At 43.9% G+C, this 144,179-nt stretch overlaps 1 protein-coding gene across 1 annotated transcript; it reads right to left on the reverse strand.

The window, feature by feature from the left end:
- Positions 1-37,980: 37,980 nt before the first annotated feature.
- POU1F1 (POU class 1 homeobox 1) lies at positions 37,981-108,184 on the reverse strand (the record flags this gene model as incomplete). Its single annotated transcript, XM_086949080.1, has 6 exons — positions 37,981-38,194; positions 54,465-54,525; positions 58,415-58,579; positions 79,371-79,595; positions 107,231-107,344; positions 108,018-108,184. Coding segments are annotated over 6 exons (946 nt in total), but the record flags the coding sequence as incomplete, so codon positions are not given.
- Between the last annotated feature and the right edge of the window lie 35,995 nt (positions 108,185-144,179).

The following is a 144,179-nucleotide window of genomic DNA, read 5'->3' on the forward strand; positions in this document are numbered from 1 at the left end:
CATGGACAACCAGTCTGTCCATTGCTCGGGAGGCAGATACCTCCACTGCGGTCTCTATATTTGAAAATACCATTGCTGAGGCCTTGGAGGAGCTTGCTCCTGCAAGGTCTTGCTATTCTGCTAGGAAAAGACCCTTAGCTCCCTGGTTCTCCGAACAGCTTCGGCTTCGGAGACAGGAAGTAAGAAGGCAGGAGCGCTTATGGCACTCTAGTTGGGCCTCTAAGGACAGAGAAGCCCATAGGGTCCTGCTTAAAAACTACAAACTAGAAGTTATTAAGACCAAGCAGGAATACTTCACGGCACTAACCTCCTCATTGTCATCTCCTAGAGAACTCTTTAGGATTGTCGATTCCCTTACGACCCTTCAGACACCGGATCCTGTGGTTGCCTCTCAGGACCTGTGTAACAAGATAGCTGCCTTTTTTCAGTCAAAAATCGCCGACATCTATGCTGCTTTGGAGGTCCAAAAATCCCTGACCGCCGTTCCTTTGCTGCCTGCTCTCCCTGAGCCCAGTGTTGCGGAATCCTCTCAACATCAGGAATTGATTTCCTTTCCTCCCCTTTCCTGTCAGGATCTTGAAATCCTGCTTGATAAAACCAAATCTGGCTCTCCGCTGGATGTCTGCCCGCTAAAGATCCTCAAGCAGTGCAGAGAATCTCTCCTTCCTCCTCTGGTTGACATCATGAACAGAGCGATGAAGGAAGGCATTTTTCCCCAACAGTGGAAGAATGCTGTAGTAAAACCTTTGCTTAAAAAGCCTTCTCTGGATCCCGGGGTGTTAAAGAACTTTCGCCCCATTTCACTGCTCCCGGCTCCCGCAAAGATGCTCGAAGCCCATCTAAATAAACATCTGGCTGCATTTGTGGAGAGCTCGGGCTGTTTGGATCTCTCCCAGCATGGTTTCAGGAGGGAACATAGCACCGAGTCTGCCCTCACCATAGTGCTGGATACCATCCGCACCAGAGTTGATGAGGGTCAGACCTCCCTCCTGATCCTTTTAGACCTCACAGCGGCCTTCGATACCCTGTCTCCTGTGGTGTTAACATCTCGCCTGAGGGAAATTGGGGTCCGCGGGTCTGCTCTGGGACTTCTTTCCTCTTTTCTCGACCAGAGAGAACAAAGGATAATGCTGGGATCGTTTCTATCTCCATCCCTGTCTGTGCAATGTGGGGTCCCTCAAGGGTCAGCGCTCAGTCCTACCCTTTTTAATATCTATGTGACCCCCCTTGCCAGACTTATTAGATCTTTTGGGATGGAGGTAGTTTCCTACGCGGACGACACTCAGATCTTAGTCTCTCTCTCCCAGCCAGCTACGTCAACTGCCGCCAATTTTAGATCTTGCATGGAGGCAGTTGGCCAGTGGATGATCCACAATTCACTTAAGCTGAATGGGGAGAAGACGGAGGTGATGGTTTTTGGAGGAAAGGAACCGATCTGGTCGGTGGAGTGGTGGCCGAACTCGCTGGGCGTATGTCCCGAGCCCACCTTGTCAGCAAAAAACCTGGGAGTTATGATCGACCCCAACCTTAGTATGTGCCAACAGGTCAACAGGACTGTTTCGACCTGCTGGGGGATTATCCACATTCTGAGGAAAATCAGGCACTTCTTGTCACCCCAGGCAAGAAAGCAACTTGCTGTCGCTCTTTTGGGCTCGCGACTGGACTACTGCAATGCGCTGTATGCAGGGCTGAACAAGAGTCACCTACAGCGCTTGCAGGTGGTCCAGAACGCGGCAGCGAGATTTGCTCTTGACCTACCAAAACGTGCCTCTGCCACTGAAGCCCGAAAACAACTGCACTGGCTCCCCGTTGAATACCGGATCCTTTTCAAATCCATGTGCCTGGTGTATAAAGCCCTTGCTAAACCCAGCCCTACAAGCATGGGATCCATTCTTTCTCGGCATAACCCTAGTAGGAATCTTCGCTCCAGTCACAAACTTCTCCTCTCTGTACCCCGTGTCAGAAAAGCAAGATGGGGAGGTAAGGCCTTTTCCTTTCTGGCACCCAAGTGGTGGAATGCCCTCCCCTTGGAAGTAAGATCCAGTCCCTCTCTGCAAATTTTTAGATCCGCGCTTAAAACTCACCTTTTTACACGTGCATACTCGTAGTGGTGCTTTGTATATTCTGTTTATTGATTTTGATAGGCGCCTTGATACCTTCGGGTTTAGTCTGCGCGTTATAAGTTGCATAATAAACCTCTGCAGACAGTCTCGTGCGGTGGTGTCCTTCCTTGAGACCAACCATAGCTTGTGCGATAGAGCGGGAAAAGGGGCGGGCCATTGGTATCACTCTTAGGGCAAAGTTAAGCTGACCTACTGCTTGTTGTAACTGATGGAGTGTAACTTTCACCTTGCTAAGGCACAGTTCCAGGGAAGCCCTGAATTTCGCTACTTTCCCTACTGGCAAACGGAAACATCCCTCCACAGAATCGAGCTCAATTCCCAGAAACTCAAGTGAAGTAGATGGTCCAACCGTCTTACCTGGTGCCAATGGCACTCCGAATCCCTTCATGAGGGAGCAAAATTCCTGCAGCGCCTGCGCACATTTTGTGTCGCCGGCTGCCCCCAAGAACAAAAAATCATCCAAGTAATGCATAACATGGCTATGGCCAGTGGCTCTGATAAATGCCCATTCCAAAAAACAGCTGAATTTCTCAAAATAAGCACAAGAGATGGAGCAACCCATTGACATACATCTATCCATGTAGTAACGTCCCTGGAACACAAAGCCTAACAGACGCTGATCCTGTGGGTGTACCGGGAGCAACCGGAACGCCGACTCGATATCCGACTTCGCCATCAGCGCTCCGGGCCCCAGGCGATTCAACATGGTGACGGCATCATCGAAAGATGCGTACCGCACCGAACAAACTCCCGGGTCAATCGCATCGTTCACCGAGAAACCCCTTGGACCGGACAAGTTATGGATCAACCTAAATTCCCCCGGGTCCTTCTTGGGAACCACTCCTAACGTGGAACAGATGAAATCAGTTACTGGTGGGTGCCTATATGGGCCAGCAACCCGGCCAAGGGCAACCTCTTTTGCAATCTTTCTCTCCACGACCGCTGGATTATGCTGAGCCGACAGTTGGTTTCTACAAAGTGGCTCCCCACGAAAATCCCCCGCCGGGATGCGGAAACCATATAGGAAGCCATTCCTCAGCACCCCAGCGGAGACATGATCAGGGTATTCGTTTAGCCAGGGGATCATCGCCATGATATCAACGGGGGTAGGTAGCGGTACACAATGGCCCCCCTCAATCTTGTTTGGACCCTCCCCTACCCGCCGTCCCACTAGTCCTGGATCTGCACGAACTCTCGGGGTGTGATGAATTCCCGCACCCTGCACATGCATGTCTGAACCTACATGTCCCTTGTGGCCTGGTGCAATTGCCCCTGTTAAAATTCCAACAGACCCCTCTCTTACCCCCCTTCCCACCAGTCCTTGCTTGGTGGTCGCCACTGGGGCCCGCTCGAAAGGGCACCGAGGGCTGGTGGCGGGGAGGCTCCGACCCATTACCGCCTAGCGAAGACGACTTTGTCGCGCCCGGCAGTAGCTGCTTCTGCCAAGAAATTGAGTCGAGACAATCCCACGTCAGAGATGAATCGTACTCCTTGGCCTTACGGAACTTCATATCGTACCCCATCCACTCATTGCCCTCATACGTTTCATACAAATCCAGTATTCGTGTTTGATAGCAAGACAATTCGGACAAAACCTCGGGTCTACGTTCCCCCATGATCACAGTAAACATCGCAAAGGCCTTGGCCCAATTTGTGATTGTCTCGTCCACCCTGAATCCCGCCATTTTTGCTCGCCATAGACTCGGGTGCCACAAATCTTTCTGTGTCTTAATATACTCCATTTCGTGATGGTCAGTCAGCAGAGAAAACATATTTACATACTTATCAGCCCATATCAATTATTTCGTGGCCAATGGTATATGTTGGACCACCTTCTCCCGTCTTGAGGGCAACGACCCCTCCCCCGCTATTGGCAATGCCTGCTTACCCGGCTTGATCGTCGTTCCCGCTGTCTTCTCGACGCCTGCTGCCTGTCCTTCCGAGGTCACCTGTGGGGGGACAAAAGGAAGATTCGCCTTTGCGGCAGCTCTAGACTGCCGTAACTGCTGCATTAGTAACTTGGCCTCTTCGGCCGTGTCATCCGGCGCCGTAGCACCCCCTGACTTCTTGCCGAGCCATGCGGCCAGCTGGGCGGCTAATTCCGGAGGCATATCCTCATCGTTGGCGGGCGTAACAACAATCGGAATCGGTTGACCCGCGTCCGGGATTGGTACCGGAGCCTCAACTGGACTGGCCGGGCTCGCCGGGGGAACCTCGGGAACCGGGACCTCCCCCCCTGCTGCCCTATTCCTGACCCGCTTCCCCCTACCCTCGGGGGCAACTTTCGGCAATGCCGGGCCTATTACCTTCTTCGGTCTACCCGGATTGTTCATCGCAGCCATCTGCTTCTTCATGTTCGCCATATCTCTTACCAGCATGCGAAGCATCTGGTCAGTCCCGGACTTCTTTCCTGCCTTCTTGCCAGGCATTATTATCGAGTGTCCGATCTAAGTTGATCAACACGGTCCTGGATCCTTAGCCCCGAAGTCGCTGAAAGAGAAACACAAGAATTACAAGTTCTCAAAAATTGCTCCTTGTTCCGTCGAGGGCTCACGTGCAACGAGTGGGTGCAGCTTCCAAGCACAGGAACAAGAGGATGCTTCTTCGGATTCCCGCTCTCTTTATCCATCTTCGGGAGGGCGTGAACCCTCTGCTGGTACGCCTACTGGGCGTGGCCATCGGTGTAGGTGTCTAGGACAACCCCTCTTGGGTGGGAAGAAGGCGCGCCCCGGCTACGCCGCTTCGGGCATACCAGCCGTGACACGCCCCCCCGCCCAAAATGGTTTCCCGGGGGGATCCGGGCCCCCAACCATACGTTCGGGGGGACCGAGTGGTCGCCCCTTTCCAAATTACCAGCTATTCCAATCAGGTGGTAACCAGGTGCAAACTATTTAAAAAGGCCCAGAGGGCCTTGGAATGTTTCAAAATGGCAGCGCTGTCCGTCATAGTGAAGAGGATGAGGATTCAAGCAGCAGCACAGAGAAAGAGGAGACAAGAACACATTTTCAGAGTGCGCCTAACCCTGTTTCAGCAGACAGAGGAATAAATCCATGACAAATATAGATTAGACTCCACTACAATCCTAGGCCTGATAGCTGACCTTCATCCATTACTGCAGCAACAGACTCGCCGGACTAATGCCATTCTCACACATGTGCAGGTCCTATGTTCACTGCACATACTAGCTTCAGGGTGCTATCAGGAGGGTGGTAGCAGCAGCAGCAGGAGGGGTCTGTGAAGGTGTGCTTTCACGCTTTTTCAATGCCTTCTTGGATGCAATAGTCCAGAGGATTCACTATTACATTAGATTCTCCACTACACCACATGAATTGCAGAAGACCAAATTAGATTTCTACCAGATAGCCCAATTCCCCCATGTAATTGGGTGCATTGATGGTACACATGTAGCCATTTACCCCTCCTCAGGTAATTAGTATGTGTTCAGGCACAGGAAATCCTTTCATTCAATGAACATCCAGGTCATATGTAATGGCTCAGACATAATAACTGACATAGTGGCAAAATTCCCTGGAAGTACGCATTATTCATTCATATTCCGATACAGTGGTATATAGACTCCTCCTTGGGGGGGAATTTAGCGAAGGATACCTGCTGGTAAAACAGTACAGTGACTAATATATTACCCTGTAAGTGACAGCGCACATATTGTGCGCTCCTTCATACTCACCCCATACCTGAATCCTGTAACTCAAAGTGAAAGGAAATACAATGCTGTGCATCAATCAACTCGTAATGTGAAAGAGCGGACCTTCACCCTACTAAAGACTAGGTTCCACTGCCTACACAAAAGTGGAGGGTCACTGCAGCCTGTGCCAGAGATTTGTTGCAAAACTGCAGCCACTTGTGCCATGTTGTAAAACCGTGCGACAACCAATGGCATTCCATTGGACCTGACAGATTCTGATGAAGAGGATGAACCATGTCAACCTTGCAGAGCAGTAGATGGTGCAAGGACAGCAGATGGCAGACATAGATGTGATGAAATAACCCAGCACTTTTTTAAAGTGAGTAATGATGAGACAATACACGTCATGACTTATTTGATAATGTGTTTTATTCACCTTAATCTCTGGTAAACTGTATGCATCCAGCTGTCATCATCTTACATGTGTGTAAATTTGTAGGACAACATAGGATGTAAAATAAACATGACAACGTCATGCACTGAGCATCACATGCAACAGGTTACTACACCCATTGGCATGCCTTGGCCACAACACTATTTACATTTTACGGGCACACACAGCACTGGAAGAGTCATTTTGAACACTGGCCTCCCTTGATGAGGCCTCCATCACGGTCACAGGGGCAGTGATATTGCTGAGACTGGAGGCCTCCTCACTGTCCCTTGCACCCAGTATACTTGTCCCAGCTATAGTAGCTGTCTGTAACTGTTCTACAGCAGTAGTGACCTGCGCAAATCCCCTGGCTACATCAAAACTGCAGTGGGCCATTTCCACCTGCATGGCCACAGTGCGCCTGGACAGGACAGCTGTAACATTGCTCAGATGGATTATTGCCTTGGTGTAACCATCCAAACAGCCTAATAGGTGGTAACTTTGTCTGCATTTGGAGGTGTGCCCCCTGTGCATGGTGTTACAGAAGTCTCGAATGGCTTCTGTCATGTCCCTGAGGCTTTTAGCATTTGCCCTATGACCCTCCACCACTGTGTTGGTCAACTTCCTGATGCTGTCCTTAATGTCCACAATGTTGTTTTTCAGACACACCACCTGGGTTTGCATTGACTGCATGTGTTTTTTAATTGCAGGCACTGCACCTTCACCATGGTGCCATCCAGCATAGCAAAGACAGAGAATCCCTCTCCTTCCTCAGCAGTACCGTGTGCTCTTGCTCTGTGTCTCCTGCGATTGGTGTTGTGACACAGTAAGTGGGACTGGCCACTTTGGGTCTGTGCCTGCTCATCTGGCTTCAACTGCAGCCTGGGTGCATTTGACTTCTACCTCAAACTCTTGTAGTGGAGCCACAGTGTACCTGTGTGTTCTTGGTGCTGATGTTGTTGGCAATGTGGTGACAGTCTCTTCTTCCATTCCTGTTCCTGGGTCTCTTCTGGCTCATCTGTTGCTGTGTCGTCACGCTGTGGCGCAAAGGTATCTGTGAATGTAACAGAACTACTTCAGTATTATGTGCGTACAGCTTTGTGACATTTGTAACTTAAATTAAAAATTGATTTGATCTACCAAAATATGGTGTGTTCATTGGTCACATGTTTCTGAACTGTGCCTATGTTGCTAATACATTATTTTTTTCTATTTTGTGTACCTGACTATATCTCCTCTGATGCATTGCTGGGAGGTAGCCAAGAGGTGCACTGGAGTGGGATTTTACAAAAATGTTTCTCAACTTGCTAAGAGGGCATTTTTATGAGTTATGGGGCAAGTGTATTTTAGCATGCATCCTACCTTGCCTGGTAGCGGGGGAAGCTGAGCTGTCGATGTCTGTAACACCACTGATTAGACTCAGGCTGTAAGGTCGACTCCACCAAGTCCTCAAGGGGGATAGAGGCTGGCTGGGTAGATGGTCCTCCGCCAGTCTTCTTGGCCTCTGCAAGCCTGCTTGCCACCTTCTCCTTGCCCTTGACCGCAAGTCGTACCAGCACTTGCGTGAATCTTCAATGGAGTGCTATATGACACCTACAGTGTTGATTTTTGCTTGGATGTCCAGCTCCAATTTTCTTTTCTCTGACTCTGGGACATGTTGGGATTTTTTGCTAAATAATTACTCATGGATCTTGACCATTACCTCAATTAGGACCTCCAATTCTTTTCCACTAAATTACATTTTTCTCTTGCGTCCTACAGCCTCCTTTGCCTTCTTTTGTGATGCCATGCCGGTTATTTGAGCCTACATCTGCACTCTGGATGTTCTCCTAAGCAGTTTTCTCCGTCACTCAGCCTCCTACACAGCCTCTGGCATCCAGGAACAGTATGGGAAACCTCACTTCCTGGTTGTTAGGTCATGTTGTAGGTCATCATGGGGCATCGGAACAGTAGATTTGCAATTTTACGATTCTTTAAATTGCAAATTTGCTATTTGAGAATTTCAAATTGGGAATCTGAAGTTGTGAATGTGAATTTGACTGAATTGGTGGTTTTTCAGCGAATTTTTCTATATTTTGCATTTTGCAATTACTAAATAGTGATTCGATAAAAAAAAACGCTGTTTGGGAATTGCAAAATGCTTTAGTGATACATCTGGTCCTATATTTTAATCATTTGCAACAGTAATCTCAATTCAAATAGAAACATTCTGCTGAAATATATTATTAATTTTATAACATGCTAACATTATCCGTGAAGAGGTCAAGAATTATCATGTTTTGTACTATCTACATTATACATGATCTCATCTTCTGCTAAGTAGTTAATATTTCATGTGTTTAAGTATTTCTAAGTGAACCAAACTTTTAACAGTGTTACTTTAGCTGTTTGAGGTCTGTTACAATTGGGGTTAAGCGTAAGCTAGGCAGAACCCACCACTCTAGTCAGGGCAAGGGAGTTATACCACCAAGACAACCCCTGCTTACCCCCTTGGTAGCTTGGCAGAACAGTCAGGCTTATCCTAGAGGGAATGTGTAAAGCATTTGCGCAGCACACTCATACACCAGTGACACACTAGGCACACCACAAAAGAGACTGCCCACAAGGTTATATATAACAATAGCCTTTGCATTATTTGCACTTACACAAAGCACATTAGACTATAAATCACGGAGTAGTATGCAAAACACATTTAGACCATATAACATAAAGTATTGCATCACTAGGCACTTGTCATGAAGATACACATGAGGTCAAAGCACATCAGATCACAATTACACAAATCACTGTGCCACTCAGCAATTGTCATAAGCATGCATAAATCACAAATCATTATAATTTTGCCATAAGGCAGTTTGGTCATAATATCATATGCATCATGAGCACCATCCTCATCCTGTCATAAGTAGTGCACATAACTTGCCAAGCATTAGGCCACCATACTCCCAGGTAAAACACATTGGGGCAGATTTATGTTGTGTATGCGCCACGTTTGCGTCACGCAACTGTGGCGTAAACGTGGCGCATCCCTATGACCGATTTACAACGTGACGCATCTAGGCAGATGCGTCACGTTGTAAAGCCCTGCGCCGCTTGTGGGCGTTCCGGCGCAGGGTGGGCGTTCCGGGGCAGGTGCGCCTCGCAAAAGTGGCTGAGTGAAATCTATAAGATTTCACTCAGTCACTTTTAGGCCAATGCTGCGTCAAAACCCTGCGCCTGCTTGAAGCAGGCGTAAGGCTTGACGCAGCATTGGTCAGCTAGGGCACCCCTGAGCCTTGCTGGAGCTGCGTCGCGCTTGCGACACAACTCCAGCAATGCGTCACTTTTACAGCACAGATGCGTGACGCATCTGTGCCGTTTTTGCCCCATGGTGCGCTGCATCATAAATGCGGCGCACCATGGGTGGCGTAGCTGTGGCGCATGTTAACTGGCGCATCCCTCGGGATGCTCCAGTTAACATAAATCTGCCCCATTGTACACAACATCATTTTCATTTGCATATGTCACCATTACCACATGAGCAGCCTCTGCGCTCCTAATGCCAGCAATATAGTAATCATCACACTAGTGTGGGGCCAGATGCCTCTGAGACCGTGAGGGGTCCAATGGTAATGAAATGGCTAAGCAAGCATGTAATCAGCACACGGGTGGGCATGAAAAAAAAGAATCCATTCTCTGTAAACACAGCAATCAATCAGGGACAGCAAGCCCAGAGTTCACTATGGACCTTGCTTGGGAAATGGTCAATCACAGCCCCCAATCACAGAAACCACTGCTTGGTGTGGGGGCCCACCCCACACCACCAGAGTCAGCGAGAGATCTAGCTGGGTCCCCCCGCCTCAATTGGGAGTAAATAAAACCCCAGGGCAGCAGCTGCGATTGCGCTGGGTAGCTGCCATGCGCATGTCTTTTCCGTGTCTCCGGTGGAGTTCTGCATGTGGAAGAAGCAAACTCCGTAATGAGCACTAAAATGCTCCCGGTCAGCTGAAGCAGGCGGGGAGACTGACCCAGCATTCCCTTGGTAAACGGGAGAGCAGCAGCCCCCGTTTGCGCCGGGGAGCTGCCACCGCAAGTCCAACTACCCCCATTGGTAAGGAGACCTGCCCAGGGCTCTTGCTGCCTCACCATCCTCAGGCGTCCTCGTGGTGCTTAGCAACAGCACAGTGGCTCCCTCTGGAAGATGGGGCCTCACAAGCGGGGTGATTGATGGCCGTTCACAGGCCCGATGGAGAACCTGGCTCCTGCCAGTTTCCTGCGCTGCTGCACATTGCATAGAAAGGGAAAGGGCCACGCTGGGATGAGAGATTCGATTTTCAGAGCTGGTTATCGGGCAATGCCTGGTAGTAGTGCAGGGCTTGCTCAGCAGGCGGGTGGCCGCAGTCAGGATTAGAGAACCTCTCTGGCTTTTCACCAAAGCAAGTGGGAGCTCAGCCCAACTCAAGTACACAGGCATCTCAATGGCAGTGCCCCTGCAGGTCGCAATAAAGGGATACCAGGCAACCTACCCAAGGGATGTAAAATACAGGTAGGCTTATCAGATAATTAAGCCCAACAACTTTCCAGCAGCACAAGAAACTCCTGGTAAGCGCAAGAAGTTCCAATCAACCCTAAGCACCAATAAGACTTTGCACACACAGGCCCTTGGAGGCTCCTCTCGAGAAGAAGGGAAAAAGCACACAGCAAAGCCCTTGTCCTTTCCTTGGCAGAATCAGCTACTGCAGGCCAACCCCAGACAGCACACAGCAAAGGGGCAGTACACCTCCTCCAGCTTCTCCTTCTCTTTTCCTTGTCAAAGGTTCCTCTTAATTTAGGGAGTAGTCTAAAGTCTTGGGGTTTTATGTGTAATACTTATACCCCAAATATCTTTGTTCTCTTGGTGCAAGGGTCTCTAAACTAACGGTGGGCGGCCAGCTACGCTCCGTCTGCGGAGTGTGCGTAGTGCCGCCTACTCCGCATTTTGCGGAGCTGGCGGAGCCAGGCGGCACTACGCACGCTCCGCAGACGGAGCGTAGCTGGCCGCCACCCGCCTCCCTCCCGCCCTCCCTAAATACTTTAAAATAAAGGAATGCAATAATTTTAAAAGCACTTACCTTGCCGCCGCTGGCCGCCGCGTTCCCCGGGGCTCGTTATCTTCCGTCTTCGTCTTTTCCAGTAATGCGCATGCGCGGGCGGCCGCGCATGCGCATTTTCACGAGAAAATGCGCATGCGCAGCCGCCCGCGCATGCGCATTATTGAAGAAGATGGAAGATAGCGAGCCCCGGGGACGCGGCGGGCAGCGGCGGCAAGGTAAGTGCTTTTAAAATTATTGCATTCCTTTATTTTAAAGTATTTAGGGAGGGCGGGAGGGAGGCGGGTGGCGGGGCTGGCGGCCAGTGGTTTTGCGGAGTGGGGCTACGCGGAGTGCGGAGGTGGGCGTAGTTTCTCGCCCACTTCGCGTAGCTCCGCGAAGCCCCACTCCGCGAACTCCGCCCAGGGTTACTCTAAACCCAGTCTAAACCAGTTCTGTTTTCACTGGTGCAGCATGACCACAGGGGGTGAAGAGAGCATTGGGCAAAAGGAGGCACAGTCGTTTCAGGTGTAATTACAACTCCTACCACTACTCTAAATGCAGACCAGGTCTATTCAGGCCTGCAATGAATCACCCAGTCAAGACATGGCACACCTCAACCCCCACAGTGACTGTCTAGAGTGAATGCACATCTCAGCTTCTGTCACTCACACACCAGACACTGACTAAACAAAAAGCCAGAGGCACATAGAATGGTGAAGTAAGAAAATGCCCACTTTCTAAAAGTGCCATTTTCAAACACAGGATTTAAAAACCACCTTCACCAAAAGGTGTTTTAATCAATTCTGAGTTCAGAGGGTCTAAAGTTAATTTTCCAATCTTGTCCCTATTGCAAGTTACACTTGTAAAAATGTTACAGTGCAACTCTGATGTTAATCCTATTGGAAAGATAGCCTTTCAATAGTGAGAAACAAATTATACAGTATTTCACTATCAGGACATGTCACACACACACTATTACATGTCCTACCTTTCACATACACTGCACCCTGCTCATGGGGGTACCTTGGGCCTACCTTAGGAGTGCCTGATATGTAAGGAAAGGGAAGGTTTTGGGTCTGGCAAGTGGGTGCACTTGCCAGGACAACATGGCAGTTCACAACTTCGCGCGCAGACAATACTGCGGTAGGTCTAAGATCAATTTACAGGGCTACTCATGTGGGTGGCACAACCAGTGCTGCAAGCCCACTAGTAGCATTTTATTTACAGGCCCTGGCACACACCATGCACTTTACTATGGACTTACCAGTCAACCAAATATGCAAATCATGGATAACCAATCATTGTCACAATATATACAGAGAACATATGCACTTTAGCACTGGTCAGCAGTAATAAAGTGCCCAGAATCCTATAGCCAACAAAAACAGGGTCAGAAAAATAGGAGGCAAGAAGCAAAAAGTCTGGGGATAATCCTGTCAAAAGGGCCTGGTCAAACAAGGCCAAGTACTTCTAAATATGATAGCTGTGTATATTTTGTCATGTTTTTAAAAACCTTTTCTTTCATTTAAGCTTATACGTTCATATTGCACTTTTACAAAAACCTACAATATGTGTTTGAATTTTAAAAACGCAATCCATGAGATAAAAGGGATGTTGTGGAAATCCCAAAGCAGCATGATCCCAAGGTATGGAATATAGATGAGGGTTGATCGTAGAGGGCTGGGAGGGGGTGTGTAGGAATTTGTTGGCCCATCTCTTCCTGTGCTTCATGAAATTAAAGAATAACACAAATATGGAGAAGTGGGCAACGGCAGTCTGGGTGTTTCTGAAGCTCCAGGGTACCACCAGCACGTACGTGATACTTTTGTCTAATACCCATCTCGACGATAGAGGGATGCTGGGCTTTTAGCTGCCAGAGCAGTCAATGAGCAACTCAAGGACACTGACTCGCAACAAGGTCCGGTAGAAGGTGTCCCAGGAGCTCTGAGCATATCTAGTTTGTTTGTAGGGTTCAGATGCACTCTAGCAATCTCTGGGATCTTCCTTTCTCTCACTCCAACAGTGGATGGCCTCTTTCTGCTGCCACTGTAACATACAGAGACCGATAATTCTGCTGCAAATCTGACTAAAGATTCCTTTCTGAAGTCGAGCATGAAATGGAACTTGAAGTTCAGTATGGCATTGAGCACATTTGTTCTGTAATGGGGATCATGAATAGTGGCAATCGCTGAGCTGATATCTGGGATGAAATCACACCTAAAAGAGTTACAGGCAACGTGGAGGTGTGTGGATTACGCCTCATCTGCGGTGATAAGCACACCTGGTGCTTGTTATGGCTGTGGTCTTCTCGCCAAATGAAATTTGAAAGGAGTTATACAGTGAAGGAATCTCAGAATTTAAACGGAGAATCATCTTGGTAACTGTTTTTTTATTGTTGTTTTAGTTTACTTAAAATTTATGTGCTTGGACTTACAGTGACAGGCACACCTTTGAAGATTTTTTTTGAGTGTTCAGTACAATCTAGTGTATTGTGTAGTTAAGTAGAGTTTAGAATTGTAAGGTCTTATACTACTTGACGGAGAAAGAGGAATTAAAAGTAGGAAATGCAGAATGTTACAGCTCCACCATTTTTTCTATCAGATCCAGGCGAACCAGCAGTAAAGTGGAAAAAATGGAAAAAAATATTTGAGAACTATGCAAGGGTATGTGGAGCAAATTTGAGTGGGGAGAGAAAACATGCACTGTTGATACACTGTTTAGGTGGTGAAGGTCAGGAAGTGTTGGAAAGATTACCGCAAATTGCACAAGTGGATCAGAGGGGTTTAAATGAGTATGAAATATGTGTGAAACAATTAGATCTACACTTCCTACCAAAAATTTGTACAATAATGGAAAGATATTACTTTGAACTCCGTGAACAAGGAAAAGAGGAAAGTGTTGAAAAATGTATTACTGCTTTAAGAAAATTGGCGTCTAGATGTACATTTGGTGGCTTAGTGGAAGAAAGGATCAGAGATCAGTTTGTGTTGAGGTGTGTTAGTGATAAAATCAGTGAATAACTCTGGCTAAAGGATGAGCCAGCCTTGGATGAGGTGATTGGTATCGCGAAGAGAGTTGAGCACATGTTAAAGTGTGTAGGTGAGCTTAGCAAAGTGAGTAAAGATGAAACTGCTACTAGTATAGTGCAGGAAGTTGTGTGTCTGACAGTGAAGAAAGATGAGAATAAAATAAAGAATGGTGAGGATGTGCGTCAAAAGAGTACTGTGGATGATAGTGTCACAGTGAAGTCACAGTCAAGCAGAAAATATGTTACGCCTTTTCAAGGGAATTGTTATAGGTGCGGAAGGTATGGTCACATGGCAAATGCAAAATAGTGCCCAGCCAATAGGTTTAATTGTAATGTTTGTGGGAAAAAAGGACATATTGGGAAAAATTGTAGATTGAGAAATAGTAGGGATTCTAGGACAGAGACAAAACTGGTTAGCTTTCAAGTAAGTGAAAACGAGGTCGAACATCCCTCTGAGTGGGTCTTAGTGGGTGATATTAGAGTCATGATGAAATTTGATTTGTGTTCTCACATCACTTTTATTTCAAAAGATGTTTTCTTCAAACATTTTAAAGGTAAAAAGACACTAGTGAAACCAGACATAAAGCCAAGAGGTTACAGTGAATTACCCATTAAGTTATTGGGTTATTTTGAAGATTGTATAGAGTACAAAGGAAGATTTACTGATGCAAATATTTATGTGGCTGAACGGGGTGACAGTTTGTTGAGCTGGACTCATCAGGCACGTTTAGGTGTCATTCTTAATCCAAATGGACATCCCTCTGTACAAGTTCAATCTGTTGAAGGGGAAGGGAACACATTTGTAAAAGAGTTTGGTGAGTTGTTCAGTGATAATCTGGGATGTTTAAAAGGTTATAATCACCATATTAAATTGAAACTTGGTGCAATTCCTGTTGCGGCCAAGGTAAGACGCATTCCCATTTGTGTACAAGAAGCAGTAAAAAAAGAAATAGACAAACTGTTGTCAACTCGTGTCATACAACCTGTAGAAGGGACTGAGTGGCTTGCCCCAATTGTGGTAGACCGCAAACCTAATAAAGAGATTCGCTTATGTGTGGATCTTCGTGCTTTGAATAGAGAAGTAATAGTTGACAACTTTCCACTTCCAAACATAGAAGAATTCGTTTCTACACTGGATGGTGCTTGTTACTTCACCACCTTGGACATGGCTTTGGCTTATCACCAGGTTCCTTTAAGTAAAGAGTGTCAGGAGTTAACATCATTCATCACACTAATGGGGGCATTTAAGTTTCTGAGAATGCTGTTTGGTCTGGTTTCCGCGGCCTCAGTATTTGAGAGAAATATGGAAGATTTATTTAAGGTCATACCAGGTGTAAGATGTTATCAAGATGATGTGTTAATTTGTGGGAAAGATGCGAAAGAACATGATTAGAGGGTTCATGCTGTTCTTAAAAAAATGCCGGATGCAGGTTTGTCTTTTCGTAAAAACAAATGCAAATTTTGGGTCACTGAACTCGATTACCTGGGTTACCATATTTCCCGACAAGGTGTAAGACCTAAGAAAGAATTAGTTGACACAATTGAAATGTTAAAGGAACCATGCTCAAAAGAAGAAGTCTCTTCATTTTTGGGAATGGCGGAGTTCTATAATAAATTTGTGAGAAATTTTGCAGATAAAACTGTAAATTTAAGAAAGTTTATGTGTAAAAACACTGAGTTTGTTTAGTCTGAAGAATGCAGTATGGAGTTCATGCAAGTAAAAAAGGATCTTAGGAATGCACCGAACTTGCAGGCATTTGTACCTGGAAATCCTACTTTTATTGTTACAGATGCGAGCAGCATAAAGGGACTGGGAGCTCTTTTATTTCAGTTGAGGAGGGTTTGTGAAGAATTGATTGCATGTGCCTTGAGATGTTTAAAAGGGGCAGAGTTAAGTTATTCTGACATAGAAAAGGAAGCGTTGGCGATTTTCTGGGCTGTAAACAAATTCAGGAAGTTTGTGCGGGGCTCTTCTTTTACAGTCAGATCTGATCATAAGCCCCTAGTAGAACTATTTGAAAGGAAGGGTTTAGATTCAATTTGTTCAAAGATTAGAAGGTGGGTCATCTTGCAAGAGTTTGACTTCAAGTTTGAATACATTCCTGAGAAAACTAATGTTTCGGCGGATTGTCTTTCTAGATTGGTGGATGTCGTAGATAATGTTGAAGGCCAGGATGAAGGTGATCTAGATGATTTTGAATGCGAGTTAAGGGTTTGTGATATTACTTTGGGAGATGTAAAAGAAAATGAATGGAAGGATGAGTTGGAAAAGGATAATGAATTGTTAAATGTTATCAGTCTTTTACATCAGAACAAGTCTCGATCTCTTAATAAACCTTGGTCATTAGTAGCAAATGAATTAGCTGTTGTGGATGGTTTACTTATGAGAGGCACAAGATTGGTTCCTCCTTTGAATCTTAGGAGTGTCATTGTGAACATGGCCCATTAAGGACATATGGGCATCTCGAAGACCAAAGAACGCATCCGTCAGAATTTCTGGTGGCCTGGGTTGGATTTGATGGTTGAACGTTCAGTTAGAGAGTGTACACCTTGCCAGGCCAGTAACAAAGTGCTTACAACAAGAAGTTTCCCAATGGTTTGTCGAAATCTACCTAGATCTCCCTGGGATGAGGTGGCAATTGATATTGTCGGTCCATTGCATGGTGAGCGTCAAACTCCTTACTTGTTGGTGTTGCTAGATTTATGTTCTCATTGGGTGGAAGTAAGTTTGGTAAGGGAGGTCACAAGTCAATCAGTGGTTAGTTTCTTAGAATCTGTGTTTAAACGGGAAAGTTTTCCAAGCTCAATACTTTCTGACAATGGTCCACAGTTCTGTGGAGAAGTGTGGCTCAATGGTTAGAAGAGGCAGACCCTGAAGCAGAGGTCAGACCCGGGACCAGGGTTAAATTCCCGACGCGGCAGGGTCTTGAGCCCAAAATGTCCATGGACTCGATAATTCTCGCTTCGGTGCCTGCTCGAATCACGGGTTCACACTCTGCAACTCCGGGCAATAGCTTGCTTAATGTCCACTATGGCCCCCCGCGGCGGGATGCCTGGCTTTCACCTTGGGGGTGCCCAGTACAGGTTATCTCACAGGGAAAAACCAGGATGGGTTTCCAAAGCAAGCGCTTAGAGACCATTGGTAATACTGCGCAATATAAATTACAATTACAATTACAATTCTTTTCTGGTGTGAGGGAGGATTATTTTCTCAGGTGTGGGGTGGTACATAAAAAAAATTCCTTATATCATCCAGAGGCAAATGGTGCCCTGGAGAGGTTTAACAGGACTCTAAAAGAGAGTATCCAATTGGCAAAGGTTAATTGTTTGGATTGGAGGAAGGAGTTGCAGAGCCACATTACTGCTTACAGGTTCACCCCGCATTCATCTATGGGGAAAACTCAGTTTGAACTTTTCAAGGGTAGAGCTCCCAATACATGCTTGTGCCCGGCATGGATGGTGGCTGATAAGGGTGTAACAAACAATGACATTGCTGCTTGGGGGGACAAAGAATTATCTCTACAAAAGAAAAGGAAGGTGTATGTTGATGAAAAGAGGCCTGCAAAAATTTTAAAATTTACGGTTGGGGAAAAAATAAAGATCAAAACCCCGATTGGATGTCAAAATTGGTCAAACTTTACCGCACCAAGAACCATAGTGAAACTTTTCAAAAATGCTGTAAAGACAGAGGATGGTCGTATCTGGAACCACAGTCGACTATCTCACTTTGGTGGATATGACTAAACTCTTCAAGATGGTTCTACTTCTGGTAGACAAACTGGATGTGATTTATCTCTTCAAGATGGTTCTACTTCTGGTAGACATATTTCAGTTCCTGCTTTGGAACTTGCTTGTTCTCGTAGGAGTGTGAGAGTTCACAAGTTGCCTTTGCACTAGCGTGATTATGACTAGTTTTAGTTTACTTTGTGTTTATGACTAGTTTTAGTTTGCTTTAATGTTGAACCTGTTTAAATGTTAAGAGGAAGAAGTATAATGATGTAACATGGTTCCTTGCTGGAATACTGAGCATGGAACCATGTCTGTCGAAGGTTCTGTTGTAGAATGTTCTACAACTGTCAGTTGACATATGCTGGCTGTTGGATGAGGTTGTAATAAATACCTCCTACGTTTACCCCAACCTGTGTGGTTCATCTTTATTACACTAGGGACCAAGGAAACGGCGTTAGCCTGATTTCACAATTTTCATGAGAACATGCCAATGCAGGCAAACTTCTATTCCCACTTATGACAGCCTACGAGATTGACATGGTGCTCAACAAGGCTCCATTTTGTCTCCATTACTTCTGAATCTTTACACTGCCCCATAATTTCATATTTCGTATTTATTTTATTTAGGTATATAATCAATAAAAATCATTACACAAAAGTTAATTCCTTAATCTACATGATAAACGGTGGTCTATACTTACATTTTTGGAGCATTTTTGAGTACAGGTCTAGCAAGTCCTTGACTCACTTACTTACCATTTTCCGTTGTTCTTAATATTGCCCCCTTATTTGAAAGCACAGGAACTTTATGCAACTTGACCAGTGCTCCATAATTTCTGCGGATTTCTTTGTTTCAGTAATCAGAGGTTCACGTTTCAAGTTTATTTCACTCAAGTGCGTAGTTAATGCAAATAAATTCATTCAAACTTTCAAAATGAGAAAGTCAGTTGTGAAAATGTTTAATATATAAATGTAAAAACCAATAGAGCATAATAGGATTAGTTTAAAGAGCATGGTTGGCCAGGCTTGTCCGTGCAGAACCAGGGCTGTGTCGACCCAAGTGGTAGTGCGATCAAGGTTTGATGCGAAAAAAGTCATGATGCTTGTGTGGTCCCTCGCATTAACTGCTGACTTTTTATGTGTAATCAGAGTTGATGTATGTGGATAATACACAAAGGGGCAGATCTACTAGGCAGTGCCGCAGCGTGGCACCGCAAGCCCTTTTGCAGCGCAGCGCTGCGGCACTTCCAAAGCACAGGGATGCAATATATTTACAAGAATATGTTGCATCTCTGTGCTTCCCCCTGTGCTGGCGCACAAACTGCAGCCATGCGTTGGCACCATGGTGCAAGGATGCCTGCGCCGTGGGGAGATTGGATTTTGTAGGAAGGGGCACCTTCCTGGACAAAAACAATCACTACAGGCATTTTCCTCTTTCAATGCGTGCTGTAAAATGCAGTACGCATTGAAAGAGGAAAAAACGAGGAGAAATTAAAACATTTCTACTTGTTGTGCCTCACTACGCCACCTCTAGGGTGGCGTAGCATTCACACGCATCTCCAGAGTCTTGTTCGATGGGTGTTGCTTGGGAACACCCACAGCAACACCCATGGAATGCCCCTTCAACACAAAGTGCTGCGTGTAAAGGGGTCATATTTACAAGGAGAGAAAACGTCATGCAGGGTGGCTTTTCCTGTCCTTGTAAACATGGAGGAGCCCCCCCTTGTGCCACCAGTATGTCATGAAAAGTGACGTACTGGTGGTGCAGGGGGCTTGTAAATCTGCCCCAAAGTATTTTAAAGATAGACAGAAATCTAACAAGCATTGGCATAGCCAATAGGTCTCGCTTTTGGGACCTTATAAGTATTTTGGTATGCAGCACAATATCCTTGGTGCAACAACATCAACTGTTGCATGGCTAAACACTTATAAGGTCCGAAAGGCGAGACCTATTGACTATGCCAATGCTTGTTTTCCTTGTTATTGTTACACTACTTTCCTGATTGACTGACAGCTGTCGCTGAGGTCGTTTTTGTACTTTTCAGTCTGTGCTCCTCATGGGTAAGATGTTAGTGACGCCTGTCCTGTCAGCCTGCTTCCTGGCGTGCCAGTACAACCCTGGGCCCGACAGCTTTAGATGAGCGCTGCGTTGCTGAATATTGCTTCTTGTGACATCATTACTTTCCTTAGGCTTCACTTTTCCTCCCCCTTTCTAGCTCTCATGCGCATGCCAATAGTAAACAGAACACAATAGGTTGATGCATGCAGCTCAGTCTATGATTTGCCCATCACTAGCTGCTGATAAAATGTGTTAATTAGTATCAAACCAAATAGTACTGATTTAACCAACTGAGAACGATGAAAGGCTGAACAGCCTGACAGGATTTGACACACACGTCTCTATAATAGATGCATTAGTCCATGGTGGAATTTTATGTAGTGAGTCAAATTTGTGACTGGGTGCAAGCATGGTTAAACAAGGATTACAAAGTTATGCTTCCCACAAAGCTTCAGAGTACCAGAAATCCTTTTAATAAATCACTGTCTGTCATGCCTCACAGTATTTTAGGATAGTTATGAAGTAGTAGCATGTCTCTATGGTGGGGGGCTCGGATGCCACGTGTGTTCCATTGCGCTGGTGCGTGGCATGGTCTCCCATACTGCAACACGTCTGTTATTTTCTAAACGAGCCATGCCCAAGCCAATCAGCTCCTGTATGCACGATGTGCGCACATCACTCTCCCTGGGGTCGCTGCCTGCGCTCAGATTACAGATTCACACGGTAGAGCCACAGGCCGCCCGCCCTCAGCAGGCAACTGCTCCATTCATCGAGCGCCGACGGCCACTGCCCCTTCCCACCGCCTGCAAGCAACTTTCCCACCGCCCGCGTGTTCTAAAAGCCGACCTGCAGACTCCTCTGACTGGCTCGCGGCCCAACCAACCACCGGAAGGGTGGGCGGGGCACGTCTCCCTTGCCAATCTATCAGAAGTCAAGCTATGGCTAGCGACATAGAAAATGGACAAGACCTCGGGAACTGAAATACAATTTACAGTTATGTTACTGTCGGCTTGCTATGGTATGTTTATCTCTTATGTTTTAGTAAACGCAGACACAAAGTAGTCATCTCTTTATTTGAAGATGCGTCAGCTCCCTTAAAGTACTCCCTCTGAAAACCCGTGATTGATTCTATCTTGAAATGGAAAAATAGAAGTGCTTTTTTTCTGAGAAGGGCCAGTACTCTCCAATTAAACTTATTACGTCACTCTAGAGAAGTGCAGCTACTCTTCCTCTCAAAATAAAAACAAGAGCGCACCTCCTGCTGACGAGGAAAGGAGGAGGCAGCAGGGGAGGGGAGAGAGGAGGGGGCCTGCGCTTCTCTTCCGGGAGCGAGCAGGAGCCATCTGTTTGTAGTTAACTGATGGCATGAAAGCTAGCTCCCGCAAGGGAATCGCCAAATGTGCACGCGTTTCCATTCAAAGCAATGCAGCGCGTGCAAGTTTTTATCGCCTGCAAAGCTGACGCGATTACTAAAGGTCTTTTTCCTACACAGCGAATGTGCGCTGTGTAGGCGAGACCTAAACAGGAGAGCAGGCATCCTTTGGTACTACCTTCACAGGGTTGAGTGGTGGTTGTCTTGAAATCATCTCAGTCTCAATGAAGGTACCACAGAAATTCTAATTCATATTATAGAGTGCCTCAAGTTGCATCTTTATTTTTTTGCCATGAATCCTTAGGAAAAACCTACCCGTGGTCCAAATTTGAAAAATGTATGGGTCAGGTTTGACACACAACTCACAATTACCGAGCAAGGGAACTCATTGGGAAGAGAGAGGTTGGTAGTCTACGCTATAGAGAATTCAAATTGTGAATATTATTACATCATCAAGACTTTATTACTGCAATGTTATTTATCTTGGCCCGTCTGCTAAAACACTAAGGAAACTACAACTTGTGAAAACCTATACAGCACCACTGTTTTTAAACTTAAAAAGTATGACCTTATATCTTATGTATTAGTCAAGCTGCATTGACTGACAGGTAATATTTTTTTTAATCACTTTACTACGTCCTTAAGACTTTTTAAAATAGCTATCAGATTCCATTATCAATTAAGCTTGTGATGGATAAACCGAAACGGCACTTCAGATCGGAAAAAGCGTGTTTGGATTAGGTATCTAGGGGCATATTTACAAGGGCTTTATCTTTTCTTTTTTTGATTAAAAAGCCAAAAAAGCGGAGATAGAACTATCACCCTATTTACAAGAGGGTGCTGACATACATAATCACATGTTAGCCCCCATTTTCCCAACGCCTCCCTTTGCATCTCTAACGAGATGCAAAGTGGGCGTCATTGCACGTACCCCCGGTGGACAACCTTGTAAATATCACTGATGTTCACATCGCGATATTTACAAGGCTGCCCCAGCATTTTAGCATACGTTAGTTTTTGGAGAAAACAGCTTTTATCTCCAAAAACTAACGTCTGCTAAAATGCAGACTGACCTATCCCCAACATTGGGGTCAATTATGCTGATACGACCCTGTGGGTCGTATCAGCCAGGTTATCGCCGTTTTGCAGGGAACATCGCAGGAAAACCAGCAATGTTCCAGGCAAAAGGGCGATAACGTCGCTATCTCTGGAATTTTTATCGCCCTGGAGAAACACGTTGTTAATAACGCGCTACCAAGGTGATAAATTCCTGAGATAGCCTAGGAAAAAAAAATGATTGCTAAGCACAGCCAGCGATAATTATCGCTGGGTGTTGTTAATACGCCCCCAAGATTCCATTGTATCACTCTGGGAGAAAAGTGTTATCCATAGTGATATCTAAGTTCTCAGAAAGTTTAATGGCACACTTATATGCTTAATCTGACCAGACAATATTCAGAAATCATATAAATATGCTTTTCCTGCAGTTTAATGACCATTTTCATATTCCAATCTGTTTTGTAGCTTTTTTTATTACTGAAGGTTTTGTGGGTTGTATGATCAAACAACTACCTATTAAATCACGATTGCCTAGACCACGAAGGCTCAACAACGATCAAAGGCAAACCACTATTGTATTGAACCACGACTTCCTGAACCACGAACATTTTTTAATTTACATATATCCCGACTCTCCCACTATGTGCAAAACAGAACATACCTGATCAACCTGCTTTCTGCACATGTCAGATTAAAACCGGGAAATGTCACAACATCCACAACCGATCCGGCGCGCAGCTCCATGGAATGTGAAAGAGAAGAATCCGGCCTCCTACACAGCTCCACAGGCTCAAGATAAGCAGTTTGAATGCATGTGTGTGCTATGTTTAAAATGCACTCCCGATTTTCAAAAGTACAGGGCAGACCTCAACATTAAATAAAACGCTCCCAAAAACTCAGCTGCGCACAATATTGTTGTTCCAATCTTTACCGGCGTGTTATAGCAAGCGCAATCAAGCAGAGAGAGAGTGGTAAGGCTGTGCTAATCGACGTCAGCACCTAAAAAGTGAGGAACACAAATGCATCAAGCTGTGCCCATCAGCGCCAACACTTCCAATTAGCCAAGGCCTCCAGGCATGCTGTATGCTTTACAGAGTATAAAGGCAGATTAGATAACGATCAGCCTCCCTGCTGAGCAGAGCAACTGCCAGACTCATTTAACGCTCCATAACAATACAATAGTGCAAACTATTGGCCAGTCAGGAGGTCTTTTTTTTCTCGTGGTTTAGGAAAGTCGATGTTCGAATGATTCGTGGTTAAGGATGTCGTGGTTAAGGATGTTGTCATTGTTTAGGAATCGTTGTTCAGGTCAGTCGTTTTTAAACTTTCGTAATTAAGGCTGTTTCCCATTTGGGTAGTATGACAGCTGCAGTGGTATCATCACAAACATAGGAGTTTGCCCTAGGAGTAATAGGGGCCGCATGTTAATGGGCGACACCAAAGTGGCTTTTTTTTTTTTAGTACCCGAAGTAAGAATTACTCAGAAATGTATACCTTGATAGAACAGGCCATGGAACTGACTCTGACTCTACTCTGAATACTGTGATTTGCCTCATTTGAAAAGTTTACAGGTCTAAAGACTCCTTTGACAATATCCCTACTAAATGCAAAACAGACCCGAATGTTGGTTTTGGAGGGGGTTACATGGTAAATTAAATGTTGAAATATCCTGAGTGCTAATCATAGTTTTGAGATTAAAAATACCTCTGCCTCACCCAAGGGCTGCTTTTTTCTACCCATTTAACCACTCAAACTGGTGGAGGTCACAATACTAAGGGGATACTCAAGAGTCTATCTTTGCACCTAAGGGCGGTGTTACTATAAATGCATTGTTCCGTGAGCCAGCATTCTCACTAACATTTTGCAATAACATCTACCCCAATCTAAATATAGTGACTGATATAATTTACCTACACAAGGAGGAAACAAAAGAGAATTCTGAAAAGCGTTTTGTCGAAACCTTACTATACAACCTGTTCCCTCCCAAGTTCATCAAAAAGTTATAGATGACAACACTAGAGTATCAAAGATTGAAGAAAGGGGGGCTTTTTCATCTAAAGAGCTGAAGACCTGCAAGTAATCTCTAGAAAATTGGAAGATTTGGAAAATCCTTCAATGCTGTAAAAACGTAAGCATTCTTGGCAGAGTGTTATATAGCACAATTTGTTTCAGATCCACTGACTAAAGACATTCAGGATCTGACATTTTTAGATTTTGCTAAAGAGATTTACATTGCACATTAAGGGCCATATGTATGAAGGTCAAATGAGTTTGCAGATGCCGAAATTCGCAGAATTTCGTCGTTTGCGATCTAATTTTCGCTAAATGGTATGTATGAAAGAAATCTGGGTGCAAAATAAGGAATCGCAAAATTCGCGATTCCTTATTTTGCGATTGCATTTAAGGAATCGCAAATTTTGTGATTCCTTAACCCTTTCGATGCTCATGACGAGCTCAGCTCGTCATGATGCACAGTTGAGCTGTGCTGATGACGAGCTGAGCTCGTCATGAATAAAGTAATAAAGCAATTTCCAGCACAGGGGGGGAAAACGCCTAGCAGCCAAGGTGTTAAATACAAATTATAAAGCAAAAAAAATTTGCAAATTGACCTTAAGGAATCGCAATTTACCACCAACTTCTAGTTGGTGGTAAGTTACGAATTCCTTGAAAAATGCACATTTTAGCATTTTTTTAAATTGTCATGTGACGCACATACATGCCCTTAGGGCATGTATGTGCGCCACATGTGCACCCATGCATATTTCAGGGGTGCAACAGGGTGTCCTTTGGACACCCCTGCACCCTTGAAATAATTCTCAATTTGCGATTAGCAAATTGCGAATCGCAAATTAAGAATAACTTCCCATTCATTCCTATGGGCCTCCTGGCCCATATAAATGAATGGGAAAGTATTCCTTAGTTGCGATTCGCAATTTGCTAATCGCAATTAAGGAACTTTAAGAAATCGCAAAAAAATGCCATTTTGTACATACATACCTATTTGCGATTCTCAAATAGCGATTTTTTTAAAATTGCTATTTGAGAATCGCAAATCAGGATGATGATACATATGGCCCTAAGTCCCAATTTGCACATAATCGAACTCTTGTCAGCAAGGGTCAGTTTTGAATAAATTAATGGATGTTTTACTGAGAGACAGCTGTTTCATGTTGCAGGTCCAAGAAGTCCCAATGCCTGTAATGGCCTGATTGCCTTTTTTAGATCGTACTTTTCTATGGTGCCGTGGAGAAACAGTGGCAACTAAGCAAATAGATTGGTAGGCTGTACGCTCTTAGAGCAGAAGTAATAGTCGAGCAACCCTCCAGACTGAAATTTACTTTCAAGAACAAATCTAGTTTTCGTCTCACTGAGCAAGCTACTATGCCTGAGCGTTCAAAGAGGGAGCCTACTTTTTCAAAGAGTAATTAAGAGCAGATATACGCCTCGATATATTATGATCAAAACCTGCTACCTCCACTCACTCGCTTAAAGGCAGATGCAAGACATTGGAAAACCTTACAGTTGACACTTTTAGGCAGGGCGGCTCTGTTTAAAATGAAGGCGCTTCCACGTCTTCTGTATATACTGGAGAATACACCAACTCTAATACCGCCCTCATATTTTAAAAAGGTGACAGCAGTAACTTCAGGTTTGCTATGAGGGGAACGCCCGGCTCGGGTGGCACATGTAAAACTCAACCGTGGATGGTACGACGGTGGGATAGCGTTGCCGAATATGCAGTTGTACTATTGGGCGTCTCAACTCAAGGTGATAAACCAATGGATCCACGCACCACAAGAAGACCCAGCTTATTTGGCAGACAAGGAACAACAAACAAAACTGATGAGCCCGACTAAACACACGATAGTACTCTGGCATAAGGCGCAGACCAGGCTGAAATGGGGGGGTGTGATAACTAAACTTACACCTTTATGGGACACTAAATCACTGGGATGTCTGAGACATAGTAAGGGATTCACCCATTGGGACAATATAGGGATTTCCACAGTAGGTGACTTGTGGACAAATACTGGCATGGTCCCCTTCTCACTATTGCAACAACAGTATGACCTAAGACCTACTGAGACATACAGGTACATACAGATAAGACATGCATTGATGGCAGCCATTGAGCCGGGGTCAAAGATCCCCGAATCATCCCCGTTGGAGGACCGCCTACTCACTGATTTTATGCAAACGGGGGCCACATCCCTCACTTATCGAAAGTTGCTGAACAACCTGCCTGATCCACTAACTAAATTACGAGACAAATGGGAGGAGGAGTTGGGTGAAATGGACGAGACGGACTGGAACGCCGCATTGGCATCCCCGCGGGAGGCAGGCGTTTCGGCCCGCTTCCGACTGGTACAATTTAAAATACTGCACAGAGTATATTACACCAGAACTACCTTATACAGAATACATAGGACTGATCATCCAAACTGTTTGAGAGGCTGTGGAGAGGAAGGGACACTGCTGCACACACTTTGGGGCTGCCCGATTATTAGTGCATACTGGAAACGCATTATGCGGACCATTTCCTAAACGCTAGAAGTATCACTCACGCCGGACCCGAGGGTCTGCTTGCTGAATATATGGGGGAAGACTGATCTGACGCGTCAGGGACAACAGTGGGTAGTGGTAGGAATGATGGTGGACAAGCGAGATATAGCGCCGAAATGGGGGGCAGCGGACACACCGACATCGGCACAATGGTGCAGAAACATGGATAGATTGATGGTAACCGAGCGAGCGGTACATAAGATCAGAGCTAACCCTCTCAAATGGAACAGGATATGGTTACCTTGGAATAAATATCGGGGTGACCTGTGTGAACCTCTTCTGGAGGAGGAAGATGATAGCTCTGGAGGAGAGGATGAGTTAGAGGACTGACACGTATAAAATAACGACATAGTGAAAGGGGTCTAGGCACACAAGGGTGGGATACTTTAAGCTATTCACAAGATAGAGATAGAATAGTGAATCAGGGAAACCCACTGATGTAAATGGATGAATGTATATTGGTATCTTGCTATACTGTTCGTTATTCCTAATGAGTCTGTAGTTATGTTCAGATAAAATAATAAAAGTAAGACATATAATTTTCTTTACCTAATGCTGGAATGTCTCAAACACACTATCCACGAATGCTGCCGGACCGGAAGGTTGTCGGCTAAATAGCTGTGTATCACAAACATCGAATTACTGACTATGTGGCAAATGATCTCTGAACACACGAATGTTGTATTGTGTATTTGACAACTGCAAATAAAGTCTTACAAAAAAAAACAAATAAGCGCAGATATTAACTGATCTGCTAAAAACGTTCTAGAAAATGTAAATCCCTAATACCTCTTCTGCCCTGATACATTATTCTTACTTTCTCCTCAGGGCATATGTTTCACATATTTATTCCCATTTCCCCATCACTGAGCTGTGCAGTGCCTTTGAATGGCTTTAGGAGTTCTGTCTAGTGACACAGCTCATTCACATCTGGGCCTCGGGGTTGTTGGGATCAGTCTGATAGTAGAAAGTGAAGGGAATTAGGGTAGAGCGTTTCAAGCACAGTAAGTTCATCAAACACAAAAACAGTGCAGATTCCCATTCTATACAGCATCTTTTATACCTGTCCCACCTAGACCATAGTTACATTTATTGTGTTGAATGTTAAAGAAATTAGAAGGTGAAGCCAAGAAATTTAGGACTCTCTCTGTTACGACGTGGCCTCAGGCAGAAAAATTAAAACACCAATTTCTGTGGTTGGCCATATTGATTTAATCAAAGTAGCCCTCTTATAAAAATGTATCTTTCTGTTTTGGGGTTTCAGCATTATGCATCCACCTGCTTTTTTTTAAAAACTTGACACTGTCATTTAACGGTTCATATGGAATCATAAATGTCATTGTAGAGCACTTAAACATTTATCACTCATTACCAATGGTTGTTGGGCACTGTCATATTGGAGACTGTATAAGTGGGGTAGCATGGGCAGGCAATTAATGTTTCTAAACAGAAACTAATATCATACCAAATCTTGGGTGGGCAATTTCTTTTACAACAAAAGAAAGAATATATTTTTTGATGTTGGGGAACAATAGTTTCTAAAAAAAACTGTCATATAGATATATATAGCTTGTATGCTGTGTTAAGTTAGCATGAGCTTTTTATGAGTTTCAACGCCATTTTACCTTTTTGCTGCTTTTGTACACAACACATAGCTGTTGCTTTAGCTTTGAGTCTAGTAGAATGTTTTTGATTCATGCGAGAATAATATGTTGTTGCTCTGATATCAGCCTTGATGGCGAGCTGTGTCTGTACAGTGTGTGCAGAAACCTTCAAGGATATCTCAACACAGTGGTTGTTGTGAGCACTGATCTTCGCACGTTCCTATTCATAAGATACATGCAGCTGCAGCCAAGTTCTGGCTTTAGGTGCGTTTTATATTGCTTTGCACAAGAGCAGACAAACACACTTGATGGTGCTCCGCATGCAGAGAGCTGGTGGCTGATGATATGATCCCTTACCACTAGGATCGTGAGGTATGGGGCCGCTCTGCTAAAACCCAAAGAGACCTTCTTAGATATAATATAATATACTATATAGGGAGGGTGAGAATTAGGTTTTGTTAAACCCTATTCATTTTAGCATAATACCATGCTTTCACCGTTTGTGTTCTATGGACTAGTGACTATGCTGATTACTTTGTTTCTTATAATATGTTTGCTTGTATTAGCTAAGATACTGCGCTTGAGAGCACTGCATTAGTGAATACACATTTCAAATATGCATGTGTCCTCTTTTACTCCTTGTTCTGGATTGAGATGATTGTATAACGAAAGAGTGTTCATGTGTTCCACGTTACCTGAGGTGTACTAAGTCCATGTTATGGTTTGTCTAAGCATTGGGTGTTTGTGATAACCAATGAGACACTGTAGCTAGTCTGGTAGGGGATTTTTGGGTACTAAGGTGAGTTTTGGCACACTCTAATTCACTGAGGTTCCAAGCCTCTATGCACAGTTCTGTCTGAGCACGGAATCCCTGAGACAAAACACTTTCACTTCCCACTGTTTATTTGTATGGAGTGAGGTAAAATGCTTTTTTCATATCACCAGACCCATTTACTGAACACAACTGGTGTGCGGTTCAAGAGCATTTTAACCTATTTTAAAAATTGATGTGTCTGAAGTTTTTAAAAATCATTATTACAACACTTTAAGCTTTATTTGTCATGTTGGGAGCTGTGTTATAGCTCCGGGAGCTATAATCTGCATTTTGCTTGGGAACCTAGGTGCAGGTCAGCGTTCTATTCACTAACGCTGACGAGCATGCCCAACTTCGAAAGGGGCCTAAGGCAAGCCCATCTACGCCTGACCAGGACCAGGGGCCTCAACCCCTGTCGGTTTCCTAAGGGAAAAGTATTCATATACCGTGGAGCAGCTTAACATTCTTAGAGTGTATCTATGAATAAGTGTGCTCATTCTATTGTGCCTGACAGCAATGTCAACCACTGCCCCCACTGTTCTTTTAAGCTTTGTCCTGTTATAAAATTCCCTACCATTATACCTTCCCAGACTGTTCGTAAAATGTTTTTACTTAACTCTCGATCCATTTCTAAGCGCTCAACAGAAATCCGGCTACTTCTGGAAGAAGAGGGTCCTGATGTTCTGTTTTTGACAGAAACATGGCTGAACAGTGAGGCTGATCCGGCCATTGTTCATGCTCTTCCCCCTGGGTTTGCTATTCAGAGGCTCTACCGGGAGTTAGGCAGAGGAGGTGTCATACCTATTATTTATAAAAGCGATTTCAATTGCCGCATCCGTGCAAGCCCCTTACCTGACTGCAAGAGTCTTTCCTTTACAATTGGTTTATTCCATGTTTGCACTCTCTCTGGGATTTTAATCTACCGCCCGCCCCCCGCGCCCTTGGTCAATTTTGTAAGGTTCTCCCTGATATGACAGCCAATCTTGTTAGTCCCTTTACCAATTTTACTTTATTATGGGACTTTAACCTCCATTTGCTGACATCTTACACCCAGCGTGTGAGCTGGTTGATGGTCTGAAGGCATTTCAACTTTATCAAAAAGTTGGGAGTCCCACTCACTCTAAAGGCCATTTACTTGACCCCATTTTTCAAATATCGAGAATCTTTTGGTCGGGGATCCTATTTCGGTGCCCTGGTCAGACCATTTCCTGATTCCATTCGCCTAGGGTTTACAGGCTGCTATCATGCCAGCTGTGAAAACCAGACGGCAGGTTCGCACATGGTCTAAACTTCCAACAGAGTTCTGGGTGTCATCTCTTGAAACACCAGACCATTACCTGATTAAATTCCCACCATTGCTAGTCATAAGTTTAATGAGTTGCTTGAATCATCATTAGACACTGTTCTCCCTAGAAAATGGATCTCTAATAAGGTAGGAGCTAATAGAAATGCTTGGTATTCCCCAAAGCTTTGCAAGCTTCAGCAATCCTGCAAAAGACTTGAGAGAAGTTGGAGAAAGGACTTCTCAGCGGTTAATAAAGGTAAATACAGAAAGGCCATAAAAGTCTACATAGAGGAAATTAAGTCTGCTCAGGCTCTCTATTATGAAGAGAGAATCACATTGGCACAGAAACTGCACTCTTGACAGTAGTGGAAGAATTAAGAAAAACTTTAAATGGAGGGGGCTGCGCTATTCTTATTTTATTACATCTCAGTGCAGCCTTCGACACGGTAAAACATATTTTGCTAATTCAAAGACTTAGGAAGGCAGGAGTTGCAGGAACAGCGTTGAAATTGCTACAGTCCTTTTTAGAGGACAGATCCTTTGTAGTCCTTGAAGAGGAATTCACCTCAAAGCGAATGCCTCTTAGATGTGGGTTCCCCAGGGATCTTCCTTGAACCCCACTCTATTTAATGTCTAAATGAGTTCTCTGGCAGACAGATTAACACCCTTTGGCATTCAGATCATCACCTACGCTGATGATACCCAGCTGGTGGTTTCGCTTAACCAACAAGATGACTCAGACTCAGGGCTAGCCTTATGCCCTGAAAAGGTGTCGAGTTGGATGGACAGCTCTTGCCTAAAACTCAATGGAGCTAAGACTGAGCTGATGCTCTTAGGCAACTCAATGATGTTGAGCATAGGCTCATTTTGGCCTAACTGTCTGGGGACACCACCTGTCCCAAAAGACCAAATTAAGAGTCTGGGTGTATGGCTCGACCGCAGTCTTGGCTTTAAAGAGCAAGCATGTGAGGTTGCAGCCTGCTGCATTTGGGATTTCAAGAAAGCTAAGAAAGATCCTTGCCTTGCTACCCTTCATTGCTAGAAGACTGCTGGTCCAAGCATTAATTCTGTCACGCCTTGACTATCCTAATGCTCTATATCTGGGAGCCCCACTCACCACCACCAAAAAATTGCAGGTAGTACAAAACTGTGCAGCACGGGTGCTGATGAATACTTCTAAGCGCCTTTCAGCTAAGCCTGCCCATGCTTCGCTTCATTGGCTGCCCATTCAAGAACTAATCCAGTTCAAGGCCTTGTGTATTACACACAAAGCTCTCTCAGGTAAAGGCCCACCCATCATCAGCTCCATTATTCAACCTTATTGCCCAAATAGGTCTTCAAGGTCAGAGCGTAAACAATTGAGGGTTGTTCCAAAAATAAGAAAAACATGAAGCGGAGGGCGTCGCTTCTTGTACAATGCTTCTAAACTTTTGAATCTTCTGTCTCTTGGTATTCGCCTCAAGCCAAACTTTCTGACCTTTCGAAAGCAGCAAAAGACTCATTTGTTCTCCTAATACTGCCCGCGGTTGAAGCTGCACTGCTATTAGGTCTGGGATGCTCCCGGGTAGCCATGCGCTCTAGAAATGCCTTTTTTTCTAATTCTCCGTGCAAAATATTTTGCATTGCAAAATCTCTCCTCAAACCTCACTCCCCCCCATTGTATCTGATGATATTTTATCTCACTGCAATGAATGGCAGAGTTTTTCTTTAACAAAATACAGGTCACAGCCCAACAAAATGCACCTCCTGTGGATAACAGTTCTCAAATCAGAGAATGCTCTCTGGAGGAAATTCCTCCTCTGAACCTGATATCAATGCGAGGTATTTTCAACCTATTAAAATCTGGTTCCCCACAGACCATGCCCCCTCTGATCATTTTGAATCAAGTTATTGACACTGTGTCCCTAGCTATTCTGGTACTGATTAATGCCTCTTTCATGACGGGACTTGACACCCCCCCCCCCAATGTGGGCAATGTTGGAAGCACTTTAAAAAAAAAACAATTTGGATCCAGAGGTGTTGGGGAACTACCGTCCGATTTCATTACTGCCAGGCATTAGTAAAGTTGCTGAGAAGCATGTTAATTCTGCTCTATCTGCATTCTGGGAGAGTTACATCTGTCTCTATCTGACACAAAGTGGATTTAGACAAGGCACTGAGACCACCCTTCTGGCAGTAGTAGAAGAATCCAGAAAAAGCTTAGATGTTGGAGGCTGTGCTGCTAATATTCTTTTAGATCTCAGCGCAGCCTTTGACACAGTCAATCATCAGCTGCTGATTCAGAGACTCAGGTATGTGGGAGTGAATGGGAGAACTTGAAGTGGTTGTAGCCCTTTCTGGAGGACAGGTTCTTTCAAGTTTTCGAAGATGAAATCACCTCCGAACGTATGCCCCTTAGATGTGGTGTTCCTCAGGGATCCTCCCTGAGCCCCACTCTATTCAATGTTTACATGAGTCCTTTGGCAGAGGTAGTTAAACCTTTTGGAGTCCAGACTGTTACATATGCTGATGATACTCAGCTGGATGTCTCTCTCAACAAGATGGACAATACTGGGCACGGTCTAGCCTTGGGTCGGGAAAAAGTAGCAATCTGGATAGGACGCTCATACCTTAAACTTAATGGAGCTAAGACCGAGCGGATGCTCCTTGGTAAGTACCCTACTTTGAATGTAGGATCGTTTTGGCCCTGTCTCCCTCCCCCCTAAGACTAGATTAGACCTTGGGCATCTGACTTGACCGCAATCTAGATTTTAAGGAGCAAGCACTTAAGGTTGCTATGGGATTTTGAGGATGGTGCGAACAATTCTCCCTTTGCTACATTTCAGCAAAGGTAGAACAGCATTTTTTATAGCAGAGTTGGTGGCAGTTCAGATTCATTGTTAGATGCTGGTTCTGTAGCGAGTACCAGATATATGAAACAATGTTTCATACCCAAAGGTGGAGCACCAGTGGATAAGAGCATGGACTGCGTAATTAGGAAGAGTGAATGAGTGGGCCTCAAACCTGTCCTCTCATTTAATATTTAATATCCCCACAGACCCTGTGCCTTTTTCTGGTCCGTATGGTGGGCTGCGGGAAGCTCAGAAAATACTGGGGAATTAGACATCAAAATTGACACAGAACATGACAATTCCACGTGAGGAGACATCATCCCTAGTGTTGCTCCCCTGCTAGGATGATAGCCGAGCCCACGACGACACTGTAGGTCGAGAGTGTTGGTCACCCTTCTATTTTATTGCCGTTGACATCAGGAGGAGAGGAGTAAGGAATAAGCTAAAAAGAATCTAAGTCCATTGGTGCTGAAAACACTATAAGGATAGCTCTAGCTTTCTCGGAAAGGGTGTCAGCTGTTCAATGATCTCACCTTCGACACCTGGATCGCCTGTACGCTAACCCAACTTGGGTAATCAATAAACCTGCAACATATTTTATCCACACAGAGTGTCACCAGCATTTATTATGTTGCCTGCATTGTATTGTTATCATTTCAAGGGTCCTCACATCCTCAAAAAGCTAGGGGTGGCAATGCTATGTAAACATTTGTGAAATGCCTTGGGTTGATTCAAAACAAGAGGAACAGCCCATCAAGTCAATGCCTGAAGGAGGCTAACCCACTAAATAAGCCAACTTCTGAAGTGGGTGACCTAAAGCCTCATTCTGAATGTTCTTAAAGCTGTGTATAGTGTGTGGTCTGTGTGTGATGTGAGGTGACATGATGTCCATTAAGACTTCTAAATCTGTATATGGCCAAACCTAAAAATAACCTTGTCTGCTTGAACCAGCTTCCTTGAAAGGGAATAAATCAGATCCCTTTTTAATTCAAGGTTGTTATTCAGACAATTATGTGTTTTAAACAACTTGCCCTTACAGTATATTTCTTTTGGCTTCTACAAGAATATCATAATCCCAATACCACTTTGGACAAGTGTAACCTGTTCACACCGAATCCCTTGCAGACACTGCAAATCTAAGATTTGGAAGGGTTCATGTCAGGACAGCTAAGTGAATTTATGAATAAACTTCTTATGAGTTGGGATTAACTACATTTTGAAATAACTATATTTATTTTAGCTAATTTCCGAGCTCAACACATATAAACTATAGTGCTTGCACGCAACCAAAGCATCTTCCTTTAAATCAGCAAATCATAGATGCAAATCCCAACAGGTCCGGCTTCACCTTCCATCGTTCCAAAGTCTTTAAGATGAGTACTGATGAGCCGGTATAATACTACTACTTCGTATTTGAATACCAGAGGAAAGTCAATTCATTGTGTACCCTATGTAAATGCATTGTTATGATTTGATTTATTTTATTTATTACACCTCTACCAGTGGTTAACAGATGGTATGCATGGTGATGAGAGAGACTTAGAGATACCAGAGTAATGGAACATAGTTACACATGCTTTGCCTTTGCTTTCACTGTCTTAGACATGATAATGTTTGTGGTAAAGACTTCCTACTATGAAATATGTGGTTATGGATAATGCAATCAGAGTACCAAGAACATCTGAACTGGTGGGTGGACAGCCGCGGCCTGTGCAAGTAAGAGCTATGGGGAGGTGTGGCCGGGATGGAGAGGGAGTCGACAGACAACCAAAAGAGAAAATTAAATAAATAATTAATTATTTTTTCCCTTCCTGTCGGCTGTCAAAATCCACCCCCCCCCCCCCCAACCACTCGACCGCTCTTACCTGCACGGCCCGTGGCTGTGGTTGGATATATTGGGGACAGGGAAACTAGGCAGATGTGTATTTGAAGGTTTGAAAAATCAAACGTTGAGAAGCAGATTAGGTGCCATTTCTATGCAACCCCAAGTCTCTTCATTCTCTAGAGGCTGTCCTGGCCCTTTTATTCAACACAGCTTCCTCGTAATCTGCCTTAAATCATCCTTTTGTCCCACCTTGATGTTAACATCTAAGAAACTCATCAAGTAGGTAAGTTGACTTTGCAAGGGACTCATGGTTGTGAAATCAATTTGTTCAAGAAATCTGTCCTTCGGTTAATTTTCTTCAGTACATTATTCATTAAGGCTAAAGATGCTGATATTTATATATTACATTTTTTATTGTAATAAATAGAAAATCGAAACAAACGAACACAGTTACAGGACAAACTAAATACATAATATTATGGTATGCACACAGTATTGCACACGGACTACACTCCTTGGATTCTTCACAAACGTTAGATGAACTAAACCGAAAAGGTCCTCTGACACGCTTTTAATGTGAAAGGGGTTACAGTGGGATCAATGTAAGTCTTAAAATCATTGGCATAAAGGCCCATATAAGTTTAATGTGCACTCAAAGCATATTTTCCCAGTCAAGTGCATGATTGGTTCAGTTTGGGCCAGTTAAGTTGTTTTTAGATTTTCCCTGTTCAATCCTCACCCACCCACATGTGTATGTGTGGGCAGCTGGGGTCAGTGTACATAGCACAGTCCTCCGGAACAGGAAATAAGGGACAATATTATGCAATCACAGAAAGGTAAGAGATCCGCAGGCAAATTGGTGTCAATGCTATCTGACACACGGGTGTATTGACTATGTGACTGTATGATGTGTATTATAACCCCTTAAGTGCTTCGAACTTTCGGCGGCCGACGGCACCACTACCTCGGGAGTGCTGCCGTCGGCCGTTGAACGTTCGAACTGCACCTGCGCAATGGAACGTCCAGCACTGGAGCTGGACGTTCCGTAGCTGCTAAGGTGTTAAAGTACCCCCAACCATGCATAATTGCAGAGGCACTGATTTACCACACGCAAGTATAGTGCCACAAGCTGCATGCCCTAACAGAGTTATGAAACTTGAGGTGATTTGCAGTTTCCTCAAAAATGTTTTTGTAGGTGATCCCTTATAAGGCATGACATCCCTATAAATGTGGTGTTATTGTACCACCAGCTCAATCTCTATGTAGGGAGGGATCATGTTATCTCATGAGTCTTCCATTGTTGTCAAATCCTTGTATTGTGTATTAACTTTAACTGCGCAGTTCTATGTTTCCTTAATTTACAGATGCCTACTTCAATCTTCTTCCACTCCTTTACAAGCACAGTGTCCTTATTTGAAATTCGTCTTGTATCCATCGTGCATTCTAGTGTTTAATAGTCACGTAATTATCCATCTGTACAAAAATAAAAAATACAAATTCTGAGAATTTTTGTTTTTCTTTACATCCCTCGGTTTTCTTTGAAGAAATGATCAATTCTAATATATTACAATGCTATTGCGTAAGGATCGTATTTTCCATCCTTTCTCATGTCAGAGGCCACCATTCTGAGTAAGGTAGAGTGAAATTATTGCATGGAAACGCACTTTGCCTGATTTAGAGTAAGTAGGTTTTTCAAAACCCTTCCTTTCTAGGCGTGGGAGAGCCATACCCACTTTTTCCATCCAGGATGTATGGGCAGAAATATTGCATAAGACTTCGTGTGGCAGTAGCAACCAAGTTTTATTAGCATGTTCTTTTTAAGAAGGTGGGAGCCTACCACAAAAATATTTCCTTTCCTCCCTATTCCAACATGCCCAACACACCCGGAGGTCTCAGTATGCTTTACCACTTGCTCTCAGCAGGTGGTAAAAGTCTGCATTAAACCACCATGAAATTTGGAATTCCTTGTGGTTTTACTTCCTAAAAATATTTGTTCCACTTGATAAATCTCCATTCCACAATCCTGGTGGGGATTTATCGCACAGTAGTGAAAAATCGCATGTGAAGGCGCGGTTAAGCCAACTTGTGCAACTTGTAATCGGTCGTACCCGTGCGGAGCACCATTGAACCCTGTTTTCTCCTTTCCATCAGTAAAGTAAAACTAAGAACAAGAGTGGTGCTTTGACTGCTATGTAAGTGTTGCAAACTGGCAGGCACAAATGCAGACTTCCGTGGAAGTACCACATAACCAGTTTTGTATCAGCAATTTATTAATTTTTCTGAGCTATTGTCCATATCACATAAATATTATTGCGATGGAGGCTTTTGGATTTGTCAGTGGTGAAAGCTGTCATCTAGATTTTAATTTGTCACCAGTAAATTGCGCCCTATATTTTAGCACTATATTGGAGGATATTGTATATTTTTCATTGTTGGCAGTTATATTAAAGTGCTAAAATAAATTGCGTCGTTAGAGACAGAATTCTTTTTTAAACACCACTTTTTAAAAAATAAATAGCAATTTAATCATATCAGGCAAATTCCTTTCACTGGAACCTTCATCTGCACTCGTGGTGATCCTTTGTGAAAGTGCTAAAGCTGTTCTGGTGCAAGCTCGTCTTGACCCGCTTCTCTCGCTGCCTTCGGTTGCAGAACCAGACGCGCACCACTTCCTTCTCCAGGTTGAGTCCCTCCGCCATCCTCATTACCTCTTGTGAGGAGGGCTTACTTTGTTCTCCGAAGTGCGCCTCGAGAGCCTCTTTGGCAGCGATACTGTAAAAATCAGCACATATATATATATATATATTAATTGTTTCCTTCAGCACAAATCTACAAATGCACAGTTGCATTTTAGCAAAGAAGAAACAGCAGTTGTTAATTAGCAGTTACCTGAAATTGGTGTCTACAGAAAAACACATTTTAACCTTTACTATATATATAATACTTGGGATTATGTAATTCCCTATATAAATGGAAGTCACTAATTTCTTTATAATCAGTGACTTGTGACGCACCCAGGTGCCGATTATAAAAAATAGATGCTAGAATTCAACTATTATAAGTTATTATAGTCAAGTTCTTAGGTCACAATGCCTGCTGCCAGAGCCAGCAACCATGGTGAAAGGCAGGTCAGGTCACAGGAGCATAACTGAAGCAGCAAACAGAATGATACTTTTCTATCTTCAGCGCTATTTTAATAGCTTACAATGCCAAGCAGAGATAATATGTTTATTTTTTGCACTCCTTAGATAGAGAAAAGCTAGAAGCTTTCTATACGTTCTGAGCTGCTGTAGCTTTTTTTTAAACTGACTTGTATTTAACTGTTTCTAATATCTGTTTGCAACAAATATCTAACAGATTTTTGATGTGCTCAATTTTGCACTACAGGTTTTATTTTTATTCTTCATGTTTGCAAACATGCTCACTCTTTCATATCAAAGAGCTACACACCAAGATTTTAAGATCTTTGTGGAATAGGAGATGGTGGGACCATGTATTACATGGGTTAAATTACCCCCTGGCATGCATGATACGTATATTTCAAGTCACCTTGAGTTCCATAACGTTATGAAGGCATCATTCTTCTATACAGTAATAGAACTCGTCAGTGACTATGCAATGTCCTTATAATGTACAGAGGGAGTACTTTATCCTTTATATCACTGTTGTCAAGAAGGGAAATTAATTGTATGACTTTTATACCAATTGCCTATTATGTGATAATTCATATTAGAACATTGAAATGTTGAGTGCTCTAGTGAAGACAACAAAGATATCTACAGGCTTACAATGGCTGGTATAAGTCTTCTGCTCCAACTTTCCAATGCTTATCTTTATGATTTTTCCTTTTTAATTTCGAACATTCTACCCTTAGTGGGTGGAATGCTCTAATAGCCTTATAGCCCTTCTGCCTTGGGCTGTACCGGTTGTTAAAAGCCCTCTCCGACGTTATAGGCCCTCCCTCGTAGCACAGGCTTATAACTCGAGATCAGGGTCTTTAACAACAGATACAGCCCTTGGCAGCGGGCTATAAGGCTATAAGATTTTTCCATGTTTATATAAAAATTTGCATTTAACATGCCAAATGTCACTTTATGGCATGGTCGCAGGTGCAAAATTCACATTAAGCACGTTGCTTACTGCTCAGTTTAAATATTTAGGCAGCCTATTCAGAAAATGCACTTTGTAGTGCGTTTTGTAGTTCTTCAATAGTACTATAAACAAACTAGAACATTCTATTCACAAACTTTTGTATGGAGGTTCTGCCTCTGCTTCTGCTATTATTTTCGGTGCAGAGATCTCAGCCCCAGGGTGTGGAGTCTAACAAGTATCCGTTTTAGTGGTAAATGTGGAAGGGTTGGGAAAGTGGCTGGGAATTGCTGAATACTTATTATGAAAGGCAAGGGAGGAGTAATGAGGGGTTATGTCAGGGGTAGGTAGAGTTCTAAAGAGGGTTCTGTACCCACACACAAAAGAGTAAGCACATTGCTGTGCATTACCTGCCTGTCTAAAGTTACTACATCCAAAAAGGGACCTGTTACTACATCCAAAAAGGGACCTGGTTAACTAAATCCAGCTAAGACATAAAGTAAATCAAGCACCACATCTGGCCAAACACTGGCACTGCAACACCCTCCATTAGAGATCAATGGCGGTAGGAACTTAAAATAAAGCTCCATAGGAAATAATGTTAAATGTATAAATTATGTAAAATAGTTACAAATATAAATAATTATAATTTGATGCAAACAAATCTATAACTAGTACATATATATTATTTATTTATAAATTATTTTAGTAACCTTTTTTTAATGTAACAAATAATTCCCAAATAAACCAAGACAAAATTATTTATATCATTAGGTATTAATAAAGTAATGTATATATTTAATTAAAAAGTAATTTATTTATATTTAAAAAATTGCATTATTACATACTTTTTAAATTCAAAATGTTATTAACACATTCTATAATTAAATATTGAATATACACTATTCGTATATTTTTTTAACATTAAATAATACATTTATATTTTTAACTAGTCTTAATAATGTAATTTATTTAACAATATTTCCTATGATGTTTTATTTTGAGTCCCTAACTCTACTAAATTTTATGTGTTAGTGTTTCAGAATCAGTGGTTGGCCATGTTTGGAACTGGACTTATTACTTTTTTTTGGCAGTAGTAACTTACACTTATAAATTTGGCTTCACCCCTTTTTCTGAGGGTGGAGACATGTAAGTCTGCACTTTTGAGTAACTTTACACTCTGATTTTGTAAATAATGAACTATGCAGTGCCCACCCCACTGATGGCAAATATTTGATGTGCATCTATTGTTACACTTGTATGCCGAAGGTAATTAAAATACCTTTCATAACATCGAATGAGTAATGAAAAAAAATCAGTGCCATGGGTCACAGTTATATTCAGACCATGTTCTAAGAAAAAACATGTTTAATGGAATATCTGTTGGGCACATCATCAGAACACACACTTTGGCATTAATGTTCCTAGATCAGGGAATACACCAGTGTGCTGATTGTGATTTTCATATAAAGTGGAAGCTTATACGTATCTATTGTTTATTTCTTTATACTTTCTGTTCCTACTTTTCGCTCCTACTGTCTTTTGCTCCCTCTCACGCTCATGCTACACCCTTTTTTATATAAATCTTATTTGTACCTTGTGCATCATTTTACACTAGCATTCCGTTTCACCGTGTATTTCTCTATTTCTGTAACCCCCACTGCATCCAGTTTGATTCAGCTATTTTCCTCACTCCTGTTCTTTTGCTTTTTCTTTCTTGTTATTAATTACTCCTGCACTACCATATCCTCTTCGGTTCATTATCTCTTCCTCTCCCAGTAGCCTATTATCAACCTAATCCCTCATCTGGCAAAGACGAGGCTAGGGACAGAAATGAGAACTAAAATGCATGGCCACAAAAAGAATTGTGCAACCCATTGCAGTTTTGCAATGCTTGCATAAGCAGGGAAGAATCACTTAGAAGTGAAATAGGCAAGGTGGAACCGTTTCACCTTAGTACATCGGATTATATCAGTGCATTGAGAAGTAATAATTTAAAAGTGATATGTAGAAACATTCATGCTTTTCCCCACCCTGACAACAATGCCAATAGTGAACTAAGAGACAAGTCATTTGTTAGGTGCACTCTTTGGGTGGCCTGGGTTCCTTTTATACATGAACAACAGTTGAGGTTATTTAATCAAACACATGAGAAGGTTTTGTACAGCGTACATCCTTAACTCATGTATTTCAAGGTCCTCTTATCTGTGATAATTAAAAAAGGAGGGAAAGTTAATGAAACTATTTCCTAGAATCACACAATTTGGTAAAGTAGGTAAGCCAGGATGAATCCCAGGTTTTCTGGCTTTACATTTTTAAATCAGCCAATAGATGCTATGCTTTGCTTCCCCTACACCAACATTACTGCCGGTCCCCCCCACCACCCTGGCATCAATGCGGCCCTCGGTCACATCACAGACCAAACCTTTGACCCCTGGGAAAATGTTTGTGAGTATCCATAGTCAAGGAGGTAGTGTTTCCACCTTTCCAAGAGAAATATACTGGCTGTATGTTTATGTTTTTAGAGTCTGCACATGCCCGCACATGATACTCAAATAGAACTTCATAAATTGTAATTTTCCAGTTTTTACATGGCCTTTCTGTCTTTGTTTACTGTAATTATCAGTCTGGAATAATTAAGGGATTTCTAGAGCACACTTTATTCTACTATATATGTATTTACTACTGTTTTAAGGATGTACTGTTAAGGGGACAAATACTAACTTGAAGTGATTTTTAACCAAATTTACAGACCTGCTTGGGCATGAAAATACTGTTCACAGTAGTAAAGAAACACAGGCTGGTGGCAAACCTACTAGAAGGAAATGAGATTTGTAACCTGATTCAGTAAAACATAAATTAATAACACTCATTAAACGCTACCATCCAGTCAGGGCTACATAGTAGAGGTCTTTATAAGTAAGAAAATCAAAAGTAAATAAGGACCTATTGATTTCTGGTGTGGAATAAAACCCAAATATTTAATAGTGCTTAGGCAGCAAGGCGCTACAGTTCCAAATAACATTAACATCGACGCACAATGATATTTAATGTAGGAAAGATGTTGGACCTTATTTTTAAAGCTCTTTGCACGTTGATTCAGACTTAATGAGATCAATACCAGGAGTACCATTTATTTATCTTGGGCAGCTGTGCGCTTTACAAGTATATTACATCTGCATTTATAGCTAAACACCTGATCAGCCACAACAACAAAACATGGCAAAACATCAAATATTCGGGCATTGCCGTGGTAATGGAACATGAAAGAGGAGGTAATCGGCTCCAAAAATTAAGACGCTTGGAATCAAAACTAATCATCTGTTTTAAAACCAAGGTCCCAAGAGGTCTGAATGGAGACGAAGAAATGCATGTACACTCATAAGACTCTTTAAATACATAGTAACTCAAACTGAATGTTATTTCCATCTATTAGAAGAATGTAAATATGTAAAACTCCTTGACTTTGCTAAAACTCTGAAACTTTGATGCGTATAGACTTCTTAATATATTGTAAATACTCAAATTGAAACATAAGATATATTGAATTAATGGGCGGTGTCATTATGTCTCACTTGTTTATTAGTAGTTATGAATATAATTATATATTTTTTGTATTTATGGGAATGCCTTGAAGTGAAAGCGTCGAGTTCATACCCAGAATCACTGCAATTTGAGCACTCAGCTCACTATTATCCAATACAAACCACAAATAAGCGGTTTATAGCCACTCAGCCTTACATAGACAGGTCCACCTGCTAATCGTGGCTTTTGTAAAATATGCACAAAGTTGCAAACACATAAGCCAAGCTAAGATACCACTAAGGTAATTACTATCAGCAATGATCAGTGGCAGAAAACACATAACACTGACAGGTAGCACCATAGATAATTTGTGAAACACACTTAAAACTACAGAGCCCACAATGCCTCATAATGGCAACAGTGGAGACTCCGTATAAATGTTTAGAAATTAATGAAGGACTTGTAACGCTGCAGTGAACAGGAACTGTAAAGTTCGAAACGCGTAGGAGAGAAGAAAATGGGTCAATAAACCTGCTTTGAAATCGTTCAGGAAGAGTGCCGCGTAATTTTTTGTCTTTGTTTAAACACATTTTTGCGGGGCTGTCCTTACCCCGCCGCCAGCGCCAGCTTACTGTTGCTCCCCACGCAAAGGACATTTGCGTATATATATATATATATATATATATATATATATATATATATATATATATATATATATATATATATATATATATTACCTACTGGCTATCGCCAGTAGGTATATATAGTTAGAATTTTTTCTCTATGGGACTTTTGAAAATTCTATGTCTAATAACTTTGGCGTTTGTGGACGGAATCGGCTGAAATTTTCAGGAAAATGGCACATTTTGATTCTGAGCAGCCCCTGAAAATTTGGGGGGGTTTCGTCAAGGGGGGGCCGAGAAAAAAGGGGGGTCCCAAAACGCGTTTTTTGCATTGAGTTTTCCATAGGGCGGTTGGACTCACTTTTAGCTCGAACGGCTGAATGGATTTGCACGAAACTTGGCAAAATTGTAGGGACTGTTAGCCCGATGTGCCTTTGCTAGGTCTCAATATATGTGCTCCAGTAGTTTTTGAGAAATTAACGTTCAAACCAAGATATATATCTGTAACAGCGCTCTGGGCAGCGATCCGGTCCGCTTACATTTCGCTTATCGGAACTTTGCGCGCAGAAAGCTGATTGGCTCTCCGGTGTCTGTCAACATTCTAAACAGTCCGGAGCGGACGCCATCTTGTCTCTCGGTAGGATCGAGAGAGAAGAAGAGGTGGAAAACGAAAGGGGAATTTAATGAAAGGGGGCAAGGTATCCCCCTCTTAACCCCCTAGGAATGTTGTTGGGGTTATTAAAGGGTCCCGTGGGGAAAATAAAAAAAAAAATGATTTTTCACGGTAGAAGCGCTTCACGGGCCGCGAACTGGGCCGCAAACTGGTAGCGAAACGGGAATTCGCCATTTTGTGCTTCGTTAATTAAATTACTAGGTATAAGGGGGTGCGGGAGACGTATCCTAATCCCCTTACTAGTTATAAGTGGGTGCGGGAGACGTATCCTAATCCCCTATGTTTCCTGAGGGTGGCTGAGGAGGCTGATATATGTTGATACATCTCTTCCAGCGGCTGTGCGTGAGCTTTTTTTTTTTTTTGCTGCGTGACAGTCCGGAGCGGCCGCCATCTTGTCTCTCGGTAGGATCGAGAGAGAAGAAAAGGTGAAAAACTAAGGGGGAATTTAATGAAAGGGGGCAAGGTATCCCCCTCTTCACCCCCTAGGAATGTTGTTGGGGTTATTAAAGGGTCCCGTGGGGAACATAAAAAAAAAAATGATTTTTCACGGTAGAAGCGCTTCACGGGCCGCGAACTGGGCCGCAAACTGGTAGCGAAACGGGAATTCGCCATTTTGTGCTTCGTTAATTAAATTACTAGGTATAAGGGGGTGCGGGAGACGTATCCTAATCCCCTATGTTTCCTGAGGGTGGCTGAGGAGGCTGATATATGTTGATACATCTCTTCCAGCGGCTGCGCCATCTTGCCTTTTTTTCGAATGGCACAATTTTGTCGTGCACGGCAGCCATTTTAGATGCCAGGCTGGTCCCAGGATATCACCTAACCCTGCGGATGTAGTTTATGGCCCCAGCTGTAGAGAATTCAGACATGCCAATCCTCCTGATTTAGGCGTGTGACTACTGATTTCAGTGCTAGTCTCCCGCCTCCCGATTTCTGCAAGCAAAAACCCGGGGGCATATTACGAACAACTAGCGATAATTTTTGTCTCTAACTTGTTTAGAGACAAAAATTATCGCCGCACATCGGCGATTTTTATCGCAGATAAACCTTGCTATTATCGCAGAAAAGTCAGCGATATTCATGTATTATTGACCTAATGCTCTTAGCCATGTTATCCACCTCCCATTGGATAACATGGCTAAGAACTGCTCAGGGCAGGTGTTAGATTTTGGAGATATTCGCGCTTAGCGCGAATATCTCCAAAAGTTGGTAATAGAAGGTAGCGATGTTAGGGACTGTTTCCAGTCGCTAACATCTTGGCACGCCACTTTGCATGTCATTAGTGATAAATATCACTGACATGCAAAGCGGGGCCCAAGATGGTCGCTATCTCCTTTTAGCTGTCACTAACTGGTGTTAGCGACAGCTTGGTAATAGGGAGATAATTTTATCTCCGCTTTCATGGCTTTTAAAGCCAAAAAAGCGGAGATAAACCCCCTTGATAATATGCCCCACGATTCCTTGGGGGTTTCAGCCTACAGGGCTTGCTATTGTGTTACATGGTAATTTTTCCATGAAACGTCAGAGGGTCGATGCAGGGGTTCTAGAAGAGGTGATAAACCATTTAAGCCTCATGAACAAGCGCATGGTCTTTTAAAGATTTGTGAAGTACTCGGGGCGGCGGTGTGTGTGTGCCCTCTTTCAGGAGCGGGCGGGGGGGCACTGCCAGCAACTTGCCAGGTCAGGTAGTGTTCAACACGTGCATCACCCTTTCTCTGCCTGCTATTGCGCTCCATGCTTCGGAAAGGTAAGAAAAAGAACGTGCATTTGAGTTTGAAATGTCCGATCCTGCAGCAGCACACTTCCAAAGCCCACACATGACAATAACCCGATTCAAGGCCCCATTCACCCGTTTTTCAAAAAATAGATAACACTCCAACAAATTAAGGTTATAAAACTTTATTAACTTTTAACGATAATGAACAGAACAAAAACTAAAAACATTTAAACATTTCTTAACACAAAAAGCAACAATGGTTAGAAGCTGTCTTTTGTGCGAATAGTCCCAAGGCAGCACAACGTGCAGAGTTCTGGACGGCACCCAGGTGATGTCGCCTGGGTGCCGCACTGGTTTAGGGATCCTACAATGCTGCTCCGAAAATTGGCGTGGGGCGTCCCGGGTAGGGCGGGGGGAGGCCTCGTCAGTAGCGGTCTGTTGTGCGAATAGTCCCAAGGCAGCACAACGTGCAGAGTTCTGGACGGCACCCAGGTGATGTCGCCTGGGTGCCGCACTGGTTTAGGGATCCTACAATGCAGCACAGAAAAACAGCGTGGGGCGTCCCGGGTGGTGCGGGGGGAGGCCTCGTCAGTAGCGGTCTGTGTCCAGTGTCACATGGCTGACACAACATGTACGACAGGCACCCAGGTGATGTCCAGTAAACTGCCGCACTGGTTTTGGTATCCTACAATGCTGCTCCGAAAATTGGCGTGCGGCGGCCCGGGGGGGGGGGGGGGGGCGGCGTGAACGGGCCTCCCCAGGTGGCTGCCATCTAGCTGAGTTGCGCTCGCTCTTGCGGCCACAGCGTCTCGCTCACCATGTTGTGGAGTTGCTCCCACTCTTGCAGTGCAGCGATAGGCGGCTGCCACATGGCTGTCAAAATGGCGGACGGCTCCTCGGTTTTGGGCCTGGTCCACTGAAATGGCCCTGGGACACCTTGGAACTCGGACGCTTGCCTGCTAGGGCTTGGGCTCCATTCTCGAAAAGCGTCCCCTCAGCCGTGAAGATTGTATAAAAGTCTTGGGGGCCCCCGACTCCCGCAGTCTTCCGGTGGAGAGCGGCTGCCATGATTGCTCGCGGAATGACCACGACGGAGCCACAAGATGGTGGTGCTCTCATGCTGACGCCAGCTTCAGTCTGAATGATCCAGAAACAAGGTGGGGCTTTCATCGTTTGGGAAAAAAAATGTTCTAAACCAATGAAAAGTGTTATTTTTAGGTCATATGACCAAGCCTTCCATCTTTAGGAAACCAAAAGTAAAATGAACCAATGAAAAGTTTTATAAACAAGTCACATGACCTGTTCTGCGGCATAGGGCTACAAAAAGCGTAGAAAATCCGTTGGCACGTGAGGCGGCGTCAGTAGCGGACCGATGTGCGAATAGGCCGAAGGCAGCACAACGCGTCGAGATCCGGATGGCACCGAGGTGGTGTCCAGCAAATTGCCGCACTGGTGTGGCCATCCTACAATGCTGCGCCGAAAGACGGCGTGTCCAGCTGAGTTGCGGTCACTGTCAGTAGCGGACCGATGTGCGAATAGGCCGAAGGCAGCACAACGCGTCGAGATCCGGATGGCACCGAGGTGGTGTCCAGCAAATTGCCGCACTGGTGTGGCCATCCTACAATGCTGCGCCGAAAGACGGCGTGTCCAGCTGAGTTGCGGTCACTGTTGCGGTACAGTGACTCGAACGCGCCGAGATCCGGATGGCACCGAGGTGGTGTCCAGCAAATTGCCGCACTGGTGTGGCCATCCTACAATGCTGCGCCGAAAGACGGCGTGTCCAGCTGAGTTGCGGTCACTGTTGCGGTACAGTGACTCGAACGCGCCGAGATCCGGATGGCACCGAGGTGGTGTCCAGCAAATTGCCGCACTGGTGTGGCCATCCTACAATGCTGCGCCGAAAGACGGCGTGTCCAGCTGAATTGCGGTCACTGTTGCGGTACAGTGACTCGAACGCGCCGAGATCCGGATGGCACCGAGGTGGTGTCTAGCAAATTGCCGCACTGGTGTGGCCATCCTACAATGCTGCGCCGAAAGACGGCGTGTCCAGCTGAGTTGCGGTCACTGTTGCGGTACAGTGAGTCGAACGCGCCGAGATCTGGATGGCCAAGTTTCAAGTTTCATCTGGCAGTTTTTCTCCATCCCTCCTGGATCAAAGAAGGTGAATGCTATGCTGTCCTATGGCAACATGAGCATCAACCTGATGAATACGGCATTCGAAAATCATAAATGCCCTAATGCACCCAAGAAGTAATTTTTTTTTTGCTCCAGTTGAGCCGTTTTCAATGCCTGTTTTTTGTTGTTTCCCCTCCATCAAGAACAAAACAAAAATACAAGGCGCTAAGATCCGAATGGCAAGTCCTGGATGTTGAGTGCCTCAGTTGAGAGTTCTGAGCAGTGCTTGTAAGACTATCTGAAGTTTATTATAAGAATCAGAGTAAGTTGAAGATTGTCTGAAGCTTATTTGCACCTGCTGCAGCTTCACTAGGTCCGGCGGAACTTTTTTCCTTTTCCTTTCTGCTTCTTTTCCTACAATGCGTTTCATCTGAAGACACGACCAGGTCCCTGAATGTGTGCAGGGGGACGCTATTGATTGAATGAAAATGGCGGCTTGACACAAAGCTGACTCAAGCGTTACTGTTGGTGCTATACAGACAAAAATTGGTTTTCAGTTTGTACATTCTTCAGGTTTTTTTTTTCCATCCAAGTCTGATTGAGAGTTTGTAGAAAAATGGCTTCAGATTTTCCACATACTACTCTTCAACATTCTTCCTAAATGTAAGAATGTGAAACTCACTAGGAGAACGGCTGTTTCTGTTTCCTTTCAAAATGCTGCCACCAATATTTTCTGAATGGAAGACACCATCTTGTAGCATAAAGGGCCGAAAGGGGTTCTGGTCTGGCCGATGGTTGGTGGAGACATTTTGACTATATCTTGGACCTGCCCGGCCTCGCCCAAAATGGCGCCGGTATAAATGGGACTCGTAACTCTTTGCCCGCAAATGTATATCTAGAAAATGTTATTGTAAGTGGCCCTGTCGTATTTTAATTACAAAATGTACGTCCACCGATTCCGCAACTGTTAGACACCTTTGTTCTTGTCACCTAATGGCCCGCTCGTTACGTTCTTCTACAGTGTAAATGTCTCCTCATCATATACGATTTCAGTTTGCTCCGTGGCCGGCCCACGTGGTTGTAGGCCCGTATTTGTATACTGACATTTTTACAATAAAGGTTTTTAAAACAAAACACGGTAGTAGTATTTTCATTTGTAAAGTTTTTACTTTTAGTGACTGTTTTCGAATCAGTAAAAGGCAAGTGAAATAAAGCAGTCCAATTACATGACGGATAAAAGGTATAATATGTAGGAACGCAGTAAAGATAAATGGTCAAGGGCAGTTGTGTTTTCCACTCCTGCAACATAAAGTGATCGATAAGAATCTGATAATCAGGCGTATCGGCGACTAAGACAGCAGGCCGAATCTCTTTTACTCAACGGCTCCGTCATGGAAGGAAGAAACGCCCTTTTTCTCGAAAAAGGAATATATTTTACTTGCAAGACAGTTGTAAATTTTCCGGGAAAGTACATTAGCCTGGAATATTAGAACATATGTTTGAAAAAAAAATATTGTTCGAAAATAATAAAAAGCGTAATTTTTAGGTCATATGACCAAGCTTTTCATCATTAAATTAACAAAAGTAAAATGAACCAATGAAAAGTTTTATTAACAAGTCACATGACCTGTTATGCTTACGTTACGCGCTGCGCGCCGCGCCTCGGATCACTTCCGGGTGCGCTAACGCGGCGTGTCATAAAACGCATTACGCGACAACGTAGGTCAAGAATATAGTCAAAATGTCTCCACCAACCAGCGTTCAGAACACAACCCCTTTCAGCAGTCCAAAAAGTTCTGTTAAATGACAACAGAGGGGACAGGCAACAAGAACCATCAGTCAAAGAGGGGAGGGCAAGTTCTTCTCTTCCGGGTCATGTTGGGGCGCTACCGGAACTGATCGAATTGGTAGTCTACAGTGTTTCTGGATGTTTCAGACTAAAGCTGGCGTCAGCATGAGACCACTACCATCTCGTAGCTCCGTCGTGGCCATTCCACGAGCAATCATGGCAGCCGCTCCCCACCAGAAGCCTGCGGGAGTCGGAGGCCCCCAAGACTTTTGTAGAATCTTCACGGCTGAGGGGACGCTTTTCGAGAATGGGACCCAAGCCCTAGCAGACAAGCGTCCGAGTTCCAAGGTGTCCCAGGGCCATTTTAGTGGACCAGGCCCAAAACCGAAGAGCCGGCCGCCATTTTGAGAGTCCTGTGGCAGCCGCCTATCGCTGCACCGCAAGAGCGGGCGCATCTCAACTACATGGTGAGCGAGACGCTGTAGTCGCAAGAGCGGGCGGTAAACAGCTGAATGGCGGAAGAGGCACAGTGTAGCAAAAGCGGGCGGAATGGCAACTAAAACGATAAAGGGGCGCCCCACTACAGCTTGTCTTCAGGTCAAACGGATTGTGGGACAAGGTCCAGAATTGAAGAGTCATCAAAAGGCAAAAAGTTCCGCCGGACCCCGGGAGCCGGCCGCCTATGTCGGGGGCGATCTCAGGCTACACCAGTGCTATAAGACTTGGGGAGGGTGTCGGAGCCAAGCGTCTTCTCCGAGTCCATGGCCATCACACCGCCCCTCAGGGGCCTCCGTCAAGCTGTTTAGGAAGGTAACATATCACATTGTTTTCTAATGCAGTCAGGTCCACAAACGACACTCACTTACTTTGAGAATAGTGAAGCTGCAGTAGGTGGAAATAAGCTTCAGACAGTGTTACAAGCACTGCTCAGAACTCTTAACTATGGCACCCAACATCCAGAACTTATGCTATTTGAGAATGGTAGTGACATCGAAGCATCTCAGGGACCAAAACCATTAACGTACTTTCACGTATGAAAATCTTACTTGGGGAGGGGGCAGGAGCGAAGCGCCCCCTCCCAGTCAGCGCCACCACACCGTATGTTGAAAATCTGAAGCCATCGTTCTACAAAGTCAACCAAACTTGGATTGAAAAATCTAGAAAAATGTACAAACTGAAAACCAGTTTTGGTCTGCATAGCATCAGTAACAACGCTTGAGTCAGCTTTGTGTCAAGCCGCCATTTTGATTCAACAAAGCACAGGCATTGAAAAAGGCTGAAATTCAGAACTCTAAACTATGGCACCCAACATCCAGGAGCTTGCTATCTGGATCTTGGAGCCTTGTGCTGTTTTCGATCTATTCACACATCGGTCCACTACTGACATCATCTTATAAACCAACGTTATGTAAATAGTTTTTTATTAAAATGTTTTACCCTGTTTCTTTGCTGGTGTGTTGTCTATATTTTTAATATTTGCATAGGGTTTGTCGTTATTTTGTGCGGGATGGGTGATGGAGCCGAGCTGTCTTGCAGCCCTCATGGTGTGGAGCTCAGTTCATCTCACTATTTTCGTATGTCTCAAGAAGGGTTGTTCCTAATATTTCTATTTTAGCGAGGTCAAAAAGAGATCCAATTAGTGGCCTACTGATTTTGCTCGATTACTTTTATTTTTTTACACGATTTTTCACTATCTGCAAAGACTAAACAGAGTATTGCGACTTTGTGCTTGTTTGTAAATAGAGAATGATCCAAAGAGAACCAATTCTAAAACAGTAAATGCTTGGACAACAATCAATCAAATGGAGAGACAAGGAGGCACGACGGATTACAACGGGGGTAAAGGCCTGCGTTAACCTATACTTCAGTATCTGCAAAGAGAGAGTACTACTAAGGCAAAAGAGGGGAGGGGGGGGGGGGGGTTGCAGCGTTCAAAGCACATCAGCGTGCATAAATACGAAAATGTTTTTATCTATCACGTACTTGACATTTTAAAGCTTTTCATATTTGCTATTAAAAAACCAATGAAATTCACAGAAAAAACCATAGGTTATAGTGGATATATAGTTAGGAATTTGCATTTACAAAACCTTGAAAATTCAATGAAAAAACCATAGGTTATAGGCCATATATAGTTAGGAATTAGCATTTACAAAACCTTATTTTACTCGCATAAAACCATTGAAATTCCATATATAGTTAGAAGCGCTAACTATATATCGCGCACCCGCAATCCACTGCTGATGATGTCACATATTACATCATTCATGACATGGTCAGTGACATCACTGATGACATCACTGATGACATCTCAAATGACATCACTGATGACAACTCAAATGACATCACTGATGACATCTCAAATGACATCACTGATGACATCACTGATGACAACTCAAATGACATCACTGATGACATCTCATTTGTCATCACTGATCACATCACTTATGTGATAATACAATGAACCTCTTCAGACTCTAATATAACCTTACATACACTCAGTATAAACAGACACTCACAGACTGTCACTCATCCATGGAGTTACTCACACACCTACTCAGTCATGCAAAGAATCAATCACACCTCCATTTCCTCAACTATAAAGTTATACACATCTTACTTATTCAAACATATAATAACACATATTTATTCTCTTATATAATCCCTGATACAAGCTCACAGTGATCGATACAGCCACTCACACATTCACTGGCTCTTATGTTCAGTTATTTATATCTGTCAACTCTCACATGTATTGTGTTTTACATACGTACTTACTTGCTCATGTAGCAATGAGAAATCCATTCACTCACCAACACACCCATGCATAGTCAACCGCCCATATAGCTGTTTCCACATGCACTCTTGAACTCATACTCCTAGTGAATCAACTGCTTACACATCTATGCACAGAGTCACGCACCTCCCAGCCACCCACACACACACTCAGCCTCCCATTCAAATACTTGGGCAACCAATCAATAACCCATATGGCCACTCTTATAGCTACTGATCAACACATGCAGCAGCTTACACAACAACAAACATACTGATGCACAAATTAAGACAGTTTAGTCACTAACCCATGCACTCAGTGAGACACATTTAATCACTCACTCATACAGTCAGTCATGCACCTACTAAATTCTTCATCCAGACACTTATACATCCACTCATTCTTCAATATGTGAAACATATTTTAACTTTACAGAAACATACAGTCACTGGGTGTTGTCATCAGTGATGTCATCAGTGATGTCATTTGAGATGTCATCAGTGATGTCATCAGTGATGTCACTGACCATGTCATGAATGATGTAATATGTGACATCATCAGCAGTGGATTGCGGGTGCGCGATATATAGTTAGCGCTTCTAACTATATATGGAATTTCAATGGTTTTATGCGAGTAAAATAAGGTTTTGTAAATGCTAATTCCTAACTATATATGGCCTATAACCTATGGTTTTTTCATTGAATTTTCAAGGTTTTGTAAATGCAAATTCCTAACTATATATCCACTATAACCTATGGTTTTTTCTGTGAATATATATATATATATATATATATATATATATATACACATGCTAAAACATATAGCAGCTCCCTAGTTAATATATGAATGGTAAATAAACTAGATTTTACCATTGTTAGTACCTTTCTTGCTATTTTATTAATACTCAACTTATTGTATGGTTGTATGATGTTAGTACGCATTCCGTTACAACGCGAATGCCACTTCCACGAATATGCTTTACAACGAAAATGCCTTTACCACGCATAGTTATACAACAATTTTCGTTGTATAACTATGCATGATAATGTTATCTTCATTGTAAATGCTTTTTTCGATCCTTGCCCCAATTCCTTATATGTTCCCTAAATTCATTTAAAGTTAGTACAATTTAAAATAAATACTCACAGTTTTTCATAGTCGGACTTCTCCTTCTACAATGTTATGTGGATCCTTTTCTATTTTTTTGTAAAGGCAGTACGTAGACGCACGTACGTTATCACGTCGTTAGGGAGGCTGGCTTATTTCAGGAATGACGAAAGGCACAAATCATCGTCTTTATGGTAAGTGTTCATTCTTTTTTTTAAACTCACTCTTTTTTGGGGGGCCCCACAAGCCCCCCAGCCCCCTTTTTTAATTCTACCTTTACCACACATTCCTTTAGTACGTATTTCGTAGTAAAGAAATGCGTGGTAAAGGCTTTACGTGGTAACCACGCATGCGTTGTAAAGCACGCGTGGTTAAGTACAGTGTGGAAACGGCCGCATTGTAGTGGCTGTTTTCCCTATGGGTGACAAGTATGCAACATTACTTCCGGATTAAACAGAGGTCACTTAGCACAAAAATGTTCTAGCTGATCATTTCTGCCAGTCTTTGTATTAATCAGCCCATGCTATCGATTGATTATCACATACTATTTGCAAGCTACTATGCACATAATCAAGACAATGTCATTTACAACAGCGTGTTTAAAACACTGAAACAATTAGTTGTGTACCTTATAGTTGTTCTGCGCTTTCTTTTTCTTTCATTCGCCCCAACTTTTTCATTGTAAAGAGCTGAAGAATAAATAAGAAATCACATTATTCCTTGGGAACGTTCGTAAACACAAAACGCCTGTGTTGCTGAGATACCTGATTTGCAATGTGTGCTCAGAACGACACCATATTAGCAGAGGGATGGAGCTGAGGAATTTATACTTAATGAAAAACACTTTTCTGAAGGAAGTTGTGATGGAAGAGATGGGTTGTAGATGCAAGAAGGGTGGGCTTAGCTTAGATACCAAAGTAAAGGGAGTTCCAGGCAATATTTTCTGGGAACCTGAGAAGGATTGTTTTTGGCTGATAGATGGTGTGAATCTGGGGGCTGGAATTAGAAGAGGTTTGAGTTCCAATGCCTCTTTGTTTGCTGGAGATGAGAAGCTGTTCAGAGAGCTGGGGAGGGGTGTGAGGTTGTATAGTCTTGTAAACAAGGCAGCATGGTTTGAATGTAAGTGTTGCATTTACAGGTAGTAAGTGAAACTTACAGAGTATGGGGTGATGAGGTTATGTTTTGCTGAGGTGGCGATCAATCTGGCTGCTGAGTGGAGTGCCCTGAGCAGTGCAGCAGGTGATTGTGAGATACCTCCTAGGATTGCATTCCCATAGTCTAATCTGGCAATAAGAAGAGTGTGAGCAGTTATTTGGAGATTGTTGTTGAGGTTTTAGAGGGAAAAGCTGGAAGATTTTGGAACTGTCTTAACATGCATTATAGAAATTTGATGGGGGTTAAAGGTAAAGCCAAGGAAATTAATCATAGGAGAGAGTGAGGCGAGTAAACTATCCAGTTTCAGGAAGTTCAGTATCAAAGATTGCTACATCAGCATCAACCCAGGTGGATTGATAGGTTCATCTATTAAGGGACTGGAAGGCAGCAGCCATTGTATTACTCAAGCCCTTTATGAGCATCCAGCTTGATCGGTACAGACACTCTAAACAATGTGTACTGCTGGCAGGAACAGTGAGAGGCATCCAAAAAGAGGACCAGCTCCGAGAGAATACTTTCTAGCAGACATTTTTTATACATCTGTGCAGCAATTTAATTTTACATTTTGTAATTAGCAGACTTGTATGTCATGAAATGATAAAAGATCACACTGTACTAAGCTACTACATGAGCTTTTTGTGACCAGGTGATTTTAGTTACCTGTGTTAGCTGACCAACCAGGTTGTGACTGCTTCTTCTTCGGATGCACTGAACAGTATTTGTGTGATCGGTCTCTTGCCATTTTCCCTCACATGTGTGTTACATCTGATCGTGATCACAAAGCACATAGATGTGCTGAGGATGAAAGAACTACATGAGAAAGCTCCCACCTGCCTGACAGCAGGTCCTCTATTTGCATGGATGGTGAGCAGCATACTGTACAGCTGTCAGTGACTGTTCCCAAAAGTGATATGTAGAAAGAACAGCTGACTATCATCAAGTTTGAGAGAGTTATGGGACTAGTATCACTGGAACCATTGGAGCCAGTAGTGTACCAGCTCAGTGAAAAGGCTTCTCGTAAATATTGAAGAAGCCTATGCAAAGAGAATCACTCAGTGGACAGTGATTCAGACTTTGATAATGGCATGGAGGCTCTGTACTGTAATGCACATATTTTGAGAAGTCTTCAGTCTAGGAGAAACACAATCTATCTACCATGCAGGACATAATAGACACAAGCGAATGTGAGTCTGACAGCATACAAGGCCCAGAATCATGCGAAAGTAGCATTAATGTCGCTAACATTTAAGCGGAGAATGAACCCCTCCTCTTCCATTTACTTATTCAGGGGTTCTATTATTAGATTATTCACACTTCCATATACAGAATGTATACATATTTCCGGGGATACTGGTCTGGAGTGGCAGTAAATATTCTGGAAACTTCAAATGCCAATTAAATACTAGTTACGTTTCTGTAGGAACAAGCATTGGCGAAGCCAATAGTTCTGGCTTGCATTGTGAGTTGCAAGACACGCCCATTGGTCAAGCCAATGTTTGCTGAAGGAAGTTTCTGGGTGTTCTTAACACCAGCAACAGCCAGACGGGAAATTATAGGAGTTATCTCACATGCTCACAATATCATTTGTTTCCCAGCAGCAGGGGAAAAGACTCATCCGGGAGAAGGGCAGCCTGCAGGAGATTCACCAAGCATGCAGGAAGGACACAGTAGCCCGAGCAACATGTTGCAGCGGCCCAGAGGAGCAGATGGGACCATGCATGATGTGTGCAGCAAGCTTGTGGTAAAGGGCACAAGTCATCAGGCATGCGCACTATGTCGGCATTGACCTAGAACCCGAGCAGATAGGACAGAAAGAAGGTAGCAACCCTGGAAGGCAGGAGAGAATCCTTTTGTATCAAATTTGTGGTGAGTGTTTCTACTTTTCAGAAAAAAAGAAACTGAATATTTGATATCCAATTTGTGGTGAGTGTTTCTACTTTTCAGAAAAAAGAAACTGAATATTTGATAATTGACCATAATTTTCAGATGTAAAATAATCCCTCATGAATCCCAGAGAAGGCAGAAGTATACACCGAAATGGCCAATAGAAAAACAGTGAGACAACATACTTCTGTTTGCTCATCTAAGATGTGATTAATAATGGCTAAAGCCAGCAGCTGAATAGTCTGCAACCAAAGAAGCTAAAGGCCATGAGGTCAGGAGTGAAAGAAGCCAATGACTGAAAGAGGCTGACCCAAAGACCACTTTACATAGATATTATATGCTTTTCATAAAAAAAAGGCATTGGCTTAAGCTGGATATAAAATTGGCATTGAAAGTCATGCACAACTAATGTACCAACAATCCTACGGATCAGGCTTCTCCAACATGTACCTCATGAGCTACTGGTAACTGTCCAGATATCTTTAACTGCTTCGCTGCTGATGACGAGCTCAGCTCGTCATCAGCCACGGTAGTCGTGTGCGGATGACGAGCTGAGCTTGTCATGTAACGCGGCTTTTCGCAAATTGCCGCACACAGCGGGAAAAGTCGCCGCAGCGATACGGATAAGTAGCTCTCACGAGTGCAGCCCAGCCTACTACATTAGAATATTGTGCTTGGTTGAATTCATATGCATATGCCAAAATTGATAATGTATATGCAAGACCAAAATGTGTTTATTTTCAGAACTCATAAGCTGATATTTGGAAAAAATGGAGGAATTTCTAAAATCTATTTAAAGCTGACATTTGAATAATAAATCACATGGCATTGAGGAGACTTTTTACAATATTACCTGGGTGCCAGAGACATTGCAATTATGGCTGTTATGTGTAACTCTTGTTGATTCATTCCATATAGACAAAGTCTGTTCACATTACTGCTGGCACCCATGCCTGGTGCACTGAGGTGGTTGCCAGTAGTCTCTTTATGTTGACCACTAATGTAATTTTGTCTGATGTGGACACTGTGACAACTGTAACATTATTAGTCGCTCTCAGTGAATTGCATTGAACATAAGTAGTTCTTATTTCAGAAAAGATTAGTATAGATATTTTGTTGTATCTCAGATATGTATGACGGCAAGGATCTCACCAGTCACCTCCAATATAGCGTAGATCCCTTTGGATGGATGGTGTGAGTTGGGTCCTGATAAGGAAACAGAAGTGGAAGCACTTAAGCCTTCATGTGAGCGATGAGGGTGGTGAATGTCAAGAACCTGTGTGAATCTTTGTGTGGTAAGTATATCTGAGAAGACAGCGATACCCCTAGATTAAATACAACGAGACTAGAATAAAACACATTAACATTCCTTCTGACCTTTGGACTTAACCACTTTGGAATTCTTTTGGTTTCTACTTCTGGGGCAAGAAATGGACTTCATTTGTATTGATTAATAGAAAAAACACAACTTAAATGGCTCAAGATTTCGTAATAGAAAAGTTCAAATGAATCAGCATTCAGATGTTTTGAGAATCCTACCTCCTACTTGCTCAGCCTCGTCCAGCCACTTGGACAGTATTGACTTCAGTTTGCAGGCATTTTTAAAACTCAGCTGTAAATTTTCAAACCGACAAATCGTAGTTTGACTGAACTCTGACCCGTGCACAGCGGCTAGAGCCTCCCCGACATTCGTCTGAGTATATCCTGGAAAAGCCAAAAAAGAATACAGTGAAGGATCCCTTTGTGAAAAGTTAGTAAATATTTTCAACAGTTTAATCCAAATGTACATTTAGAAACATTACATGCTCACTAGTGTCTCCCTCCCCAGGCATAAAACCCGAGCTGGTAAATAGTACCTATGTAATCAGACCAGTTTAACTGACATTTCTATACACTTTATTTTCATTTTTTTCCAGTATGTTCAGGCTGTTGTGTATGTTTACTCCAGTTCTAAAATTGTAGACTGGACTTAGCTAACTATATTACAATTTTTAGTCTCATTTCTTTCCTCTACAGTTGATTAACATTGAGAGAAGAGGGATTGGCAAACTCAGCAATGTTTCTGAATTAGTGTAACCAGGCCAATAAAATGTTGAACTGGACAGGAAGTCTGCATTATTTCAAATATAATGAACTGTAGCATGGTTTAGGGCCTCCTTTTGCGTGCATGTTATGTTAGCATGGCTTATTAGAAGTTTAAACGCCATTTTACCTTGTGCTGCTGTTTGCACACGCCACTGCATAGCTGTTTTTGCAAGTTAGCTTTCACAAAGGTCTATACATGAGAAAAAGTTTGTTTTTCAACATCTCTAGATATACATCGTGCCCCCAGTCTGTACAGTGAGTGCTGAGCCATCAAGGTTATCATAACATGTGAGCCTGTTTATCGGCATGTTCGTGTAACACATTCTAGACACTACATTTTGGCAGCTGCGAGCCAAGCAAGATTCTGGCGCATTTATCATAGCACACTTGCCATAATTTCACACACTTGGAAGATTCTAGGGATGCAGAGAGCCTTGCTGATCCAGATGTAATTTACACTTACTGAACGGAAAGGTAATGGAGTCCCCCAAAACAAGCCCAAGAGACCTTCTTTAGTTTATAATACATAGTTCCTCTATAGGGAGGGTGTTAAAACTAGGCGTTATATAACCTGTTTGCACTATCATTGTAATATGATTCCTCCTTTTGTATTTTATGGAATTGTAACCATGCTTACCATATTATTCTTAATCATATGTCTGCTTATGTTGACTAAAATACAGCGCATGAGATCACGTCGTTAAATAAATATTTTAACCTTACCGTGTCTCTTTTTTACTCCTGTTGTGGACTGGTACGAGAGTATAACAAAAGAGTGTTCTCACTTCCCACCATTGGTTACTTTGCTATAGGACCAAGAGCTAATGTGACACTGATGCTAGCTGGTTGGGGTTTTCTTGGTACTGAGGTGAGTTTCTGTTACACCACAATTCAAAAATGTCCTAGGTCTCCTTGCACAGTTCTGTGTATGAGCAGAAATCCTTGCAACATGGCGCCTCCAACGAGTATAGTCTTATTGTGAGACACTTGAGTAGTGCTTATATTAGTCTACAACACCCTCACTATTGTTTCTGGTTGACAGTAGTGACGGATAAAACCTACATATAGTTACATAAGTCTCTTCAAGCTTGATATTTTCAAACGGTTTTCTATTTGAATTACTACCCAGTTGTGCCTTTTTGTATTGCATTGTACTTCTCTATTACTGTATCCATATGGCTGCGGTGGATATCCCAGCAGACAGTCAGGTGGCTGTGCGGAATCACTTGCAGGAATACCTTGTTTCTTTAGAGGGACAGGCAGTGGTCTTTGTGGTCTCAGCTGATGCGGTGTACCTGTTTGAGTTGTTTTACTTATGGGTTATATTTCAGCGATAGATGCTGGTACTGGTGTATTTCACTCTTACACCCCTGCTGATGCTCCTGTTGCGTACGCTCCATATTGGACAGTGGAAATTCCAATTTCTGCTTGGCAGCATGCCGTTTGGTTTAATGGTGCCCTCCCACACGTTATAACAGCGGTCAGACAAGGGCCGTTGTCGATCCCAGGCGCTACTTGGCCTGTTTTAGCTGCATACACCCCGCATCCTCAGGCGGGTGCGTTAACAGCTCCGCAACTGAAACCTCTGTATGCCTCTGCAGTGTCAGTTATTAGGGGTCTGGTTCATTATATTACCCGCAACCTCCCGGGTGGGGCCCCGGGCAGTGCAGCGCATCCAGTTGGAGGAGGCGGGCTGAAGCTTGGTCCCATCATGGTTAATGCTGTCATGGGCAAGCGTCCCCAGGATAAGGATGAGATGCCTTTTTGGCTTGCCGAGAAATTGGACCAACTGGGAGCAGTATTCCTGAATACTAGTCCTGTGGAGAAACACAGGATCCTCACAATTAGTTTCAGAAAAACTTAGTGCCAGACATAAATGAATGTACAACTTGGGGTGTGATTTTTGTGGCAGTCTATACTAGGTGCTTTGGCACCCCGTCAATGACTATCCTGCCCGCTGTGATCAAGGGTGTTCAGGATGAACACGGACCAGAGGCGGCTGTGGAGTTGGGAATGCGACTCATGGGAGGGTTTAACATGGTACGCCTTCTCGCCCTTGCTAATGTCAAGGGGGATGCGGTAAGTTTCCAAGTCTTTAATGCTCTGCACGATGTCCCCGACGCCGACAAACCCCGTTAGTTACCGAAAATGATTACGGAGGCTTAAAAGACCGTTGGCAGTAATAGTTTGGGTGTTAAGCCTTTCGCTTAGAAAAAAAAACAGCAGCAAACTCAACAAGCGTCATCTGATAAAGTTGATCGCCCAAAGTTCAGAAACAAAATTGGAGTAAGAACAAAAAACAGGGGAAACAGCAACAGAAACAGGGGTCCCGTCCTGCTTCACCTACACCTGCCCCTGCTAAGCGTACATATGAGTTGCACGACCGCAGTACTATTAAGTCACCTGATAGGTTTCAGGTTCCTGAACAACGTTCTCCTCGCTCTTTGCAGGAAACATGGGTAGCAACCACTAGTGGAGGCGGCGGCGGCAGAGGTCAAGGTGCCCAACAGAGCCGTGAGCAGCCTTGCAAGGCTGACGGAAAAGGCAAGCAGGACGAGACACTGCATCAAAGGCCCCGGTTTCAGAAGAAGAAAGTTGCTGCGGTAACAGCAAGATATGCCACAGATAGTGAGAACGCAGCTTCGGAATCTGACATGGGCACTGACTCTGCTGGATAGCGCGGCGGAGATTATCATCATTCGAGAGGTGTTGCGTCCACTACGGAAGGTGACAGCTACTGACACCTTCATTGTAGTTGAGACAGCTGACACTAGAGTGGCTCCCCCTGACAGGCTATATGAAATTGTCCTAATGATTGAAGGTGACATAGAATGTATCATAAAAGGATTTTTGGGGGAAACTCTAACAACTACCTGTGATATTTTGTTGGCGGAGGTCGACTGGCCCCCACCCTTTGTCTTAGCTGCTCAGCAAGGAGAGGAGGTAATCCTCCCTGCTTTCGCGCACACAGTGCCGAAGGAGCAGGCTCTGCAGTTTGCAGAAGATTGGGCGAAGGCGCTTGCACCGGCATTGTACTGTACTCACTCTGGATGGGACAAAATTTCCCCTCGACATGAGATTCCCTTGCGGTCAATGCCACAGCCTCAACCCCAATACCCCATGCGACGTGAAGCGAAAGCTTCCGTTGCAGAAATCCTTGAACAATTGGAATATCAAGGTGTAATTGAAATGTCTGTGTCTCCGATGAACAACCCACCGTTTTACTGTGACCAAGCCAGATCGCTCGTACAGTTTGGTATTGGATTACTGCCACTTAAACTCACATTGTCATACGTGCGTGGTGAAGAATACTCACAGTTCTGCTCTTGTGGATAGTCTTGTGCATTAAGGTTCAAAACCACACTTGACATATCCAATGTTTTTTTTGCCCACAATCTGTCCTCTCTTAGTAGTAAATGGACGGCTTTTACAAGTGAAGACAAACAGCGTCAATTCCATCATTTGGCTATGGGCTATAAGAATAGTCCTGGAGTTTTTGCCACCCGCATTGTCTCTCTCCTTGAGAGGCTCGACACAGATGCATGTTCGTATGTGGATGATATTTATCAAACAGACGATGAATTATGGCCCATCTGTGCCGTGTTGACCGCCTCATTTTCCGTTTTGCGGACATAGGCTATAAATTTAGCTTTGCAAAATCACACATGCAAGGTACACAGTGTTGTTCCTGGGCTACGAGCTCAACAATGAAGGTCGAGGTTTAGCTCCTCACTTCCTGGAGAAATGCACACTTTTGCGAGCTCTGACAACACTGAAAAAGCTACAACCTTTACTGGGCTTTTTGAATTTCGGGCGTACCTACATTCCTGAATATACCCAGCATATCAAGCCTCTTGATGTTTTGATACAACCTACTTTCTCCAAATCATGCTGGCTGCCTGAACCTTCAGCCATCTTGCAATCTTTGCAGGCTGATCTTCTTGAATCTAAGTTTTTGTCGACTTGTGACAACCACACCAACCTGGTGATAAGAATCGTACCAGGGGCGGTGGGTTTCATGTACCTCACTTTTAGAGAGGGTAACACAGTCCCTATCGCTTACAAGTCACACTTGTACACTTCGGCTGAGTTGTGTTTTTCCACTGTGTCACTGTATCCTGCCTTAGAGGCAGTTACGAAAGCCAGTGTACCGAATTCCAAAGCTTTGCCCCCTCGGTGGATACAATGGGCTACATCCTTGACATCCCCGGATGTCACATTCATTTTTGATTCGTCCCTGCAGACTCAAAAGTAATTGCAGTATGAATTTGTTCATCCTGCCCCTCTGACTATGTGTCCACTTGAGGATTTCCGTTGTATCATTTACACTGACTGAAGCGCGCAAGCGGCTACTGGTTCAAAGCATGCATATTCTTTGGCCTGCACAATTGTGGTTGGTACAATGGTGGATGGTGAATTCAAGTCCGATCTCGTGCATACATGGACATTAGGAGACTGTACCGTCCAGTTGGCAGTGCTCTGATGCTCGCATTGGAGTACGCCGATCCCTGTGTGACTACTCTTATTGTTAGTGACTCTTACTACTGTGTTCAGTCTTACAATGTCAATCTACCCTTCTGAACTCAAAATGATTATCCTGGCTCCAAGGGTCGCACAATAAAACACAAAATGATCTGGGTTCGAGTGGCTGAGCTCAAATAACAACTCCCACTCGTTTTTGTAATTCATACTCTGGATCATCAGCGTGTTGGAGTTCATGCTGTTGGCAACTGTCTCGCGGATGAGGTTGCGAAGACAGCAGTTGCAACATATGCAGTGGCAACGGTTACACGTTCCAAAAGTAAGATTGATGATGACATCTTGGCAGCTATTGCCGCAACAGAGAAAGAAAGTAAGTAGCCTAGGGGTTTCCCTTCTAAATACTATTATCATTTAAGTCCTGATAAAGTTCCTTATGTGAGAATTAACGACGTTGGTGACAGATTGATTCCCAACGCAGACCGTAGGCAGGCTTTGATTACAGCAGCCCACGCCTGGATGGCTTCGGCACACGCCGGTGTGTCAGCGACTGTATCTCTTCTCCAGCAACAATATTGGTGGCGGGGTTTGTACAAACAGACTCGTGATTTTGTCCTTCAATGTGGCATTTGTCAGCAAATTAAACTTTGCTCTGCTGCATGCCCGCACCAAACTCAGTTGTACATATCTAATAAACCACTTGTGTGTGTTTATTTAGATCACTGCGGTCCTTTCTCCTCTGATACTGCATATAAGTACATCTTAGTAGCAGTTGACTCTTGCACGCGCTTTGTCTGGGTGTGGACTCAAAGGAGTGCTGATTCTAGAACTGTTGTAGGGGATTTGTGTGTCTTTGTGGGAATTTTTGCATGTAGTACCTTCCATTCAGACTAGGGCCCAGCGTTCGCCTCTAAGGCATACAAGGATGCCACGGCTTCATTGGGGGTCCAGGTCAAATTTTCGTCTCCATACCGGCCTGAGGGTAATAGTGGAGCGAATGAACCATGACTTAAGAAATCCTTGACAGCGAAGTATTAGGTGCTAGCAGAGACTGGCTATCCCATCTCAATAGCGTTCAACGTGACAGAACTTTTTTAAAACAATTTTATGTTTATTGTATCTACTTGTTTTAATTTATTGAAAATTGGAATGTATGCAAAGGTTTGATATTATGTAATGATCTTATGATTTTTAGCGAATAAAATAGACATTGAATAGATTCTTAGACTTCTGGGTTTTCGTGTTGGAAATATAATCCATGTGTTTGAAACATTGCAATTTCCTTTTGGTAACCTATCTTAGAGCTTCTAGCTGAAGAATATAATACTCCACTTTAGAGTATAAGAGGCACAGACCCTCATCCTGAACAAAAGTAGGGAAAGGGGGCTCTTTATTTTTTGTAGTGTCATACACCCTCTCCCTTTTCCAGTTGAATAAGGGTATCTCCTTCCCGTTAGTCGTTTGCATGGACTCTACAAACGTTCGAAAAATGGCCGAGTTCCATGGGATTACATGAACACAAGTTTATTATTTCTGCCTTTCAATTTGACTTTTAAACAGCAATTTATGTCAATGAAGGATGCCATGTTTTTTTACTGTTGCATATTGAAAAGTTAGAACCTTTACCTTTTTCAGTAGCAGAATCCAATTCGGCAGTTTGGCTCATCCATAGGTTAATAACTCTACATTTTCCCCTTTTCAAATTTGAGTCCTGCATGAAACACTATGCAATAGGTAGATTTGAGCCTCTGGGTGGTGCTTATCTTCATGAAGTTTGGAATCTCCCGTTCACATACAGGTGTTTGAGGGAAGGAAAGGAAGTTTATTTGAATGGCGAAGATTGCACCACCACACCAGATCACTCTTTACTGTGCAGAAATCTGCAATTGCACGGTTCTTGTAATATCTTTGCACCGAACCTTGCCTGTGTTTTAAAGAGCACTCCAGTCCCAGCCATTTCACCAACATTCACATTGCTTGCAAACAGTAGTTATTTGTTGTGGTATGCATGCTGGTATTCCTTATATCATTACGGTTTCCCAGGGTGTAGTTTGCTGTAAAATGTCTTGTTTCCTCCTCCACATGGGAGGCTCGATGTTTCCATCTGGCCTTCTATCCCGACCTTGAAAGCAGAGTTCAACAAGATGAGTCAAATAAGAGCTCTTTTGTCCCAGAAGGAAGTCCCCCTTACATCTGTGTGTGAGACGTTCGTTCTTCACGTTGCAAATACTCGTACTGAGGTGAATGACTTATTAAACACAGACCTGCCCTGGATTTCGGTGCTTTGATTGACACAATCATAAATGCCTCGTCAACCACTGGCCTCGCACATTTTTTTAAAGTAGTATGTTCTGGTCTTGTGACCTAATTTCAGACTATATTTGGTGTGATCCCTGCATTTTTTCATTCGATTTTTTCGATTGTTTTTGGCGGTTTACCGTTGCTTCTTGCTTTAGGCGCGGGCATACTGCTGTTAATTTGTTTACTACAAAATGGATGCACAGTCTTTACCCCACAACGATCTGTCCCAGCTGCTCCACCTTCGTAACTGGATGCTAAAATACTATGGATCGCTGCATCTGGTGACTCTAAGTGTGGCGTATGGTTTATCTTTCCGGTTCTTATTATTCACTTGTGGGCAGCCTCTTTTCCATTGCCTGGATTGTGGATTTGAATGGCCCTGGATTTGTGTCTCTGCAACACGGTGTCTCCTGACCTGGATTTTAATCCACTAATGAGTCCCTTAGTTGTTCATGAACTAGATTGTTCTAGTGCCGGGATTATGGCCCGCGCAGCGCTCATGGGGTTCTAGGCAATTGGAACATTTGGACTGCGGCCAATGACTTTCTGATGCGCAGTTATCTTGAAGTAAGCCTGAGTTGTCCTCTGATGGTACTAGAGGCTCCGGCAATCGAGGAACATGTATGTTCTTTTCCTTTACTTAATTGGATGGTTGAAATGTTCATGGATGATAACAACGACTTCCTATTGGAGGCAGTTGCATTGTATGGTACTTATACGCTTTTGGATTGAAGTACGGATTTTTTTCTGCTTCATAAACACGTACAGAACTCGTGAATTTTTTTTCTTTTAAAGCCTCAATGTTTTTCTTAATTTTTGAGGTCTTTTTTCACACCATGGCCGCCCGTGATTGGTTTCACTGACTTGGTTACTTCAATTCGGATTTTTACTCCCAATTCTCAAGTTTGACAAACTTACTGAACTTGGTTCTGTCTCATTCGAGCTTGAACTCTGCGTTCTATGAAGCTTGCCCCAGTTATTGTGCGTTCCCCGAACAAGGGAGGGTGTAGTATGGTTTAGGGCCTCCTTTTGCATGCATGTTATGTTAACATGGCTTATTAGAAGTTTAAACCCATTTTACCTTTTTCTGCTTTTTGCGCACGACACAGCATAGCTGTTTTTGCAAGTTAGCTTTCATGAAGATCTATACATGAGAAAAGGTTTGTTTTTCGACATCTCTAGACATACATCGTGCCCCCAGTCTATACAGTGAGTGCTGAGCCGTCAAGTTTATCATAACATGTGAGCCTGTTTATCGGCATGTTCGTGCAACACATTCTACACACAACATTTTGGCAGCTGCGAGCCAAGTAAGATTCTGGCGCCGTTATCATAGCACACTTGCCATAATTTCACACACTTGGAAGATTCCAGTGCTGCAGAGAGCCTTGCTGATCCAGATGTAATTTACACTTACTGAGCTGATAGGTAATGGGGTCCCCCAAAATAAGCCAAAGAGATGGGCTGGGGATTTATGTAAAGGGAGGCATATGCTTTTGTGGCATGTAATTTCAATGTCTTTGGGTTTAATTTATACAGAGTGTACATTTAGCAGAGGGAATAGCTGTTTCTCTTTGTGTTCCAGTGACCCCTGACGAAGAGCCACATGGCTCGAAATGCATTGGGTGGAAATAACAGGCGCTTACTGTGATGAATTATTCGTGTGAAACGTGATGCTACAGAAGGCCTGGATGGGCACTGAGTATTCATTTGAAATTATGGAATAAAGAATCATGGTAGCACTACACTGTCTCCGCAGTGATTTCTCCAAATGAAGCATTAAGAAAGAGGTTCGTGGATTACTATTGGCGTTTCAAAAAGATAAACACCTCATAAAACTTAATTGAGCAGATTATGGAAAAGGAAATATTCCTACATTTAGCAGTGCGACAGATTGGCACGTAAGTCATGCGCTATTTTTAACCACTATAGTATGGAGCTGCGATTTTGGGATGTTTCGCAGCATCTGAACGCACGCACATAAACATGAATGTCATTAAATTAAACTGAGACTATAAGGGAAGGTGTGCACTCACTCATTGTACTTTTTGCATCTCCTTAACTCTGACAGAGGGATTCGGGTTGGGATCTAGATACACATACAGATGCCGTTGGTGGAACCAGCTGCTGAGTGAACCCCCCATATATTTTCCACGGTCCAATCCTGTCCTTAAACTCAATTGTGCCCCAAAAAATCCCCAGGAACTCAGTGTATTCTCCACTGTTCCCCTTATACCTTATGTCAGGTCTCAATAACTTCAGCTGCTCCTTCAAAAGCTGTTCGTAAAAGTCTTTAGATATGAGTGTCACTTTGGCACCAGAGCCAAACAGCATGTTGACGGGTTTATCATTGACTCGAACCACCTCCGAAGGGCCGACTGATAAATGCTCTTTCACTTGAATAATGGTGACCTCCTCTATGATGTCATCATCATATTCCATTTCTCTTACTTTGTTCGAGTCTCTTTTTGACCTGCAATACCTTGCAAACAACCTTCCACCCCGGATAACCTTTATTTGCCATATGACCCAAGTTCCCACAGCGGAAGCATTTTCCCTGAAAAGACTTTGCTGCAGTAGCCACCTTATAATTTGATGTGGGCACATCTCGCACTGATTTATTTTGCACTACTTAACAGTTGTGCTTTCCCCTATATCAACAAGAAACTCATCTTTGTGAATTATGTCTATGCATGCTTTAGAATACTCATGCGTGTTGGCTATTGGGAGCAACTCTTGAAAGGATGGATTATCTTTCTGCCACATGCTTTTCCTGGGCTTATATAATACACATTTCAATATGGAATGGTCTTTCAACTATTCTTCAGTAGAGGCGCCAAAACTGCACATGGCGGCCAATTTACACAGTTCAGTGGTATTTTCAGTGATATATTGTTCTACAGATTTCCCTTGATGTTGCATTCTCTTCCCAAAGTGGTAGTGCTCCAGTACATTGCTTACTTTGTGAAGATAATGTAAGTCGAGTTCTTTTAGACAAATCTCATACTCATTCATATTCGCTGAATCACTGTCAAATAGGTAAGGGAGATGTTGAAATACCTCCTGACCTTCAGGCCTAGACAATGTATCAATAAGGACATTTTCTGTCCGCACTAAGAGAGGTGCCACAGACCTTTACATAGTGACCAGAAACCCTGGTCTATTTTTTCCATAATATGTGAGGATTGCCAGGTGTTGTAAGGAAAAATGGAGGTGTAGTAATATTTTGCAGGATAGATTACCACTATATTAACAACAAAAACACAAGAACATTCACAGAAATTAACAAAAAAGACAAGATGTGAGAACTTTCAGTGAGGGACACTGGTATTTGACCTTAATACCTGAAAACTAGACATCTGAAATGATGCCAGATACATGTATACCCAATACAGTACTAAAGTTATGAGTCTTCCATTTTACACAGTGTCATTGTGAGCAAATTGCAGTCTTTCCCTTCACTTTCCACAAATCAAAAACACAATTCAGCTGCTCACACACAAAAGAGCTTAGATACAGTGTCCCTGGTTATATACCACCAGTAATTACTGCTTAAACAATATAGTTCAAGAGACAAGGCTGCATCCAAAATTCTTCGCTCTACTTGGGCCCAGTGCAGTAGCCGCAAATCACTAATACTCAGTTGCAATGCAAGAAAGGAGGCTTTCATGCGGCGCTGACGTACTGAGGAGGATGCGCTAACTGTTCCTTGTGCACACAGTGACGCTACAGAGCAGCCCCGGCACATCTGACCACTTCTTGATGCCAATGAGATGTTGCCCAGCGATGCTGATGTAGTGTCTGTCTCTTTTCTTCTTTGCTCTTCCACTGTGGTCACCTTGTGGAATGTTAGCATTCATTGATGATGTATGATAATGTTGGTTTCCCTGGCTCTGAGGAATTCAGTTGGGAGCTTGGTGGCTGAGCTGAAAGGAGCTTGCTCCTGGTGGGGTTCCTATTTATAATCCTTAATTACCACCTTGGACTCACCACCTTGTACCATCTACATGAAATAAATATATACTTGAAACTACTTGATTACTGTGATCATCCTTCACCACAATGGCGACGATTTGGGCTAATTTATGCCTGCCACTTCATCTTCAAGGTAATGAACTTCGTTTTTATCTGAATACGTATTCACAAGCATACTGGCAAACAAAGAACCAGTGACCATTCCACCGGTCGCCCTCTTCCCAACAGTGCCAGTCCCTACTGTGATCATCCTTCACTACAGCTGATCTTTTCTTCGTGTTGATGTTTCATTGGGTAGCAAGGTTGAGGCGTTCTACACAGGGCCTCTTCATTGCCACATTAGATCGACTGGCAACACTGAGGCATTCCACATGGGGCCTCCTCCTTGCCGCGTCCAATCGCTTCCTTTTCCTGACAGCGTTGCCCAGCAGCACAGAAGCATTTCAAACAGACGTGCGCGGTGCGCTTTGTTTACCACTGTTGCCTGGTGATGGCAGTACGCTCACTCCTCTCAGCAGTATCACATGGTGCACTCTCAAGCTTTCTTGATGCTCTGATCCACCACACAAGTGTTGTATAGCACGAGAGGCTGCACGGGTGAAATTGCCCAAAAATGGTGAATAATAAACTCCTGAAAAGTAGGAATACCTTCTTGAGTCCTAAAAATGCGCGCACCACTTGCCTGAGTGGTTCGTAGATTGTAGCGTTGTGCAGATCGTAGTGTTGGGGTCTCAGTATGTAACTTTTCAGGTTCTTTAGTATGTAGCCCTGCAGGCAGCCCATTGTCTGTCGCCAATATTAAGTTTTAAGAAGATAGCCCCCACATCTTCAAATAAGTTGCAGTAAGCTTCCTTATTAAGTCACAAGTATCAGAGACCCCAGCCACAGCCGCATCCAACAGTCAATTGAGTCACAATATCCCCTGTCCTGTAATTCCATCTGATCAAATATCCACACAAGTACAGAACACCACACAGTTCCTGCACCCAACCTCCATTGTGTACAGACTTTGGTCACAAACAGCAGAGTAGATATACTTCATTGAAGTTGTATGTCATATATGATCAAAAAGCCACAAAAATGCACTGAAAAACCAAGGTTAAAGTAAAGGTATGGTTAGCTTTGGCCATGCCACCTTAACATATGGCTAAAATCACCTGAGAAATTATAGTTACGAATTATAACCAAAGAAAGCACTGTCACTCGAATGTTCTGGTGAGCTCTGCAATCCATAACTCACATAACTGCCATGTAAGCCCATAACCTGCACAGCAAACAAAATACTTATGTAAGGCTTATGCGAAAAAATACTTGGAGCTATCAGTCCTTAGAAATGTCAACTTTGCACACTTCCACCTGATACTGCTAGATTTCCTGGTGGTGCAAGAAAATATTCACTTATTACAATTTTAGGCATGGAGCCTATTTACTTCTTGTGTGTGTCTCCTATCTCCACTAGCATTTTAATAAATTAAAGAGCCAAAGTGTCTCCTGATGAATTAATGCAGACATAGTCTTGGCATTCTTAGTTTTTTACAGGTATGAGTGAAGTGATGAATGAATAAAGAAATATTGAAGTTCTGAAGATTTGTCTGTCATTTTTTCTAACAATTCATATTTACTTGGATGTAAGGGTTATATTGTCAATACGGCAACTGAAAAGCACACGGCACCTTATGCATCCACAACTCCTACACAGAAAACAATCCCTTACTCCATTAGTATGGGATAAAGGCATCCTCAGGATTTGTGAAATAGTTCCTAAGAGGTTCTTATCAGGTTGTTGTGTGTGTGAATGGCCAAGGGAATGTTTCTTTGTGTGTATTATGTGTTTCAGTTTGTATGCGTGTGAAGAGTACTTCTCGGCTAGACTAGTTATCTTTAATAAAAAATCATTCCATCTATTCCTACTATTCTTGCAGCTCTGTTAGGTAGATTGTGGTTATTGCAAGAGTCTGAAAGTAGCTGGGTTTCCTGCTTGATTCCTGCAACTGGCAATCTCTATCCCAAACTAGATCTGGGCGAGGTTTGCTAGCCTGGATGTGCGCTCTCTCATTGTTATTGCTGGATCACATCAGTTAGATACCACTTTTCTTCCTTACCTACTCTTTTTTGCACCAAAAAGAAAATATGAGTTAGTAAGCAAAGTGGGATCTGAAAGAAGTATTATTTTCTTTTTTTTGTGACTCATTGACCAATCCCTTCGTGTTGTTTAGAAAGGTTCAGGGAATGCATCACTCGCCTTGGATCTTTATCCATTGAAGATGTGGGAGCACTGAGAGAAGAAACTGCGCTTTCTAGAGCTTTACATTCAGATATAATTTTCTACTCATAAGCTCACCTATTCTTCGTTGCTGAGCAGCGGCGTTTGAGGAACCTCTAATACAGCTTTAAAATACTGAAATACACTTTCTGAGACCTTTTTCACCATAGGTACAGGGGGTCAGATTTACAAGCTCCCTTCGCCACCAGTACCTCACTTTTCTTGACGTACTGGTGGTGTTGCTGTGGGTGTTCCCACGCAACACCCATGAAACAAGACACATCTCCAGATTTACTAGAAATCGTAAATCTGGAGATGCATCTGAATGCTACACCACCCTAGAGCAGGGGTGTAACAAACACCCCCGCAGCCCCCGCGTTGCGGGGGCCCCACTCTCTTCAGTAATTGCAGGGGGCCCCCTCAGCTCTTCAGTGAGAGCTGAGAGAGAGGCTTGGGCTTGCGCTAAAGCAAGCCTCTCTCCCTCTAAAGCAGGTGCAGGCTGTCTGCAGCTTGCTCTGAGCCCCTCCCGCTGACTGAAGAGAAACAATGTAACAACTGACATTGTTTCTCTTCAGTCACAGCCACGAGCCTGGAAAGAGGATGTGGGTGGGAGCCCAGAGACAGCATTCCCCACAGGGCTTTGCTCCTCTGAGAAGAGACAAGGACAAGGGTGAGTTGGGGTGGGGTGGGGTGGGGTGGGGTGGGGCCCCAGAGACAGCATTATCCAGGGCAATGCTCATATGAGAAGGGATGAGGCAGCAACATGGTGTCCTCTGGTAAGCACTCTTGTTAGAACGCACCACCATGGGTGTCTGCAGGGGGGCCACTTGCCCACCCCCCTGGATCGCCAGTGCGTCTGGTGTGGGCCCAGTCAGGCCAACCCTAGTCCATCATGCTTTTGAAATGGTGCCATTGTTTCAGGTGGCAGCTCTCTCCATTGGGTGGGAAGGGTGCACGGGGGTGGCCGAGGAGGGTGCAAGGCAGAGGGGAGAAGGGTGCAAGGTAGAGAGGAGAAGGGTGCAAGGCGGAGGGGAGAAGGGTGCAAGGCGGAGGGGAGAAGGTTGCAAGGCGGAGGGGAGAAGGGTGCAATGGGGAGGGGGAGAAGGGTGCAAGGCAGAGGGGAGAAGGGTGCAAGGCAGAGGGGAGAAGGGTGCAAGGCAGAGAAGGGTGCAAGATAGAGAAGGGTGCAAGGCGGAGGGGAGAAGGGTGCAAGGCAGAGGGGATAAGGGTGCAAGGCAGAGGGGAGAAGGGTGCAAGGCAGAGAGGAGAGGGGTGAAAGGTAGATAAGGGTGCAAGGCAGAGGGGAGAAGGGTGCAAGGCAGAAGGGAGAAGGGTGGGAGGGGGAGCAGGGTGCAAGGCAGAGAGGAAAAGGGTGCCAGACAGAGGGGAGAAGGGTACAAGGCAGAGAGGAGAAGGTTTCCAAGGCAGAGAGGAGAAGGGTGCAAGGTAGAGAAGGGTGCAAGGCGTATGGGGGAAGGGTTCAAGGCAGAGGGGAGAAGGGTGCAATGGGGAGGGGGAGAAGGGTGCAAGGCAGAGGGGAGAAGGGTGCAAGGCAGAGAGGAGAAGGATGCAAGGTGGATGGGAGAAGGCTGCAAGGCAGAGGGGAGAAGGTTGTAAGGCAGAGAAGGGTGCAAGATAGAGAAGGGTGCAAGGCGGAGGGGAGAAGGGTGCAAGGCAGAGGGGATAAGGGTGCAAGACAGAGGGGAGAAGGGTGCAAGGCACAGATGAGAAGGGTGAAAGGTAGATAAGGGTGCAAGGCAGAGGGGAGAAGGGTGCAAGGCAGAAGGGAGAAGGGTGGGAGGGGGAGCAGGGTGCAAGGCAGAGGGGAAAAGGGTGCCAGACAGAGGGGAGAAGGGTACAAGGCAGAGAGGAGAAGGGCGCAAGGCAGAGAGGAGAAGGGTGCAAGGTAGAGAAGGGTGCAAGGCGTATGGGGGAAGGGTTCAAGGCAGAGGGGAGAAGGGTGCAACGGGGAGGGGGAGAAGGGTGCAAGGCAGAGGGGAGAAGGGTGCAAGGCAGAGAGGAGAAGGGTGCAAGGGCAGAGGGGAGAAAGGTGCAAGGCAGAGGAGAGAAGGGTGCAAGGCAGAGGGGAGAATTATGCAAGGCAGAGGGGAGAATGGTGCAAGGTAGAAAAGGGTGCAAGGCGGAGGTGGAGTAGGATACAAGGGGGAGGGGGAGAAGGGTGCAAGGGGGAGGGTGAGAAGGGTGCAAGGCAGAGGGGAGAAGGGTGCAAGGGGGATGGTGATGAAGTTAAAAATGTGTCCCCCGGAAACATTTTTGCGGACGCCCATGGAACACACACTACTCTGTGAGAGAGAGTGGGAGAGAGTGGAGAGAGAGAGAGTGGAGAGAGAGTGGAGAGAGAGAGAGAGTGGAGAGAGAGGGTGGAGAGAGAGAGTGGAGAGAGAGACAGTGGAGAGAGAGACAGTGGAGCGAGACTGGAGAGAGACTGGAGAGAGAGAGTGGAGGGAGACAGTGGAGAGAGAGTAGAGAGAGAGAGAGAGTGGCGAGAGTGGAGAGAGAGAGTGGAGAGAGAGAGAGAGTGGAGAGAGAGAGATAGTGGAGAGAGAGAGTGGAGAGAGACAGTGGAGAGAGAGAGAGTGGAGAAAGAGTAGAGAGAGAGAGAGTGGAGATTGACAGTGGAGAGAGAGAGAGAGAGGAGAGAGCATGGAGAGACAGTGGAGAGAGTGAGCGAGAGAGAGTGGAGAGAGAGAGAGACAGTGGAGAGAGAGTGGAGAGAGAGAGGAGAGAGAGAGTGGAGAGATTGGGGAGAGAGAGAGTGGAGAGAGAGACAGTGGAGAGCGAGTAGAGAGAGAGTGGAGAGAGAGTAGAGAGAGAGAAAGAGAGGGAGAGAGTGGAGAGAGAGAGTGGAGAGAGTAGAGAGAGAGTGGAGGGAGACAGTGGAGAGAGAGAGTGGAGAGAGTGGAGAGAGAGTGGAGAGAGTGGAGAGAGAGAGTGGAGAGAGAGTGGAGAGAGAGTAGAGAGAGGGTGGAGAGAGAGTGGAGAGAGAGAGAGAGAGTAGAGAGAGAGAGTGAAGAGATCATGGGGAGAGAGAGTGGAGAGTGACAGTGGAGAGAGAGGGAGTGGAGAGAGAGTAGAGAGAGTGGAGGGAGACAGTGGAGGGAGACAGTGGAGAGAGAGTGGAGAGAGAGAGAGTGAGAGAGTGGAGAGAGAGTAGAGAGAGAGAAAGTGGAGAGAGAGACAGTGGAGAGACAGTGGAAAGAGCTAGTGGAGATAAAGTGGACAGAGTTTAGAGAGAGGATGGAGAGAGAGTTGTGAGAGATTAGAGACTGACGGACTGACTCAGAGACTGAACACTGACTGACAGAGAGACTGACTGGCTGAGAAACTGACTGAGAGAGAGAGACTGGCTGACTGAGAGAGTGACTGACTGACTTACAGAGAGAGAGAGAGAGAGACTGATTGAGAGTGAGACTGACTGACAGAGAGACTGACTGACTGAAACAGACTGACTGACTGAGGTAGAGAGATACTGACTGACAGAGAGACTGAATGACAGAGAGAGAGAGGCAGAGACTGACTGACAGAGAGAAAGACTGATTGACTGCGAGAGAGACTGACTGACTGAGAGAGACTGACTGAGAGAGAGACTGACAGAGAGAGAGAGAGAGAGAGAGACTGACTGAGGTAGAGAGAGAATGACTGACTAAGAGAGACTGACTGGGAGAGAGAGAGAGACTGACTGGAAGACTGACTGACTGAGCGAGAGAGACTGAAAGAGAGAGAGAGAGAGAGAGAGAGAGACTGACTGAGAGAGACAGACTGACTGAGAGAGACTGACAGAGGGAGAGTGAGAGACTGTCTGGAAGACTGACTGACTGAGCGAGAGAGACTGAAAGAGAGAGGCTGAGAGAGAGAGACTGACAGAGAGACTGACAGAGAGAGGGACTGACAGGGAGAGAGACTGACTGAGAGAGAGTGAGACTGACAGAAAGAGGGACTGACAGATAGAGAGACTGACTAAGAGAGAGACTGACTAAGAGAGAGAGAGACTGACTGACTGAGAGAGACTGACTGACAGAGAGAAAGAGAGACTGGGACTCTGACAGGAAGAGAGACTGACTGACACAGAGAGAGAGACTGACTGAGAGAAAGCGAGAATAAGGGAGAGACTGACAGGAAGAGACTGACTGACAGAGAGAGAGAGAGAGACTGACTGACTGACTGACTGAGAGAAACTGACAGAGAGAGACTGTGAGAGACTGACTGACAGAAAGGGAGACACTGACTGACAGAAAGAGAGAGACTGACCGAGAGAGACTGACAGAGAGACTGACAGACAGAGGGACTGACAGGGAGAGAGACTGACTGAGAGAGAGAGACTGACAGAGAGAGGTACTGACTGAGAGAGACTGACAGAGAGAGAGAGAGAGAGAGACTGACTGACAGAGAGAGAGACTAAGAGAGAGAGACTGAGAGACTGACTGGCTGAGAGAGAGAGACAGAGACTGACAGAGAGAGACTGACTGACAGAAACTGTCAGAGAGAGAGAGACTGACAGACTGACAGAGAAAGAAAGACTGACAGGGAGAGGGACTGAATGAAAGAGAGACTGACAGAGAGAGAGAGAGACTGATTGAGGTAGAGAGAGAATGACTGACTGAGAGAGACTGACTGACAGAGAGAGACTGACTGAGAGAGAGACTCACAGAGAGAGAGACTCACAGAGGGAGAGACTGACTGACAGAGAGAGAGACTGACAGAGAGAGTCACTGTCTGAGAGAGAGAGAGACTGACTGAGAGAGACTGGCTAACCGCGCGCGAGAGAGAATGACTGACTGAGAGTGACCGACAGAGGGAGAGAGAGAGACTGTCTGGAAGACTTACTGACTGAGCGAGAGAGGCTGAGAGAGAGAGGCTAAGAGAGAGAGACTGACAGAGAGACTGACAGAGAGAGGGACTGACAGGGAGAGCGACTGACTAAGAGAGAGAGAGACTGACAGAGAGAGGGACTTGACAGAGAGAGAGACTGACTAAGAGAGAGAGAGACTGACTGACTGAGAGAGACTGATTGAGAGAGAGAGACTGACTGAGAGAGAGAGACTGGCAGAGAGAGAGAGAGAGACTGGGACTCTGACAGAGAGAGAGACTACTGACAAAGAGAGAGACTGACTTAGAGAGAGCGAGAATAAGAGAGAGAGAGACTGACAGACAGAGAGAGACTGACTGACAGAGAGAGAGAGAGACTGGCTGACTTAGAGAGAGACTGACTGACTGAGAGAAACTGACAGAGAGAGACTGTGAGAGACTGACTGACAGAAAGGGAGAGACTGACTGACAAAAAGAGAGAGACTGACTTAGGGAGAGAGAGACTGAGAGAGAGACTGACAGACAGAGGGACTGACAGGGAGAGAGACTGACTGAGAGAGAGAGACTGACAGAGAGAGGGACTGACTGAGAGAGACTGACAGAGAGAGGGATATCGACTGACTGACAGACTGACAGAGAAAGAGCGAGACTGACTGACTGACCGACTGACTGAGAAAGACTAAATGACAGAGAGAGATAGACTGACTGACTGAGAGAGAGAGACTGAATGATTGAGAGAGACTGACTGACTGACCAACTGACTGATAGACTGACAGAAAGAGAGAGATAGAGAGACTGACAGAGAGAGACCGACTGACTAAGAGACTGACAGAGAGAGTGAGACTGACTGACTGACAGACTGACTGACTGAAAGAGACTGACTGAGAGAGAGACTGAATGACAGAGAGAGATAGACTGACTGACTGAGAGAGAGAGACTGACTGACTGAAAGAGAGAGACTGACTGACTGAGAGAGAGAGAGAGAGACTGTGATGGAATTGGGGTCAAAGTGTGTATGAAGCTATGCAATGCCTCTTAAGATTGCTATTGTCTACTAATAAAAATGTATTATCAAAATGTGCTCTTTGTAGTTACATCTGCTTTTGAAATACTGCATTGTCGCATTGTCTAATGTTTTAACCACATGGATGCTGCACATATTCCTCTGTTGTGCTGGACAGCAATAAAAACGGGTGTGGTCATGACGAGCTGAGCTCGTCATGAGCACACGAGAGGTGTACCTCATGACGAGCTGAGCTCGTCATGAGCATCGAAGGGATTAAAACGGAAACGAGAAGGAGCAGTGGATGCACTTTTGTCAAAACTGAACGATGAGTGGACCCGACGTTGTATATCATGACAGGAGTCTGCATCAGTAAACCCACCTAAAATTGGACAAACTTCCACTGCCTACTGATGGCAGGGTCCCTGTAATGAATGGACCACCACCTATGATAACTTGCTGGCAGACTAAGCCCAACCTTTGACTCCACCATCCAGTGTTACTTATAACAGATGTATTGGTGACAGTGGCGTAATAATTGCCCCGCATCCCCTGCTGTATGGCAGGTCACCGGCCTGAGAGCTCTAGACTGGCACGGAGGATGGGAGGGGGGCCTCTCCATGTAGTTTGCAGGGGGGTCCCCTCAAGTTTCGTTACGCCACTGCCCTAGAGGTGGCGTAGGTAGGCGCAACGAGGAGAAATGTTTTAATTGTTCCTCGTTTTTTCCTCTTTCAATGCGTGCTGCATTCTACAGCACGCATTGAAAGAGGAAAACGCCTTTGGTGATTGTTTTTGTGCAGGAAGGTGCCCCTTCCTGAACAAAAACAATCTCTCCATGGCACAGGCATCCTTGCACCATGGTGCCAGGGTGCCTGCTCTGGCGCTTGGCAGCTGTTTGTGCGCCAGCGCAGGGGAGAGCACAGGAATGTGAAATATTCTTGTAAATATGTTGCATTCCTGTGCTCTGAAAGTGCCACAGCGTGGCGCAGCCAAAGGGCTTATGGTGCCACGCTGCGGCACTTTCTTGTAGATCTGCCCCAGGGTCTCTGGACATGCCACACTGGGAGAAGTTTGGATACCTCATAGACAGAACACCCTGACTAATGTGCTATGTGTAACCATGCAAGAGTCAAAACATGCTTTTTAAAGGGGCTGTCCAGTGAATGATGTCTCAATAGATCTCAGAACCGTAACTGATATCGTCAAGCAAACAAACATTGTAGAATGGCAATGATTGGTGATTGTTACATATGCAGGACTGTGCAAAGAGAACAGTATTTGTTCTCTGCACTGACTGGCTCCTTTCAATGCGACACATGGTTTGACCTATTCTTGCATCTGTTAAAATTTTGTTTATGAATAAATATATTTTTCCGAATTTTTTTTCTGTTGTCTTTAAAGACAAACTAATTTACGAGAAACACTCTGACATACTATATAGAAGAGCATTAATTGCAAACAAATTTAAAATTAAACATATTGAATTGACTTTTGTTGCTTAAAAGAGGAACTCAATAAGTAACTTTCAAAGTAAAAAGAGAATATAGCAGACAAATACATACCCAGCTTAATTCTTCTCACTTTGAACTCATTCGCAAATTTTTCGAGTTCCCGAATTTCAGGAGAATCCATGTCTATTGGCTCTTCGATGACCTTGTTCTTCCTGCGAAATTCCTGCTTGAAATCGGTGAGTGAGGGGTCCTCTCCTAGGATAGACTGATGCATGGAAGCAAAGCCATGACCTAATGTACAAGGGCTGGCACTCATGAGGCAAGAGGTGAGGCTCCCTAAATGTGTAAAAAAAGGATATTTAAATAACTCTTTTCAACATAAATACTATAAAATCTACCAATAATCAACTACACTTATTTTGATAAATAAATGAACATTTGCTTAAATGTTCTTTATTTTATTACTTTAAACTTAAATTGTTTTTCTATATTTGAACTCTGTTTCCCATGACTCTTATCCCAGGAAACAACAATATGAATTGGATTAGAGCACAGGAATCCATTAATATTTTCAATAGTGTTGTTAAACAGTTCAAACTTATGCAGTGATTGACTTAAAACACATTTGCATATTTGGTATTAAATATTTGTAAAGAGAGCCACACATTCTCATATGTTTCACAGGACCGCATGTTGGAAAATGAGTACTCCTGAGAAGGCTTGAATATGTTTCCTTGAAAAGGTCAATACGTTTGCAAGACAGATTCGAGTCTCTCAGGTGTGTTAATGTGACAAAGCCTCCATAGTAGAGTAACTTAATGCTTCTCTTTCTTTTTGCAGTAGAGGACAGGCCAGATTATATACACTTGTATTTACAGTTTGTTGGTCAGGGCACTCTGCCAAAAAAGTGTCTGCTATGCCACAGTTCCCCTGCTTTATTCAAGGTTGTTGGTCAAAGTGCCTTACGCCATCCACCCCATTAACGGTGGACATTCTGACATACATTTTTTTGTGTTTGGGACTGCCAGGGAAAGCCTAGCAGTCTCAAACAGGAAATATTATTAATGACCCGACCGCATGCATAGAAAAGCACCCAGTGTATCACATCTGTTAAACCTGTCAGCTTTAGGGTGATCTTCTCCAAAACTCTTTGACTTCACCCCTCCTATTTTTCTGAATTCGTTTTTGTTAGCCTTAGAACTCTGTGCACTTTGCCATTACTATCCAGTGCTGTAGTACTTGTACTCAATCCCTAAAACATGGTTAAATTAGCTCTGGGTCTGCCTCCTCTGCGGCACATAGGGCGGCGTAACATGGTTCAAAAGCTGCTACTATTTCCCCATCCATTTTCCAACTGTGCCCGTACTCCCCTATGTCGAGAAATTACGGACAGGTCTGCCCCGTTGCATGGGGGTTCAGACGCAAAATGGAGCAAGTCTCTACCACTGTGCGGGTGATATGTGTTTCTTTCCCCCACATGAAGATAAGTCTGAAGGGTTGTCCCTATCTGTACTTGACTCCCTTGTCCTGCAGGAAGGTGGTGACTTCTAAGAAGGAGTTATGGCTTTGAAGTGTAATGGGGGAGAGATCCTGGAAGACCCCAACTTTGACACCCCCAAAAAGTAAGGGACCTTGGTTGCTTGCAGCCACCATGAGGGGACCTTTTTCTGGTGATAGTAGTGAATGCAGGTCATTATACCATGAGGCATGCAGGTGAAGTGACAGTGCTGCCCGCCTTATGTGTGCAGTCAAGAACAATGTCCTCATCCACCGGGGTCTGGAGGATTTGCTTGAAAAGGTGGATAATATAGTCTTCTAGGTCCCCGTTCTTTGCATTTAGAGGGACTCCTTTAATACTGATCTTGGAGTGGAATGACCTGTTTTCCAAATTCACCAGCTGCGTGGTAAAGTCAATGTTTTTTTATTGTAGATCAAGGAGGGTGTGCCATGGTTGTCCAGTTCCTCGTTCATGGTGTCGCCAACATCTTCCAATGCTGCCACTCATTGGTCGATGTCTGCTACCTCACACTTGATTACTTTAAAATTCAGCTGCTACCTCCTTCCTCAGGGTAGTGAACTCTCCTTGCAGCGTATGTAAGACATCCTCCATGAAGGAGTGTGTAAGGGGTGCTTCAGGGCAGTCATTGTCAGTGTTTGTTGACTGTGGTGGGACCTCCCCTGCCCCTGAGTCTCAATGGAGGCCTGCCTTTTTGATGGAGGCCTTGGAGAGTATGTATCGTAGTGTGGAGTCCTTTTTCACTCTGTGAGCCGCCATGTGCCCCTCATAGGTTCAGGTGCGGGGGGAGGTTTGGGAGCAAACAGCTCATGTGGTCCTTATTACAAGTTTCTCTGAGTTGGTCCACGGTTGGTTTTGGGCACCTCCTCAAGCGGGCTGGCAGGTGTTGGCATGTAGCTGCTGTGGCCACCTTCCAAGGTTCTGTTAAGGCCGCACACTAAATGTGACCCGTGGGTTCACTGACCTGTAGGCTGTGGTAGCATGGATGGGGTAGGCCTCTTCTCCACCCAATCCCCTGGGCCATTCGGTGGAGAAGAGGCCTACCCCATCTATGCTACCACAGCCTACAGGTCAGTGAATCCACAGCTCTGACTCTAACCACCTGAAGTGCATCCTGCTGAACACCCGCTCGGTCCACAGACACGCCACCGAACTCTGGGACCTACTCGACACTGCTTCACCGGACGTCGCCTTCCTTACAGAAACCTGGATGAACGCATCATCAACACCCGATATCGTCATAGCCATCCCGGACAATTACAAGATCACCCGAAAAGACCACTCCAATCGAACAGGAGGAGGCATCGCCATCGTCCATAAGAACACCATCAAAATCACGACCAGCTTCGACGATAACCTTGCAACCGTCGAACACCTCCACTTCCAGATCCACACCGACCCTAGGACCACACTCAGAGGCACCCTCATCTACAGGCCTCCAGGAACCCGTAAACAATTCAGTGAAGACATCACTGACTTCATCAGTCCACATGCCCTCGCCTCCGAGAACTACATTCTACTAGGAGACCTCAACTTCCACCTGGAAAAGAAAAACAACAGCAACACCACCACCCTTCTTGACAACCTGGCCAATCTCGGTCTCAAACAGCTTGTTGACACCCCCACCTATGTAGCCGGACATACGCTCGATCCAATCTTCACCTCCAGCAAACTCATCTCCTTCGATCGCACCACAGCTCTCCATTGGACGGACCACAGTTGTGTTCACTTCAGCTACAAAACCACCTCGACCCACAACCCCCCACAACCTATTCCCCGAAGAAACTGGAACAAAATCACCACCGACCAACTCCTCACATCGCTCAACCAAAACCCACCCGCCCTCTCATCGGACCCAAACTAAGCTGCCACCAAACTCAAACAATTGATCACGCACAGCGCTGACGAATTAGCACCCTTGAAAAACCATCACACCAAACAGGACAGCAAAAAGGCCCCCTGGTTCAACGATGACCTTAAGAAATCCAAGAAGCTATGCCGTACTCTCGAGAAAACATGGAGAAAAAACCCAACCACCGACAACATGACCACCTTCAAGGCAGCCATCCGCAAACACCACCAACTGATTCGATCCACCAAGAAATCAGCATTCAAGAATCGACTCGACAACAACGCCCACAACAGCAAGGAACTATTCAACATCGTCAAAGAATTCACCAACCCCACCGCAGCCTCAAACGACATCACTCCCTCCCAAGACCTCTGCGATTCGTTATCCTCCTTCTTCTACAACAAAATTGCCGACATACATAACAGCTTCAAAAACAGTTCCAACGAACAATCCTCTCCACCTCCCTCAGAACCTAAACAGCCCTCTAACAACCTCAGCGCCTGGAACCCAATCACCACTGAAGACACCATCCGCCTAATGAATTCCATCCATTCTGGCTCGCCAACCGACCCCTGTCACCACCACATCTTCAACAAAGCAGACTCCATCATCGCACCCCATCTCCGTGATGTCATCAACTGCTCCTTCAACTCTGCTACCTTCCCAGAAAGCTGGAAACACGCCGAAGTCAGCGCCCTCCTGAAGAAACCCACAGCAGACCCTTCTGAACTTAAAAACTACCGCCCCATATCACTCCTCCCATTCCCTGCCAAAGTCATTGAGAAAGCCGTCAATAGCCAACTCGCCGCCTTCCTTGAATCCAACAACTCCCTCGATCCCTCACAGTCTGGCTTTCGAGCCAAACACAGCACCGAGACCGCCCTCATCGCAGCAACAGACGACATCCGAACACTACTGGACAACGGAGAAACAGTTGCCCTCATTCTACTCGACCTCTCTGCCGCCTTCAACACTGTCTGTCACAGCACCCTCATACAACGCCTCAGCAACATTGGCATACAAGGAAAAGCCTTGGACTGGATCATCTCGTTCCTAGCTGGGAGAACTCAGAGAGTCAGACTTCCCCCATTCAAATCAGAGGCCACCGAAGTCATCTGCGGTGTACCACAAGGATCATCACTCAGTCCCACCCTCTTCAACGTTTTCATGAGTCCACTCGCATCTATTGCGCGTCAACACAACCTTAACATCATCTCCTATGCTGAAGACACCCAGCTGATCCTTTCCCTCCCCAAAGACCCTAACACAGCCAAAACCAATCTTCACGAAGGCATGAAAGAAGTAGCCGTATGGATGAAAAACAGCCGCCTAAAACTTAACTCAGACAAAACGGAAGTGCTCATCCTAGGGTCATCCCCCTCTGCCTGGGACGACTCATGATGGCCTTCGGCTCTGGGCTCAGCACCCATACCCACAGACCACGCACGTAACCTTGGCTTCATCCTAGACTCCTCACTCTCGATGACCAGACAAGTCAACGCCGTTTCATCCTCCTGCTTCAACGTACTTCGTATGCTCAAAAAAATCTTCTGTTGGATCCCCGCCGAGACAAGAAAGACTGTCACCCACGCACTGGTCACGAGTCGACTAGACTATGGAAACACCTTCTATGCCGGAATTACAGCCAAATTACAGAAAAAACTCCAACGCATCCAAAACGCATCAGCGAGACTCATTTTGGACATCCCTCGCCAAGATCACATTATCGGCCACCTGAAAGACCTCCACTGGCTTCCCGTCAACAAGAGAATAACGTTCCGTCTCCTCACCCACGCACACAAGGCCCTCTACAAACTAGGTCCCGAATGCCTCAAAACTCAACTATCCTTCTACACACTCACCCGCCAACTAAGATCCTCCAATCAAGCCCTCGCCGCAGTTCCGCATATCCAAAGATCCACCATGGGAGGTAGATCCTTCTCCTACTTGGCGGCCAAGACCTGGAACTCACTCCCCACTCACCTCCGCCTTACACAGAACCACATCTCCTTCAGAAAAGAACTTAAAACCTGGCTATTTGATAAATAATGAACCCCCTCCCCAAGCGCCTTGAGACCCTCTGGGTGAGTAGTGCGCTATATAAATTCTTGAACTTAAACTTAACCACTGTGGTGGTGGGCTCCTCCATACCCTCTATTAATTTGCCACCTGGGCTTCTCAGATCAGCCTCTTCCTCTGTTTGCATGGTGGCAGAAGGGCCGCAGTGAACTCTAGCGACTCTGGCAGCGATTTCCTCCCTACACTGGGCTCTACCTCTTTGGGTCCCCCATGGAGGCTTTTGCAGGCTCTCAAGTGTGGTGGTCTCCAAAAGTTCCCAGGAGCAGGGCAAAGACTAAGCTCCAAGGTATAGGCGAGCAGGGCTCTGGTGCGTTTGGCCAGGACTGGCATTGCATGCAGAAAGGTTGTGACAGCAGCTGCATACAGAATCTCTTGGAAATGTGGCTGTCACTGTTTGCTCTCCATCCAAAGTGTCCACCACTGACTGTTCAGTGTGAGCATGGTTGGTACGCTGCATTCCGGGCAGGGGATGAGGGTCAGGACTGCTGGCTGACAGGCCCGGAGTGCAGAGTTGTATAGTAGAGCTCCTACTTGGACATGTCCCCTTGAAATCCGCTTTAACCCCTTGCATGCTCGTGACGGAACCATTCCGTCACGAGCCGCGGTGGTGCTGTAATGGTGACGAAATGGTTCCGTCACGGCCCGGCCGCGGCGCCTGCGCGGCGCTGATTTCGCGCCAGCGCTGAGCGTTCCATTGAGCCGGCGGGGCTGTGACGGAACCATTCCGTCACAAGCACAGCGCCACCGTGGCTCGTGACGGAGTGGTTCCGTCACAAGCATGGCGGCGCCGTGCGGCCGCCCTCCCCCCTAGCGCCGCAGCGGAATTACCGTCGCGGCCAAGGGGTTAATGGTAAAGTTGGATTTTAAGTTACAATTCTGAAAACACAACTTTTAGAAAGTTTATACATAAAGAACAGTGGCTCCTAGCAGAATAAGAATGATTTCATATTGTTCCACAATCAATAGTAAAGAGCTGGACCCAATATTTAATTGTTGAAAACAAATAATAAGCTCAACAATAGAATTTCAAACAGGTGCTCTCTGCTCAGGTGGTCACACAGTGTATAATAACAAGCTGATAGAGAACGTGTGAGCAACATAAAAAGGCAACAGAGCAGTGATCACTATTCCTGTATTCTAACTAAATCCCAGATCCTGAAGAATATGTGGCAAAACAGTTCATCAATCTGATGTCCTCACTGCCCCAAGTGTTCATGGCATTTGGATCCAGCACAATAAAAGGATCATCATCAGGACTAGGAAATTTTCAGAGGAGTATCTAGAAGTGAAAAAATGAAAATCTTAAAATATGGGACCAGTGCTTAAAAACTGACAATAATAAAAATATGTGGGGTAATCACCTCCAGGTGACTAAGCAATGAGTAAATCTGTGGAGTGTCTGACAATGCATTAAAATAAGTATACACACACTGCAGTGAAAAATTGCTCAGTTGGATCTTTGCAAAGTTGAAAAAGACACCTACTACGTGACAATTAAATAAAAACCCCCACAAACGAAGAATGGAGCGTCCAAACAAAAATTATGGATCATTTTAAAGTATATCGTAAGGAGAGTGGCAGATAAAAAGGAGTGTACCTTACCACAGGAAGACATCACTTACTTGGCTGCTGCAGAGTAGCAGTTCGTTGTGCCACCCACTCCAGTAGCACTGTAAAACATGCCTCAGGCTTGCTCCAGTAGTGCAGTTTTAAGCTGCCATTTTGACCTGGCAAAATAATTCTTTTGCAAGGCTTAAATCTTAGAGGCTCATAGGTTAGGGTGCAAGGTAATTAAAAAGTAGGACATGTGTATTTAAGTCTATCATATTCTGTCAGTGAAAAGTTCCTAAAGTAGTTTTTTACTGTTGCACGGCTATCTGTCCCATAGACTAACACTGTTTTACTTACTTAATACTTAATACATGATAACTTCTATTTGGGTCTGGAAAGAAAAATGCTTCCACTCAATTGAACTGAAATTTAAGATACTCTTTAATGACACTTTTCAGCTTAAATCAAATGTGTTATGCCTTTCTGCCAGATACCTGGGTCACATGGATCTCCTGTTGTGGGTTGTATATTTCTTCCAGACATTAGATGAAATGGGCCTGGGTATGGATGAGGTGGACCTTCCTGACAGGATGGCTTGAAAAGAGCTGTGCCCGGCCTGATTACACTTCAAAGGATCCTGCATGAGGTGCACACAAAGAGACCTGATACCAGGCCTTTGTCACCCTAGGCAGTTTGGAGCAAAACTCAGGGGCAGGGGATGCACTGGCCAGAACCAGTTTGGGGGGTATATCAGGGATTACCCCCACTAATTGCCTGGCATCAGGTATAAATGTGGCACCATTAGAACTTCTCATCAGAACAATACTGGTCCTTTGGAAGACTCAGAAGATGGACTGTCCTGCTGTTTGAAGAAGGAAGATTGGAATGCCTTGCCTTGAAACCAGGCTTCCCATAAGTGACTCCAAGGTGGAATTGGCTGACCTCCTGTTTGAGCTACTGAACACCTCAAGCATCCAGAGGACTCCCTGCAACTGACCAGCTGAGAATCACCAGCTTGACCCGTTGGAGCCTTGATACTTGCCCCTGATGGAGTTGGTCCAGACACCTAAGTGGTGCCCCCCCATGTCCTGGACCCCTGGCTTGCATCAGAATGAACTCCTCCTGCTTCAAATCTACAGAAATCTGCACCCCAGGCAAAAACCCAGAAGTTTGGGGCTCTTCGTGACGGCAAGCAGGCACCTCGCATTAGCAGCAATCACAGCTTCAGCTACCAATGCGAAGTTCCAACAGTGACTTGCTCTTCATGCCAAACAGCGACCACTTGTGCCAACTGCCAATGCGAAGCTACAAAAATGACCACTTGTCTTGCCGACTTTGACCTCCTTGCGGTCTCAGCGAATGCAAAGCTTTGGCTAGAGCTCCTCATGTGGACTTGGATTTTGAGAAGGCAAACCCCACTTATTTTTATCTTCGTCACAGGTTTCTTAAAAAATGGCCCTTTTAATTAGGTACACAGCATGTACAGTATTAAGGCCATCACAAGCACTCCTCTCTTCTCCATTGTTTTTTTTAATCTAATTGTTCATTTATTCTTTCTTCAATTTTTACTTATTTTTTTATCTTCTCTCTGGGTGCAGATTCTTTTGTTCTGTTACTCTCCCTTATTCTATTATAAATAAATATAGTTCCTCTCCGGGGCTGACCTTTGCTATATGTATACAATGATATTTTATGCTGCCATGAGCTATGCATATGTTGTTTACTCAATTTTGAAAAACATAAATGCTGATGATCTATTTCTCGTGATTCTAGATGTGCTTGTGTGTCCCACACTGCTTATCAATCTTCGCCCTGATGAAGGTGTCGCCCTGTCCTGGGCCTTACACCGAAATGTGCGTTGGCGCTTAATCCCTCTCGTGTCCTTGGACGCTGTTTCCATTCACCATCGAGACAAGATACGAGAACCGTCCACTCTAGGAGTTTTTGGCAGTTTTTCCATCATTATTGATTTGCAGAAAAGTGGTTGTTGTGTAGAATGAATGTGCTGTGCACTATGAGTGAATGTAAGTATGACTGATGGTTATGAAGGACTATGTGCGGGACTCCGTATTTATTGATGATTTTTTATATATCTATATATGCATTCAAAAGATTGACACTATGTTTGATATAATAAAAGAAAAATATTTTGGGTAAATTAATTCTATTGTTGAATTTCTTGAACATATGCATTTATAAGCCTTGGTTGTTGGTAGTTAATATTGGGACCCCTTGCCTTGGGGCCACTCTTAATCTTTATATACAGGCAAGTGTCCTCTGCTATTATAGATTTCTGTAACTCTCCCCTGACCCACCTGCCTATCAGCTGTCTACAGGGGTCCCCCTTTGTATTGGAGATGTAAACTTTAATCTGCAAACAGGATAATGCTGAGCCCCGGGAGACCCAATAGATGACATGGGTCTTAGATGAAGAAAACAGACAAAGCTGCAGTTCCTGTGTGCGGCCTCATAGAAAGGAGGATATCCAACTTAGAGCCTGATTTGATACACCAGCTTCCTTCAGACGATTCTGCAGAAGCATGTGGCTGACAGTATCAAAGGCAGACGATAACTATAGGAGAACTAGCAAGTCTCAAATTCAACTCCTATCCTAGATCATCAAGGACAGAAAGCATCACTGCTTCTGTACTGTAGGTTGGATGGAAACCAGCCTGCAATGGAAAAAGAAAGTTGCATGAATAACAATTTTAATGAGGTGGTGATATGACCATATGCAAGGGAGGATGTTAATAGTGGAAGTCCACAGAAGCCAATGTTACCCTAAGGAAATGCTGAACTTGCATAACAATGCCTTAGTCAGGAGTACTCCTGGCTTACTTCTTAAATTCATGAGTAACCCAGAAGTACTGCAAGTGTAAGTCACACACATAGCATTTTTTTGTGAATTGGACCCACATTTTATAAATGTATAGGTAGCAGTTTCATGACTATGTCCTATGAACATCGCCATTGACGTTTCCAAAGAATCAGATCGGCTTAACCTCAGTTGTTTACTGAGAGAGTGTTGCAGCATCATTGGTTGCACTCATGCAGTGCCAAAGGGTATTGATAAATGGGAGGATTTGCATCTACCACTGATCTGATTCAGTGAGCAGTAAAATTGTGCTTTGATGATGGTGTCCATAAAAAGGTGGACCTACTTGCAAGAGCTTCTGAGATTTTTGGCGATTTGCGTAAATGATTGTGGCTGTTTTTCTATGGGTTGTGGCAGCAGTGTCTTGCATTTGTGACAGTACATAATGTATTATTATAGGGAATAGAGAGAATATCTGGGCTGTTATGTTAATATGGTACATTTATTTCAGGTAGCACTATTTCTCTGATATTGTTCACGCTGACTAAAACAACCATAGACATGATTGTGAAAGCAAAAGGCTAAAAGAAGTTCTTGCTTTAAAAACAAGCAACCCCACTGCCAACTCCAACGACATCACCCCCTCTCAAACCCTTTGCGACTCACTAGCTTCGTTCTTCCACGACAAAATCGCAGACATCCACAACAGCTTCGACAACCAACCCAAAGACCAACCCACCCAACCCTCTGCCGAACCTTCACCCCCCTTGAACATCCTTAATGACTGGAACCCAATCTCCAATGAGGACACCATCCGCCTGATGAACTCCATCCACTCAGGATCCCCCAGAGACCCATGCCCTCACCACATCTTCAACAAAGCAGACTCCATCATAGCACCACACCTCCGAGACGTCATCAACTGCTCCCTCAACTCCGGCACCTTCCCAGAAAGCTGGAAATACGCCGAACTCAGCGCCCTTCTGAAAAAGCCCACAGCTGACCCCACCGAACTAAAAAACTACCGCCCCATCTCGCTCCTTCCATTCCCGGCCAAAGTCATCGAGAAAGCTGTCAACAACCAGCTCGCCGCCTTCCTCGAAGCCAACAAATCCCTCGACTCCTCACAGTCCGGCTTCCGAGCCAAACACAGTACTGAGACCACACTCATCGCAGCAACTGACGACATCCGAACTCTACTGGACAATGGGGACACAGTCGCCCTCATCCTCCTCGACCTCTCCGCAGCCTTCGACACAGTCTGTCATAACACCCTGTTACAACGACTCAGAAACATCGGAATCCAAGGAAAAGCACTGGAATGGATCACCTCATTCCTTACCGGAAGAACTCAGAGAGTACGCCTCCCACCATTCAAGTCAGAGGCCACTGAAGTCATCTGCGGCGTGCCACAAGGATCTTCACTCAGCCCCACCCTCTTCAACGTATACATGAGCCCCCTCGCGGCCATCGCACGCCAACACAACCTCAACATCATCTCCTACGCTGATGACACTCAACTGATCCTCTCTCTCACCAAAGACCCTAACACCGCCAAAACCAACCTACATGAAGGAATGAAAGAGGTAGCCGAATGGATGAAGCATAGCCGTCTGAAACTGAATTCAGACAAAACAGAAGTCCTTATCTTAGGTACCTCCCCCTCCGCCTGGGACGACACTTGGTGGCCAGAGGCCCTTGGAAAAGCACCCATCCCGACGGATCACGCACGGAATCTAGGCGTCATCCTGGATTCCTCACTCTCGATGACCAGACAAGTCAACGCCGTCTCTTCATCTTGCTTCAACACTCTTCGCATGCTCAAAAAAACATTTCGCTGGATCCCCACCGAAACTAGAAAAACGGTCACCCAGGCACTAGTTACAAGCCGCCTGGACTACGGTAACACCCTCTACGCCGGTACCACCGCAAAACTTCAGAAAAAACTCCAACGCATCCAGAATGCATCAGCCAGACTCATTTTAGACATCCCGCGTAAAGAACACATTTCTGGTCACCTGAAAAACCTCCACTGGCTCCCCATCAACAAGAGGATAACTTTCCGCCTCCTCACCCACGCACACAAAGCTCTTTACGAACTTGGACCCGAATGCCTCAATACACGTCTTTCCTTCTACACCCCCGCCCGCCAGCTGCGCTCCTCCAACCAAGCCCTCGCTGCTGTTCCCCGCGCCAACAAAACCACCATGGGAGGAAGATCATTCTCCTACCTAGCGGCCAAAACCTGGAACTCACTTCCCATGCACCTTCGCCTCACTCAAAACCACCTAGCATTCAGAAAGCAACTTAAAACCTGGATTTTCGAGAAGTAATTCCCTACCCCTCTTCAAGCGCCTTGAGACCATTTGGGTATGTGGCGCGCTATATAAATTTATTGACTTGACTTGACTTGACTAAAACTCATATTGTGTACAACATATATAGTGAGGAGGAAAGTATTCCAGTCTTTGGCTGTGGTGATGGAAAAGGACCGTTAGGGACAATAAGTAGTTATTGGTTGGAAGAGGACAATGTCTGATTCTAGATATACCTCTCAAATTTGTAACTTTGAAATTCAGGGATCTTTTGCAGCTTAGCATTATTTACAAATGTCATATCATTGAAACAACCCCTGTTATCAAGTGGAAGTCAGTGACTATATCCGGGCACTTGATAAATGTGCTCATATCCTGTGAGCCTAATGAGCAGTCTGGCATTAGGTTTTTACAGAAATTGAATGTGAAGGAAAGTTTTCTTTGGAGAGGTCAAGAAGAATGGATTGGCACCCTCTAACTTAAACAGAAGAAGGCCTTTATCATATGAATGTCAACACGTGTTTCAAATACGTTTTAATCCATAGAGAGCAGAGCAACACACAATCAGAGCACTACACATAAGGATCCCCGGGGCACCAGCTCAGTACACTAACAACTTCTGTGCAGGTATTATTTTGTGTCACCCAAGCACCTAAGCCCCTTGGAATAAGACAAACAAAATTCATAGTCATCCTATGATATCCTTAACACATTGTAAGCATAAACCATTCCCAAGCAGAGAAATGAAGTACAAGTCTACGGATACTGGCCTGGAGGTCCTGGCCAAGAAGATGGTAAGACACTATTGCCTAGATATACTAAGGGTGTGTGTCATCACTGCGTCACACAAGTGAGATTTACTATGCCATGCAGAGCCACCTTACGTGGCTCAATTTGGCATAGTAAATCTGAAGTAATGCAAGGCAGTGGAAGTCGTGCATTTACATTACCCTGCCCAGTAAAGGCTTTCCATAGGTGAAGCGTAGGTCTTCCCATGCATCCAGCCACAGCTTTTGACCCATTCTCAGATTTACTAACATCAGTAAACCTAGGAATGAATCAAAATTCTACACCTTCTGAGAGAGGAGAAATATGTATATTTCTCCTCATATTTTCCTCTTTTTCAATGTGCTGCAGCACACACAGGAAGAGAAAGAAGCCTCAGAGAATTGTTTTTGTGCAGGAAGGCGTTCCATTGAGCAAGGGTTCCTGCGTTTCTGCTAGGCTCAAGTTATTGCACCAGGGCAGATAGAGAGCAGGAGTGCGCCTCATCTTAGTAGATATGGCGCATTCCTACACTCTCCATTTGACGCACAGCAGCACAGCAAGTTGCTGAACTGCCTCAAATGTTAGTACATCTGCTGCTATGAATTTCTAATGTGCAATCTCATGCTGAAGATGCTACCAAAAGTAATCACAGGCATGCCTGTGGAAGGAGATAATGGACACAATCAAAGCTATAATAACATATCCAAATGATGTTGAGAACATTAAAAAAGTTTGAAACCCTAAAATGCTAGGTACTTAAGCGAGCTACCAAGTACATGAACTAAAGTCTGGCTACCATTGGCTGTAACACCTTAATGTAGTTTTTTTTAAACCTCAAAGATTCACTGAAAAAGCACAGGTAAAGTGAAGAACAGAACAAAACCTGAAAGCCACTAAAATTAACCAGTTATGGATAGGTAAATTGAACATAATTTAGATGAGATGCTTAGTAAATATTGATCTACTTAATATTTATTTTCTTAAAGGGAAATGAGCAGAGAATTTTTTCCTAAGAATGATGTAATGAGCAGTGTCATCTGTGATGCCATTTGACATGCCATGAGTGGTGTCCTATGTGAAGCAGTGTGTGATGGGGGCTTGACTTATGGATGGTTTATTTAACTATAAATGGGGAATTTCAATGGTTTTAGGTTTGGGTTTGTACCCATAACTTTACTTTGTGATTTTTTTCAAGCACATTTCTGAAGTCTTTTTAAACCTATATTTATATACATATGGAATTAGGTAATCCTCTGAAAAACATCTATATATCAGTGTTTTCTTAGGAAATGTCTTTTTTGTTTTACTAATAACTTTAGCGCCATTTGACAAATCTTCACAATACTTTCGAAAACCGTGCTGGTTTTTGTCAAGTTTGTGCATGGAAGGTTTCAGAGTGATGCGTCAGGCAGGGGATGAGAAAAAAGAGGGTTGCCCAAAATGCAAAATCCCCATGCATTTTCCATGGACTTTATTTAACAGTGCTACCGCAAAGTCTGCTGAACGGAATTACACCAATTTGACAGGTAGCTGGATCTTTGTCCAGAAACCATGCTTTTTATTATTTGATGTATATCAGTTCAGTAGTTTTGGAGATTTTAAGCTCCCAAAATATTTGCTTATCTAGATGGTTGTGTTTGAGGGACTCTTGTGAGAGTCCCTCAAACCCAATTAAAAAAAATAGAGCCTTCTATTTGCCCCAGGAGGCTTTTTTACCTTTCAGCCATCTTCTGATTGGATGCCTAACACATGTGGACACATTTTGCAAGCAGCCGTTACAGGACTTGGGGACTTAGTCCCCTGTCCACCGTGTAATTAAAAAAAGTATATAAGGGGCCGGGTAGCATTCCCTCCCCTACCCTCCACCCCTCCCCGCTGGGCCAAAATAATTTGTTTTTTAAGTTGTGATCCCAGGAGAGTCCTTCACGACTTCCGGGCACTAAAAAAAAAAATCCCTGCCGATGTTTCATTATATATATTATGTTGGGGAGTGGGCAAGTGGCCCCTGTCCCCAAGACATAGATGTTGCCCAGGAACCCCATCCCCGGGGCAAAATGAAAAAGAGTTGGGGGAACGCGGTCCTCATCCCTGAGCCTTAAGGGACTATGAGGACCCCATCCCCCTTGCAGACATTATATTAATAGGGGATGGGGTGCATGGCCCACGTCCATGAGCCAGTGGAGACCCTGGGGCTCAAATCTTTACTTTTAGGGGAGTGGGGCATGTGACCTCCCTTTCGGAGCCCAAATAGACCTAGGGGACTCCATCCCCCGGGTCTAGCTCTTTACCTGTGGCCTGGGGAGCACACCCCTGGGGCACACTGGTTTTTCCTTGCCCGCAGGAGCACAGGCAGTGAAAGAAGTGTGCTCCCAGCCAGTGGAAGCAGGCATAAGTATTTGCTCCCTCCTTATGGGAGCAATGCCATCTCCTGTACGGGAGCTAGCTTAAGCTTGGGGGTCCTGGGGCTCCCACTGCCACCCCTACTGTTATGTTTAGTGGATGCCCCTTGTAGTAACCGGGGGAGCTCACTTAGAATGGAAATGCCCTGTGGGATTGGGTCCCTGAGGCCTCTAAAAGCGCATGGAAGGGGGCCATCTGCCACCCTTACCTATAATTAATTTATAGCTCCGAGGGGATGAAGTCCGTGTGGCCCATTTGGGCTCAGGGAAGGGGTTTGCGCACCCCTCACCCCCCAATATAAATGTTTTTCCCCTGGGATATGGGGTCTCTGGGGCCTCTTAAAGTTCAGGGAGGAGGAAGTATGCCCCTTCCCCAATATTTAAGAAAATAAGAATTGATGACTCCCACCGCACCCTGTGGTTGATAAACAGGGCTTGGCTGCCCATGGGGGGCTGGACGCATGGCCTGGCTGCAGGCCAGGCTCTGCGGCCAATCCCACGTTTTGCACAGCCTGACAAAAATTTTGTAATGTTCTCAGCGATGTCATCAATGATGCCATAGAACATTTCATAAGTGATGTAATATGTGAGGCCATACGCAGTGCATGGCCGGGGTGCAAGTTATAGTTAGAAGTGATAACTATAACTGCTGAATTTCTGAGGAGTTTTGAGATTAAAACTTTATGTTGTTACTGAAATTTTTACCTAACTCTAACGTCTCTTTAACTGTTGTTTTTTTCAGTGAATATATATATATATATATATATATATATTTATTTTTTTTCATATCTAATTGACTGTGTAGGAGGGATCAAAATGAGTGTTTTTTTATTTTAACTCCTAAAAGAAAATTTGCTCTCCACTGTAGCTAAAACTGCTAAATGGATGACACTAAATTTGGCATGAAATGACATTTTTACTCTGAGGAGTGCCTTTGCTTGATTTGGTGTAAATCCTCTCAGTAGATTTTGTGAAGTGAGCACTATAGAAACATATTGGTGGGTTTCCAACATTTGATCAATAAACAGCTTTGATATATCTTGTACATTAATTCACAGATTATTCATGGATCTGGATCTTCTAATCCTCTGATGTTAATACATATGATAAACAAACAAATTCCATTTGAGGAGCTATTATTTGTTCCATGTGTCCAATGCATTGTTTGGGGTTCTTCAGAGGGAAATACAGACAATTTGATTGGCAGCAGCAGAAATGTTTTAATGTAGCATCAATTGCAGTTAGCTAGACATTAAAAGCCTGTGTCCTCAAAATAAAATGACAGAAGAAGTGTGAAGTGGCTGGGGAGTATCTCCATGGTTGGAGGATGTTGGTGATCCTCTTGGGATTTCCAGAACCATGGGGGTCCATGGATCCTTGAATTCACGTGTAGATCCATTAACGTATGTTAGAAACATTGGCAAATTTCTTTGAAAAGCCGTAATTAAAGTTTAGTTATGCTTCACTACAAAAAAAACGGAAATTTGCCAAATATGATTAGGTGATCAAACCATAAATCAAACCACTGCTCTTTAAATCATAACTCTCACCCACAAAGCAATGCTCATGGCCTCTCAATATTTGGACCAATGCGTAATATGACTTAACAGCACCTCATTAAATAAAAACACATATACTAACAAAGAACTGATACTGAATCCGTAGTGTTATCATCAATAATGTCATGTTAAGGTGACACTAGGGATATAATTGATGTCATTTTTTATGTTATCTGCTCTCTCATGGATACGGTCTTTGAATCTTTGTTCCCATTAGACCTATCCAGCACTCGAATTGGAGAAGAGGGTTATGAACACCTATTGTGCTTGACATAGCTTTTAATAGTCTCTTTTAACTCCTCAATATTATATGAAATCCTTGGATTGCCAGTTGATTGGTGATGTTACACCCCTGCAGTCAGTGTAGCAGGAGACATATCTTGCATTAGGTCGTACGAATCAGTTAGATACTAACTGAATTTGTCTAATGCTATAAAGGTTGTTATTCTCTTTTAAACCCTACAATGAATGGGGAAATCTTTACCACTCTAGTGCTCCCTTGCACTAACTCTTGATTTTGATTAGTAATGTTTTCTTCTGAGTCAATTCTTATAGACTTGATGTATCTATTTATTTTATCATTCACAGACAGATAGTAATGTTTAACCAGGTATTTTTAACACTAGGTCATATGAATGAATTAAAAACATCTGAATTTGTCAAGTGCCTTAAAGGTTTTTTATCATATTATAATGTTTTTTAATTAACTGAAGACACTCAGGCGCTTTTGCACAACCTTGCCACGACTCTCAAAAATGATTGATAATGCTTTTAGTAGCCATTTCTTATAGACTTGATGAATCCGTTAATTTTACTATTTCAAGGTGGTAGTTGCCTGAAGCTATCCTTTCTAAGGTTACTATGTCTAAAGCTTGATTGTAATTGATTTTTTTAAATGTAGTTTTATTAAGTTTGTCTATCTTGTAATGATGTTTATTAATCAGACAATGCAATCCTTATCATAACACATATCAGAGAACTTAGATGCTGCAGACACATTGACAGAGGAGTCAAGAGGCAAGGTTTCTTAACTAGAATAATTAAAGCTATATACAAAATGAATATCATAAATGGCCACTCAACCTATTGAGCAGGCAGAGATTAACCTATCTTTGAAGCACCTGGCAGCGCTGGGAGGCAACATGGCGGTCGCTTGAGACCGTAGGTGAATACAGAGCATAGAGAGCCGGAAGAACTTATGATGCTGCACTAAGAGGTACACAGTCAAAATATCAAATCTTTAATTTCGACTTACACTTATATCGAGTTGCTAATATCGAAGGGACAGAATAGATGTCCAGAATATCGATGGCCATAATATTGACCCTAAGGTAAGTAATATCGAAATTACTTATATCAATAGCATATATATCGATGTAAGTAATATCGACATTACTTATATCGATAGCATATATATTGATGTAAGTAATTTCGATTTACTAATATGTGTTAGAAATTTTAGTTAAGTATTTAAATTAATTGTTATAATATGTGTTTAATATGTTTTTATAAATAAAAAATATATAAAAGTAAATTATATGTTTTACTACCAGAGCGGGTTGTGGGTTTTTAGGGGAATAGGGTGGGAAGTAATTTATTTGTAATTAAATAATTATTTTTTAATGATTAATTTATTTTGCAATTAAATATTAATTGGCAATGAAATATTTTAATTGATTAATTGATTAATTAATTGATAATTTATGTATATTTTTAAGTAAATTATATGTTTTACTACTGGAGCGGGTTGTGGGTTTATAGGGGAATAGGGTGGGAAGTAATTTAATTGTAATTAATTAAATAATTTTTATGCATATTTTAATTTGTAAATAATTATTAATTGGTAATGAATTATATTAATTGATAAATTAATTATTTTATTGGTAATTAATTTTTTTAATTGATAAGTTAATTATTTAATTGGTAATTATTATTTTTAATTGATAAATTAATTATGTAATTGGTAATTAATATAATTTTAAATTAAATGTTATGTGTTACTACTAGAGCGGGTTGTCGGTTTATAGGGGAATAGGGTGGGAACTGATTTAATTACAAATAATTTATTATATTTTTATGTATAATTTAATATTTTTTATTAAAAAAATTGCAATGAATTAATTCAATAGATTAAGTCATTATTTAATTGATAATTAATTTTCAATTAAATGTTAGGTGATAGTACTGGAGTGTGTTGTGTGTTTATAGGGGAATAGGGTGGGGTGGGAATAGTAATTTTTACCCCTACGCTATCCAACACTTTCCCTACTGTTGCACCCTCTGGAGTGAGAATGGTAATTTTTACCCACCCGCTATCCAACGCTTTCCCAACTGTTGTACCCTCTGGAGTGCGAATAGTAATGTTTACCCCTACGCTATCCAAAACTTTCCCTACTGTTGCACCCTCTGGAGTGAGAATAGTAATTTTTACCCACCCGCTATCCAACGCTTTCCCTACTGTTGCACCCTCTGGAGTGGGACTAGTAATTTTTACCCCTACGCTATCCAACACTTTCCCTACTGTTGCACCCTCTGGAGTGAGAATAGTAATTTTTACCCACCCGCTATCCAACGCTTTCCCTACTGTTGCACCCTCTGGAGTGGGAATAGTAATTTTTACCCCTACGCTATCCAAAACTTTCCCTACTGTTGCACCCTCTGGAGTGAGAATAGTAATTTTTACCCACCCGCTATCCAACGCTTTCCCTACTGTTGCACCCTCTGGAGTGGGAATATTAATTTTTACCCCTACGCTATCCAACACTTTCCCTACTGTTGCACCCTCTGGAGTGAGAATAGTAATTTTTACCCACCCGCTATCCAACGCTTTCCCTACTGTTGCACCCTCTGGAGTGGGAATAGTAATTTTTACCCCTACGCTATCCAACACTTTCCCTATTGTTGCACTCTTTGGAGTGAGAATAGTAATTTTTACCCACCCGCTATCCAACGCTTTCCCTACTGTTGCACCCTCTGGAGTGGGAATAGTAATTTTCGACCCCTACGCTATCCAACACTTTCCCTACTGTTGCACCCTCTGGAGTGAGAATAGTCATTTTTACCCACCCGCTATCCAACGCTTTCCCTACTGTTGCACCCTCTGGAGTGGGAATAGTAATTTTTACCCCTACGCTATCCAATGCTTTCCCTACTGTTGCACCCTCTGGAGTGGGAATAGTAATTTATACCCCTACGCTATCCAACACTTTCTTTACTGTAGCACCCTCTGGAGTGGGAATAGTAATTATTGTTAAGTAAGTATATATTATATATGATTTGCTAATTATTATTTTTTTTTTTAAACATGTATTATGGTTTTTTTAACCATTATTAAATATATTTAAATATGTTTAACTAATTTATAAGTATTATTTACAGTATTTTTCATGTTATTTTAAACCCAAAAAAAACGATATTTTTAACGTCGATAATATTTTTTCGATATTTTGGTACTTACCATGTTGTACATAGGGCGTCGATATTCTTGCAATCGATATATTTACGCCGATATTTGTGGAGGTCGAAATTCTGTCTGTCAAAATTCTGTCATAGATCCGCACTAAGAAACTTGGAGGGATGAACCTAGAAACTTGTAGCACGGAGCTACATTATTCCCCAAAGCCCGGTAGGAGTTACCTACATTTACTGGAAACCTCTATCGGGCTTGTTGTGTTACAGCAACTTGGCAGAATAATTTCTGAGGCTGCCATAACCCACCATAAGGGATCCTACCTCACAGCGACATCCGAAGTCGAGGCCAGGCTTGTTGAGACTGCTGGGTATGCTGTGATGGGTTACAAGACGGCGGCTGCCAAGGCAAGAACAGCCCAGCTGGCGTTGAGGTGAATGTCTGAGACGGCGACTCCGGTGGCAGTGTGGTCGCCTGCACAAACTCCGAGACGAGGCAGACGGGGGACGTGGGCCGACCCGGACCCGGAAAAAAGAGGAAGAGGAGGGCCGTCACAGAAAGGACGCCGGCCCCACTGTGGTTGATCTGCTGAGAGGGCCAGCCGGGACAACAGCTCCGGGTCATGCAGGAAGGATTCAGGGCAAGGTCTGCCCTGAGGCGATCATGATTGCAGTGAATACTGGTGAGGCCCCGAAAGAGGAGCGAGATGAGCTGGAAGAGTGGAGTCGGGGAGAAGATCTCCTCAACATGGAGACAGACGGTCAGGACTGAGGGCCAGCCAACACTGAAGGTATGCCCGTGGGCTTTCCCCCTCTGACTTTGACTGTTGCTGGGGGGTAGAGTGTTCTTTGCTAGATGGACCGACCAATATGACAACCGTAGAGAAGGCCAGTAAAGTCCCTAAAATAGATGACTCTGTAAAGGTGGATATGGTCGGGGGCGCAAGACACTGCAACTACATTGCCTCAAGTGAAATCATCCAGCACTGACCCCAACATTGCTCACGCAAGTCAGCCTCAAGAAGTCCCTAAGGCTAGTAAAGATAACATTGGGCAAGTTGATCTGGATAAGGAACCTAGTGACTTTTTCTTTTCCTTATTGGATGGTGGCGAATGGTCAGATGACTTGTCATACACTACAGATTTGAGCTATAGTGACCAGGAAGAGGCTGAGGGAAGTAAATCGAAAACTATCTTGAGAAAAAAAAAAGGAGACGGGGGAAGGATTTAGCCTGGGACTATACTCCCACAAATCAATTTACCAATCATATGCCCTTAAACCAACCTAATTCCGATCTCCCAGGGCCAACTCCTCCAACGCTAGAGGCTATCTTCCAGGCTATATCAATGCATCGGGAAGAAACGCGTCAGGATGGACGCAAGGCCCAAGTTGCCATGAGTAAGATGCAATGGGTTGTGCAAAAACTGACCAAGACTTGCAGTGCATTTGGGGAACGACTGACTGATCTCAAGTCTAGGATTGTCTCTACCGAATCTGACCTGGCCACAAATCAAATGCTAGTAGATTCTCATGAGGCACAGTTAGTTGACATCAAGTGGAAACTGGAGTAATTCGAGAATCGTCAGCAGAGAAACAACCTGTGGGTGCTGGGGGTTCCTGAGGGGGTGGAGGGGGCAGATGTTCCCTCCTATGTGGTGGACTTGTTACGAGACTCCCTGCCGGAGCTTACCGATTGGAATTGGGCATTAGAGGTGCAATGTGCCCACCGTGTCCCCTTTGTTCAGAAACAGCCAGTAATGGCAGGGGCGGTCCCTCGTGCCATCCTGATGTATTTTGGCAAATTTTTGCTACGCCAAGCTGTTTTTAAGAAAGCAAGGCCAGGAGCATAAAGAACTAGGAACGAGATTTCCTATTTTTTCGTCTGGACTTCTTCCACTCCACCGTCGAAAGACGGTGAAGGTTGCAACAGCTTATTAAGCCATTCCTGGACAAAAATGTGCAAGCCTTTTTAAACAATCCAGCTCGGCTAAAGATGATCTGGGGGGGGGGGGCAAACTAAATTCTTTCTGTCGGAAATAAAGGCTAAAGAATACCTGGATGGTTTGTCTGGCTAGATCTGGATCAGCTGTCAATGTACTAAACAGTCCACAATCACTCACAAAGGGGGAATTGAGAGGGAGGTAAAAGTATTTAAAAAAGTATTTTTGGGGGGTATTCGGAATGGAATAAAAATGAATAAAATGTTTGCTTTAGGAACAGGTGACCTTGGCGATTGGGGGTCTTGGAAAGCAGCATGTAGCTAAATGCTAGAGGAAGGTCTTAGCATCAGGGCTCTCGCTCTGTGTAGCACACTCATCACGAACAGACTCAAAGATTGAGTCTGCATGCCTCGTGTGGGGAGGTGGTGGTGTCGGTGAGGTGGGTGGGGGGATTTGGGGGAGACAGAAGGGAGGTGAAGGGAAAGGGAAGGGTGGTGGGGTAAAAAGCGGGATTAAAAAAGCATTTACAAAAACAACAACAAAATGAAGAAACAGCCAAAAGAGAAACATGGGAGGCAGAATGAGAGACGAAAGGTGGAGGGGGGTAAGAGCAAGAGATTACTAATAGGGGTAATCCTCGAATCCAAAGCTAAACCAAGATGGGGAGGATAACTATATGCTCATGGACTGTAGCAGGACTGAATGATAGGGCAAAGAGGTTTAGATGTGCTGAATTCATGCGGTTAAATTCCATGGATGTAGTATGCTTACAGGAGACACATGTTCCCTGGGGGAAAAGAGAAGCATTGAGGATTGGTGGGTATAATATCCTGGCTTGCACAACTCAGACCTCAAATATTCGTGGGGTGGCCATTTTAGCAAAGACAGCTTTAGGTTTAGCCAAAAGCAAGGCAGTGGATGCCCTGGGGAGGTGGGCCATAGTAGAACTTGCAACAGGAGTTACGTTATGCTCGATCTACGGGTCAAACCAAAATGACACCCCGATATTTGAAGATTTGGAAATAGAACTTGCTACATGGCCAAACCCTTTAATCTTTTGAGGAGATTTTAGTATCTCTTTAGATATTGGTTCAGGGAAGCAGAGACAAGGGGGGTATTCCGGTCAAAAGCCTAAAGTTTACAGGGCTCTAAATTCCCTTCCCTTAAGAATAGTCATGGTCTGGTGGACATCTGGGAAATAAAAAACCCACCTAACCCTGGCAACACGTATTTCTCCTGTCGGCACAGAAAATTTGTCAGGATCGATTACTTCTATGGTACAAGGGATCTATTAGAACGAGCAGGGATTAAAAAACTCCCTAAAATAATATCTGATCACAACCCTCTGATCACAGAGTAAATGGACGTTCAATAGGAAATTGATAGTGAACAGTGTATACATTGAATTTATTAAAGAGTGGGTGCAAGAATATTTTAATATGAACCGTTTTAGCGCAAGTAGGGGGCCGTGTTAGACTCTTTCAAGGCTACTCTTTGTTGCCAGGGCTAAGACGCAGTGGAAGACTAAGAACCAACAACTATTGTAGGATTTGGCCTTGGCTGAAGAGGAGCATGTTTTAACAATAATGCAGGGACAAGAGGGGGACCAAATTCAGTATTGAATAATTGCCCTAAAAGTGGAATTAAATAGTTGGCTAACACAGAGATCAGCATAGGAATATCAATCTCATCTCAATAGCACCTATGAAAATGGTGAGCAAGTCGGTAAGAGGTTAGCTCTTCGTACCAGGAGGAGGATATCTTTAAACTCAATATCTTCTATTAAAATAGACAGGCAAGTACATACTGATCCAGAAGACATTGTCAAAGGGTTTCAACACTATTATCAAATCCTGTACCAGGATGATATTAATAAAGATCGAACAGAAGTTGTGCAGGGCTTAGCAGGACTGATAGCTGGCACTGAACTCGGAGGGGGCTCGGATAGGCCAATTAGAGATGAGCTAGAAGAAGAAATGACTTTAGAGGAAGCTAATTTAGCACTGCCAGGAATGGCATTGAGGAAGGCCGCATGCCCTGACAGGATTCCACTCGAAGTCTATAATATCCTAGGAACAGCTATAACACCTCTTCTTCTTGACTTGTTTAAGGGACTGCAGTATAATGCAACCCCCCCCCTGGGTCCAGGAAAGAGACAGACATCATAATATTTCCTAAAAAAGGAAAGCCGGTAGATAATCTATCTTCATACCGGCCGATCTCCTTGATCAACTCAGACCACAAATTATATTCTAAAATCCTGGCCAATCGGCTAGGAAGGGTCATAGAATGTCTGGTCTCCCCCTGGCAACACGGTTTTATCCTGGGAAAAGGAACAACTGACCATACCCGTAGAGTTATCTTTCTTTTTGACATCATAACCGGGACGGGGGCCACATGGCTATGATCCTCCTCGACACCGAAAAAGCCTTCGATCGGCTGTCTTCGGAGTTTTTATGGGGGATACTGGGGTTAACTGGTTTTGGGCTGCAATTTATAAAAGCAATTAAGGCAATGTGTTGTCAACCAAGGGCCCGACTGCAACTTATGGGAAAGGAATCTAATAATATTAACATATCAAAAGGGACCAGGCAGGGATGCCCTTGCTCCCCAATTTTATTTGCTTTATATATTAATCCTTTAGTGGTCAAGCTCTTACAGAGTCAGAAGATTAAGCCAATAATCACTGGTGGGTATGAGACCAAAGTATCCGGATACGCTGATGATGTTGCTGTGTTAACCCCGAAACCAGCTGAGGCAATCGTAGAGATAAGTAAGCTTGCTGAGAGCTATGGGCTCCTCTCCGAATACGCATCGAACAAGGGGAAGATGATTGTGCTATGTACAGATAATATAGATTTTAATGACCCTAGGAAAGCAGATACAGCTGTTTATCTTGGGGTCTGAATAAGTGCTAAGGTGGACGAAATTAGTAACAGAAATTTCGAACCTCTTATTAAAACCATAGGGAATGATCTAAGGAGAGATAACGGGCTACATCTGTCTAATATAGGGAGGGTAGATTTGATCAAAAAAGGATAGGACACTTGTGACCACTTATTCCAAGAGATATATTGAAAAGCCCTCATAAACGTTGTGTATCTCGAGAAGCGGTATATCTTATTCTCCGCCCCACACAAACGTTATGGCAACAGTCATTGGGCTTTTTCAATCAGTATCTTGCCAGCCTCACCCGAGGCAATCTCTGGTTTTATCGTGGCAGTATCCAGAGAAAGTTTGAGTTACCCCACTGAAGCTGAAAAAATGAGTTAAATAGTTTCCAGGCGATTACATACTTTCTTCAAATCGCTGGACCACTAATTAAAAGTGTGATAGGTATGCTCTGGGGATAATTAGGAATCCTTGGCATAGGTCATTAGGACAGAAAAAACGTCAACATGTTTCTGCTCACCAAATATTTCGTGAGAGTAGTATTACATTTTACCTCCGTTTTTCCATCCAGGTTCAACCTGTGAACACCCAACATAGAGGTATGATTTATTAACTACATAAGTTAAAATACTACATAGCCTTTTGCGTATTGTATATTACTGACACACTAGTCCCTAAATATCGCAACTCCTTCTTAACTCGCCATGATGTCACTATTGTTGTTTGTTTCCTCACAATTTGCATATAATGTCTCTAAAAAGAGCGCGTAACCTTTTGATAAACACAATGCATGTTTTTTGACTACGATTTTAACAAGATTTTGTTAAAATGCCACCAGTTACCCCATTTCCTTTCTAATCCTTTAGGTGACTATTAAGAACCTTCATGGGTAAGACTATTATGTTGTATTGACCCACCTACATCACAAATAGTGATAGTAGTTTTTTACTGTGTGTGTTTTTGTTTATATGTCCTGACGAATGCTCTTAGACCCACGGGCCAAGAGAGCAGAAACATGTTGACGTTTTTTCTGTCCTAATGACCTACGCCAAGGATTCCTAATTATCCCCAGAGCATACCTATCACACTTTTAATTAGTGGTCCAGTGATTTGAATAAAGTATGTAATCGCCTGGAAACTATTTTACTCATTTTTTCAGCTTCAGTGGGGTAACTCAAACTTTCTCTGGATACTGCCACGATAAAACCAGAGATTGCCTCGGGTGAGGCTGGCAAGATACTGATTGAAAAAGCCCAATGACTGTTGCCATAACGTTTGTGTGGGGCGGAGAATAAGATATACCGCTTCTCGAGATACACAACGTTTATGAGGGCTTTTCAATATATCTCTTGGAATAAGTGGTCACAAGTGTCCTATCCTTTTTTGATAAAATCTACCTAGCTCTGGGGAACAGATAGGGCAGCCATTCCTCTTCCCTCATTCTGATAAAATACTCTATTATAGGGAGGGGACATTTTTTTAAATGACCATGCTACCGAAGATATTGTATTTGTTTCGTGCTATACCACAGGCTGTGGAAGATAGCATACAGAGGGCATTGGAGTGCGATGAAATACCTAACTCTACCACAAGACAGGGGCGGCCTTGCAATCCCCAACATCACCCTATATTACTGGGCGGCTCTTCTCCATCAAATGGTTACCCTGTTTGTTGTGGATAATGATAGTGGAATAGAGCAAGGCACAAAAATACCCACAATTTATGAACCTAAGTGCTTTCAAAGGAGCCATTGAGACTCCTCTTGAGGTGCTGAAAACTGAAAGTTTGCTTAGTAACTGCCATATTTCATGCCGCTGCTCAGAAAACTTTTTGTTTTACGAAAAAAGCTCCTGATGTGGGAGTTTGCTTTTGTAAAACAAAATACTAATGGCCCTGAGGTCAGACGCATCATGCAACTTTTTGATCATTTGTGAATATGAGAAAACTAGCATTATTTATTTCTACACAGTGCACCAAACTATAGGTAGAGTAGATGGTCTGTCAGTTTGGCGGACAGGGTACTCTGCTATGTTTGCGTTGGAGAACCCTGTGCGACAAACTCTAATTGAGGACCATAATCTATAGCTTACCATTTCATAGGTGCTAAAGTAGGCTTTCACAGAATATTATCATGTACCTCATTACCTACCACATTGTTAAACTCACTTTCAAGATAATCCTTCAGCAATGGTGCCTGGATTTGGAAACTAAATTAATAGTGTCCTCAACAGTCTTTCAGATTTTGTGTCCACACAACTCTGCAAGGGATATCCTTGCATACATTCTCTGGGCCCAATTCACAGAACTAACTTAAGACAAAATCCTAAACTTACTACCATCTTGGTATTCACAGAAGGCACTTGCTCATTTTGGTATTCACAGAAGGCACTTACTCATTTCGTATTTACAGAAGTTAGGACTCCTAACTTTAGGACTCCTAAATGCCTTCTGTGAATACCGAAAGTCTTAAAATTAGGATTTTTCTCAGTTTAGTAGTAGTAAAGTTAGGACTCCTAACTTTAGGACTACTAAATGCCTTCTGTGAATATCGAAAGTCTTAAAATGAGGATTTTTCTCAGTTTAGGAGTAGTGAAGTTAGGACTTCTAACTTTTCTACTCCTAAACTGAGAAAAATCCTAATTTTAAGACTTTCGGTATTCATAGAAGGCATTTAGGAGTCCTAAAGTTAGGACTGCTAACTTCTGTGAATACCGAAATGAGTAAGTGCCTTCAGTGAATACCAAAATGAGTAAGTGCCTTCTGTGAATACCAAAATGGTAGTAAGTTTAGGATTTTGTCTTAAATTAGTTCTGTGAATCGGGCCCAGTCTGTGTAAACAATGCTATATGAAACCGTGAACAATTATCAGAAATTACCTTGTAATGTTCCAACACCATTTACAACATTGGAGATCGGCATACTGCAAGCCTGCAAAATTCTTGTTTGGGAGATACTTGCTGACAACATTTCTTGGGTGGTTGGCTTGATTCCTAAAACATGTTTAGATAAAAAAATATAAAAAAAAAAGTGGAGGTGGGAAAAACTGCTGTTTTTCAGTCATTGTAGAAGATGTTTTTCCCTAAGACTATTTGAGAATCTTGTTAATTTGAGTCATGCACATTTCAGTGTGTGAGGTACATGCAAGTATAGTGATTTGATTACAGTCACAAATGTATGTCAGTTGAGGATTGGAATCTAGGGTCGCATTAAAAGAAACACTGGCAAGCACAATGATGTTCATGTCTGTTTTTTCACTCTTGTGCTACTGAGATTACAGAATAAACGTCAAATATTTGTGTGGTACCTTCTGTAATACCCTTGAGCAGGCGCAGAAAATACTTTAACTTCTATATTTGGGACATCATTTCTCTTCTCCCATTGACCATGCTCCACTGTCTCCCATTCTTCTTACTGATTTCCTTTACAGCCAGTAAGGGGTATTATATATGGCATTTCCTTTTCTGATCTCAGTGCATTTGCTTTTATCATGTACAGCTCAAATATATTTTCATGAAATTGCCCTTCCTGCCTAAGAATGATTTGTTTACAATGCTGGCTAGTTTTTATCTTCAACTTAGTGGGATACCATTCTAAATTAAGCATTTGAAATTAAAAAGAAAAACCTGCCCCATAGAATTACGTATAATAGATTATTTTCCTTACCAGCCATTACCCCATAGGTCGACTGTTGGTTCCCATAGTGGCATGAGGGCGTTGAGTAATGCAGGCCCGCTGATGACAGAATGGAGAAGTACATGGGAACGTAGCCAGGAGTTTGGACCAAAGACAAAACAGATGGTACTGGTAAGAAAATGCATGAGTATTCAAAACTTTTTTTTCAAATGTGTGTTTATTATGGGTTGATAGTTTGTTTTTAAAATATTGCAGTTAAAACTTTCACAAACATTCAGTAGGCTAGCTGACTAGAGATAAGTGTAAATTTATGTCTAGGCACTCAACTTTACCTTCACTTGCATTTTCTAGCAGGTTTGCTGCTGCATATTTCACCTACATCATCACAAGGGTTAGGCGAATTTTCTGTTACGCTGGCATGATCATGTGTAATTTTGCACATTTTGTGTTACGTTAATTACAAGAAATTCCCCAAATTACTAATTTCCACTAAGCAGCATAATTATGCTGTGGTTGAGGCAACATCTTAGTATGGAAGCAAGTGAACAGTTTAATAACCAGATTGCGAGCAGCTGTTGTTTGCGCCAATGGTGTTTTTTGCACTTTTTTAAACGCGAAATGCACTCTTGCATCTAATATGGATGCAATGATGCATTTTTCCATTAAAATATAGCTTCACATGTTAGTTTTGCATTTTGCATAATTTCACGTAACTTTTCCAGAATTTTGTGTAATTACACAAAAGCAAATTATACAAATTTCACACACTCCTATATCATCAAGTAACCTATAAATGCAATTATATAAACAGTTTATGACAAGCAAACATGTTATAACAGAACACAACTTTACATGAGTGACAAACACAATTCAGTTCATCTGAACGTTATCTTAAATAGAGCATAGACCCCGCTTTCAATGAAAACTAGGGGCCTCATTTATGAAAAGTGACGCATCGCTGCGTGAAAACAGCGATGCGTCACTTTTCAATGCGCATTCCTTGCGACACCAATGATGCGTCATATTTAATGTATGGCGCATCATGTCGCAAGGACTTACAGATGCGTCAGTATTTCTGATGCATCTCTAAGCGCAAAAGTGACGCATTGCTGGAGTGTGTCACAAAAGTGACGCAACTCCAGCAATGCGTCCTTTCACATGGGGAAAGCCCCATGTGAAAGGGCTTGCGTCAGTCTTACGCCTGCTGTGAGGCAGGCGCAAGATTTTGACGCAACCGCATCCTAAAAGTGACGCAGTGAAATCTCATAGATTTCACTGCGTCACTATTACGAGGCTTTTTGCGGGGGAACGCCCCCTCTGCATACATTATACCTGACGCAGGTATAATGTGGCGCAGGGGTTTAAAAAGTGACGCATCTACCTAGATGCGTCACTTTTTAAATATGGCGCAACAAGGCGCATGTTTTACGCTGCCGATGCGTCACAAAAAGTGACGCATCCGCAGCGCAAAACTGACGCAAGGCCTCATAAATGAGGCCCTAGACTTTTATAGTGAACCAATATCATGAATATAATTAGATTAAGCATTGCTAGTGGAAATAGACCTGGCTTTTTATAAACACGTTTCTTCATTAATTGGTGATGCTGTGCCTATCACAGGGGTGGCTCCTCTATTTGAGGGGAGGAGCGTCGTCCCACAAGCTCCAGAGCTGAAAAATAAATGGTAATAAAGTTTATTTATTAACAGTTTATTTTTCAATAACCCATCCTGAATAAAGTGTCAGGACGGGGTGGGGCCATTGCTGCCGAGTGGCAGCAGCAGAGATCTGTGTGCTTTAAAATGCCCATGTTCAGCTGGCCATCGCAAAACGGCTGGCCAAAGAGACGTGCGCATTTTATACTTCTCTAAACTAGCTGTCTTAGAGAAAGCTCAGGCCTCCAGTGCTCTTGAGAGCGCTGAGTGAGGCTGCCCCCTCCAACCCTAGTGCTGCTCTCACGCTGTGAGCGCAGTACCAGGATTGGTTAGCGCAGTTTCCTGGTTTTGGAGATGACACCTGAGGGAGGAGAATGTTGAATTGCAAGCCTGAAAGTAAGTCCATTGTATATACTGTTATTTTTGTTTGTGCCCTCAGTACATGCCAGTGTTTAAGTGAATGAGTGATGAACATCTAGGTGAGTTACGGGGTACAAGGATGAACCGAAGCCTGGTCCACTGAGAGCACAAACAGTGCGTGCTGTCAAACCTGCCCAACAGGCACTCTGACCAAGTCTGGGAAGAGCACGTTGACCAGAAATCCTCTAGTTCTCAGAAACCACTGGGGACTTCCAAAACAAGAATCAAAATAAAGGTACACCTGCCTTTACAGACACATACGTCTGCTGTACCAATGAAATAGCCATTATCCAGAGCATGATTTTTTTTCAACAACCAGTGGGTGGTAAGCCGCTGGCTTTTTGACCTTCTCCGTGTATGGATCGTCTAAGCTTTGCAAGACAGCTAAATCTATCTCTCTGCAGATTCTAAAAATAGGACAACTCTCATTTAATCATGTTATATGCATATGGTGCGTTTGAAACATGAGGTATACTCCTGCAGAAGCAAGAAAAATGAGCAAATTCAAAATGTCCTATTCCAGCATGAACAGTTGGAAAAAGTGTCAAAGAGAAATTCTCTCTTTAAAGTCCTTATTGTTGGAGAATGTTATCATAATCGGTCTTCTACTATATAAACAGGTCAATAAACGTATCAATTATGATTGTGCCATTTTATAATGACAATATGTAGCTTATAATATTATTTTACACACACACACCCACACATACACAGTATCCTGTATGTATGCATTACGCTATTTAAATATACAAACAAAATCAAAATAATGAGTAAAGGACAGTGGAAAGAGAATTTTGTTCCATTAAACAGAAAATACACATGCAAATGTTTTTTTCTCTGGTCTGATTCATCTATTACATTGTTAATACAATTTTCAAACAAATTAGCACTTTATAATTCAACAAGTTATAATATTTCACAAAATGTGTGTACCCCAAAGTTGCTTATTAAAAAAACAGTCATGTGTCCATACTATGCAATAAATACATCTTGTCATGTGGTAATTCACCAATGGGGTGACGTGCGCCCTACTCGCACTGAGAAGGACAAATACATTGGACAGATTTAATAAAGATTTGCTCTGATGCAAAACTCCTTTTCCGCGGCTTTGCATCACTTTGCATCAAGGGGGCGCTACTTGGTCAGTCTTAGGCCATATCAGCTACCCATAGGGTTTGATTCAAAGCCCAATCAACTACTGTGTGCTGCATTGCACAGCACAATTCTGAACACTGGGATTCTTCTGTGTTTGGGCACAGGAGTTTGTACTGGAATGGTATGCTTCCAGGACAATCCAATGCTCGACGGCACTCAATCACCACTGCATCGTGGTGAGAGGCTGCGTGACAAGCTAGAGTGCCTGTTGGTACGTGAGAAGAGGGGTTGATAGAGGCAGCAGGTCTATCTTCATGGTTATGGTTCTATGCTGTGTTTTCCTTATTGCACAACACATCACAATGAAGAGGGAGTGGCTTGCTAGCATGGCCGCTTAGACGTGCTCGAACAGAGCTCCGTGCGGCAGCCTTTGCTGAACCAACATCCTAAGATATCCTGGTCCCAGTAGCGACTGAGAGACGAGTTTCCTGGGTACCCCAGGACCTCCGCCCGCGTCACGGAATAGACAAGAGGTTCGGAGCTCCGGGAATCGTCTTGGAGCCTGGAGTCCAGAGTGATCGGAGGAGCGGTGGTCATCTTGAAGACGGGATCGGATGGAGCAGTCCAGCCTGCGGATCTGTGGAGCCTTGTAGGTCGGGAGAGGTGCGGAGGGCTGAGGGCAGTCCTGCAAAGTGGTGGAGTCCTGCCAATACCACTGTGGAACTACCCCGAGTCCGCCGGGGGAAGACAGTTTCTCCGGAGGCCGAGAGCCAATTGCCTCCTGCCTAAGTGGTTTGTGTCCCCTGTGTGGGTTGAGCGGCCCCTCAGACAGCAGAGATACAATGAATATATGCCCGCGTGCATCTCCCGGGCCAGCAGAGTGCCTACAAATTGAAGGTGAGGACAACTGGGGGGGACCAGACCCAGAATATCGATCTGATGGCCTGAGGGCTGCCTGGAGTGGCGGCATTCCTTCACCGTTGGTGCGCACCTCGGGAGACGATACAAACCTTTGTCAGTCGGGACGTGGTCCACATGAGCTGGGCGATCAAGGGCCATCGGGCTGCATGAGAATGGCCAGGGCCTGAGACTCTCGTAAGCAGCATACCTATTGTGTGACACACCGACCCAGTGCCCTGGCCGTCCTGCTGATACCCTATGGCATTGGAGAGTCTCATTGTGTAATACGACCTGAAAGTTCCCGGATGGGGAGTTAGCTCAGCAGGTTGAGAAGCGAGGGATATCCTGAGGCCGGAGGGGGCCTGACCCACCGAGTTGTGGGGAAGAGTCTGCATCTGATGAGAGTCCCTGGGCCGCCTTTGAACGCACTTGGATACTGGGGCCCGAAGGCTGGTAATTAGTGCACAGTGGCATGCACCCCTCCGCGGTCCGGGAGGGTGGCATAAGATACAGCTTGAGCACCTAGCCAGCCATGATGGGGAAGGATAAAATGGCAAAATCCGACATCAATAGAAAATCAAACTATGCCTAGCACATAACCCACGGCCCGGGAGACAGAAATGAGGATGGACCACCAGAACAGGGAGCAATTGAGGGGGCTGGCGAGGATTCTTCTACACTGATGGACGTTATCAGAGCCGTTCAAGCGACATGGGATGACATGATCCGGAAGATCGATGCTGTGGCTATAGACGTTAATCTGTTGAGGTGTGACCTCAGGAAAGTCTCAGAAAGAGTGACAGTTATGGAAGAAGACACAGAGGTCCAAAAGGAGTAGGTCAAGGTCCTTACCATTATGGTGTGGAGCTGAAATGCCAAGTGAACAGGTTTGAAGACTGGGCTGAACATTTGGAAGGGGGAATCTAAGATTTGTGGGGTTCCCTGAGAAGGTGGAGGGCCCTGCCGCGGACCTGTTCTTGGAGGATTGGATCACTGGCGAAATGGCTCCCAAGCAGCTGTCAAAATTCTTCAGTATTGAGTAGGCATATAGGACGCTGGTGGCCCCCCTAGGCCCGGAGCACCTCCCCGTGTCATAATTGCAAAACTATTTAACTTCAAGTATAGAGACCTTTTGCTTCAGCTCTCTCGCAGTGGATGGTGGTTCTTCTACAAGGGTCACTATATAGCCATCTATCCGGACTACACCCAAAGAGTGCAGGAACAAAGAAAGACATTCATTGCTATCAAATGACGGCTCAGAAACTTGAGCATTAAATATAGTCTTATGTTCTCTGCGAAACTACGAGTGGAGAGTGAAGGCAGGGCCCTGTTTTTCTTCTCGGCAGAGGAGGCGAGAGATGGGTTGGACGCCAGGTCCCCGGAGGGGAGGTGCCTGGACCCCTCTACAAGTTCAGCAGGGATGCATATCTCACAGTCTCTCTTGAAGGGCCGTAGACAGCCTACACAACAGGCGCCAAAAAAGAGAAAGATGAGCTTGGCCGAATCACTGTCCTCCAAGATGGTACACTGCTGGCATCAGATTCAAAGTTTGTTCTGGACTCTATGTAGGCCACACCGGACCTTGAGCATGGAGCAGAGGGCCCAGATAGTAATCATGACTGAATCCTAAGAGTCACGCAACAACTGATGAGCTGTACAGATAAGTCTGCGGGAGCTTGGAACTCTTGGGGGTTTTGAAAGGACTGGTTGGCAGCTGTTATATGAGTGCTCTTGGGGAGGTGGGTGTTCTGAGGCTCGGGAGGTGGCCTATTGACCCCTGGGTTGGGATGTTTAGTCTTGCTTTATTTTATTCTGAACAAGGTATGGGTTGGGGATCCTGTTAATTCACTTAATGCACTACGGATTTGGGCTGCCGCCGGAGTAGCGAAGTCCCTGACAGAGTCCGGGTCCATTGGGGTAGCTGGAGAGGAATCTTGCGCCTTGGTGTGCCTAAATCTCTTGCACAGTGCTTTGTTGTTATTTGTGGGAGGAGGTATGGGGCAGTATGTATGGTTGGTTATATGGGAATGTATACTCAAACTGGTACTACTGCCCAAGGAAGGGGGTAGGGTCCGTGAACGTTCAGTTTGTGGGAGTTTATCTGTTTGGTGGGAAACTTATGGAGTGTGCATTGCAACATATGGACAATAGTGGGGAAGGGAGGAACAACTAGGGCAGGGCAGAGGACATCTCCATTATCACTACATTGTCATGACATCACAGACATTGAAGTTTCTTAACTGGAATGTCCATTGGATAGCCGGTCAGGACAAGCGCGTAGAGTGCACACTTTCCTGAAGAGATATGGAATAGCGATTGCGGGGTTGCAGGAGACACACATTTGGGGAACACTATAAAAAGACTTCAAAAACGTTGGAGGGAACAAATCTAAGCTACATCCTACTCTGGTTTTGCACGGGGGGCATTGGTGTGGGTGGCCCTGAGTCCCGTTCCAACACCTTCAACATGTTCTAGATCCCAAAGGGAGGTATGTCATCCTGTTTGGGAGATGGGAAGGGAGGGAACTGTGTATTATTAATGTCTATATGCCTAACCTGGACTGCTCTGAGTTTTATGCGGCAGTCCTGAAAGCAGCAACACCTTATATGGGTGCTGAAATCCTTCTCTTTTGAGATTTTAGTTGCATCTTTGATCGGGCATTGGATCGGGAGGCCCCCTGAAAAAACACTAAGCCCTGTATGGTAAGGTCCCTCGTGGGTATTCTACAGGGCATGCAGTTACGCGATGAATGGAGAGTACGACACCCTAGAAAGAGGGAGTTTTCTTGTTTACTCCGGCAGCCAACACCTTTTCACAGATTGATCATTGTTGCCTTACTCCAGGTCTCTCAGCTACGATACAAGCCATGTCTTATTTGCCAAGGTACCTATCTGAACAGGCACCTTTGTTGCTGACACTGGACTGCACTGGACCGGGCGACCACCCATTCCACTATGGCGGCTTCGAGCTGAGGCCCTTGCGGACCCTCCATACGTACAGACTGTTACAGAGGCTCTCCAACATTACTTTGGGGAGAATTGGGTGTCCACTGCTACTAGATCTACAGAGTGGGAGGCTATGAAGGTCGTTATCAGGGGGGTTTGTACGAAGCCACGTATGGGGTCCATCACCAGCTTAGTGCAGATATTGATTCCCTAGAAAAACACTTAAGGACCCTAGAGACCGCACTATATCAGAACCTCACTGATGGAACTGCATGGACGCAGGTGCAGGTAGAGTTACTTGAGGCCTGGTCACGTTTGGAAACACACAAATACACTACTTATAGGCAAAGGCTTCATATGGAGGGCGATAGATCAGGAGCATTATTAGCTTGACTTATCAGGACGGAGACGGAACACAAACCAGTGTTACAGCTTTGTGATAGTTTGGGGAACGTGATGCACATGCAGGATCCGAATGTTAAAAAATTTGTGACCCACCTGCACCAGACTTGCTCGACTATACGCTGGGGTGTTCAGCTGGGAATGAAAGTGCATGTGGTGTATACGTTTATTTTATTTTTATTTTAGGAGTTTTATATAGCGCTAGCTGGACCCAAGGGTATCAGAGCGCTTTACAACAGGTAAATTAGGAGCAAGTATGCAGTACAAATTAAAGTCAACCATGCGGATAGGCCCAGAATAGGCAAACACAGGCGCGTTTGCGCGGGCAGACAGGGAGGATGAAGTTCACACAGGGTGCCCCCTAAAGGTTGCATTGTTCACATCGGACGAGAGTCCCGAGAGATTTTCTCGATCCAAGTTTATGTCACTGGACCAGGTATAAGGTTAGGGAGAGTGCAGGCTGGAGTGCATCCATGGCTCCTATCGGTTCGTTCGAGAGCGGTCGAGGAAGAGGGATTTGAGCAGATTTTTTAATTTGGGAAATGAGGGTATCGTTCTGATGTGAAGGGCTATGGAGTTCCAGATTTTCGGGGCATTTCCGGCAAACGATTTTGTCGCGGTTTTCTGCTTATGAGATTTCAGTGGGATGAGTATCAGAGTGTGGGATCTCCTGAGGTTTCTGGACTGGCCGGCTTTTTTGAGTTTGTCAGCCAGGTGTTCCGGTTTGCCTGTGTGTAGGGCTTTATGGGTGAGGCAGGCCGTTCTGAAGCTAGCTCTCAGCTCAATTGGGAGCCATTTGAGTTCTTTGAGTGCAAGGGAGATGTGCTCAAATTTCTTGGTACCAGTGACCATTCTGGCTGCGGCATTTAATGTTGTTTGTCAGGGGGGTGAAGTGAGATGTTGACGTCCCAGTCAGGGCTGCGATCCCGTAATCCATTCTGGAGAGCACTAGTGCCTGGGTGGCTTGTTGAAGGTCTTTGGGAGGGAGGAAGGGTTTGATTTTGTACATTAATTTCAGATTGAGGAAGGTACTTTTTGCGTCTTTTGAGAGGTGTTTTTTCATGTTTAGTTTGGAGTCTAAGGTGATACCTAGGGATTTTAACGAATCCGCCAGGATGAGGTTGCCCTTGAGGGCATCGATAGCTTTGAACCATTCCGCGATTTGTGGGTTCTCATCTTTATTGGAGATGAGGAGTATTTCCGTTTTCTCTTGATTAAGTTTTAGTTGATTGTTTGAGAGCCAGACTTGTACCTCCCTGAGCGTGGCGTTGAGTTTCTGGATGTCAGCAATGGAGGAGGTTTCCAGGTGAGTTGTGTGTCATCCGCATATAGGTGAAAAGGAATGTTAGATTTCCTGAGTAGGGAGGTAAGGGGTTCGATGTAGATGTTGAAGAGCTGAGGGGAGAGCACTAATCCTTGTGGAACACCCCTATTAACAGGGTGGAGGACGGACTCGAAGTTTTGAATTTTTATTCTTTGTGAGCAGTTGTGGAGGATGAGAAACAGTGGTGTACTGTTTTTTCTAGGCCTGCCCTTTCTTGTAGAGTCTTGATGAGCAATTTGTGATCGACTGTATTGAAAGCAGCCGATAGGTCAAGGAGGATGAGAAGGCAGCATTGGTCCCCGTCCAGTGATTTGTGTAGATCGTCAATGGCATTCAGGATTGCAGTTTCGGTGCTGCAGCCCTTTCTGAAGCCAGATTGGTGGGGTCTAGGAGATTGATGTTGTCCAGTTGTTTGGTTAGCTGAGGGTGTACACATCTTTCCAGGATCTTGGACAGAAAGGGTAAGTTTGATACCGGTCTGAAGTTATTAAGATCATCCGAGTCTAGCCCAGTCTTTTTCAGTAGTGGCGTTACTTGGCCAACCTTGAGGCAGTCTGGAACGACTGCTGAGCTGTTGATGATCTTGCACCATAGCGGAGCTAGGGCGAGCTTCATGTCCTTGATCAATTGAGGAAGATCGAGATTAGGTTGATTATCTCGGTTTCCTGGATGGGTGTGAAGGAGGACCATTGTTTTGGGGGGTTTAAGGAGTCTCAGTTGATTGATTCAGACACCTGGGTCACGGCAGAGGGGATGGGATTTGAGTCAAAGGCGAGGTATATCTTGGCAATTTTGTTGTTGAAAAAGATGGCGAAGTTTTCGCAACGTTCATTGGATGCCTTAATTGAGGATGTTGCTGGCTTAGAGGTTTGCTTCCTGATGATATTGAAGAGGTATTTGGGTCGGTTTTTAGAGGTATTTAGTGCGGAGCAGAAGAAAGATGTATTTTTGTTTTTAATGTGCTTTTTATAGTTCCTGCGGCTGCTTAGAGTTGATCGTGATGAAGGACGGTGAGATTGTTCTTCCAGATTCTCTCTGAGGCTCTTGGCTGTCGTCTTTTTTCATTGATGTCGGTGGAGAACCAAGATCTGGATGGAATGCTCCTGGATTTTTTTAGTTTCTTATGCGCAAGGCTGTCTAGGGTAAGTGTCATATTGGAGTGGTAAAGAGAAGTAAGTTCAGTAGTTGAGAGGTGAGAGGTGCTGTTGGGGAGGAGCGAGCTTATTTTTTCTTCTGGTGTCGCTCAGGGATCTGTGCTGTGTCCCTGAACCATTTGGGGGGGTCCTGTACGGGGGGAGTTGAGTTAGTATTGTTTGGTTAATGCCAAAAAGGATGAGGTGATGGTCGGACCAGTCTACGGGGAGGATATGGTCAATGGTGACTGCATTGCTTTCGGCAATGATTGCATCAAGTGTTGCTCCTCTTTGGTGAGTTTCTTCTGAGCAGTGTTGGGTCAAATTGTTTTCTAGTAGGAAGTTGTTTAGGGATTGAATGAGTGGGTTTTTAGATTCATTCCATCTTAGATTGAGGTCACCAAGAATTATATTATTTGAGTTGATGAGAGCACAGTGTGCAATTACGTCAGAGAGGTGTTCCCCGAATTCAGAGGAATTGCCCGGGTGGTGGTAAAGGAGGTGGCAGATTGCTGGCCTGTTTTCCGATGTCTTGATATTGAGAGAGAGAGAGACACTCAAAGGTGCTATATAGGCAGGATGTAATTTCCGTGATGGAGATGATGTTCTTGTGAATGATAGCTTTACCCCCTCCCCTTTGATCTTGTGGTCTTTGTTGATCAAAGTGAAACACGGGGGCACCAGCATGTCTATGTTGGGGTTCGAGAGATTGTGGAGCCAGGTCTCTGTGATGAATGCAATGTCTATATCATGGAAGAGGATGGCTTCAGCTAGTTCAGTTGCGTGTTTAGAGGCCGATCTGCAGTTTAGGGGCATGCAGTTAATGGTGGACCCTTAAGTGTTTGTGAACTTATTAGACGGAGCTCTGGGAAGGGAGGTTAGGTGGGCTGGAGGTCTAGGGATTTTTGGAGGAGGGTGCTCTCTTCCTACTCCTGTGATAACTTGAATCAGAGGAGGGTGCTCTCTTCCTACTCCTGTGATAACATGAATCGAAGATTTGGGGGAAGAGTTAGGTGGAGAGTCATAGGAAGAGGCTAGTTGTGCTGCTTCTCGAAAGGAGAGTGCGGTTTTTGCTCTTCTGGGTCTATCAGAGCGATTTTTTTGTGACCGGTCTGTTGGTCGAAGGCCAAGGCGGGGCAGGGGCCCCGTTAGGGGGGGATGTCTTGGCGTGCTCGGGATGTGTAAGAGTAGGGGGTGCTATGGGTGGTTGGGTGGGCTTTCGAATCACGGCCAGGTTGGATAGGGTTTCGTTCAGGCCTTTATTCCATTTAGAGTACCAGTGGCAAAATTAATATTACCCCCTGAAAGCCAGGCCTGCTGATCTATACAAGTGAAATATTTTTATGAGACGTGCATCAGAGAGAATTAAACTGTGCATGTGGGCAGAAGCCCTTACCAAGTTCTGTACAGTTTTTAAACTAGAATAGGAAGACGATATTCATGTTTAATTACGTTGCCTAAACTTTCCTTTTATGATGGTGTTGTCAAAATGTGTTATGCAATGGGCTGCAAACTATCGGAGATTTTAACCATAATAAAGAACTAAGAGTACATTTTATTATCACCTTGGTGGTGGTTCTAATCTTTACCATTTTGGAAGACAAAGAGATGTCCCACAAAGTTTTTATTTGTGGATGCTGACCACATTTCTAATGTACAGGTAATAATAATAATAATAATAATAATAATACTGCATTTTATAAAGCGCGAACAGCTACCTCGCTAGGAGGTGTCCCGGCGCTAGGAGAACACAATTGACCTGGAGGCGAGAAGTAAGAGAGTTAGCGAGGTTGAGTGAAGAGCCACGTCTTCAGCAGCTTCTTAAAGCAAGGTTCAGAAGGGGCCTGCTGGATTGCTTGTGGTAAAGTGTTCCATAGAGAGGTAACATTTGCCGAAAAAGTTCGACCGCCTAGTCGAGCCTTTTTCGTACGAGGGACATCCAGTTGAACGCGGCAATTGGACCGCAGTGCGCGGGTTTGGGAGTATCTCGGGAGCCGGCTTTTCAAGTACTCTGGGCAGGAGCCATGCAGAGATCTGAAAGCCAGCGTAAGTGCTTTAAATTTTATTCTGCTGGCAACTGGAAGCCAATGCAATGATCGTAGATGCGGAGAGACTGACTGCTTGAGAGGGATTCGCAGTAACAGTCTCGCAGCCGCATTTTGAACTACCTGAAGTTTTTGCGTCTGGTATTTTGGTAGGCCTAGGTAGAGTCCATTGGCGTAATCCAGCCTAGATGTAACAGTGGCATGGATTACCGTTTTCCGGCAGCTCTCCGGGAGGAGTCTCAGGATCTTACGGAGATTTCTCAGTTTGCTCAAGCAGCAGCCGGCGACTTGTTGGATGTGCGAGGTGAAGGACATGCTATCGTCCCACCTCACTCCAGGGTTTTTTGCCGTGCGGCTGGGTGAGGGGGCTTGGCCCATCTCCGTAGGCCACCAAAGTTCTGAGGCGGGGTAGGGCCTTTGCCAAAGAAGATTACTTCGGTCTTATTGGCATTTAATTTTAATTTGTTCGTGTTCATCCAATGAGCTATATCTTGGAGACAGCCTTTGAAGTTCGAGAAGGACTCCTGCGACACCTCTGAGTACGGAAATACCAACTGGGTGTCGTCGGCATAGGAAATTGCCTTGACACCCCAGTTGGCAATCAGCGTAAAGAGAGGAGCGAGGTAGATGTTGAACAAAAGGGGGCTGGGAGCCGACCCTTGCGGGACTCCGCAGCTGAGGACTTTGGGTGCTGAAGAGACCGTCCCTAGTGCCACCTTCTGAGTTCTCTGGGACAGATAGGAGTGTATCCATCCCAGTGCTTTATCCTGGATACCTATGTCGGCCAGGCGTCTGAGTAGTCTGGCATGGTCCACCGTGTCGAAGGCGGCCGACAGATCCAGGAGTACCAGCATCGCTGAGTTACCTGCATCCATCGACCACCTTACTGACTCGGCTACCTCAATAAGCGCTGTCTCCGTACTAAAGCCGGGTCGGAAGCCTGACTGTGTCTCATGTAGTACCTTATTTACTTCTATGAATTTGCTCAGTTGGCGCTGTATAACTTTCTCCAACATTTTTCCAGGGGCGGCTAACAGTGAGATCGGGCGAAGATTACTGAGGTCCTCTGGATCCCCGTTAGGTTTTTTTTTCAGCGGGAGGAGAGTAGCATGTTTCCAGACGTTCAGGAATATTCCCGAAGCAGTGGATGAGTTCCAGATATGTTGTAATGTGGGGGCTACAAACTCAGCTAAAGAGCCCCATAATTTAGCTGGACACGGGTCGTCTGGGGAGCCGGATTTGCATCGGATAAGTTCTTGTCTCACCTCACTCGGGGAAATACTCATGAATTGGGTGATGGTCTCAACCAGAGGGAGAGGGAGAAGTATAAGGAGTCTCTCTTGATCCCCCTAATGGTAATATCAAACAAACAACAAAAGAGTGCAACCAAAAGAAAAGAAAAGAAGAACCGTCAAAAAGAGGTTACTCTTGTTTTAAAAAGAACCCTTACTCACCAACCTAGTTGGTGACATGCTTCATAATTGGGTTCCCACCAGAGAGGCTGAGTGCCTCCCTGGGGTGCTACGATGCCTGACTATCCATGGGGTCCTCAGGAAGGGAGTATGCAAGTTCCATACGGGCACTAGGCTTTGGCGTACGTGTGACTACAAGCCACCACCCCCCACCAGGACCCACGGTGTAAGGTTACCTGATACCTGAAATTTATACAGCTTTCATTAATGCTGAAGGCTCTACTGAAACCGTAAGTTATACCGGTTTCTCTACACCACAGGATAGGGTGCGCCTTAGCGTGCGCATACCGCTGTGGTGCTTTGGTTCTGATGAAAGCCTCACATAAGGCGAATAGAGGCAGAACCATGTTGACCACAACCCTTTTTCCACACTACGGATGTATCTGGTCAATCGAGCCAGTTTCTGAAACATCCACCACACTGTTTTTAAGTGGTGCCTAGTTCCCCACAAATAAATTGTGTTTACGGACGAACTAAGCACTTTTTAAATCACTTTCACTTATTCACACTTGCATCACCAAGAAAACCTGCTCCGCTGTAGTCAGGCGTCATATCACACCAGGGAGGCACTCGGCCTCTCTGCTGGGAACCCGAAGATAAAGCATGGTTGGTGAGTGAATGTTCTTTTTAAAACAAGAGTGACCTCTTTTTGCCGGCTCTTTTCTTTTCTTTTGGTTGCACTCTTTTGTTGTTTATTTGATATTCACATTTCTAATGTCCACCTCATGCCCCTCTGACAGAAGCAGTCATGCTCTTAACCCTCATCTTAAACTTATGACTGCAGGAATTTTGATATATCGTAAATCTTCTGTGGTCGTAACTAGGATATTAGGGACAGAAAATTCCTCAAGTATTCATTCTGTGATTCTAGGTTTAGGAAATCGGATATTACTTTTCTGGATGTAAATGTAACGTGCAACCACAAATATTTTGTGAATGAGGCCTTAAAATAAAAATAAATATAAATAGGCTCATCTGAGGGTATTTTGGTGCTGTCCACAAGGTACATTTGTTGAACATCTATGTCACCTTTTAATGTGCACCTTACTAATCTGTTGCAGAACACTGCACAGCTACCAATTGGTGATACCTGTTTCTTCACTATGCAAGAAGAATCGAGGTAACTCTGCAAGGGAGCAATGTATATACACTTCAAAGGTCACAAATGGGGTTAGCTTTAGAAAGAAGCTACATACTGCCATCACTGGTTTCCCTGTGCACGATATGCTCCCCTTCACTTAGGTTACACAGCTCTTTGTGAGGGTGTAGTTAGTGCTTATCTTTACTAGAGCAGACATACATCCCAGTTTATGTGTTATTCATACCCAAATACCTTAGGGGCATTTTAAGTTTCTCAGATACCTTAAGTGCCTCCATTCAGATTCTAGTGCCAGAAAGACTTCTGTCACACATTCTTCTAAAAGGAATGACACATGGAAGCTGGCATGGTGTCATACTTAGGAGGTAAATGCAAAACTAAACCGGGTAGGGTATGAAAAAAGATTTTTATATAAATTGCTTAATTTATAAATACCCTTATTCAAATATATACAAAGCTGTCAACAATGCATGGCGGCACATCAAATGTGAAAGAGTTGTGACATTCAGTGCTCAGTGATATTTGTGAAAGTGTACTATATACAGTGATAAGAGACGGGGAAGGGGGGTGCGGGGGGAGGGCCAGTAGTACAAAGTTCTTCAGATAGTCCTGTGGACCATCAGTGTTAGTCTCAGTGCAGAATCCAAAATGCTGGTCCAGATAGTTCTAAAGTCGACGTTTCAATCCTGGGAAAGCACTCTTAAAGTGTCATGGCGGGTCTTCATCAGGACTAGGTAAGGGGTAAATTACATTATCCTAAATTATGTGGTTGATTAAGTCTTTGAATATGTCATTTAGAATGTAATTTACTCAATAAATCTCTACATGCAAATTGGGTAAAACAGACCTCACTTCTACTAAAGCATTGATCTATTTTTGAACTGGATACATTTCATTATGTGGTTTATCCTGCCAAAAAATAGTTACAATGAGTTTTATATCTACACATAATTTCTAGTGTATGCAGGAATTAAGTGACACTAATAATACTATGTTGTATTAATATCTTTAACATTTTGAGTAATTTGAAGTTTAGAGTTTCTAGTTAAGTATGCCTACCATATATACTAATCATTGGTATTATAATTATTTCTTTATTTTCATGTTTTGCATACTATTTTATATCATGGTCCAGTTAAAGTAGAGCAGTCATATGATTTTTCATAATCAAATTTGACAATTCAGAATTGGAGAGGTAAAGTCAAATTGTTAGCTTTCTGTTTCAATATAACAAGGGCAGCTTTGTGGAATGTTTAAAGTGTGCTATTGTTTTTTTAAACAGCATGTAGGATCCAAATACCTTTTCTATAATCCAGTTTTTTTTTGCTTTTTTTGAAAAACTGAATTTGTCACGTTGTTGTAACTGGAATTAAAAGATACAATTATAATTTTAAAATCTTAAGTCATTTTTGTGTTTTTTTCAAAGTTACCATTTGGATGAATGCAATAAGAACTTGCTGGTTGGCACCATTTATTATTTTTACCTAAAATGTTCATTAAACAGTGCAATAGATTGGAACTGATATCATAAATGTGTCCCCATGCATAATACCAATAATTGTATCTCGCACAATAGAAATATGTATCTACAGTCTGGAACACAAGCAAGGAAGAAGTCCAAGATCTCCCTTGAATGATGTATTCCCAAGTGTAGTAGAACGGTTGGGTAATGTAGCCAAAGGACTTGTGGCACACATATACTGCAGCAAAGATCACAGGTTGATTTACTAAAGTTGAAATCATCTTGTATGAGGTACCAGTGACCTAGGGGCACTTAACTTACTAAGGTTCTGTAGGTCACACAAAGACTCCCCAATAAACAACAGGGCAAAATCTCCTATATAAAGACTGGTCTATTTTAATAATAATTACATTGTATCTCTCTATATTGTGACAGTTCAGTCCATGTGGGAGATCCATGTGCCATTTGCTTAACCTCCAGATGTCTTACTTTTCTGTATTCCATAAAAGTGGCCATATGTTTTTTGCAAAATACTATCTATTTTTCATAGATGATAGCCACTTGTACATTTTAGACTCACACTCACATATTTACTGTTTCCCAGCTAATCAAGCCTTTAGTGGAATGGGCTTACCTGGAGATTTATTGCACAGTGTGAGTAAGCAATGGGATTTTTTGAATACCAAAAAGTAACTTTCTGAAAAGCATAAGAGTAATCAAAACAACTTGTAAAGGTACTCATTTCAGTATACGTGATGCAGAAAGTTATTAGGTTAACTTGAGATGGCAAATTCACTATTGTTTTGAAACACAGTTGAGGAAACTATTATTGGTACAGCAACATTTGCAATGGGCATCAATGATTTGATGGAGTTTAAAACCAGGTTGCTTAAAATGATCTGTCCAGCGTGGAAGACAGATACAGAATGGGTCCATGAATTTGTTTTTACTGAAAGTGCAATCTGCAGCATATAGATTAGCTCAGACAATCTCTAAGTTAATGCATCTCAGCAATCAGCTTCCCCTTCCTTGACTGTCATTGTTTCCCACCTTTCAATTAAGCTCCCTTTCATCCCTGCACTACACCTTTCCGGCTGTTGTCTCCACAGGGATGCCTCCACTTGCCTCTTTTCCTACCCCTTTCACTGTGTCCCTCTCTCTGTCCCCCATCATGTCCCTCTCTCAAGCCCTCACTATTTCTGCTCAGTCTCTCTCTCTCTTTTTCTCAGCCTTGCTTACAAGCTTCATGCTTAGTGTACCATCAGATTCCTGTCTTCCAGCCCCCATTTGCAGTGTTGGCCGCTGTCTTGCACATTTTGTGGGTCATAAACTTTTATTAGGGGCCTGATTACAAGAACGACTGTCCAACGCATTGCTTAACTGCACCTCACATCTTACTGTCGCAAACAGGGTCATGAGAACTCTTCACTTTGCCCCAGTCCAGCGCAACTAGATCAACCTATAGGCTCCTATTGCCTCTAAGGGCTATTTTTCACTTTTAATTTGTAAAAATCCATATCTTGACTGGCATGCCAATCATTTGTTCTGACTCAATAGACCTCTTGTTAAAGCAAATGATGCTAAAGCCTAATTCATTAAAAAAACTGGTGTCTCACCCGAAGTAATGGCATGAGGTACTGAAGTCTGCATAAGAGAAGTGCTAATTGTTGTTTTCCAGGGAATACAAATGTGCGCTATAAAAATAGCACAACCTAAAGGCTTTGCCAATTCTTGTTCACATTGCATATTGGCCAAGATATAATGCCTCTTAAGTTGGAACTCTGATGTCTAGAGATACTGCTAAGATGTTTGAATCTGGTAGTCTATTTGGTAGTTGAAAAAAATCTGTTTCCTTTGAAAGTAGATAATACTAATTTATAATTGCGTACATTTTAGAAATGCTCTATTTGTCATATAAAATGAATGGTTTGAATAGCAACAATATATTACCTTTCAGAAAATAATTATCTTAATTAATTCCACATTTTTAGTTCTGCTGTTAGCCAAGACCTTTTGAATTTGAAAGATATACGTACACTATACTGATTTAAAGGAGCTTGTTGCTGAAGACCAGAACTTTCATTTTTTCGGAGCTAAACTGCAAGCAGTTGGTTAGCATCCAGTCTGCTATCATGGTCATGCACTTGGCGAGGTTGGTTCTGGCAGTGCTTGTCCGTCAAGGAGAGGATGAGTTGTGTGTTATTGGCGTAGGAGAAGACGGTGATGTCTTGTGATTGGATGATGTTGGCTAGTGATGTCATTTATATGTTGACATGGGTTAGCTGAGGGACGATCCATGTGGGACTTCGCATATCAATTTCTTGGTATCAGATGTGAAGAGTGGCAGCCTGACCCTTTGGGTTCTTCTAATGAGGAAGGAACAGATCCAGTTGAGAGTGGATCCTTGTATGCCAATTTCATGGATTCTTCTGATGAGGGTGTTATGGGAGACAATGTCAAAGGCTGCAGAAAGGTCAAGCAGGATGAGGGCCGCTGTTTCACCTTGGTCCAGGATGTGTTGTATGTTATCGGTGGCTTTCGATGAGTGCTATTTCGGTGCTGTGGGTCTTTCGGAATCCTGATTGACTGTTGTCTAGAAGATGGTGACATTGTGAGTTGCTTGTTGATGGCCTTTTTAATCACTTTGGCTGGATAGGGAAGCAGGAAGATGGGTTGGAATTTGCTCAGTTGATTCGGGTCAGTTGTGGGCTTTTTGAGGAGGGCATTGATTTCTGCAAGTTTCCATTCATTCAGGAGAAGTGGCAGACGTGATGATGGAGGTATTGATGTGTGGGTCAGGGTGGTGCTGATTGGTGATGTTCCCAGGTTGTAGATGTGGTGAGGGCATTGGTCCATTGGAGCTTCTGAGTGGATGGCCTGCATGATTGCCGCTGTGTCATTTCTGATTAAGGTTGTCCCTTTGGTCAGGTGGCCTTCGTGGTGGTGGGTAGGTTAGCAATGAGTTCTCTTGGGTTGGGTTGGTGTGCGAAGTTTCTGTAGTTATTTGCGATTTTTCTGTGGAAAATGTTTGACAGGTTGTCTCAGAAATGCTGGGAGGCAGCAATGTTGGTGACAGTGGCTGAGGGGTAGATGTCCTTAACAATCAAAAATATGTCACTGCAGCATGTTGGAGCTTCCTTTGACGCTGTCCATTAGTGCTTTTTTCTTGGTGTCTCTTTTTTGCTCCGGATAGCTGTGCAGCCTTGTAGGTAGTTCTGTCGGTGGTGGCGTGACTGGCTCTCCATTTCCTTTCTAGCTGTTTACAATGTCGTTTAGTGTCTTTCAGGTCTTCTGTGTACTAGCTGGCCTGCTTCTGTGATCTTCTATCCTTGTTTGGTTTGATGAGTGTGAGGGAGTCTGCACAGTTCTTGTTCCAGTTGTTGAAGTTGTTTATGTCCTTGTTGGGGTTGTCTGTGGGGCTAGGTTAATCTGTGCTGAGGGCTCTGAGCTAGTCTGCTTCTGTGAATTTGCTCCAGCTGCAGCTTGGAAACCTGAACCTGGTAGGGGTGTTGACTTGAGGTGTGTTGATTTCAAAGTGGATGATGGAGTGGTCAGTCCTTATAAATGGTGTGGTAGAGTTGTATTTGATGCTGTCACTTGTGGTGAAGATGGGGTCCAGTGTGTGTCCTGTGATGTGTGTTGCTTCTGGAGCGAGCTGGGTGAGCCCGATGTTGCTCAAGCTTTTGAGGAGTGCTGTGAAGCAGGCATCGTTTTGGTCTTCCATGTGAAATTTAAGGTCACTGAGGAGAATGTAGGCTCTGAAGACGATGGTGAGCGGAGCAAAAAAGTTAGTGATTAGGTTGGTAAAGGTGGCTCATGGTCCTGGTGATCGGTAAGCAAGGGTTCCATTCCGGGTGAGGTTTTCTGAGATTTGCAGCTTGAAGTGCAGGTGGTCCATGAATGGGATGGAGTTCTCTGTGGATATCATGCATTTGTCATTCACATTTTGCTTCAGTCCACTGCAGCATACAGTAGGGGGTCAGCCCACTGAATAACTTTACCTTGAGTGACTGCATTTTGAGCTTTCTCAAGGAGTATCTTCACACACAAGCTAGTTTCCTACTGTGCCAATGCTTTTGTTTTAATGTATTACTTTATTGGTACCTTTGTGTTTAGAGTCTGATGTAACAGCAGGATACTTTATAACAGTTATGAGCACAGGTCACTTGCCTCACTTTATACATTTGTGTCTCCTGCCAAAGCTGTTTTAAATCACTTTTGAAAAATGATGTTGTTTACCTGACTTTCTCAGATAAACAAATGACACTCCAAAGGGAATTTCACAACTTAACAGACTGTGCCCATTTGAAACAATTCTGCATTATGTTGTTAAAAGCTTCAATATTATACATGTGAACTCATAAGCGGACAGTTCTTCAGAGTACTGATTGAACCTGTACTGTGTTTTTAATTACACCCTTTCGTTATGCAGGGTAATTAATTTTTAACTTACTTTCCCAAGGTAAGCTGCTGGCTGGGGGTTGCCTGGAACCGCCGGTTCTCAGCGCTCGCGGGCGCCATCTTGGATTGGGCTTCCTCGTTCCCTTGGAGTGTAGCCCTGTCACTCCACCCTCGTCCCGCCCCTATATAGGAGCGTGTGTTGACTCCAGCTTCGTGTTTGAGGCTGGCCCAGTGGCAGTGGGCTTGCTCCTAACGCTCTGAGAGCAACCTGTGGCATTTCTTGCTTCTAGCCCCGCGAATTGCGAGCGGGTCGCGCTTTTTGCCTGATTGAACCTGTACTGTGTTTTTAATTACACCCTTTCGTTATGCAGGGTAATTAATTTTTAACTTACTTTCCCAAGGTAAGCTGCTGGCTGGGGGTTGCCTGGAACCGCCGGTTCTCAGCGCTCGCGGGCGCCATCTTGGATTGGGCTTCCTCGTTCCCTTGGAGTGTAGCCCTGTCACTCCACCCTCGTCCCGCCCCTATATAGGAGCGTGTGTTGACTCCAGCTTCGTGTTTGAGGCTGGCCCAGTGGCAGTGGGCTTGCTCCTAACGCTCTGAGAGCAACCTGTGGCATTTCTTGCTTCTAGCCCCGCGAATTGCGAGCGGGTCGCGCTTTTTGCCTGATTGAACCTGTACTGTGTTTTTAATTACACCCTTTCGTTATGCAGGGTAATTAATTTTTAACTTACTTTCCCTAGGTAAGCTGCTGGCTGGGGGTTGCCTGGAACCGCCGGTTCTCAGCGCTCGCGGGCGCCATCTTGGATTGGGCTTCCTCGTTCCCTTGGAGTGTAGCCCTGTCACTCCACCCTCGTCCCGCCCCTATATATACGGCCCTTATGTGTCAGCGCAGCGGACGAGCGCAGCGGGCGCGACGTAGGCGCGCCGGAGTTGCGCCTGGGTTAAGCCCGTCTGCGCCCGTCCGCGGCCGGCCGGGGCTAGGGGCACGGCACTCTGCTCCCCCTCACACCTACACCCGCACAGCTCTTGTCTCTGCCCACGATCCCGCCCTTCCTCCCCCCTCTTCCGTCCCTAAACTGCTTCTCCACAACCTGTTCACGATTAGAACTACTTTTCCGGAAATCCTTCCCTCCTTTCCCGACCAATGTACTTCCCCTCTGCAATCCTTGGCCCGGATTCCATCACCTTCAGGCCCCTCTTCCCCCCCATTGTCCTTGGTGTATCTCAACACCCGCCCCTTGGTGCGGCACCAATCAGAAATATTCCATCTTCTGGATACAGAACAGCCAGACGTTTTGCTCTTGACTGAGACCTGGCTCACTGATGATTCGTCCCCAGATATTTTGGCAGCCATCCCCCCAGGTTACTATATTCTCCAGACCAATCGCCCTGCTGGTAAGACGGGCGGTGGGGTCGCTGCCATCATCAGACACCCTCTCAGGTTCTCCCCAGTGCCTTTTCCCAGTATTTCTTCTACAGACTGCCTTGTACTAAGACTGGAACAGCCCGGGAGCTCGCTCATATGTGTGCTGATCTACCGCCCCCCTCAATCCATGCCTGACTTTTCTATTCAGTTCGGCAATTTGATCACCCAGCTTACCATCAGCAATTCCAACGTGCTAGTCCTAGGCGACTTTAATTACTGGCCGGCAGACACCCACGAAACTCCTGACTCACGTGTCTTTTCTGATCTCATGCTGAGTCTTAACTGCACCCAACACATACATGTACCTACGCATGTTAAAGGCCATACTTTAGATCAAGTCTGGACCTCCTCTCTTGTCATCTCTGCTCCCCTTGTCACTCCCTGTCTTTGGTCAGATCATCACCTCATTACCTTCTCCTTAGCTTTGTCCCTCCCTCCTACTGTTGCCTGCCAATCCAATTTCCTGGCACGTAACTGGAAAAAAGCGGACCTCAATAAATTTACTGCTCTTCTCAGTTCCTCGTCCCCACCCATCACTGGACCCAACACTCCCACCGATCCTCAGTCCAAAACCCTCACACTTTGGCTTACTAATGCGGCCGACTCTGTGGCACCTTTAAAACTCATCAAGACTAGGCGTAGGCACGATGCCCAAAAGTGGTTTACCGCTGAGCTTAGTGCGCTCAAACTTAGTCTTCGCCAAGCAGAGAGACACTGGCGTCGGGATTATTCTCCCGCATCTAAAGAGCTTTTTTCACTTCGGCTCAAGGAGTACAAGAAATCAATCACTGCGGCCAAATCCTGCTACTTTTCTTGCAAAATTATGAACTCCTCTAATAAATCTAAAGATATCTTCTCCATAGTGGATGAACTATCTAACCCGGAAAGAGTTGCCCTAGCCCCCCTCCCTTCCCAATCCCTGTGTGACTCCCTTAACCAATTTTTTATTGAGAAAATTATCAAAATTAAAACCAGCATTTCCACTTCTCCACCGGCTCCCACATTCTTTGATGTTCCTAGCTACTCTCACACCCACACTCTCGCTCACATCCCTCTCATCTCAAAGGAAAACTTTTTGTCACTCCTACATAAAGTCTCCTCTGGCTCTCCCAGCGATTGTTGCCCTCCTCCGGTCCTCCGAGAAGCCTTCACCTCTTGCCCGGACCCCCCCCTCGCTCTTTTGAACAACTCGTTGACCAGGGGGGAGGTTCCTGGTCCCTTTCAACAGGCTGAGGTGGTCGCCATCTTGAAGAAACCCTCGGCAGACCCCTCCATCATGAGCAACTATCGCCCAATCTCCCTTCTCCCCTTCCTTAGCAAAGTTCTAGAATCGCACGTCACTCAGATTCTTAGTTCCTTTGTGGAAGATTCCGGTGTCTTGGACCCCCAGCAGGCTGGATTTAGACCCGCGCACTCTACAGAAGCCGTCATCCTTTCTGTCATGGAGGAACTGCGCAGGGGAGCGGACGGAAACATCTGTCAGGCCCTGGTTCTCCTGGATCTATCGGCCGCCTTTGACACGGTCGACCATGATATTTTGGTCGACCGTGTCAGGGAGGCTGGCATCCAGGATACCGCCCTGGACTGGGTCCGCTCCTTTCTGACTCATCGCCACCAAGCTGTCAGACTATCCCAGTTCTCTGCTTCTCAGGTCAAACTTACCTGTGGTGTCCCGCAGGGTTCTTCCCTGTCCCCCCTCCTTTTTAATTTGTATCTCTCCCCACTTATCCGTGCCCTCCGGCAGTTCAATGTCACAGCGTTCAACTACGCTGATGACATACAACTGATTTTTAACATCGATTCCTCTGCTGACTCCATCTCTACTTTTCAAAACACCCTCTGCTTTATCAGCAATTGGATGAGCTCAAACCATCTGAAGCTCAACCCCGACAAGACCGAGCTGGTTCTTGTCGGTGGCCCTTCCAACCCCTGGGACTCCTCCTTCTGGCCGGTCAGCCTTGGCAGCCCACCTTGCCCCGCCAACCGTGCCAAAAGCCTGGGAGTCGTCATCAGCAGTGACCTTTCCATGACGCCCCAGATCAGTGCGGTAGTCTCCTCCAGTCATTTCCAACTGAGGAAAATTAGGAAAATCTCCCGGCTACTTACTGTCGAGGCCCTTACCCTAGCTTTGCTAGCGCTAGTGATATCAAGGCTTGATTATGCCAACGCACTTTACGTTGGCATTCCAGCCTACCAGCTCAGGCGGCTCCAGCTCATTCAGAATCAGGCTGCCCGCCTGATACACTCTCTCCCAAGAGATCAGCATGTTCGTCCCCTCCTGAAGAGCCTCCATTGGCTCCCGGTGGCCGCCCGCTGCAGGTTCAAGTTGGGCTGCACCATTTTCAAGGCCCTTGCCGGTCAGGGCCCCCACTTCATTTCTACCCTCCTCCAACCCTATGTTCCCCCTCGCACTCTCCGGTCTTCCCAAATGGCCCTGTTATCTATTCCCAGATACAAGAGGAAGAAACACGGTGGGCTTAAGTTTTCCTATCTGGCCCCCACCCTTTGGAATTCTCTCCCCCTGCCCCTCAGACTGTCCACTTTGTATCCCAAATTTCGATCCTCTCTCAAAACTTTTCTTTTCACTGAATCCTACCAATAACGTCCTCTGTTGCTTCTTCATCTGCTCTCTTCTCTTTGGCGCCAAGAAACCTAATGGTGTTAGCTGCGCCCTACAAATTTTTTTAACATAACATAACATAACATAACAGTACATTTTTTCTGGACTCAATTTCAATGATTCTTGAATAAACTTTGCCCAGGAACAAAGCCAGCCTTTATCATGTTTAATTTGCAGCACTTGCGACACTTTATTTTGTTCCTTCTTTTTTTTCTTTCTTCCTTCTTTCTTTGTTTCTTTCTTTCTTTCTTTCTTTCTTTCTTTCTTTCTTTCTTTCTTTCTTTCTTTCTTTCTTTCTTTCTTTCTTTCTTTCCTCTTTCCTTTTCTTTCTTTCTTGTTTCATTATGTCATTCCTTCTTTCATTTGTCCTTCGTTCTCCCATTCCACCTTTCTTTTTTACTTTTTTCTTTCATTCTTTCAGTTTTTCTTTTCTTCTTTCTTGCTTTACTTTTTTCATTCCTTCGTTCTCCTCTTATCTTTCATTCTTTCTCACTTTCCTTTTTTCTTTTACTCCTTCATTCCTTCTTTTCTTCTGTCTTGTGTTTCTTTTTACTTTCATTCCTACTTTTCTTCTTTCTTGATTTTCATTTTTCTCTCATTTGTTCATTCCTTCATTCCTCCGTTCTTTTTTCTTTCATTCCTTCTTTGCTTCATTCTTGGTTACTTACTCTATTGCCTTCTTTCTGTCCTTCTTTCTTGCTTTCATTTAGTTGTTGCTTCTTTTGTGCTTTCATTTCTTCTTTCCAGCTTTATTGTTTTCACTCCTTCTTTATTTCTTTCTTGCTTCCATTTCTTCTTTCTTGCATTCCAGCGTTCTTTCCTTCTTCCCTTCTTTCCATTCTGCTCGCTTGCCTTATTTCTTTTTTCCTTCTTCTTTGATTTCTTTCTTTCTCTATTTTTGTCCTCTTTTTCTTACTCTTTCGTTCTTTCTTAATGTCTTTCTTTCTTTCCCTTATGTTTCTGTCTTTTTTGTCTAGCTTTCTTTCCTTATTTCCTTCTTTCTTTTCTTCTTTCTTCCATTCCTTCTTTTTCACTATCTGTCTTTTTCTTACTTGTTTTTTTTCTTCTTTTATATCCTTCCTTCTTGCCTCCATTCTTTCCTTGTTTCATGCCTTCTTTGTTGCTTTTTCCTTTCTTACCTTCTTTCTTTCCTCCTTCCCTGTTTTCATTCCTATTTTTTCTATCTTTCTTTCTTTTTTTTTTTCTTTCTTTCTTTCTTTCGGCTGGCAGCCAATGGCATAGAGATTACCTTTTTTAGGACTGTGTTAACCAAGACCTTTTGATTTCTCTAAAATATATGTATGACATAGTCACTAAGAAGAATTTTTAGCCACACTTCATCCATTTGTCTGTAGTTGTGTCATTCACATCTTTCTCCAACACATCACTCTACTTCAGCCATTGGCTGTCTTCACTAAGAGTTATGGCATGCTGCAGTTTCACATGGAGTACATCCACTCACAAAACACTTTAATGTCAAGAAGCACAATGGTAATGTGTGATTTTGACGCCAAAACATTTTTGCCTTTGCTGAATATTTTTATTTGGATTGACAAACACCTTGAAGCTTCCCAAGCAATAACGTTTTGCAAAAGTTATAAAACAAAACCAGAATTACCCAAAGGCTAGCGGATGACTCCAAACCTATTGGCTTTTCCAATGCTTGTTACACATGAAGGAATGCCCTGTGCGGCCTCAATTGTCCATTATGCAACTTAAAAAACGCGTCTGTTTCAACACTGCTAGCCTGATGTTTAAAGATAATGAATTAGAATGTGATATCACCAAAATCGTGCATGTGCTGCATCATACTTTAATGGTCCGTTGAATGGAAATATGTACTGTTGAGAGTTCAAAATTGGGCCATAGTTCAATTCGGTGGTCGAAAGAGTCTAGGATGTGAAATTAGCCGTTCACGTTGGTCTCTGTGGATGAGTTTGAGTGCACCTACCTATTTTAAAATGATCTTTTGCTATGTGGATATCATCAAATCAATATGTGCATCCTTATTCAAGAAGTTAAAAATATAACACCTCGAAGGCAAATGTTTTAGAGCCAATTGCATTTTCCATTCATGAAACTGAACAATTAAACTGCTGTTTGTTCTCCACGGCTGTTCTTTGGCTTTCCCTTTTTCATTTTTTGACTCTTTTCTGTATTCACAAACATGTCCGTTCATCAATTTGTATCTTGCATTAATTCAGTCTCGATATTAACACATAGGAAAGAGACGAAAGAGGGCATGGGAACTCATTCTTTTATAAGATTGATGGAGCCATTTATATTTATTTTTGTTAATTTACCCATCAGTTTTAGGTTTTGTTTGTGTTTTAGGATTCTGCTTGCTGGTTAAAATGAGAATATTCATTCACTCCTTTTTATTACTCCCTAATTCCCAGTTTTATGTGGTTTTACAATTTAATTGTTGACGTTTTACACCTTCGCAAACAATCGCTGCCTGTCCTTTGCCAGATATGTTTATGAACACGTGAATAAAAAATGCAAGCACACTTTGACAGCACGGGAGTAAATGACTTCATAAAACTGCTAGTCACCTATTCATCAGTTCGCTGGCTCAGGAGAGCCTTGTGACCCCCACATCCCCTTTCCAGGAAACATCATCCTACACAGAGAAGACATTCCCTTCAGACATTGTCAAGTCACTGACCTTATTTTTCCCACTAGGAAGGAGTATAGAGGTGACTAGATCTTGTGACCAACCCCCATATAATAAATCCATGAAAAAGCAAAAACTGCTTCAAGTTTATTCTAAATTTTTGTTTGGAACTCTTTGAAAAAAAACTTCTTTGACAGCCACACTGAAAGTATTTGTACCAGAATCAAGTGGAGATATGTGGTGTTCTTTGCCAATGTAGAAGTAAATAGGCAGACATATTTTTGCTTTCATTGACTCAGAGAGCCTTTGAGGAAACTGAAAATATATACGTGAGGTCATTGGTACAGTGTGAAATGAAAAGATTAGTCAGGCTGAAATAAGTTAATGCGACAGACTGGGGGGTGGAAATGAATTGGAATCATTACCTAGCCTTCTTGGATTTTAAGGTTGCTTTTGATGTTGTGAATTGCTACAATCTCTTTTCCACCCTAGAGGAATCGGGGGCAAAATCAAGACCTTGTAGAGATTGCCCACATCCTTCATAATAACAATTATGCAAGAATGTGTTATGATGTACACACGGAAGATTTCCCTGTGGTACAAAGTGTATGTCACGGCTGTATTTTGGACCCAAAACACTTTTGTCAATGACCTGCACCAGCCAGCAGTGTCAGAAAGCTACTGTTTCCCTAATCTATGCTATGTCTTTTCTGTTAAAATGCACATGACACGGATTTGCAAGCAAGAAATGAGAATAGCCTATCTGTATTAACTAATGATTTAGTTCTCTTGTCAGAAACAGCTTTCTATTAAACCCCGCAAGAGTAAATCACTGTGTATGAGAGAAGATGGATCAGTACAGAGGTTGGGTGACTTGATCATATAGAAATCTGTTTTTATTTGGCTGAATGATAGGATGGAATCACGAAAAGTACTTTACATATAGACCCCTTATGGTCTGTGCTGAGCTGCTTTAATATCCCCCTTTAAGTATGAGCCAATAATTCCATATTCTGCTGTATTTAATTCGCTTTTGAAATAGTCAATGAATGAGCTGAAGGGATTAGTCTGATAAAATCTGGTATTCGTAAAAGTGCAAGTTTGCTGCCATCGCTGTTTAAAATAGAGCGAGTTTCTAAAACCTTGGGGTATATTTACAAGCCTCTGTCGCCACTGGAGTGTTACTTTTTTTAACGCTCTGGTGGCACAGCACCATTTCCCATATTTACGAGGTAGTGCTAATCCACTTAACGAGGCTTAATGCCACATTGTAAATATGCCCCTTTCCGCCTCTGTCGTCTGCAGCATGGGGGCATGCAATAGGTGCTGCTGTGGGCCTTCGACCTTAACATCGATTGCTTTTTTATGCTTCTCCAGATTAACAAGGCTGTGGCAGCGCCATAAACTAACGCCATGGATTACCAGGCGTTATAATGGCAACACAAGAAGAAATTATTAATTTCTCTTTTTTATCTTTCATTATGTTCTGTATTCTGCAGTACACAAAGAAAGAGCAAATCGCCATTATTGATTGTTTATGTGCAGGAAGGTGTCCTTTCCTGTACATAACAATCGCCCCTTCAGAGCAGGCACCCTTGCCACATGGTGGCAGGGTGCCTGCGCTGACGCTAGTCAGCTTGTTTTGCACCAGCGCTAGGGGAAACACAGGAGTGAGCCGTATTCTGGTGAATACAGTACCTCCCTGTGCTTTAAAAATTTCAGAGCGCGGTGTTGCCAAATTTTGCGCAGCTCTGCAGTCCAACATTGTTTTGTTTGGGAAAACCCTCATATATTAACCAAGAAGTATTCTTGGCATGGATGGCCTAATGCTGTGATCAGCAGTACTAAGGTTCTTAATTATTTTGAATGTTAGTCAACATTTGCAATTACATATTGCTTTTCATGCATACCTAAGATCTCTTGGAGCAGAGTATCTAATGGGGGGATTGTGCATGGGATGGCATGGGAAAACTTATCCATCACCTAAACGGCTGTATGGTAAACTCCCATGTGTGTATGTGAACAAGAAAAGGTAGAAACATTTACTTGTTGTCATTTTCCCAGTACTCCCTACCAAATGTTAGGGATAATTTGCTAACACAGTTTCTAAACAATTGAACATTGTCTCAGTTAATAGTGGTCTGTGGCGATGCTCAGCGGTGTAACACAAAATGATGGGGCCCCTTAGTTGCCATTATTTCACAGATATTCATTGACCTTTGGCTGAAATTGGACCCCCATGAAAGGATGGGGGGGGCTTTGGTGGTGCAGAGGCCTGTGCTACACCTCTGGTTGCGCAGTTGCACGCACACTTCTGTAGTTCAATATTTAACCCCTCCCATGCTCGTGACGGAACCGTTCCGTCACGAGCCTCAGGTGGGCTGTGCTGGTGACGGAACGGTTCCGTCACAGCACAAATTCCGCGCCTGCGCTGACGTTCTAAAGAGCGGGCAGGTCTGTGATGGAACCGTTCTGTCACAAGCACAGCTCACCCGCGGGCCGTGACGGAGCGGTTCCGTCACAAGCACGGGAACGCCCCACGGCCCCGACTCCCCCTTAGCGCTGCGGCGAAATAGCCACCGCAGAGAAGGGGTTAATGATCAGTCGTGCCTTGGCATGGAGCCTCTGACTGTCACCCTAAAAAGTAGTGATCTCTAAATGTTGTAGACCTTATTTTACAGACATTCACCGGTGGATCATTGGAGTTGTAACGAGGATGTTGTTATTGTAAACTGATTTTGCATATAGTCAACCTTAATTCACTCACGAAAAAGTGTAGGTAAATATTTCCTGGTTGGACATTTAGATGATCACTTGTTGATGTATATTCAATTATTTAAGAACAGTTTTTAAACATTTTATGTGATATCCACGCCATGAAGATACTTTTTCAATTTGATTAAGACTATCCATTGTAGACAGTCATTATTATTGTATTATTGAGTTTTTAACCTTGTTGTTTCATACAATATTGATATTTTTTACATTGCCTTTTTTACATTTGTGGTTGTTTCACAAATGCTATTTTAAAAAACAAGCATGAAACAACATGAGGAATCGGGAAGGTCTGAGATAATGAGGCAGGCTGAATGAAGGAATACAGCAGACTGTAGTGAAGAAAAGAGCTGGGCTCCAGGGTGGCAATTTAGAAGTTTTAGGATGTAAGGGAGACTACGTTTTGAAAATTGGCAAGGATGAAATGAGGGTCTATGGCCACATTTAATCAGTGTTTTCAAATGACCTCACAACCAAGGATATTCCTTTTGTGGCGAATCGATTGATCCCTGCACTACCTTATGCAGATGACATTGCCACATTGGCATGCACAGTGGTGGGGCTCCAACACTTGTTGACCTCCTTTGCCAACTTTATGGGCTCACTGGACCTAAATGTAAACTTTCCCAAATCACACACATGATTATGGGAGTAAAGTTAAGAAAACCCAAAATGTACTGTAGCGACAGAAATGAAATAACTAGGGTCACTACATTCCTGTATTTAGTGGTTTTATTTGATGACAGGTGCTCATGGGCTCCGCAAAGGAGGGTGAAGAGAAACGCTATGGCAATATCCAGAGGTGAAGTACTCGATTTTGCTCGGAGGCTTGGGGCTAAGCACATGCAGGCAATGTTAAATATATATAAAGCTAAGAGTTTTGCCATTGCGAATTATGGTTCTGAAATTTGGGGTTATAAAAACTGTACAGTGTTCCAAACCGTGGAAAATAATTTTTAAGAAGTTTGCTCTCATTCCCCCAACACACACCTTCGTATATAATCCATCAAGAAGTGGGTATTGGTTATGTGGCTGATTTGATTAGAATGTCTCCTTTTCTTAAATGGATCTCGATCTGGTCTAATCCATAATTAGTGTTAAACCAAAAGATCATAAGAGACTGTATCGCACAAGATAGGGCTAGCAGTATCCAATGGCTGAAACACGTGAAAAGCACAGCAAAGCTGTTAGGTCGCCAAGAAGTATTTGACAACCCAGAAATAATATGCAAAAAAGATCTGGTGTGGGCTAAGACCTCATTTGTACGCTTAGCGTCCGTAGAAAGAGATGCCACGGAACTACTAAAACCTACTGTCTGTGCTCATCAGATCTTAAAAACCTCCTATTTTATGGAGCCTTCTCTGGATGTAGTTAATAAGCCTAAACATTGTTTTCTCCTGACGAGATTGAGGTTTAAATATTTAAATTTTTTATTGGCTGAACCCTTGGGCTCGAGTAAGATAGAGGATTTGGGACCCTGCTCTTGCGATAGTTTTTCAAGGCAGGATACCTTGCACTTTGTCCTGTTTTGTGACCAATTTTACTTATTCGCAAGTGTTTTATTTTCCCAATTTTACAGGAAAAAGGTTTCTTGCAGGTTAGACTGGCCCTAACATATCTGCAGATGCTGAGTAGCCCTTGGGAAATTTTTAATATCGCCAGCTTTTTAGTAGTAGCAGCTAGAGCAAGGAAAAAAAGAAAATAATAAGAGAGTGGGCCTATGTGATTTCACTTTTTAAATGTATACCTTTTCCTTTAAAGGTGAAATGTTTTTCTTTCGTCCCATATGCACTTAATATCACATTTTTAGAGAGCTTTTCAGTATTAGTTGTATGTCTCCTCTTTTTAATGTGCAATTGATTTTCCCTCCTACAATGTGTATTTTATATCTCACTGTTTGAATTTTAGAGAAGTATTTTTTATGTGTATTTCGATCCGGGATTGTATTTGAACTACAATTGATTATGTGTAAAATTTGGTTTTTAAGTGATGGGTATTTTAACATGCTTTTATGGGTTTCAATAACTGAATAAAGTGATTTTGACTTGACTTGACCTCACAACCCACGTTTGGCAATTGGTGAACAAACTGAACCTCTTAACTACCAGTATGTTTTACCTAGTTGACTGATCCTAAATGTAAGTAGGATCTTCACTCTTGCAGGTTTTTGTAGCTGAGAGTTTATGCTTCTCAATAATCAATGTTCATTAACATGCTACAGACTAGAGTTTTCATAAAAGTACTTGTAAATTAAAATGCAATGACTTGTCGATGCAGTCAGTCTTGCTGAGCTCTGCCATATCAACCAATTGAAAATGGATACATATTCTGCCACATGACATCTATGTTGTCTCAGCCTACCTGCATTGATGCTGCAGGACAAGTTAGTATGCTGCTGTTATGAGTCCACAAAGGACATCCAAGCAACTCAATAGAGCAGGTACCAATGGAGAAGGAATCGTGGGGGTGTAAGGAAGATAGATGGTGAGGCCTGAGAGGAATATGTGAAGGAGCATGCTGAAGTGCTTGTGGTGGGGCAGGGGACTGAGGGTAAACAACACGTGGGACAGATGAAATATCATTAAAACAATGTGAGACATAAATGTGTGGGGAGAAATGGGATCATAACAGAATTATGGGAGGCAGAGGGTGAAAAATAGGTCCAGGCTGAGGGAGCAGCGAGTTAGTTGGTGCAGAGACACAAGTGGTCCAAGGTGGAGACAAGAGCAGTTATGCCTGAGGGTGGTCTCTAAGTGGTCTTGACAGGAACCAAAAAACAAATAAGGAATGTATCTCACAAAGGCTGATTCTTGTTTATTTTTCTAATTAAACTATACTTTTCATGTGACTAACACAGTGTTCAACAGCTTTAAAAAGTAAAGCAAATGTAACGTTTTCCTAATTTCTGCTGGTTGACGGGGAAACGTCTGCCTTTCAGGTTTGTTTTAACACAAATCCATGCCTATCCCCAATTATTATTTACATTGACCTGCAAACCTAAAGTTCCAAATAAAACAAATTTGTTTGATATCAAAACGGGGGGAAATCGCCCATGAAGCAATTAAATAGATTACTTCATTGTGAGGCAAGGGCTTATCTTTCAAACAGGTAGAGCTGCATTTAATCAGAAAAAATTACAACAAACTCCAGACTGCATAGGGACTCTCGTAAAATACAAATCACTATTTTAATATAATACACTCATTTGTTATTTAATTTTTTATTACATTATTTTATTAAATATAATATTAAAATGAACCTCCCCAGGTTAACAGCATTACAGGTAAACTCCACGTCATGCCTGACTTGTAAAATCCTCTCCAAGTACACATCAATAAGCCAACAATTTTAACTTCCCGATCCCCCAACTCCTTCTAACATGGCTGATAGATCAGGCTTCTTTATATTTACAGGAGATTCGGAGTCAGGCACAGAACACCAACAAACATTGGAAAAGCCCAAACACCTGGCCTTAACAAGCAAGAACAATGGTTATTATTATACTATTTTTTTTATTGTAAGCGAATGTCACCGAAAGAAAAAAAATATGCAACTGGCTCAGTTAGGCAGTCATGTGGTTGCAGTAAAAATGTTACATAATAAAAAATACCAATTCATTTTAATAGAACAGTATGTGTGTTTCCTAGAAAGCAGGTGTACTTAGAACAGATGCAGAAATCATTTTTAACTGTAATGCACTTCAAAGGAAATATGATATAAACAAAATATACTATTGGCTCTGAATTACTGTAGCCTGAAGACTTAGTTTAAAACACAAGAATGACTAAAAACTAAAATATATTAGGTGAACTTTTAGAGTGGATTTGCATATGCGGTCAGGCAAATGGCTGCCCCTCACAGCATAAGATAGCCGCTGACTGAAGTGGTCTGATCTTTGCTCCATTTGCTGAGGTGGGTGGAAGCAAACTGTGAATGACAGTTGAGCAGGCCAGAGGACTGACCCAAAGCCTTTCAATGTATGAATAGATGTATATATTCATGAACTTTTTTGTTTATATGAGGGTGGGGGGACGACAAAAGCTGCCAATAGGTCAGACCAAAATAACTGTGGTGTGCCCTGGGTACCAACGATCTTTTCTCAAAACCCCAATTGATACTCAATGCAACACTTAGGTAGGTAACCTATGGCACAGGAATACTAACTGGGTAGCACTGACAAAGAAACCACAATGGAGGAACCTAAACCTATGTATTCTGTCGATCAAGCTGCATCTTTTCTCAGATAATTACAGATGTACTTTTGAAAAACTACAATGGACTTGGATTCATTTACTCAAATACTACCCACGTGGAAAACAACACTCTAATTGGGTTAAAAATACAAAACCGATCCAATCTCACTTGAAAAAGTCACATGGCGAATGTAAAATATTAAGTGCAAAAAGCGACAGAGCCCTAAATCTAAATGGGACAGCTTTGAACTATAAAAATGCAAAGGTGTTTCCAGAGGTGCACCTAGTGTCTAGTATTTCCGATGTGTACAACTGCAGCATCTAAGGTGATAAGCATGGGTTCCTTACTTGCTGAGTGTACAGCTTTGAAGGGATGAAAGAGTTCGGCATAGACCTCGCTATTCTAGTCTAGGTGCTCTCTGCAGTCAGCTTCAATGAATAGAAGCTCCAGTAAAAGCCTATGATGCATGTCAGCCAGGGCCATTGGAGTTATGTGATTTTGCAGCCACAGTGTTTTCCACATAACTATGGGTCTACCGCATTTGCCACATAATCCATCTGCTGCTTAACCCTTTCGATGCTCATGACGAGCTGAGCTCGTCATGATGCACAGTTGAGCTGTGCTGATGACGAGCTGAGCTCGTCGTGACACCAGCAAAATGGCAATTTTCAGCACAGGAGGGGGAAAACACCTAGCAGCCAAGGCAGTTGAGCTGTGCTGATGACGAGCTGAGCTCGTCGTGACACCAGCAAAATGGCAATTTTCAGCACAGGAGGGGAAAACACCTAGCAGCCAAGGTGTTAATCTGCATTAAAAAAAATAGTTCTAGCTCAAGCGGCTCAAAAGTTACTACAAATGCAGCAAATTGTGTTGCCAGGTAGTGGAAGACTTTTTGCACAGGTGGACGGGCCAACTATCTGTTGCTTATTGCTGTATTTGGGTATTTGGGTGTCAACCTGGTACCAATGAGGTGGCGCCTTTGCCGAGACAGTGTTAACCCGTGCAAAAATGGCAAAATAATGAGGTATTAACAACATAAAATGTGCCGCAATACACCGCATTATTTCCCTTTTCTTGCTGCATAATTTCGACAATCCTGCCTCATATTTTGCACCTCCCATGCTGCATAATTCTAGTGGCCCTGATATCAGCTTTTAAAATGTCATGTTTTTACCAGTGAAGAACTGATGGGCACATCCATTCGCATTCAACTGTGAATACCTATTTGCAGATTAGGGATTGTGCTTCTCCTCAAACCCATGATATCTGAGGCCTATATCGTTTTTTTCAGTATAAATTACCAGCACTCATTATTAAGAAGCAATAACTATAGATTTGGGGCGTATTTAAAGGCCCTTGCGCCACAGGTGCGTCACACAGCACAGTGTTGTGCTCCGTATTTACAAAGACACGTATAGCCTCCCTGCATGACTTTTCATGTCCTTGTAAATACGGCCCTTTTTCACACAGCACTTTGTGTGAAAGGGGCGGTCAATGAGTGTTGCTGTGGGTGTTACAATGCAACACCCGTAGATTCTACTGCATTCCCAGATGGAACGGATCAGAATCCTACACCTCCTCAGTGGAGGTGTAGGGAGGCGCAACAATGACAAATACTTTCATTTCTCCGCATTTCTTCCTCTTTCTATGCATGCTGCACCTCTTGTGATTGTTTTTGTGCAGGAAGGTGTCCCTTCCTGCACAAAAACATTCATCCCCGCAACGCAGGCACTCTTGCACCATTGAGCAAGGGTGCCTGCGTTGGTGCATGGCCTCGAATTGTGCTCCAGCGCAGGTGAGAGGTCAGGGATACATCATATTACTGTGTATATGACGCCTCCCTTTGCTTGGGAAGTAACGCATAACAGTGCAGCCAAATGCTTGCGACACTGCACTGTGTTACTTCTTTATAAATATGGCCCTTTGAGTACCAGGGCATTCATAGATAATATGATTCTCCAGCGTAAGCCGTTTTATGAGCTTCACAAAGCACAGTGTGTTGTGTCGTAGTGATATAATCCGCATATTCAATTGATTCATTTTCGATTTTTGCCTCTGACATTTTTGATACAAACCAATGGATAAGGGAGCTTCCAAAATTCAAGTGTTCCCAAATGATGCCGCATCACCACAATCCCAGGGGAAGCGGACATGGCATCATGCACCCTTTGATCGCCCATGGCTTCACAGTGTGGTACCACTGCCCT

This window comes from Lissotriton vulgaris, unplaced genomic scaffold (genome assembly GCF_964263255.1).
Source record: "Lissotriton vulgaris unplaced genomic scaffold, aLisVul1.2 SCAFFOLD_709, whole genome shotgun sequence".
Classification (NCBI taxonomy): Eukaryota; Metazoa; Chordata; class Amphibia; order Caudata; family Salamandridae; genus Lissotriton; species Lissotriton vulgaris.